We start from the raw sequence: 144,179 nt of genomic DNA, 5'->3' as shown, positions 1-144,179 counted from the left end.
CTTTTTAAGATTTCATCGATTTATTTGAGAAAGAGAGAGAGAAGGAGAGAGAGCCGAGGGAGAGGGCCGAGCAGGCTCCTGAGCATGGAGCCTGACATGGGGCTCGATCCCACAACCCCGAGGTCAGGGCCTGAGCTGAAATGAACAGTAAGACCTTCAACCGACTGAGCCACCAGGCGCCCCACTGACAATGTTCTCCTGCTCCGTCAGGATGGCAGTTTGGATGGGTGGGTCCAGTTGGTGAAAACTCACCAAGTTGTACCTTTATGATTTGTGTACTTTTCTGTACATGTGTTCCATAAAAATCTCATGCAAAGTCCTCGTCGGAAAGGCCCCGTGTGATAATGGCACTCCCTCTGCCACACCCCCATCTCTGGCTGCACCCCAACTCTGCTCACCCCACTCCTCTGACACTTCACTTATTACGGGTCGCTGATATACCATTGTTGGTTGTACCTCCCTGAGGATTTTGTACTTAGAGTTCAATCTGCTCCCAGATATCCACGTAGCTCTCTCCCTCACCTAATTCAAGTCTCTGCTTGAACTTGTCCTTATCAGAGAAATGTCCCCTGATGAACCTATGAGAAAGAATATCTTCCTCCACTCTAGTCCCCTTGCTCTTTCTTATCTTGTCCAAATACCTGTCGCTGTTTTACGTATTATGTGCTTATTCGTTCATCGACTTATTGTCTGTCTCTCTTACTAGAATCTAAGGTCCACGAGAATAAATACTTTGTTTGCTGTTGTGTCTCCAGTGCCTGAAATGGGGCCCGGCACATAGTAGGTGCTCCCTAAATATTTCCTGGAGGAATGAATGCAATAGACAGTGGTAAATAAGACAGACATTAATTCTTGTTCTCATGGAGAAAAGAGTGGGTTAGATCTTTAAAAGGAGTATGAGTAATCTAGCGAGCTCTGAGGTAGAAGTTGTGTTTATTTGTATTTTCATAGGGTAGTAGGACAGGGACTGACCTATAGAATAAATTTACAGTAAGTGATTAATGTTGTCCTTATTTTTTTTTTAAGAGATTTCATTCATTTATCTATTTGAGAGAGAGACAGTAAGGTTGGGGAGGAGGAGATAGGGAAGGACAAACAGACTCCAGGCTGAGCATGACCGACCGTGGCTGAATGCCACGACCCCCAAATACAACCCAAGCTGAAACTAAGGGTAGGAGGACCACCCAACTGAGCCACCCAGGCCCCCCTTCTGTTGTCTTTAAAGCTACATTTCTGAGCTTAGAAATTTATTCTCTCAAAGAAAGAATGAAGACGAATGAATGAATGAATATTTTTAGCCCCATGGTCTTCCAAGCCATAGAAAAGAGACTGGATTCAAACCTACCAGCAAGTTCTTGCAATCAGGGGTGTGTGTGTACGTGTGTGTGTACGTGTGTGTGTGTGTGTGTGTGTGTGTGTGTGTATGTCCCTCCTGAGTAATTGTAAAGGCCAACACCATCAATTTATTGGAGCTCACTCAATTGTACCACATTTCTATGTCTCGACAAGACCATTTCATTCTGAGCAGCATCTCTAGGGCATCAGAGCTCCTAGCATGTGGAGACTGGATTTGCCTTGCTGAGCAGTAGCGAGGCAGGGCACTGAAGGAAGGGCTCTAGATGAAAGCCAAAGGCAGGGTTTAAATCTGGGAAGGAACATGCTTATTCCGGGAGGGGACCAAGGAAGACATGTCAATGGTTCTATAGGAAGTAGCTGCCCAAGCATGTACCTGGGCTGGGGTTCCAGCTGGGAGTTTCACACTCATTCATACCTTTACCAGTGGCCCTTCTTGCCCTGTTCTTAGAGTGATGTGAGGGTTTGGCCAAAACTTGCACTAAGCTGCACCTGTAGGAGCCCAGCTATGAACTTCGAGTGCTAGTCTCCTGGGTGCATGAGGGGTAACAGGAGTCAAAGGGTTTCATGACTGGTAATAACCCTCCTTCTGCCTGTTGGGTCTTTCATCCCACCAGTTCACATACCTTTTCAAACAGTAATTAACCTCCCCACAGCCCCAAGTGGAAGCTGGAGATGTTAAACACAGCGCTCCTTGTTCAACTGGGAGAAAAGAGGCAAGAGCACTTCTAAAGTGTCTTGGCTCGAGGGCACGCACAGTGAGTCAGCGATGTCTCCCAGGAGGGGAGTCTGCAGTCCTGTCCACAAGTGACATGTTTTACTTTAATCACCACCCCACCCAGCGCCTTCTGGTCGCTTTCTTCACAGCTCTGTGATGTCTGTTAGCACTCCTCCAGCAGCACGCCCTCTCCCAAAAACATGCTGGAGTTTTTCAGCCGTGAGATCTTTTGCTTCCTTTCCTTTTTTTTTTTTTGTCTTTGTAGGTTTGTAATCTTTTTATTTCTTTACTATCATTTTAGTGAGGTCTCCCGAGGGAGAAGGGCAAAACCCAGATGGACAGTCTGCCAGGATTACAAATTAAATTTGAAAGCTATACTTGATACCGCCACTTGACAGAAAATCCAGGGGAAAAAAGGCGGGGGAAATCTCTTGTCTCTCACCCGAACAAAACCATGTTACAATTCTGGTGTGCTGTTCATGTGATTCTTTGCTATGCATGTTTTCAGACTGCGGTCATCTTCTTGGTTTGCATAAAGTTTATATCTTTCTTTTTTCACTTGATATTTGCATCAGAAGCATTTCCCCCGCGTTTTGACATAATCCTTATAATCATTGCCTTAAAGGTTGTGCCCTATTCCCATGAAGAGATTTACAAGAATGCATTTTAGCCAGAATACTATTGTGGGTCTCTGTTGCCAAATATTTAAAATGTTTCTGGTATTGATTCATAATGTAGTGGGGAGGGGCAGTAAAGTAGGGTGTCTACACCTAGTATTTCTTTTTAACTAGAAAAACCTATCATTTGAATGTTGCCGTGAAAGTTATTATAAGGATATATAAGTTAATGGGAAAATATAGATAATTAAAAAATAGTGTTGGGGACAGCTGAGTAGCCCTGTGGGGTGGAGGGAAGGGGAAAACTTGGATCCATTTTTTTAACTAGGATAAATTCCAAATGCACCAAATATTCAGATGTCAAGAGAGAAAGAAATAAAGAGAGGAAAAAAGAAGGAAAGACCAAAACTATAAAAGTACTTGAAAAATCCATTGGAGAATTTTTTATTATTTCATAAGTGGAAATTTTGTCCAAGTATGAAATGAAGTCCAGAACCCATAAACTAAAAGATGGGTAAATATGATTATATAAAAATCTAATTTCTTCATGGCAGAGACCAATATACATGCAGTCAAAAGACAAATGACAAATTGGGAAATATATTTTAAATTCTGAATATAAAAAGGACTAATTTCCCTAATATATTAAGAGTTCCCACAGGGGCACCTGGGTGGCTCAGCTGGTTAAGCAACTGCCTTCAGGTCAGGTCATGATCCTGGAGTTCCAGGATCAAGTCCCACATGGGGCTCCCAGCTCAGTGGGGAGTCTGCTTCTCCCTCTGACCTCTCCCTTCTTCTTCTTTTTTTTGGGGGGGGGGGATTTTATTTATTTATTGGACAAAGATCACAAGCAGGCAGAGAGACAGACAGAGAGAGGGGGGTGGGGAAGCAGGCTCCCTGCTAAACAGAGAGCCTGATGTGGGGCTCGATCCCAGGACCCTGAGATCATGACCCAAGCCAAAGGCAGAGGCTTAACCCACTGAGCCACCCAGGCAACCCCTGATCTCTCCCTTCTCATGCTTATTCTCTCATTCTCTCTCTCTCAAATAAAAAAATAAAATATTAAAAAAAAAAAAAAGGAGTTCCCACAAACTGGTAAGGAAACTAGCCAATAATCTCATGGAAAAATGGGCAAAGACCATACAGACAATTCACGGGAAACCCAAATCATTCTTAAATAAATGAAAAAAATGTTCACTTTCTCCCATCATAGGCCCAATTCATAGAAAAACAACACAGATCATAACAGTCTTGATTTTTCTGTTTGAGAGAGGCTAAAAGTGCAGTTCAGCTTAGCAATGAAGAGCCTGAACTCCTTATTGGATGAGTTACTAAATTTCTATGGAGAGTGAATTGATAATACCTACTGAGATTTAAAAAGTATGGTAAAAAGTTACATTTAATTCACTGATTTATCATGAACCTGGCAATGGGCTCTGAGCTCAGTGGGGAGTCTGCTCCAGCATTCTCTCTCTCCCTCTACCTCTCCCCCTGCTCACTGTCTCTCTCTTTCTCTCTGAAATAAATAAATTAATCTCAAAAAAGAAAAAAGAAATATACGTCTGGTTTTTGTCCTAGTTTTAGCACAGAGCTCCTAAAACCCTTGGAATTTCCTGAGCAAGGAGAGAGGGGCAAGTATCTTTTGTTATGTAAATCGGGCGTCCCTGTGGACTGCACCTAAGAACAGAGGCTGGCTGCTGGGAGACCCAACCATGGTTAGAACTTTCAGTTCCATTGCACCTGACCTCCAGCAGCAGGGGCTGGAAAGGAGCTGGAGATTGAGTTCCATTACCAATGGCCAATGATTTCATCAGTCATGCCTTTGTCATGGATCCATGGATCCAAGGAGAGGGTTTGGAGAGCTTCCAGGTCAGTGAACCCTTGGAGACTGGGGAAAATATCATACCTGGAGAGGGCACAGAAGATCCATGCTCTTTCCCATCCACTTCCCCCACACACCTCTTCCCTCTGGCTGCTCCTGAGTTCTATCCTTTTATAATAGACTGGTGATCTAGTAAGTAACAAGTTTCTCAGAGTTCTGTGAGCCACTCTAGCAAATTCACTGAACCTAAGGATAGGGTTGTCGGAACTCTGACCTATAGCCAGTTGATACCAACCTGGACTTGGACAAGTATGTGAACAGTGGGTAGTTCTGTGGGACTGAGCCCTTAACCTGTGAGCTCTGATGCTACCTCCAGGTAGATAGTGTTAGAATTGAATGGAATTGTAGGGTATACAGCTGGTATCTAAGCATTGCTTGGCAGAATGGGAGGAAAACCCTCCTCTACACATTGGAAATTGAGTACAGAAAAATTTTACCCCTTATAAGGGTGTTTGCTGCATTGTTGACTGATTAGCAAAGGATTGACAACAACCTAATAAGGGATTGGTTAAATAAATTACGATATATCAAAATTATGCCCTGATATGTATGATAATTCAAGAAAACAGAGTGTGAAAAAAGATTATATGTTATCAGTTTCCATAATGTAATACTGGCTTGTCTCTTTTGTCCCTAAGTGGGGACAGGATTGGAGAATGCCTTTCACTTGGACCCCTTTGTATTTTTTATTTTGTTTTATTTTTTATTTTTGAGTGGAATTTATTGCCTACTCACAGAAAAATAAATGACACTTGCTTTCTTATTTTATTTTATTTTAAAGATTTTATTTATTCATTTGAGAGAGAGAGCATGAGTGGGGGGCCAGAGGGAGAGGGACAAGCAAACTCCCTGCTGAGTGGGGAGCCTAAATGGGCTCAATCCTAGAACCCTGGGATCATGATTGAGCTCAAGGCAGATGCTTAACTGACAGCCACACAGGCACCCCTTACATTTACTTTTTTTAAATTAAAAATAAAATTAAAAATAGAAGCAGCCAGCAGTGGGGCTGATCTTTAGGAAGATCCCCTCGAGTGGCTCGCTCGTACCGGTTAGGTAGATGTAAGGCAAAGATCATCCCATACTTTGGAAGTTTCCAGAGTGTGGAATGTGAGGCCCCTCCACCCAAACTCCTTGGCGGGTTGAACTCCTTGGAGCTTGAAAGTTGTTGGGGAGGGGTGGGAAAGCCTGCCCTTGATGAGGCTTAGTGTATCAGAAGCTCACTGATAGACGGAGCTGCTCCTCACTGAGGTCATCTGAAGGACATATGGGCCTGCAGGAAGAGCTCACCAGGGTGGGCCAGGGAGGTACTGGGCCTAGAACCCAGATCTTGTGGAAATGAGCAAGGGTGGCCAGACTATGCCAAGTGGCCAACAGCCCCTTCCAACAGTGACCCTGTAGGAGAGCCACCCCAGCAACCTTGGTGGAGATGGCCCCCTTTGGAGAATGATCAGTTTTCTCTTTGGAAAAGCCTCTTGGAAGAAAAGACAGCAATATGTCTCCAGTCATTTCAATTTTAAAGATAGGTTCTTATTTTTGTACTTGATGCTGGAGAAGCAGGACAAATGGGTTATGTTTAAATAATATCATGATCAGCAACTTTCTACCTAGTGCTTTCCCACATTGCATATTATTGTCTATTATTTATTTATATTAATATAATTTAATTATTTAAATCAGATTCTGGGAAGCAGGGCCATGGAGTTAAAAGGTATGGACTTTTTTTATAAAAAAATTTTATTTATTTATTTGACAGAAAGAGAAAGAGAGATCACAAGTAGGCAGAGAGGCAGGCAGAGAGAGAGGGGGAAGCAGGCTCCCCACTGAGCAGAGAGCCCAAGGCAGGGCTCAATCTCAGAACCCTGAGATCATGACCTGAGCCTAAGGCAGAGGCTTAACCCACTGAGCCACCCAGATGCCCCAGGTATGGACATTTTATATATGACTTTGTCAAAGAGTTACAACCAATTTAAATGTTTCCAGCCATGTAAAGGACAATAGATTATTTCATATCAAGACTTAAAGACATGGACGTTCATAATCAGCAAAGAGTGGAAATACTTCAAATGCCCATCAAATGATGAATGGCTAGACAAAAAATGTGATATATCCTTATAATGGAATATTACTCAACAAGGAGAAGGACTGAAATGCTGACTCAGGTGACAACATGATGAACCTTGAAAACATCACGCTAAGTGAAAAGACCACATATTGTACATCCATTTTTTCAAAAGACTTTATTTAAGAGAGAGAGAGAGAGAGCACAAGCAGGAGGAGCAGAGGGAGAGGGAGAAACAGACTCCCTGCTGAACAGGGAGCCGAGCCGGACTTGGGGCTTGATCCTAGGGCTCCAGGATCATGACCCAAGCCAAGAGCAGATCCTTAACTGATTGAGCTCCCCAGGCACCCCTTGTATATCCATTTATTTGAAATGTCCACAGTAAGCCGATCTATAGAGGGTGAAAGTAGACGGGTGGTCTTCTACGGTCAGGGGACAGAGGGGTAGGGAGTGACTGCTAACAGGTGCAGTGTGTCTTTCTGGGGTGGTGAAAATGTGCTAAAATTACATAATAATATGCTTGTACAACCCTGAATATGCTAAAAATCACTGAATTGTACACTTGAAAAGGAGGAATTGTATTGTATATGAATTACACCTCAACAAAGTGACTATTAAAAAAAGGCAATGAGTACTATGAAACTCTAATGAGTTTGTTTCTTTGTTGTGATTTTTTTCTGATTTAATGAGAAATTTTAAAATATTTGAATAACTTAAAAAATTTTTTTTGAAATTAAAATTTTTTTCCTGGTGCCTGGGTGGCTCAGTAGGTTAAGCCTCTGCCTTTGGCTCAGGTCAGGATCTCAGGGTTCTGGGATTGAGCCCCACATCAGGCTCTCTGCTCAGCAGGGAGCCTGCTCCCCCCCCACTCCCCCCTACTCCCCCCCCCCCCGCCTCTCTGACTACTTGCGATCTCTGTCTCTGTGCCACATAAATGAATGGAATCTTTTTTAAAAAAATCGTTTTTTCCTTGTGAGCTATATGTATAAGTACCTGCCCATCAATCTTTTGGGTTATTGAATTTTTTTTTTTTTTCTTGTGAATTTGTTTGAGTTGCCTACATAATAAAAAATATTAAAACTCTCCTAATCACATTTGGGAACAGAGTACAGCCTGTTTCTTTTATGTTAATTTTTCTTGGGAATGCATAACTTTAAAAAACAATTTTATAAAGTTAAATCCATAATTTTTTCCTTTTGTAATTACTTTTATTATTCTATAATTACTTTTATTGGGAAGTTATTCTCTGAAGGAAATAAAAAATAAGAGTCAGAAGTAAGATTGAATTGGCAAATAAATTAAGGGGCTGAAAAAAAGTTTTAAAAAAAGGGCTGATTCTTTGAAACACTAAAATAATCTGGTTATCTAATTAAGAAAAATAAAAAAACCCAAAACCCATAATAACTAGAACTAGAAATGAGAAACAGAATATATCAGATGGAAAGAAACCCCTTAAAAAATTAAAACATATCATGTTCAACTCAGTTCTAATAAATCTTCAGTTTTTGATGAAGTGAACATTGTTTCTAGAGAAGTATAAATTGCCAAAATCGATCCATGAAACATAGTGTATCAGAATAAGCATACAGGTATGGAAAAAACTGATTATGCATGTCGTTAAGGAAAAAAATCACTTCCAAGAAAAATCTCTAAGTCTAGAGAATTTGTTAGTCTATCCTGGTAGCTTTTAGGAAGAGAAAGACTGGTGGACTTTTGGTGAGATAATCTTGGTTTTCCAAAACAAGGTCATACCTAGAAAGAGTTCATGCCCCTTGATCTCAAGACAATCCCAATTCTACAACTCATTCTTTCTTTCTTTTTTTTTTTTTAAGATTTTATTTATTTATTTGACAGACAGAGATCACAAGTAGGCAGAGAGGCAGGCAGAGAGAAAGCGGGAAGCAGGCTCCCCACAGAGCAGAGAGCCCGATGCGGGGCTCGATCCCAAGACCCTGGGATCATGACCTGAGCCGAAGGCAGAGGGTTCACCCACTGAGCTGCCCAGGCACCCCTACCACTCATTCTAATAAAATAACCAGGGATTTAGGAACAAGAGTCCTTATTATAGATCTAAACTAGAGAAGAACTGGAAACAACCTGAATGTCCATAACAGATCAAGGGTATTTACAGCATAAAATGCCATCTACTCACCTCATTGTATTCAAATAGTATTTAATGATATGCAAATAGTCTCATGATAAGTGAAAAATCTGAATATAACTTTGGTTTTATAATACAATCCCAACTTATTAAAATAATTTTTTACATCGATGCATAAGGACACAAGTTAGATAGAACTATCCATAGTCATAGGGGCGTCTGCGTGGCTGAGTCAGTGAAGAGTCCGACTATCGATTTTGGCTCAGGTCATGATCTCAGGGTTGTGGGATGGAGCCCCTCGTTGGGCTCCACACTCAGTGGGGAGCTTGCTTATCCCCTCTCCCTCTGCCTCTCTCCTGGACTTGTGCTCTCTCTCACACTCTTTTGCTAATAAATAAATAAAATTCTTTAAAAAAACAAACAAACAACAACAACACAACAGTCTCCACATTTTAATTATATTTTTAAGTTTTTTTGTAATTACTTTTAAGTGAATGTTAAGTATATGATAAGTATCACATTGTGCGTATTATGTTTTGTAATTTAGTTTCCCCTAGTGTATTCTGAACATTCTAAAATTCTTTAAATGTTCATCTAAAATATCTATTTTTAATGGCAGCATACTGTCTTATTATAATTTTCGCTAGATTTAGATTAAAAAAATTTTTTTTCTAATTCAAACTCTGCTTCAATAAACACCCTTACTCATCCATCTTTCCTGGACCGTCTTCCAGTTTTTGAGTTCTCCACAGTGCCCTGAATGAGGGTAGCCCAGCCTTAGCTTTCTCTCCAGAGGAACAGGGCACGATTTCCTCCCTAGATGGACAGTCTGGACCAGTGTGACCTACAACATGAATCTGCATTTGAGTCACCTGCGCATCCTTTTGAACTTCAGATTCTGGTTCAGTAGGTCTGGGTTAGCCCCGAGACCTGGCACTTTTCTAGTGGGTTCCTCTGAAGTCCATGCTGTAGTTCTCCAGACCACACAGAGGAGCAGTTCCAAGGCCAGCGTTATCTTCTGCCAATTCAAATGACAAAAAAGCCTTTCTCCTGTCTCAAGTTCTGTCTCAATGGGATTCTAGTCCCAGCTCCTCCCTGCAATAATTTACCTAAACGTGAAGACTTATCAGGTATTTTAAGGCAGCTGATGTGTTCCTGGGAGATTTCTTTCTCATCTTTTCCAAATATTCCCCATGGGATATGACTTAAAGTCCTTCAGCATCTTAATTCCTGTCTCCCTTGTCTCTTTTACAGTATAGTTCCAGAATGGAAAGTATTGCTTATAGTGTAGGCTTATGGGCTGCAGGTAGTGGGAGACCATCATGAATGACCTTTATCCCCACTAGAATCCTGCTATGAATTCAGCTAAGAGCTCATGTCTCTGGAGTGACTCATGCTGAGCCCATTGTCGGCTAAGAGCCTGAAGTCATTTCCACAGGCGCAGCTGTCGGTTCACATCTTGCTCAACTTCTGTTTGAGCCTAAGTAACCCAGGGAACTCTTGTTAAACTCTGTTTTCTCACCTGGAATTTGGCACAGAGCTGTCCTTGTCTCAGAGAAAGATGCTGCGACCACAGGAAGGGGGCGGTGTTGAGTCAGAGATCCCACCACCACTTGGACCAATATAAAGGTGTCACTGATATTTGCAAATTACACCTTTTCCACCTTCATTTAGGAATCTCATTTGACAATCAGACATTTCTGAGGAAAGAACCTATAGCAGTTGATAATGCAGAAATTTTTATTTTTAATTTTTTGACGTGACCTTTCTCTTAAGTGTGTAACCATTTCCTTTCCCTGCCCATCCGTCCAATATGGGGTTGTACAATATGAGCTGGTAACATGTAATATTAATATTATATGCAATGTGATTTTAATAAGTGCTCTCTGGAAAATTCAGAAAACATTAAAGACGAAAATGAAAGTCCCATTTGATGGTATCACCTACTGGCATCCATTGTTGACATTTCTTTCATTCTTTTTGATTTGCATATTTTTCTCTTGTTAAAACCCAATATTTTAACTGTTTTATTACTGAGTAATAGATGTTCATTGTAGAAAAGAAGTGGAGACTCCAAATAAGCAAAAGAAGAAGAAACAGAAACTCCCATTATCAAGAAATAACCTTGGGATTCTCCCTCCCCCCGCCCCCGGGTGGCTCAGTTGTTAAGTGTCTGCCTTTGACTCAGGTCATGAGTCCCAAATCGGGATCCCTGCGCAGCAAGGAGCCGGCTTCTTCTGCCTGCTGCCCGCAAGGAGCCGGCTTCTTCTGCCTGCTGCCCGCCCTGGTTATACTCTCCTACTCTCTCTCTCTCTCTCTGGTAAATAAGTAAATAAAATCTTAAAAAAAGAAAGAAAGAAAGAAACTTGAGTTACATCTTGGTACGTTTTCTTTAAGATGTTTAAATCTGTATATAAATTACATTTTTAAAAAAAAGATTTTATTTATTTATTTGACAGAGAGAAATCACAAGTAGATGGAGAGGCAGGCAGAGAGAGAGAGAGGGAAGCAGGCTCCCTGCTGAGCAGAGAGCCCGATGCGGGGCTCGATCCCAGGACCCTGAGATCATGACCTGAGCTGAAGGCAGAGGCTTAACCCACTGAGCCACCCAGGCGCCCTATAAATTACATTTTTTGTTAAGAAATGAAGTTACAGGGGCACCTGGGTGGTTCAGTGGGTTAGGCCTCTGCCTTCGGCTCAGGTCATGATCCCAGGATCCTGGGATCAAGCCCCGCATCGGGCTCTCTGCTCAGCAGGGAGCCTGCTTCCCTCTCTCTCTCTGCCTGCCTCTCTGCCTACTTGTAATCTCTCTCTCTGTCAAATAAATAAATAAAATCTTAAAAAAAAGAAATGAAGTTACAGGGGCACCTGGGTGGCTCAGTCTTTAAGAGTCTGCCTTCAGCTCAGGTCATGATCCCAGAGTTCTGGGATTGAGCCCCGTATCGGGCTCCCTGATGGGCGGGAAAAGCCTGCTTCTCCCTCTCCCACTCCCTCTGCTTATGTTCCCTCACTCGCTGTCTCTCTCTCTGTCAAATAAATAAATAAATAAATCTTTAATTAAAAAAATGAAATGAAGTTACACAAGGCCTCCTGGGTAGGTCAGTCGGTTAAGTGTCCCATTCTTGACTTTGGCTCAGATCGTACTCTCAGGTCATGAGATGAGCTCCACGCTGGACTCTATGCTGGGTGTGGAACCTGCTTAAGATCCTCTCTCCCTCTCCCTCCGCCTCACCCATCTCTAAAAAAAAAAAAAAGGAAATGAAGTTACACAGTAATACTATATTATAAAACTTTTTTCCCCACTTGACAATATGTTAAAAGCATTTCCTATGTCAAAAATATACATATTAACAATAATTGATATTTATATGTTATATATGCCACGTATCTTGTATGTAATGAATGTATTCCTACAATATCATTCTAATGGATGCATGTGTTCTGTGATATGAATGTATCATTATTTAACCTCTTCTTTATGGTTAGATAGTATGAGTTAAAAATTTCTTGCTGGAATACATACTTTTTATTCTAGACCTGATCACTGCACTAGATCATGTGATCTTAATCTCTCTGTTAATATATACTACTTGATGATGTCTCCTTCAAGTTCTTATACAGTTTTTAGACTTAACTTTATTACAAATATGCAGTTCAATGTATTAATATAGTTCACCTACTTGGCATTTTTACTGACCTTTGTGGCATTATATTCATTGAATATATCAATTTCTTAGCTATAATATAATCACAGATGGCATATTAGAAATTGCTATTTTTTAAAAAGATTTTATTTATTTATTTGACAGAGATTACAAGTAGGTGGAGAGGCAGGCAGATAGAGGGGAAGGGAAACAGTCTCCCTGCTGAGCAGAGAGCCTAATGCGGACTTGTTCCCAGGACCCTGAAATCATGACCTGAGCTGAAGGCAGAGGTTTAACCCACTGAGCCAACCAGGTGCCCGAAACTGCTATTTCAGCAGAAAATTAATGATCAACATTACACAGTATAGTAGATAGCTTTCATTTTTAGTTCCTATATTTCTATATTCCAAATATGTTCTATGCTAATATTCATAAACATTTTCTTTTTTTTTTTTAAGATTTTATTTATTTATTTGCCAGATAAGAGAGACAGTGAGAGAGCAGACACAAGCAGGGGGAGTGAGAGAGGGAGAAACAGGCTTCCCTCTGAGCAGGGAGCCCGATGTGGGGCTCGAGCCCAGGACCCTGGGATCATGACCTGAGCCGAAAGCAGACACTTCATAAACATTTTCTACCATTTTGTTAATCCATGTCATCTCTCGAGTTTGTTCAAGTTGAGATACGACAAGGCAACAGACCTTCTCCTTTTAGGCCTCTCTGTCATGGGTGGGCACACTTCACCTTGGTTTACTCAGAGTTCTTTCCTGTGTCTCCTGCATTATGAGGCAGGAGAGGAATTCCCTTAGGTCTTAATCGGCTAAATCACTTTCCTTGGTTGCATTTCTGTGGAAAACTATTTCAGAGAACATTCAGTGAACTTACTCTGTATGTTTTCACATTGTGAGGATTTACTCTGTAAGAATATTATTTCACCTGTATTTAGAGAAAGTTGCTTGTTTTGGCAATCTCTCTTTTGCTAGGAGAACCCACATGAGCCAAATTCCACTTTCAGAAATGCTGTGGGCCAAACTTCATGCTGTGTAAGTTCATATCTAAAGACAGTAAATTTCTGAATGGGTTCATAAGATGAAATACAACTTACTTGTGCTCACTGCCTTTCCTTAGAGACAGACAGTCATAGATTTGCTTATGTCACTGCTCATACAGCAGTGAATGAATTCAGAAGAAAGACAGTGTTTTCAGATGGGTTAGACCACATATTTTAATAATTTTGCAAATAAGGAAATTCTGACAGTGAGGGGGAACCCCCTTGGTCCCTCTAAAGATAGCATAAGTCATTCTAAAGAGTATTTTTATTTTTTTTTAAGATTTTATTTATTTATTTGAGAGAGTAAGTGAGCGAGAGCAAGAGAGGAAGAGAGAGAGAAAATAAGCAGGCAGATAGAGGGAGAGGCAGGCTCCCTGTTGCGTAGGGAGCCTGATGCTGGCCTTGATCCCAGGACCCCAGGATCATGACCCGAGCTGAAGGCAGATGCTTAACTGACTGAGCCACCCAGGTGCCCCCAAATGAATGGAATTCTTAATTTTTAAGTTACTGTCTTTAAAAATAACCTCTCCCTCCCCCCGGCTCATGCTCTCCTTCTCACTCTCTCTCAAAAAAATAAGTAAAATCTTAAAAAAAAAAAAAAAAAAGAACTCTGTTCATTTCAAGTTTGACAGGATTTGGCTTAATAGATTTGATAAATGAATGTATAGTTTGTATTTATTTCTACTTTATCAGGATAGTAGAAAATATAGCTCTGGTCTCTTGATTGTTTATATGGTACATGTTTTGGCAGGGACACAAATTGACTGGATGTAATTTTGTCTTTGGGCTTAAATATTTGGTTTTCAGATGCTCTCCTTGTGTTGTCTTCTCCCAGCCTCAATCCACAGACCACGGTGCTGCTTTTCTAGCTTCCTGTACTAAAACCAAGTTCACCTCTTACATCATCTGTCAGCTGTGGTTAAGAGTCCTTGTCCTTCGGGAGCCTAGGTCACACTGGCTGTGAAATAGGCCTAGCTATCAAACACTCCCTGAACTACAAACTTGGAAGGGGGACATACTATGGTTGCATGAAAATGTTATAGCTTCGGCCTTTCTGCGCAATGTGGAAAGAAAATCCTCTTTCCTCTCAGTCCCTATTAAAAAAGTAACTCTTCAGGAAGTTAGCTAGCGCTGAGCTAGCACTGAGCTAGCACTTGAGAGGCCTTCCATATTTCAACTCTCCCTCTTGGCCCTGTGATCAGCCTCCAAGTAAGCCATATATTAAAGATTGCTTAACTATACTATAATCGCAAATGGCACATTAGAAACTGCTAGAAACTGGGCTGGCCTGCCAGGGAACGAAAGACCACCTAAAGCGAAGGCAAGCTATCTCACTTGAGTCTGTCTTGGACCAGCCAGGCCCTCTTTGATCTGCTAGCTAATGGGCAGCTGACTAAAGATACATGAGTCACGGAGTCCAGCTGAGACCAGAAGCCCAGCCCAAATGGCCGACCCCTATCACTGTGAGTGAAATCAATGACTGTGGTTTTACACACTGAATTCTGACGTTGTTTGTTACACAGCACAAGCAAGGCGGTACACCCTGCTAGAAACATCGCGAGTTTTATAACCGGCTCAGTTGTACTTGATTTTTGAAGCAACCTTTGGAGCTCTCGGGCTTTCCCTGACCTCCTTGGCTTGGCTGTCGTACTTCAGTGTGGTCGTTCGGGTGCTGGGTATTGTGTCCGCAGACCTGGGTTTGAATCCGGTCTCTTCCACTTCTTTGCTGTATGACCTTGGGCAAGTCGCGTCCCTCTCTCTGAACTTAATTTTCTCCAATTGTGTAAAACGTGGAAAAGAATATTACCTAATGAGATTGCATGTGGTTCCTTCTCTAACATCCTTTCCTGGCCCCCTGTACTTCCTTCCTAACAGAACCCTGATTTCATTCAGTCATTCATACATGCTCTGCATGGTTTTTGGCGTTCTCTTCATCGCCTCGATGGGGAGCTGATTCCTAATTAGTCTCAACTAATCTTGGAAATCCATTGCCCTCGCCAATGATTAGTTTAAAAGTGGCATATGGTCAAGTTTTGACCACTGAGAAATGAGAGGGAAGATCCTGGTGTAGAGGGATTTTGGGGAAACATTTCTTCACTTTTTTTTTTTTTTTTTAAGATTTTATTTATTTATTTGACAGAGAGAGAAATCACAAGTAGGCAGAGAGGCAGGCAGGGAGAGAGGGGGAAGCAGGCTCCCCGCTGAGCAGAGAGCCCGATGTAGGGCTCCATCCCAGGACCCTAGGATCATGACCTGAGCCAAAGGCAGAGGCTTTAACCTCCTGAGCCACCCAGGCGCCCCAAGAGTCATAATTCTTTTGATTTTAGCCAGGCCACCTTATTTCTTCACTCTTAAGAAGCAGGTATTGGAAGAGACGATCTGTTTCTTCTCCTAAAGACTGTTTGGTTTGGATATGAGGCCTGGGACTATAGTAACCATCTTGTGGGCATGGGGAGGGTTACTTAAAAGTAAAGTCAAAGGGCACCTGGTTTGCTCAGTGGGTTAAGTGGTTAAACATCTGCCTTTGGCTCAGGTTGTGATCTCAGGGTTCGGGGATCAAACCCTGCTTCATCAGGCTCCCCACTCAATGGGGAGTCGGCTTTTCTCCACCCCCCACCTCTGTGCCCTTGCCTTGCTTGTGCTCATGTGCCCTCACTCTCTCTCAAATAAATAGGCAAGTAAATTTTATTTATTTATTTATTAAGGATTTTATTTATTTATTTGACAGACAGAGAAAACAAGCAGGCAGAGAGGCAGGCAGAGAGAGGGGGAGGAAGCAGGCTCCCCGCTGAGCAGAGAGCTCAATCCCAGGACCCTGAGATCATGACCCAAGGTGAAGGCAGAGGCTTAACCCACTGAGCCACCCAGGCACACCACATAAATTTTAAAAAGTACAACCAAAACCCTGAGGAAGGCAGAAGCACCAGATGAGAACAACCTGGGTCCTTGAACGTATCAGTAAACCACTGGGACTCCAATCATGGAGTCGTCCTAATCTCAGATGTTTATTGTGTGAAATACAAATCCTCTGTATCATTTAAGTTTGTTTGAGTCAGGTTTCCTGTTCCTTGCTAACCAAAGCATCCTCAGTGAGATACCCTTTAGTAGAGCATCTAGCCTGTAGTAAGCCCTCCATAAATATTAGCACTTACTAGAATTGTATTGGTTCCTTTCCCTCAACTACTAAATGGTTTCAGATTTCACAGATCTTGGAAACATATTTTACCGAATTCTACTGAGCCTCTCAAGCACGGTACCCGTTCTCTTTACCTGTGACTCCAGATCTGGAGCAGGGGTGAATACTAGGGGCAGGGGGACAAATCGAGCCGATGGCCTGCTTTTGTAAATAAAGCTGGGCCTGTGTCCCGCAGTCCCTTCTTCACCTCCTGGATGATGATTCTTATGGGGACCTAGTTCACAATGCAAATTGCAGCTTTCGCCCCAAAGAGTCTGTTTCCCAGGGTGAATCAGTTAAGACTCTTCTAGGCAAGCGACTGTCAACCTGACCCAAGCTACGTGTTGGCCTCAGGCTACAGGGGCTCAAACAGCATCCTCAGGATCACATCTCTCCATCTCTTAGCCCTGCTTTCTCTGTATTGATTTCAGTCTCAGACAGTGTCTGACACTGAGAGCCACAATATGGCCCAGCAGTGCCTGTCTTTTCTAATTCATGTCTAGTGGGAAAGAGGTAAAGTCTTTCTCAACATTTTCAGTGTAACTTTGGAGCATCACAGTGATTGATTTGACCTAAGCATTGAAAATGCTCTCTAGAGAGCAACAGATAATTCCTTTTTGCACTTTGCCTTTTATGTGTTGTTTGTCTTCCTTTACTGGACTACAGACTCCAAGAACAGTGCTCAGCAGCTAGTCCAGGCTTAATAAATATCATTTGGTGTGAATGAATGTATATTTATTTAAAAGTTGGAACTGGGATCATTCCTCACATATATTTTTATTTTCCTCTTTTTAAAAGTTTATATGTTTATATTATGAGCATTCCTTTATGTCGCTAAGGCTGTTTGGATTGGCGTCGAGAGGCAAGGAGATGTCATTGAAGGTTTCTAAGCAGTGGTTGACATTGACCCGTTGGCTTACGAGCCATGTTGATCTCATTCTGGCCCATATTCTCTGCATTACCCATAAAGACTGCATCATTCAAATATTTCCACATCTCCTCCTCCTAACCCGCCCTTGGAGGCTTGTGTTGTAGCTACTACAGTTTTTATTTTGAAGATGATTGGATGTGACTTTTTTTTCAGCCTTCTCATGTTGTTCAGTTGTCCAAAGTAGTTGCAGTCGTGTGATGCGCCCAATCCCTCTCCCCCGGGGTTGGGACTGCTACCTCATCCCCAAAAGATGTATTGCTTCATGAGATCAGCTTACAGCAAACCATGCACAGATAACTTTTCAAACGTTTAATTGTAATACTTCCATGCTTAAATCACCAAATTGGCCTTGGAAAATATGCAATCTCTTCAAATTACATTCTCTTTTAACTCAGAATTTACAATATAACAGGGCAGTCTGTGTACTTAAGACATTTGCAAATGGGTGCATGAAAATGGCCTTGATTCACAGGGTGTTCTATTTTTTTTTTTTTTTTTTTAAAGCCTGGTATTGTAAATGCAGCAATAATGAAAGTCAGCCTTGCAAGTTACCTTTTTACCTGTGTTGTGCATAACATAATTGGTTGTAGAGGGGACTTGGAGGTTATATTAGTTTCCTAGGGCTCCCACGACAAGTATGACAACCTCGGTGGTTGAAACAACAGACGTGTCTTCTCTCATAGTTGCAAAATTAAGGTGTCAGCAAGGCCATGCTCTCTCTGAGACTCTGGGCAGTCTTTCCTTGCCTTTTCCCAGCTTCGGGTAGTGACCAGCAATCCTTGACATTCCTTGGCTTGCAGCTGCACACTCTAATCTCTGCCTCCTTCGTCACATGACATTCTTCCCATGTGTCTCTGTCTTCAGATGACATTTTCTGCTTCTTAGAAGGGTAACAGTCATATTGAATTTAAGACCCACTTGCGTGACCTCTTCCTAACTTGATTACATCTTCAAAGACCCTATTTCCAAATAAGGTTATAGTTCCAGATACAGGGGGTGGAGTTTAGGACTTCAGCATGTCTTTTGGGGCAAATAATTCAATCCGTAACAGGGGTCATCTGGTCTATGTCTCTACCGGACATAGGACTCTGCTGTGTAAGATCTGCTCCATCATCAGGTTTAGGTGCAATGCACGACTGTCAGTTTGAATGAAAACCAGGTAGGTGGGGTAGGAGCAGGAAGAGGATCTTGGCACCAGATCTTCCCCTTCTTACAAGAGTTGCTGTTGAACTGACTATAGAAGTCGGTTGGAAATCTGGGTGGGTAAGATAAAATCTAAAAAAGTGCCAGGGAAAGTCACGTGCTGGGCAGAGTAGTGGGGAGTCCAGCTGGTGGGAAGTATTTTGGATGTAGATGAATGGGATGGTCATCAATCTCTAGAACACCACTGGTCAACAGAAGTACAGGGAGATTCATATTTGTGGTTTCAGACTGTCCACTAGTCCTATTTTAAAAAGTAAAAAGAAATAGAGAAATTTAACTATAATATTTTATTTAACCTAGTAGGTCCAAAATATGATTTCCAGGGGTGCCTGGGTGGCTCAGTGGGTTAAGCCTCTGCCTTTGGCTCAGGTCACTATCTCAGGGTCCTGGGATTGAGCCCCGCATTGGGCTCTCTGCTCAATGGGGAGCCTGCTTTCCACCCCGCCCCCCGCCTGCCTCTCTGCCTACTTGTGATCCTTCTCTGTCTGTCAAAAAATAAAATCTTTAAAAAAAATTATGATTTCCATATGCCACTGATATAAAAAATGTTAAGACATTTTGCCTCATTTTTTTCCCCAAACTAAGTCTGCAAAATCCAATGTGAATTTTATACTTGCAGCACATCGCCAGTCACATCTCAAGAGCATAATAGCCATAGGTATTAGAGTGCTCTGGATTCTAGAAGGGCTACCCCTCGGCAGTAGGATCCAAGCCATAGTCTGGGTTGTAGGTGTGACTCACTTCTGGGGAGGAACACTGGCAGGAGCAGAGCAGACAATCAAGGGTGTTTGGAGAAGAGTTTAGGACAGGTCTGAAGAGGAAAAGGTGTTCCAAGTGGGGACAAAGTGAAAGCAAGGGACCGAGACCCACTTAAACTTGCTTAAGGAGGGGTGGGGTGGTTGTTCTGCACAGTGAGATCCCTCTGAAATGAATTGTAAGAAGTCATTCGTGGGCCAGGAGTAAAGGCAGGAATTCTGTTAGACAATCATTCTCTTTGTCTCCCTCTTCAGGGTTATGAAACCTCTTACTCCCACTTTGGTTTGCCGGCTTTGTTAGGCTCTTTCTACACACGGATTCCTTCTTTTATTAATCTACTTGAACCTTAAAATGTCTTTCTCAGCAGCTAACTCTACAGCCTCTCATCCAAGCACCACAGCACTAACTCAGTCTCTCATTGTCCCCATCTCATGTTCGAAGGAGAGAACATCGGATTGGCCTGTTGGTCAGTCATCCCATAACCAGACAGGAGGCCAAGCTCACCTAGTACAAACAGGGTCACTGGGGCTTATCCCTGCTGTGAGGCAGTGGTCCTCACCGTGGGTTCTCCCCACTAGTAGCATTAGAAATGTAAATTCATGGGTCCCACCCTAATCTGTTGAATTGGGATTTCTGGGGATAAGCACAGAACTCTATGAGCAGTAGATAGAGGGAAGACTCCTTCCGAAGGGGATGTGGGTAGGGACTGCCATTGTAGGCAAGAGTGAGGTGAGTAGGCCTGGGGGAGACTTGACCTGGAGAAACACGGGCCCCAGATGTGACCTCAGTTTTCATCAGTGGGAACCAGGTCTGCTGGGAGGGGGGTTAGTTAAGGGGTCATAGAGAACAGCTTGGAATGTGACCTAATTCTAAACCTTGTCAGGATAGGACTGCGCACGCGGGGGTTTTTAGTAAACCTAACTTGAGGACCTAGGACAGGCAAAGGCAGAGAGGAAATGAGTGGAGATGGGGGAGGGAGGGTCAGGTTAACTCTACGTACACAGGGGCTGTGGTTAGGCGCTTCATCAGTGATAAGCCAACCCGAAGGAAGCTAGAACTAAGTATTAAATTAAATTAAATTCATGATATTTTAAACATTAAATAAAGTTGAATTTTAAGCCGTGGTAGAAACTGCTGAGTTCCTGATGTTTGCTTTTTTCCATGGTGCATAAACTGTATTAAATTTGAAATTTACACTACAAAAATAGCTTCACAGGAGGACCATTATTAACATAGCCTTACCTCAGACAGATTTTTTATTACTGGAGACAACGCTTCTATGTAAAAAATATATTAATGGCTGGAGCAGAAGAAAAATACCAACTACAGATGGTAAGCATTTTCTTGCAAAGTCACATCAAATTTAACATTAGCCTTGGAAAACAGAAACATGTTTTAAACAAAAGGTTTTAAATATTCTTATAACCATGTGTAGATTTTCACCTCTGGTCTAGGATACCATCGTAAAGACTGCAACTTTCAGCGATTAAAATATGTTAATAAAAAACTTTAAAACTCTCACTCCAAAATGCTATTTAATGAGTTGTTGTTACAGGATTTTCACTGGAAGTTTCTACTACGTGGCATTTATGGAAAGAGACTTATTTTATTAGTATGAAATAGGTGGAGTTAGTAAACTTGAGACAGATGCCTAAAATAATGATTTGATAAAAGGTGCGCAATTCTACCGAGAGCAAATTAGAAGTCATAAGGGAATAAAAATGCTTTGAAAAGATTTTCTGCAATTCCCATACCCATTACAGACATGCATAGGTATGATTTACACTGGAAGTGGATTTCTATTTTGGGAAGAAAGAAAAGGGTGAATTCCCTAAGAATTGTTTTTCCTCCCTTTTTTCTCAAGCTTATGTCTGAAAGTGTTGCCATGAGGAAGAGGCAATGCTATGCCTCTAATGCTGAAATTTAATCTAATGAGTTTAGCTCTCCTTAACACTATGAATTTTTTTTAAAAGATTTTATTTATTCATTTGACAGAGAGAGACACAGTGAGAGAGGGAACACAAGCATGGGGAGTGGGAGAGGGAGAAGCAGGCTTCCCGCTGAGCAGAGAGCCCCATGCGGGGCCTGATCCCATGGGGCTTGATCCCATGGCTCTGGGATCATGACCTGAGTCAAAGGTGGCCTCTTTTTTTTTTTTTTTTTTTTTTAAAGATTTTATTTATTTATTTGACAGACAGAGATCACAAGTAGGCAGAGAGGCAGGCAGAGAGAGAGGGGGAAGCAGGCTCCCTGCTGAGCAGAGAGCCCGATGGGGGACTCGATCCCAGGACTCTGGGATCATGACCTGAGCCGAAGGCAGAGGCTTCAACCCACTGAGCCACCCAGGCGCCCCAAAGGTGGCCTCTTAACCAACTGACCAACTTAACCAACTGAGCCACCCAGTATGAATGGTTTTAAAATCTTATTCTGATCTGAATCTTTTGTTTTAAACAACGAGATTTAAACCTATACACAGGCAAGTCTAAACAGAGTCCTCCTCTGTATGTTAAGCATGTATACATTTTTCTGCCCTGTGACTTACATACTTGAAGGTACTTTTTTTTTTTTTTTAAAGTTTTTATTTATTTATCGGGGTGGGGGGGGAGAGCGAGCACAGGCAGACAGAATGGCAGGCAGAGGCAGAGGGAGAAGCAGGCTCCCTGCCGAGCAAGGAGCCCGATGTGGGACTCGATTTCAGGACGCTGGGATCATGACCTGAACCGAAAGCAGCTGCTTAACCAACTGAGCCACCCAGGCGTCCCTGAAGGTACCTTTTTAAGCTTCTCAACAGGCGGTCTCCCCAGCTTCCCCACCACTGTTCTCTAAGCCTAAATTTTATTGCCTAATACAAAGCTACAAATTATGTAGTGGGTGGTTGGAAACAAAGTATGTGCTATAAGGGTAAGGCAAATGCATATGTATCTGTCAGTTTGCGAATTTTCTTGCCATTGTCCATCCGGTCTTTTCATTGTGGTAGCAGCCATTGTTCGAAGTGATTAGTGGCCCTTCATAGCTTCTTGTAGTACAAAGAAGCACTTCTTTTTCTTTTTTTTTTTTAAGATTTTATTTATTTATTTGACAGAGAGAGATCACAAGTAGGCAGAGAGGCAGGCAGAGAGAGAGAGGAGGAAGCAGGCTCCCCGCTGAGCAGAAAGCCCGATACAGGGCTTAATCCCAGGACCCTGGGATCATGACCTGAGCAGAAGGCAGAGGCTTTAACCCACTGAGCCACACAGGTGCCCCCAAAGAAGCACTTCTAGTATATGTGCTGCCGAAGCGAGCACCCAAAGAAGCACTTCTAAGGGAAACTGTTCACTGCTTTGTACATAGTAGGCACTCAGTATTTGAATTTGAATGAATTTCTAGCACTGTCCTTTGAATTTCTAGTCTAACTTACAGAACTTTTCATAATTTCTGGGTACTTTAATTGTAGGGTTGTAGCCAGACTGATGAGATGTTCTTCTTCTTCTTTTTTTTTTTTTTTAATTTTATTTATTTATTTGAAAGAGAGAGAGTACAAGCAGGGGGAGCAGAAGAGACAGGGAGAAGCAGGCTTCCACTGAGCAGAGAGCCAGAGGTGGAGCTGGATCCCAGGACTCTGGGATCATGACCCGAGCTAAAGGCAGACGCTTAACCTACTGAGCCACACAGGCACCCTTGATGAAATGCTCTTGAAGAACTTTGTCTGGAGAATGAAGAGACATTACTGATAGATTAAAAGGAATGACTGACACTGAATTAGCATTAAAATGTATTAGACTTCATTAAACATTTAAAATCACATCAATAAAAGCCTTCAGCAAAACCAACAAAGCACATTAACCCCCCCCCCCCCACACACTGTTATTCTTGGTTTTCATTGTCCGAAATCCTTTTGCATGCATAAAACTTTTTGTTGTGCTTTTAAACTTCATTTTTAAAAAAATTATTTATTTGACACAGAGAGAGGAGAGAACATAAGCAGGTAGAACTTCAGAGAGAGAGGGAGAAGCAGGCACCCCAATGAACAGGGAGCCGGATGTGCTCCCAGAACCCTGGGATCATGACCCCAGCCCAAGGCAGATGCTTAACCAACTGAGGCACCCAGGCACCCCTTAAACTTTATTTAACTCTTCCATATTATATGATCTTCATAATTGCCACTTAAATGGCTGCATAAAAATCGATGGGGATGATGTAATACAATTCACCATTAGGTTGGCCCCTCATCTCCCTTTTGTTATTAATCGAACTTTGCAAGGAACATCTTTTGTATTATTATATATCAAGAATAAATTCCGAAGAGTGCTGTTACAGGGTCAAAGGGTAAGGTACACTTTTTTTTTATTTCATTTTCTATTTTTTTCCTCCTGAGATAATGAAATAGTTTTGTATGAAAAGTTTTTCATACACTGATCTCCAAGGTTTATCTTGCTAATAATCCTTTAAGGTATTATCATCAATCTCCTATCCTTGGAGATACAGCTGGAAAAAGAGCCGAGCAGGCAGGTAACCTGATCTCGTCCACCAGGTGAGTCCTGGATGGAGGTGGCAAAGACGATACGAAGAGCAAAACACCTCAGGGGATTTCCTGGAGCCCTTGGTATGGGAACTGGGTCTCTTCCCTCACCCCACTGACGCTAAATTCCCAGAGGGTCGCGGATTTGGTTCCAGCCTTACTCGCCCCAATCTCTTAGGGCGCTCTGCACGCAGTGGGCGTCTAATAAATGCAATCTGTGTCGCACGGACAAAAGCTCCCTCAAGTGGGCTGGACACTAAGCCCCTCCCGGTGCCACGGAACTCGGCGCCGCCGCTTTGCTCTTTTGCCCGTTCTCTCCCCAAGTTCTGTGGGGCACCCTCGGCTGCAGCGAACCTCCCTTGCTTCATCGCCAGCGTCCAGGCCGGCCCGGGCCCCGCGCCTCGCGCCCCCGCGTCCCGGGAACCCTGCGCGCGCGCGGTGGCGCGCGCCCGCCCGCCCAAGCCCCGCCCCACCGGCCCCGCCTCCCGTCTCCTCCCCGCCCCCCGGAGCCGACGAGTGGCGGCGGCGGCCCCAGGACCCGGTTCCCTCAGACAAGAGGGCGGGTGGAGGAGGAAGCGGCCGAGCCCCGAGTCCTGCTCCGGCGCCGCCGAGCACCGCCCGCCTTGGCCGACCAGCGCCGTGGGTTCCTGGGCCTCGTCGAGCCGAGAGGAGGGAAAGGCGGAGGCTGCTGCGTGCGGGCGGCGGGGGCGCGGGCGCGGGCGGAGGCGGCGCGGTCGGCCGCGGCTGCCGCTTTGTTGTGCGGCCCGGGCCGAGGAAGGAGAAGTAGGAGGAGGGGGGAGCTCGGCGTCCCGCTCCCTCCGCGGCTCATGGCGACGACGCTCGGCACATCCGGGACCCTCCGGCCGTGGCGGCCGCGGCGCCGGCTGCTCGGGCCCCAGCCCCGGCCGCTGTGGTGACTCCGCCGCGCTTCGCCCTCACCCCCGCCCCGCCCGCCCGCCGGCCCCGGGCCCCGCGCCGCGGCCGCAGCCCCGCCGCCGCCGCCACCGCCACCGCCACCGCCGTCGCCGCCCCCGCCGCCGGGGACATGTCTAACCCCGGGGGCCGGAGGAACGGGCCCGTCAAGCTGCGCCTGACAGGTGAGGGGGGCGTTGGGAGGTGGGCTGGGGCAGCCGCGAGGTGGGCGAGCTGGAGGGGGTGCCTGTGGCCTTGGGAAGGGCCAGGGTCGGGATCAATGGTGAGGTAGGGGTCGGGGACGTGGGAAGGCCTAGTTCAGCGCGGGGGGAGTAATGGCAAAACCACTCGCCCTTGTTGGGAAATTCTTGAAAAAGCCGACGGTGTCTCGGGGGTCTTTTGTTGCGGGGAGGGCTGCCCCGGTTGGACTCGCAGGCGGATTTGAGGTCGGAAAGCCTTGGCCAGGAGCACGACTCACTCCGGGGCCTCGGGGAGCGGCCCCTGGGCTGCTGCCCAGGTGGGGTCTTCGAGGAGATGAAGAGCTCCTGCGGCGGGGATTACTGAATCCGACCGCTGACTGCGCGCAGTAAACACTCCTTAAAGATGGAGCGCTTAACGGGAGGGTGTGTGTGTGTCTGTGTGTGTGTGTGTGTGTGTGTTCCCGGCTTGTTAACTTGTTCGCCCACTTATGCCCGCGTGCAAAAACCTTCATTCTCGGCCGCCAGCCACAGCAGCCGGTGCCACACACCTGAAACGCATGTCTTCGGGAGGGGAGGACACCGGGGTGGATTTTTCCGGTGTGTGCTCCTCCTGGTCCGACGACTCCGGCTTATTGTACACTCTGTGTTTTGGAAGTGTTTGATTGTAGGGTAGCATGTTTGGGGTTGTTCCTTGTAGGCCGCAGAACTTGTGTCTCACTTCTAACTCTAGACCTGCTTTAAGAACACTTTTTTTTTTTTTTTTTTTTGGGTACATTTCTAAGTATGCGCTCATACCAACTTGCAAGCGAAGTTTTCTCTCACCTCCTTTCTAAATGGAAGAGAATGTATGGAGGGGTTGCTAGGGAGAAGGCTCCTGTCTTACAAAGTGTTTATGAATCCAAGTGCATTAAATCTTTAACATTACAGGTACATTTTGCTTTCACAGTGTCACGTTTGGTATTCTTACATGGTCGTTTTGAGGACATTTTATTTGAAGGACAGATTGTTTTTGGTTTGAAAAGTGGAGTTGAAATCACTGTAGTTATTCTAGTGTCACCGTTCACTATTAAATTATCCAAGTCGTTGTTGGGGTGTATGGTGAGAAAGATGATTTTCCTTAGAGGTTCTCTGTGTATCTGTGTGCGCACGCGCGTGTGAGAATAAACTGTGATTATGTTTACACTAGACGATGAGATTTATATGGACTAATTTCGTAATTGAATGCTTGTGTGTCACATCCCAGTCCACTGGCTGAACTTTAGAGATAAAAACTTGCAGTGAATTTGGTATTTGAAAAATTAGCCTGACTATAAATTGGCTGCGATTTTAAAAATACGACTTTTTTTGACAGTTTTAACTGGGGAATACTCTTTGGGGAAAATAGCAGAAATTATGAACTGAGTGGTTCTTAATGGAAGACCAGGATTGGGGACTCCCCCCCCCCAACAACATGGCCCCCATTCAGTTTCCTTGTTTTCCTACAGAACCTTTATAAGGGATCTTTGTTGCTTTAGAATTATCTACTGATGTTCCTCTCAGCAATCAGTTCTGTGGCAGTGATCATGGAAAGAATCTGTGATTCCAGGTGTGCAAAAAGCATCAGAAATAGGCTTTTGGCCATTTACTTCCTTCTAGGCTATGTGCGTAATGAGAAAATGAGGGAGAAAACAAATATTTTTGTTTTGTTTTTTTTGCAGATACAACGAATTTGAAGTTTTTAGTGTGACTCAGTAGGTCTTAAAGTGTTTATTTGTGGTTTCCTTACATCCTATGATACATTATAAAAATTGATGAGTAAACTTAGGAGAAAAGATGACACTTCTTTTTGGGGGCTGGGGAGAGGGAACACTGGACTAAATTTATAGAGTGAGTTTTGTATTTTTAGATTTTTCTGAGGAATATTAAATACACTTTGTCCCCTTAATTGTAAAAACAGTTTGAGGTACTCTCAATTTTTTAAAACCACTGGGTATTTGTCTCTGTCATATTTTTTAAAAAAACTATTCAGATATTAAAAAACATTGCCCTCTCCTTTTTGGTTACATTTGGTGGCTTCTATTCTCTTTTGCCAGGAAAGTAACTTATATTTTTTCATTTTTGTCCATTTACAAATTAGATGGTATAGATTTTAACAAATAGATTTCAAGAGCTGGATTCAATTAGCAGCTTTTTAGGACATAAACATTAAAGGGTTAGATGGAAAAGATTGTTTTGACTGACTGGATAAATGACAGGGCTGTGTTTGATGTGCGTCCAGGAATTGGTCTGGAGCTGGTGCCCAACTTTTCAGTCCATCTTGAGAAGCCAAATAAAATATTTAACCTAGGCCTCGTTTTGTTTAAAAAAAAAAAAAAAAAGTTGATTCTTTGTTAAGACCTTAAGAAATGTTTGGCATACCTTTAGACTAAGTGTTTAACAGTTCATTTAGATCCGGGTTCCATAATAGAGGAAAATCACTTAAAAAAAAAAAAAAGGCACATCCCACAGTGAATTTTTATTTGGTTTATAATACACTTGGGCTGTAAGATGCTTTAAAATTAGTGTTCTTTGCTTTAAGTCGGCACCAAACTAATATTTTAAATTTATAGAGCGTCTTTGATTCCATGGTGCTTTATGAACTGTACTCAGTTATATCTTTAACATAGAGTTGCGCCCTTACTGAAAGGTATAAATAATTCTTGCATGATCGCACACGTGTACCTGCGTGCAAATGCACACACACACACACACCCACTCATACACACATACTGAAGAAGAAGAAATATTTGAGCCATGAGGTCTCTTCCCACAGCAGATATTAGGTTTTTCCACATATTATTCCTTAGCCCACAATCACCTGTTGAACTGCTTGGTATTTTTAATGCTAAGGAGGCAGGTTAATTTAATCCCACATTTGAGATTCCTCAGGCCATTGGTGTTAAAATCTGACTTGGTCCATCAAGTACTTTGATTATCTTATGACACATTAACACTTAACCATTAAAATAGGCTGTAGGGTAAAGCTATCAATTTCAACTGCTATTTCTGTAGGGAATTGATTATAAACTTTGTATACATTATACTTATGAATATCTGATACAGACTTTTCTTGCAATGCTTTGGATAGAAAATATTCTTTGTATTTGGTTACAGTAAAAAAAAAAAAGGGGTAATTTTTTATATCATTATTGTTTTTAAAAGCCAAAGATTTGAAAAAGTTGTTTAGTATAATTTCTGATATTTAAATTCCTTAGATATGGAGAAATAACTGATTACTTCTCCAGAAGATTTATTGGAGATCTTTTCGTAACCTAGACATTTTTGTATGCTGTTCCTCATATTATTTATTTATAAAACTCTTTGGCAGTAATGAGATTAACCTTGTCTAAAGCTAAAGGAAAATCGACTTAAAAAGTCCCACTTTAGATATGCTGGTTACCTTAGTGATGTTTTACTATATATCTTATTGATTCAAAGCTTGAAAAATTACAACTTGATTATATCTCACAGGTTTCTAAGTAGGGGCATTAGTGATTTGAATGTCCCCAATTCATTTTATTTTCTTGGTTTTTTTTTTTTGGTTTTGAGGAGGAAGCTAATGTGGCTTAAGCCCCTTCCTTTTGTTTTGCCTCTTCTCGTGTAACATTCAGACATGCAGGGGAACCTGGTTAGGTTCTTCATGTAGTTTGGTTTTCATTGGTGAGTAAAGGATATATGTGTGTGTGTGTGTGTGTGTGTGTGAATCATGGATTTTACTTTTTTTCCTGTTGGTTGAACTGTAACTATCATATACTACCATGTCACTTATTTTCCTTACCATTTAGCATATTTAGCATAAAACCAATTTTCAAGGTAAACAAAAGGCCACACTTTAGGCACAGAGGATTTTTATTGTAGACATTTTTGATGTCTGTTAAAGATTTTGAAGACTTTTTTTTTTTTTCAAAGATTTTATTTATTTATTTGACAGACAGAGATCACAAGTAGGCAGAGAGGCAAGCAGAGAGAGAGAGAGAGAGAGGGAAGCAGGCTCCCTGCGGAGCAGAGAGCCCGATGTGGGGCTCAATCCCAGGACCCTGAGATCATGACCTGAGCCGAAGGCAGCGGCTTAACCCACTGAGCCACCCAGGCGCCCCGAGATTTTGAAGACTTTTAAAGATGTACTATGTTCTGTTTTTTTCAAATAGACCACATCTAACAGAACTTAATATTTTATTTATTATATAAATTACTGTCGGTTATAGTTTGTAGTATAAGGATATCATCATGGTGTATAGAGAGAATTGTTTGGCTATGTGGTGATAGTAGTTTCACCCCATTTTTACTGCTTTTTGTCTTTTTGCTGTCATTTTTGTTTACTGTTACTTTCTCTAAGGACGCCGAACCCTTGAAATGCACTGTTGTAATCAGCATTATTGTGTGTTTCTGTATGATTGACAGGTTTTGAAGGTTTATTAAGTGCCAGACACTGTGTTAAATTTGTATTTATTATCACTCTTAATTCTCACAGTAGCTCCAGGAGGTAGGGAAAAATTGGGGGAGGTTAAGTACATGTCAGAACTCCAAATTATTAAAGAGCTTGTTAAATGTGTAAGGTTTTGCATGGAATAATAAAACAAATACATTCCACTTATTTGGAATTACCCTTGCCCCTTGAGATTCTTGCTCATCTTTTAAGGTTCAGCATAAGACTTATCCTTATCCCTAGAACTTTCCTTGGCCTGAGTTGCCTTTCCTCTGTGACTAAGAGACTCTTCCTCTGGTATCAGACCTAACTTAATGAGGGATGTTTATTGTTTCTATGCTGTAAGCTCTAGGAAGCCAGAATCTTTGTTTCAGCATAAATTAAGGGGTTTTGGCATTGTATTGAATGAATGCTGGAGATTTAGAAGGACTTCTTTGTAGTTTTATATGTATTCTTTGTGCCTAATACACTAGATATGAGTGGCAAGAAGATGAAACTAGACAGGGACCAACCCAATTTGGAACTTTTTATGTTTTGCCGTTAGATTTTTTTTTTTCTTTTTTTAAGGTGGTGGAAGTCATTGAAGGATTTTTAGCTTTGATATCTTTGATGTTTAGAAGCAGTCTTGGGGCAGTAGGGAGGATGGACTGGGATGGGAACTGGGAAGACTGATTTTAGGACAACCAGTTAAGAGGATGCTACGTAACAACCATTGTTCTGACTTTTTTGGATGTTGTATTTCTAAATTTTTTAATACAGATAATTGCTGTAAACTTCTTGGTGTAGATAACTTTTTAAAAAGGATTATTTTTCTAGAATATTTGCACAGAGAGAGTGCTATTTCAGGGGCACCTGGATGGCTCAGTCAGTTAAGCTTCTGACTCTTCGTTTTGGCTCAGATCATGATCTCAGGGTCCTAGGATGGAGCCCTGAGTCCAGCTGTGTGCAGCCGGCAGTCTGCTTGAGGAGTCTCTCTCTTCCTTTGCCCCTCTCTTTGCTTACATGCTCTTTCTCTCTCTTCTCTAAAACAAATAAATCTTTTTCAGAAAGAAAAGTGCTGTTGCATTATTGGGTGTGGATCTTTTATAAGTTCTTTATTAATTTTTCCTCAGGCTGCTTCCTATAAGAATTGTGCCTATTTAGGGCAGTAATGAATAAATAAGTGTACCTTTTTACTACTCTGTTACAAGCACTGGGTCTTGTTTTAAAATTTTTTGCTTATTTCATAGAATATAGGATTTAAACATTTACTTGTGAAGTTGAATATTTTCCTGTTTATTAGTGATATTTCTTTCTGTTGACTTGTTTGGCCTTGTCCTACTTATCTGTTAGGGCCTTTGTGTTTTTCTTATTGATCTGCCTGAAAATTAAAAATATTAATCTGTTAGATTTGCTACAAATGTTTTCCCCAGTCTTTTTTTTGACTTCTAATTTTTGACCATTTTTGGACATCAGAAATTGTTGTTTTAGGAATCAGATCTGTTCAACTTTTGTTTTTCTTACTCTATTACTTGGAAGGCCTTTTTCTTTAAGAGGCTTAGTAAATATTTAAGTACATTTTATTTTAGTGTTTCTTAAAAATCGTTTAGGTAGATACTTCTCCCCGTGGTTTCTATTTAGTAATCTCATCATTCTTGATTAACCCATCCTTCCTTTCCACAGTGATGGGAGATCTTTTTAGTTATGTTAAATTAGCTATAATAGAGTCCTATTATCTTGTTCAGTACCACACTCTTTTCATTATTGTAGCTTTATAATTCAGTTTAATATGCTCATTGTGATGGACATTCTTTTTTGCTATTTTAGTTTATTTGCCCTTCCACACAAATACTAAAACTTGTTAAGTTTTTTTAAAAAAACATTTTCTTTATTTATTTGCTAGAGAGCACGCAGGCACAAGTGCACAAGCAGGGGGAGCGGCAGGCAGAGGGAGAAGCAGGCTCCCTGCAGAGCAAGGAGCCTCATGCAGGGCTCAATCCCAGGAGCCCAGGATCATGACCTGAACTGAAAGCAGCCGCTCAACTGACTGAGCCACCCAGGGAATCCCTAAACTTGTTAAGTTTGAGAAGAATTGTCTCTGGGATTGTAATTAGAATCACCTTACTTTGGGAAAAAGAGGCATTTAAGTGTATTAAATTTTTCCTCCTAGGAGCACACTATGATTATACTTTCATTTAAGTCTTTGTCTGTATTGCTCAGGATAGTCCAATAATTTTCTACCTTTTTTTTTTCTCCCCCTTTTATTTATTTATTTGAGAGAGTGAGCGTACGTGTGTGTGAATGAGCAGGGAAGCAGGGGGAGAGGGAGAAGCAGACTCCTCTCCCTAAAGAGCAGGGAGCCTGATGAACAACTTGATCCCAGGACTCTGGGATCATGACCTGTGCCAGAGGCAGACACTTAAGCAACTGAGCCACCCAGGCGTCCCTAATTTTCTGTTTTGATGTAATTCCAGCTAATTTATACTTGTGACATTTTCATTGTATTTTCTAATCTTATTAGTTATTGCTTGTATTTAGGAATACAGCAATAGGTAATTTTGCTTGATTAGAGCAATTTTGTTGATTGCTAATCCTGCTAGTACTTCACTTGATGCTAGTTTTCCAGATATCAGTTTTGGCATTTTTTATAGTTGAATGTTTACGTTAAAAAAATTTCTCTTCGGGATGCCTGGGTGGCTCAGTTTGTTAAGCGCTGCCCTTGGCTCAGGTCATGATCCCAGGGTCCTGGGATCGAGTCCCACATCGGGCTCCTTGTTCCTTAGGGAGCCTGCTTCTCCCTCTGCCACTCTGTCTGCCTGTGCTCTCTCTCTCCCTCTCTCTGACAAATAAATAAATAAAATCTTAAAAAAATTTTTTTTCTCTTCTTTTGGATTTTTCCACTAAAGTATAATTAGTTTAAGAAAATGAGGAACTTAATGTTAGTTTTAGAATAATTTCTGAAGGCATAAAGTACTTTTTTAAAAACCACATTTGATATACTAAGAAGTATTGACATATGGTATCTTAAGTTTAGCAGTTTGGTCTCTTACTAAAAATTGACAGCAGACATAAAACTTAAGTTTTATTTGTTTTTTTTTAAGTTTTAAGATAAATCCTGGTCATAATGAATCTGATAATACCTAAAATGTTAGGTAGGAATTACTACATAGATGATTACACAAAGGTTATTTCTTTTTTCCCAGAAAATTTCCTCATGCCCCTTTACAGCCATCCTTCTCCCATCCCCAGTCTTTGGCAACTCTACTTTACTTTCTTTTCTTTTTTTAAAGATTTTATTTATTTATTTGACAGAGATCATAGGCAGGCAGAGAGAGAAGGGGAAGCAGGCTCCCCACTAAGCAGAGAGCCTGATGGAGGGCTCAATCCCAGGACCTTGGGATCATGACCTGAGCCGAAGGCCCAGGCTTAACCCACTAAACCACCCAGGCGCCCTTTACTTTACTTTCTATCACTATGGTTTTGCCTTTTCTAGAATTTTAAGTAAATGGAATTGTACAGTATGTAGTCTTCTGGGCCAGTCTTCGTTCACTCAGCATAGTGCTTTTGAGATCTATCTTGTGTATCAGTTTTTTGTTCCTATTCCTGGGGAATGTTGCATTGTACATATATGCTCCATTTTGTTTATTAAGTCACAAATATCCACAGACATTTGTGCTTTCCAGTTTTTAGCCGTTACAAATAAAACTGCTGTGAACTTTCCAGTATACCTCTCTTTGTGGGAACATGTTTTTATTTCACTTGGGTAAATGATGAGATTGTTGGGTCATATGGTAAATATGTAAATATGTTTTTAACTTTAAAAATGTCTGCTAAAATGTTTTTCAAAGTTGTACCATTCTGCATTTCTACCAGCAAGAGTTCCATTTGCTCCCAGTACGAGCTAACACTTGAAGCTTGAACACTTGCTGTTGTCATCTTGGGTTTTAGCCATTCTAATTGGTGTGTAGAAATCTCATTGTAGCTTTAATTGACCTACAGTGTTATAAGCATCTTCTCATGGTCTTAGTTGCCATCTGTGTATCTTTGGTGAGTATCTGTTCAAATAGTTTGATCATAATTTATTTTTTTATTACCAAGTTTTGAGATTTCTTTTTGTGTTCTGGATACAAGTCCTTTATCAGATATGTATTTTGCAGATACTTTCTTCTAATTTGGGGCTTCCCCCAATAGTGTTTCAAAAAGCTGAAGTTTTGAAGTTTGATTTAGCCCAGCTAATTAGTCTTTCATTTATGATTCATGCTTCTTATGTCCTAAGATATCTTTTCTTCATCCACAGTTCTGAAAGTTTTCTTCCATGTTTTCTTCTTTGCTATAGTTTTAGCTTTTACATGTACATCTATGACTCTTCTAGTTAATTTTTTAATATAGCGTGAGAGGTAAGGGTCAAGGTTTTTTTTTGTTTCATTTTTTTCCTTCCCTTTATGGGTATCTGATTTTCCTAGCACTATTTGTTCACATGCTTTTGTTTCTTCCATGGCATTGTCTTGGTACATTGGCTGAAAAATCAGCTGACAATATACATGTAGTTAGTTCTATTTCTGGACCCTGTTCTGTTCCTTTAAGTTATAATTCTATCCATTATATGTTTATCACTTATAAGCCACACTTTCTTGATAACTGTAGCTTTAACATAAGCCTTCTGATTTCAAATGATGATTAAAAAGCTTTTCATAAACATTTTGATAACTTTAATAAGCATAATTGAATCTTTAATTTAGGATCCTGTAATGATTTGGGATTTTTTTAATGCTTTGGAGTCATTATTTCATTTATTCAGCCAATATATACTTATCAATTTCTTGACATTTGTAGACATTGATTAACAATGATATAGTACCATGAATGGAAGTACAGGAAATCAGAATAAACCTAGATTGGGGTTCTCTATTTTTCTTCTGAAAATTTCTATTATGGACCTTTAAAGAAATTTATTATTTTTATCTCTTACTGATGAAAGTGGATTGCAACAGGTATGAGTTAACAAGTTTTGCCTGTTTACTAGCTTTCAGCTCCCTCAGATCATTTTTGGGAAAAGGTGGGATAAAAAGCATAAACATGTAAAATGTGGCAGTAGAAAGGAAAGGATATACTGTAATTGTTAACTGTATGTTGGATTATCGGTATTTTTTTAGTTGTATTATATTATGAGCATGTGTTTTCTATAAGACAAAGGAAGAAAGTCAATTTTATTAAAATATAAGTGACGGGGCACCTGGGTAGCTCAGTGGGTGAAAGCCTCTGCCTTCGGCTCAGGTCATGATCCCAGGGTCCTGGAATCGCGCCCGTGTCAGGCTCTGTTCGGCAGGGAGCCTGCTTCCCTTCCTCTATCTCTGCCTGCTTCTCTGCCTACTTGTGATCTCTGTCAAATAAATAAAATCTTTAAAAAGAAAAATCTAAGCAGACTGTTTATTTGAGAGAAAGTTAGTATGAACAGGGGGTTGGATGTTTAACTGACTTTACTGCCCACGTGCCCCAGACTTTTTTTTTTAAAAGATTTAAAAAATTTTTTTGCTTTTTATTTTTTTATTTATTTGAAAGAGAGCAAGCACAAGCACGGGGAGTGGGGAAGGGAGAAGCAGGCTCCCAGCTGAGTAGGGAGCCGGATGTGGGGCTCAGTCCCAGGGCACTGGGGTCATGACTTGAGCCAAAGGCAGGCATTTAACCAACTGAGCCACCCAGGTGCCCTGATTTTTTTTTTTTTTTTTTTTAATTTGAGAGAGAGAGAGAGACTATGCGTGCACCTGTGAGCATGGGCAGAGGGAGAGGTAGAGAGGGAGAGAAAATCTCAAGCAGATATCACCCAGGAATGGAGCCCCCGAGCAGGGAGCTCAGCATGGGGCTTGATCTCATGACCCTGACATCATGTCCTGGCTGAAACCACGAGTCAGTCGCTCAAACAATTGAGCCACCCAGGCTCTCCTAAGCAGACTTTTTTTTATCTGACCATAGTACATTCCTAGGAACTGTCACAAAAACGAACATCTGTAATGTAGATCTTACTTACTGTGTAAGGTATTTTTGGTAATTTGTGGGGAGGCAGTTGGGATGTTGTGGAAAGAGTATAGAACTTGCAGAAAATTTAGGTTCAGGTCCTAGTTAGGCCACGGTAAAGCTTTGTCCCTTTAAGTATATCACTTAAGTATATCACTAAAAGTGTGCTTTTAGTTTTAAGTGCACGCTTAAAATGACGATATTTATTTTAAGATTCTGCTGGACAAGAAAACAATGTATATGATAAATGCTTTTCAAGCTGTAAAGTATTATGTTTATGTATTTTGTCATTTTTGATCAGACTTTTAAAATGTTAGTCATAACCAATTATATGCTGTTATTTATAGGAGCAAGTACAACATTAATAGGGATTCATATGGGTATCTGCTTAATTGATATCATGTCTTATAAAATAGGGACAAATGTATATTTTGGGGGTACCCAGTGTATCTTAAAGAATTCTTACAGTTAGATAAGCTACTGCATTATAATTTTTGTCATTAACTCATATAACAGCTTAATTAGACAATTAACTGTGTTCTCTCCTCTCCCCCTCACTTTTGGTGAAAAGTAGAAGAGCTTTGGAGAATAGTTTGATTAGCTCACAGATTTGGAGGTGGTGAAACTGTTTAGATCCAAATCCAGTCTTCAGTGACTTAATACAGTTCCCTGTAGCTTGCTGGCACTTTCAAGAATAGCCCGTAGTTTCACCTCTTGTCAGTAGGTGGGGATATTTCTGCACAGGTAGATGTCAGGAATGTGTTAAGACCCGTAAAACTGAAAAGTAGGGGTGCCTGGGTGGCTCAGTGGGTTAAGCCTCTGCCTTCGGCTCAGGTCATGGTCTCAGCGTCCTGGGATTGAGCCCTACATCGGGCTCTCTGCTCGGCGGGGAGCCTGCTTCCTCCTTTCTCTCTGCCTGATCTCTCTCTCTGTCAAATAAATAAATAAAATCTAATAAAATAAAATAAAATAAAAAAACCCCTGAAAAGTAAAAGTCTAAATGAGTGTACTTGAAATAAATGGAGTTGGAGAATTAGAACTATAATTAGAATTATCAAAGGTAACATTGGCTTTTAATGAAAATCCATATTTTAGGGTAGATTTTCTTTTCTTTTTTAAGATTTTATTTATTTATTTGATAGAGAGAGATCACAAGTAGGCAGGGAGGCAGGCAGAGAGAGAGGGGGAAGCCGGCTCCCTGCTGACCAGAGAGCCTGATGCAGGTCTTGATTCCAGGATCCTGAGACCATGACCTGAGCTAAAGGCAGAGGCTTAACCTACTGAGCCACCCAGGCACCCCTAGGGTAAACTTTCTTATATAAACTATATACTACATGTGTTAGAGGAGTAGATACAAAAATTCTTTTCATTACAATTGCAAATATAAGTAGCTAATTACTTCTTTCATTTTTGTATATGATCTTAATGTCATCTGGCTTTAAAAAGAACTATTTCTCTAGTGAAGACAGAAAAGTTGTTGATTGGTCAGATTACTCAGAATCATATGAATTTAATACTACAAAAAAGTTGAATTTTTTAAAAATTGAATTTTGGGAATTTTGTAAAAGAAGAAGATGAGAAAATGTTTTTAATTTAAGAAAAGTGAGATGACATTTGATACATGTGATACATTCAAAATCCTAAGGTAATACTTGATACATAGTATATGTTCAGTAAGTATTTGTGAATAAAAGAGTGATTGAGGGGGTACTTGGATGATCAGTGGGTTTAATGGTCCAACTCTTGATTTCAGCTCAGGTCATAAGATCAAGCCCTTCAGTGGGGAGTCTGCTTGGGATTCTCTCTCCCTCTGCCCCCTTCTCCCCCGTGCTCTCTTGCATGCAAGCTCTCTCTCTGTCTCTCTCTCTCTCAAATAAATAATATATATATTTTTTGTTTTTAATGAGGAAATTGGGAAAAAAAGCTTACCTGTCTTTAGGACTTCATTTGAAACAAATAATAGGATCTCTCTTTGTGATGTCATTACTGAATTAGTTGACATTTTACCTTAGTAATTTTGATGGAAATTATAAAAATGGAGGACTGAAGTATTCATTCAAGTTAATAGTTGACTTCGTGAATAGAACTCTTACCATACTCTGCAAAACTTACTTTTTTTTTTTCTTTTTAACTTTATTTTGGGGGGCCTGGGTGGCTTAGTCAGTTAAGTGTCTGACTCTTAGTTTCGGGTTGGATCATCATCTCAGTGTTGTGAGTTTGAGCCCTGTGTCAGGCTTCATGCTGGGTGTGGAACCTACTCAAGGTTCTCTCTCCCACTCTCTCTCTTAAAAGGCGGGGAGTAGATTTTATTTTTAAGTAATCTCTGTACCCAATGTAGGGCTTCAGCTTACAACCTGGAGATCAAGAATCACATGTTCTACTGACTGTGCCAGTAGCTGAGCCAGACACCCCCAAAATTTACTTCTTAACAAAGTAAAGATCTGTCTGGTAATGACTACAAAAAGATCTGTTTTTGTAGCATCACCTAGAAAATTCACATGTATAACTAGCCTGTCAATGTTAGGGAGATAATTTTTCAGAGCCCTACAGTTTCAAAGTATTCTCATTTATAATGTAACTGCTGCTCAGATCCCAACTTTGTAAGTATTCTGAACCAGTGACAGAGAATCTTTATCTGATGAAAGTTTTTTCTTAAATCTTATGAAGAGAATAGTGATAGATTTTTGAGGAAACAATTGGTACAGCTATTCCAGTTGTATAGAAATGAGGCTAGTTGAACCAGAAGTCCTTTGTAATGAATTACGAATCCTTTTAGAGGCACCAGCCTGGCTCAGTCTGTGGGGCATGTGACTCTTGATCTTGGGGCTGTGAGTTTGAGCCCCATGTTGGGTGTACAGCTTACTGTAAAAAAGAAAAGAAAACAAATATGAGTTCTTCTGTATTATAATTCCCTATTTTTTAGTTTTGAATTTTTAAAAAGATTTTATTTATTTGAGAGAGAAAATGAGGGAGAGCCCACATGAGAAGGGAGAGGGTCAGAGGAAGAAGCAGACTCCCTGTTGAGCAGGGAGCCCTGTGTGGGACTCAATCCTGGGACACCGGATCATGACCTGAACCGAAGGCAGTTGCTTAACTGACTGAGCCACCCAGGGGCCCCAATTTTTCTTTTTTCTTTTAGGTAGGTAAGAAAGCTTAGGTAGGAAACAAATCTTTTTAGGACTTTAAAATGGGCTTGGTGATGACATTTCAAATTTCTTCTGATTTCCAGTTTGGTTAACTTTTTTTTTTTTTTTTAAGATTTTATTTATTTGAGAGAGAGGGATATGGGGGTGTAGGGGAGAGCGCAGGAGAGAGCGATTGTGGCCTGAGCAGGTGGGGGGGCACATGAGGGAGAAGCAGACTCCCGGCTAAGCAGGGAACCTGATGCAGGGCTCAGTCCCAGGACCCTGGGATCATGGCCTGAGCCAAAGGCAGAGGCTCAACCAACTAAGCCACCCAGGCAGCCCCCCACCCCCCGCAGTCCTTATCTTCCAGTAGTTGAAGGATGTGAAAAAGTTGTTACCTGACCATTAAAGATAGTTTTCCTAAAAAAATAGAGATGTCAAGTAAATGCTATTATTTTCCAAAAAGTTAAAAAAAATCTTGGTAGATTGTTTTTTTTTTAATATAACTCAAAGAATTAAAATGGTTTGTAATGCTTTTCATTACAAACTCTTTTCATTTTATCTACTTATGTGAAGATGTTTTCTTAGCACTTACGATTATAAAGATGCAAAATAGGAATAAAATATTTATAATATTTACAATAAATGATATTCACTCAGTTGAAAATAAAACCTCATCCATCTCATGAAGAGATGCATTTCTACCTCTTTTCTTCCTTCTTCCCTCCCCCTTTTTTTGACTAATTGATTCTGATCAGGAGACAGGAAAGGTCTATACATTGTTTGGTTGGTATGTTTCACATCTTTCTTAAACTATAACTTTCTTAAACTATAACTGTAACTATAACCCCGCCCCATCTTACGCTTTTCACATTTTCCTATATCTCCCAAATTTTTGCCAGAGCTCTTTCCTTACTTTGCTTCCTTACCTGTTCTTCCTGCCTAATTGACTCACCTATGAAGGCATAGCTGAAGAAGAATCTCTTTTAAGAAGTCTTCCCAGACTTCTCCAGGCTTAGGTAGCTATCTCTCTCTAGCAGTTGGAGTGCTGGTAGGAAGCAGGTAGCATTTTCACTATAGGTGAAAGAGATCATCATGAAGGGATTCACTTGCAATGAATGGACAGGGTTAGAGAATACACCCAGGAGCAGTGCAGCACCTGGGGACTAGCACCATCTTCAGGCCAGCAGGGGCGAAGGAAGAGAGTAGTTAGAGGAACCCAGAGAGACCCTTGCTGCTTCTTGTTTACTGAACCCAGCAAGGGAGTCTGGGTTGTGTGATCCATAAAAGTCAGCCTCCTAGGGCACTAAGCACTGGGTGAAGGGTGGAGAATGAATCTGGAGGAGAACATCCAGTATACCCTTATTTATAGTCCTGCAGTGCCCTAGCACACATCACTGTGCCGTGTATCCGCTGACTTAAAAATTCATTGGTTGTATTGATGTTTTCCTCGTAGCACTGTGAACTCCTTTGTAGCTATAAACTGAATCTTACTCATATTTGCATACCCCTGGTGCTCATTAGATATTTGTTAATTAAATGAATAGAAGTTTTAAAAAGAACTGGATGAGGTGCATAAATTACTTTTTTAAAGACTTTATTTATTGTGGCACCTGGGTGGCTCAGTTTATTGAGCATCAGCCTTCGGCTCAGGTCGTGATCTCGGTCCTGGGGTTGAGCCCCACATCGGGCCTGCTTGTCCCCTACCTGCAGTTCCCCCTGCTTGTGCCTGTGTGCACGCTCTCTCTCTCTCTCTCTCTCTGTCAAATAAATAACTTTTTAAAAAAGATTTTATTTATTTGACAGAGAGAAACAATGAGAGAGGGAACGCGAGCAGGAAGAGTGGGAGAGGGAGAAGCAAGCTTCTGGCTGAGCAGGGAGCCCAGTGTGGGGCTCGAATCCAGGACGCTGGGATCATGACCTGAGCTGAAGGCAGACGTTTAACAACTGAGCCACCCAGGTGCCCCAATAAATAAAATCTTTTTTTTTTTTTAAAGATTTTATTTATTTATTTGACAGAAAGAGGGATAGAGGGAGAGAGAGAACACAAACAGGGGGAGCGGCAGGGAGAGGGAGAGGGAGAAGCGGGCTCCCTCTCCTGCTGACCCCAGACTCCATCCCAGGATCCTGCTAACTCCAGACTCCATCCCAGGACCCTGGGATCATGACCTGAGCTGAAGGCAGGTGCTTAAGTGACTGAGCCACCCAGGCATCCCAAGATACATAAATTAAAAAGTCTGTCCTACTTAGTGGTAATGTGTGGTGATTCTTAATTCAAAAGAGAGTAAATCTAATAATTTTTGCTTGGCTTGGCAGTTCTGATGCTTCTGCAATAATTGGCTCACTCATTTTAGTTGAAGAGAGGTCAGGGATTGATTTGGTCCATAATAGACAGCTATTATATTTAGAAGGATTACAAGGCAAGACTCTGAGTTAGCTGCTTGGTGGCCTTGTAAGTATATTTATGCAGTTTCTTTTGCCATAGGAGAATCATGATACAGGGCAAAAATCTGGAGAGGCTGTCAGGCTAATGTTAAGTTCAGGAAGAAGGTGACTTACTTATTAGACTTTCTATGCATTATGACATAGCTTTTTCAAGTCTCTTAAATATATGAAAGCTGGTCTCTATCAGCAAAATTCTTCTTTATTGTTTGCCAAACAAATTCTTTCTCTCCCCCTAATTAGTTGAACTAATAATCATATTTACTATAAAGACTTGTTAGAATTGCTGCATAAAAAGTTTCTGCAAAACTTAGAGGCCGAGGGGCTCCTGGATGGCTCAGTGGGTTAAGCCTCTGCCTTCAGCTCAGGTCATGATCTCAGTGTCCTGGGATTGAGCCCTGCATCAGGCTCTCTGCTCAGCAGGGAGCCTGCTCCTCCCCACCCCCAGCCTGCCTCTGCCCACTTGTGATCTCTGTCTCTCTCTCTCTCTCTCTGCCAAATAAATAAATAAAAAAATAAAATCTTTAAAAAAAAAAAAACACACACACAAACAACTTAGAGGCCTAAAACACAAAGAATAATTTTATTATGTCTCATGGTTTCTGTAGGTCAGGAGTTTGGGAAGGATGGTTTTGGCTCAGAGTCTGTCATGTGTTTTATTCAGATGGTGTCTGAAACTGGGATAGCTTGGGGCAAGCTGGGCATTTATCTCCTCAGGTCATCAGAGAGCCTCTCCACGTTGCCTCTCTGCATGGGCTAATTTATGGTGGTTCTAGGGCCTATATACTGCTAGTGTAACTGACACAGGCCACCAGCAGGAGTTGTCCAAGGAATAAGGTGAAAGCTACATCTTCTTCTCTGGAGTAAGCTAGGAAGTCCTTGCCACATTTAATTGGCTACAGGCAAGTTAGTTCATTACAAGCTCTTCTAGATTCAAGGGGAAAGAACATAGACCTCATTTGTTGATGGAAAAACTATCGAAGAATTTGCAGCCATTTAAAAAATTGTCATAGGTGGCAGTGGTGGCAGCTGCTGCTGCTGTTTCTTGGTTTGCGGGTTGAACTACATACTCTTTGGTATCCTAATCTAATAGAAATCATTTTTCAGCTTTTATAATTTATGTTCTGCCTTTGAAGTTTACAAGAATTTTATTAGAGAGCACTTAACAAGTGGCATACAAGTTTTCAAGCTTTTAGAAGAGTTATGATAATTTTTTTTTTTAAAGATTTTATTTATTTATTTGACACAGAGAGATCACAAGTAGGCAGAGAGGCAGGCAGAGAGAGAGAGAGGAGGAAGCAGGCTCCCTGCCGAGCAGAGAGCCCGATGCTGAGATCATGACCTGAGCCGAAGGCAGTGGCTTAACCCACTGAGCCACCCAGGCGCCCTGATAATTTGTTTTTAAACTATAAAAATCCAGTGTCATCTTGCTGTCTCCGTAGGTAGAATATGCGACTCTTGATCTTGGGGTTGTGAGTTTGAGCCCCGTGTCGGGTGTAGAGATTACTTAAAATTGGGGGAGCCTGGGTGGCTCAGTGGGTTAAAGCCTCTGCCATCAGCTCAGGTCTGGGATCGAGCCCTGCCGGCAGGGATCCTGCTTCCCCCACCCCCCTGCCCTGCTTGCTTCTCTGCCTACTTGTGATCTCTCTCTCTCTGTCAAATAAATAAATAAAATCTTTAAAAAAAACCCAAAAAACCTGTTTATAAAAAAATATAAAAATCTATAAATTTTGGTGAATTATAAAAAAGATAGTGGAAACAAGCAAACTGATGAAAAGAAAGAAGGCAAATACAGTTTGAAGAAAATAATTTATGCAAATATAAAAATTTAATTCTTTGATTATCTGGAGTGATTTTTTTTTTTTCCCTAAAGATTTTGGTTTTTTTTGACAGAGATCACAAGTAGGCGGAGAGGCAGGCAAAGAGAGAGAGGAGGAAGCAGGCTCCCCACTGAGCAGAGAGCCCAGTTTGGGGCTCTATCCCAGGACCCTGGGATCATGACCTGAGCTGAAGGCAGAGACTTTAATCCACTGAGCCACCCAGGTGCCCCAGGATTGATTTTTATATTGAAAAAATATTATAGTTCAGGGCTAAAAATCAAATAATTTTAGTGTTTCCCCATCAGATCTGTGTTGTTTTTCTTATAGCCTTTTTTAACGCATTCTCCAAGAGTAGCTTCATATGTTAAAAAAAAAAAAAAAAAAGTGAATTGGGTAATTTTGCTCCCTTGCTTCAGATTCTCCAGTGGCTTTCCATTATGCTTTGAATGAAGTCAACATTATTTGTACAAGATCCTGTATAATCTGTCCCCTGGTGCCTAGTCTTTCCTTTGCTCATTTTGTTACAGTCAAATTAATTTTGTTTTAACTTCTTGAAAAGGTCAGTCTCTTTCCTATCTCAGGCACTTGATGTGTATGTGTTTTTGTTTTTGTGGGTTTTTTAAATTTTTTATTCTTTTGGGGTGGGGAGGTGGGGATCTTTTTTATCTTGTTGTTACTTAATTTTCTGTGTCAGTTTAAGTATCATCCCAAAGAATTCCTAAATATTCTGTCTAAAGTAGCTTCCAGGCTCATTTATTGTCTATCACAATATCCTAACTTCAGAGGACTTAATTCATTTTTTTTTGAAGATTTTATTTATTTATGAGAGAGAGAGAGCACAGAAAGGAGAGGGCCAGAGGGAGAAGCAGACTCCCCGCTGAGCAGTGAGCCCTATGTGGGACTCGATCCTGGGACTCCAGGATCATAACCGGAGCTGAAGGCAGCCATTTAACCAACTGAGCCACCCAGGTGCCCAATGCGATTCATTTTTCTATTAATTTCTTTACACACTTACTGTCTTTTAAAAAAATACTTGTGATTTAGACTAGTTTTAGATTTATAGAAAAATTCGGAAGATAGGACAGAGAATTCCTATATATTCCATATCCAGTTTTCCCTATTATTAACTAATCCTAGTATGGTTCATTTGTCACAATTAATGAATCAATAATGTTACATCATCATTATTATTTTAATTTAACTTTGGTTACTTAACATACAGTGTACAAGTTGTGGTACTGGTTTCTAGAGTAGAATTCAGTGATTCATCACTTATGTGAAACACCCAATGCTCATCACAAGTGCCCTCTTTGGTACCCATAACCCATCTAGATCAACCCTCATTTCGTTCTCTGTCATTAAGAGTCACTTGTGCAGGGGCGCCTGGGTGGCTCAGTTGGTTGAGCGACTGCCTTTGGCTCAGGTCATGATCCTGGAGCCCCAGGATTGAGTCCCACATCGGGCTCCCTGCTCAGTGGGGAGTCTTCTCCCTCTGACCCTCCTCCCTCTCATGTTCTCTCTCTCTCTCCCTCTCTCATTCTGTCTCTCAAATAAATTAATTAAAAAAAAAAGTCACTTGTGCCTTGAATAATACATTATTATTAACTAAAATCCATACTTCATTCAAATTTTCTTAGATTTTACCTAATGTTGCTCATTGTCTTTCATCTCTACTAGATTGGGAGCTCCTGCGGGCAGGGACTGTGTGTGTTTCATTCACCTAGGGTAATACTAAGTAAACACTTGGGAGGTACTCTAAATATTTTTTGAAAGAATGACTGTCAGAAAGATGTCTCAGTTTATAGACTAACCTCTTTCCCATTTTAGGTGAGTATCTTGCTTAGGGACATCATGAGTGTCTTTCTACTAGCCTTGGCTAGATTGCAAGCTCCAAGTCTCCAAGGTGATAGTTGAAACCATATCTTGTCATATCTAATTGCTACATATAGGGGTGAGTTTACTAGGAAACTCATGAAGCTGGTGAAATTCCTGAAACTAATAAAGCTTAACTTTCAGGATTCTATTGGAGGGACCCTCGCAGTGAGTTCACAGTGTCAATTAAAAAATATCTTTTATTGGTATATATTGTATACATGGGAAGTGCAAAGATTATAAGCATCCAGCTTAATTTCTCACAAACTTAACACACCTAAATAACCAGCACCCAGATCAAGAAACAAAACATTTCCTATATATTATCATGTACTTATTAAGAATTTGCAAATATCCTAACCACAATCAGTTAAGATTACTGTCTCTTTTTTCACCGACTTCCCTTCTATCACACTTGTCTACATACTGGTGGCACTGGAATAGCTGTAGGCATTTTGGGCATCTGGTTTTGGGGAAGCCAACATTGGGGATACATTTCATTTGGTTTTAGCAGGATATGTTTATTTGGTTCCATAGTCCATGTATTGTCAAGGTATTGTTAGCCATCCCAGTTTAGGGATAGTTTCTAGGAGTACTATATATTATTATGTTAACTCACCTGGCATTGTGACATAAATGTGCAGACCTAGAAATGGTACAGTAATATGAATGTATCCCATGGTTTCTGGCACCCTGAAGTATGTGGTCAGTGGAGGAAAAAAGCAGGGTTTGATGCCAAAAGCCAGTCTCTGAAAGTTCTTCCAAATCTTAAATCTTCATATGAAAAAGACTTCAGAGTTTTCCCAAATTTGACCACAATCCTAAAAGTTTACATAACATTACCAATAATGGACCTGTGTTAAAAGAAACTTTTTGAGGCCAACAACAACAACAACAACAACAACAAAAAATACGTTCAACTATGCTAGAGGAAGGACTGAATTATTTCTGTGTTGTCTTTGTAGAAATGACATAAAACTCATGAGGAAGTGCAGTACTGGCATAAGCATTGACAGATCAATGGAATAGAATTGAGAGTCCAGAAATAATCTCCTATACTTGTGGTCAGTTGATCTTTGACAAGGGTGCCAAGACCATCCAATGGGAATAGGTTAGTCTTTTTAACAAATGATGTTGGAAACAACTGGACATCCACATGGAAAAGAATGAAGTGGAAGTGCCACCTCACACCATGTATAAAAATTAACTCAAAATTGGGGCGCCTGGGTGGCTCAATGGGTTAAGGTCTCTGCCTTCGGCTCAGGTCATGATCCCAGGGTTCTGGGATAGAACCCCGTGGCGGGCTCTCTGCTCAGCAGGGGGCCTACTTCCTCCTCTCTCTCTGCCTGACTCTCTGCCAACTTGTGATCTCTGTCAAATAAATAAATAAAATCTTTTAAAAAAAATTTAACTCAAAATGGATTAGCGACCTAGTTTCACAACTAAAACCATGAAAAATTTTAGATGGAAACACAAGACCTTGAATACGAAATGACTTAAATGACACCAAAAAGCACAGGAATTTGACTTCATTCAAACTTTAGCGCCTCTTTGGCAAGGATTCTCATACCCGTTGGTGGGAATTGAAAATGGTGTTTAGTCACTGTGGCAAAAAGTTCGGCTGTTCCTCAAAAAGTTCAACATGGAATTACCATTTGACTCAGCAGTTTTATTCCTAGGTATTTAACTAAGGTAATTGAAAACGTAGGTTCACACAAAAATTTATACATGAATGTTCATAGCAGTTTATTCATAATGGCCAAAATAGTTGGGTGGAAACAACCCAAATGTCCATTAACTGATTAATAGATAAAATTTGGTTTATCTATATAATGGAATATCATTCATCCATAAAAGGGAATGAAGTACTAATACATGCTACAATATCAACGAACCTCAAAAATATGCTGTGTGAAAGAAGCCAGACATAAAGGATCACATATTGTATGATTCCAGTTGGCAATTCTATAGACATATAAAGTAGATTAGTGGTTGCCTAGGTATTGAGTTTCTTTTTGCAGTGATGGAAAAGTTCTGGAATTGGCATTGGTGGTTGTATAGCATTGGAAGTATACAAAAGATTTGAATCGCACAGTTTAAAATGTGAATTTCATGTTATGCAACTTTAATCTCAGTAAAACAAATTGCAAAAAATCTGTTATATGGGAAGAGGTAAAGAGTATGCAGCTAGAAAATTAGAGCAAAGTTATAGGGCTGTCAATAAACAAAAAGTGTATTTTCTGTTTTGATGTGGTATTTATCAGCTTGTTAAAATTTATGATTTTCCCAATCTAAATTGACTATTTGCTTTCATACCTAATTTTATATTCTTAAAGTGGGACCCTCAAACTGTGTAAACTCTGGGCTTTGCAAAACCTGGATGCACCCTAGTATATATGTTAGTATCAAATAATCATTCAAAAACCATTGTCTTTTTAAAAAATATTTTATTTATCTGTAAAAAGTATGAGAGAGAGCAAGCAAGCAAGGCTTCCTGCTGAGTGAGGAGCCGGATGCTGGACTCCATCCTAGGACCCTGGGATCATGACTTGAGCTGAAGGCAGACTAACTGACTGAGCCACCTAGGCATCCTGAACTACTGTCTTTTTAAGCATGGGGGATTGAACAAACGTTTATTTCTGTTCTCTCCCCAAACCCCATTTCATGAGAGTAAAGGGATACAAACAGCATATAACTATAAGAGCAAAAAGAGCAGAAGAGGAGACAGCACATTAAGTGGTGTGAAAAAATTTCAGGAAGCTGGAAGGTGGTTGGACTAGGATAATATTTAGCTGAGAAAGTAGAATATAAAGTATCTGCAGACAGGTATGTTAGATGTCTTGCAGTATTCCAGCTAGTTCGTGTCACAGATCTCTAGAAGGGCCTCAGGAATTGGAGGCACTCTCTGTCTCTGAGGCTGCAGCTGAGATGGGAGGCAGCAAACGGGAGATGGTTTAGTCTGTAAATGGTTCTCTACCTACTTCATCCCAGGCAGATTCATTCCAGGCAGGCAGATGACTGCTCTTCTTCAGCCCTCACAGTAAGTGTCTTATTTTGTGGAGAAAATTAACCAGACTGGCCTCTGTCCCAGGGATACCTGCCACTGTGGAAGGTGAGGGAGAAGTGCTCACCCGAGAGTGAGGGGACTGGCAACGTCTTCAACATTGAAACTCCCAGCCCCCTTGCACTGCTCAACTCCAAGAACACTAGCAGCCTGGTGTATCTTTTATCCTTTGTGAGGAAGGCTTTTCTGGAAAAAATTGACAGCTCCAGAGATAATGCAAATACTAAGTCTCTTAATGAAACCACTAGGTCACCCTGCCAGACACCCTATCAGTAGCCAGTAGGGGGAGGGAGGGTCTCACCACTCAGTCCTTAAACTTTTAATTTCACATGAAGAATTAAAAATAGTACTGACTTCTCAACAGCAGTTTCAGAACTTCGAAAAGAGTTGAGCAATGCCTTTGGTTTTCTGAGGGAAGATGATTTGCAGCCTAGAACCCAGCCATTTGTTCCATCAAGTATGAAGGCAGAATAAAGGTATTTTGCATGCCAGATCTCAAATCCTGTCTACTTATTCCTTCTTACGAAGATACCAAAGAATATGCCCATCAAAATGAGGGAGCATACCAGGAAAGAGGAAGACAGAGGTCATTATACCCTTGTACGTCAAGGGAAAGGCAGGTGGTGATGAAGGAAAGTCCTAGGGCCATAAACCTAAAGTGAAGGGTAGGAGACTCTACCTTGAAATTTTATGCAGCAGCTGGTGTATTTTTTTCTTTAGAGAGGGTCTATACTAGATCCTTGTTTAAAAATGACCAAAAGCCAAACTTGTGAAAATGCATTGCTAGCCATGAACATTATCATTATCACATTTTTAGTGTTTAGTAAATCTGTAGGTGAGATGGTATGTTTAAAATTTTTGAGTTTGAAAGTCTTTTTTTAAACTTAAAAAAAAAAAAAGATGTATAAGAGACAGAGCAAGCGTGCGCATGTGTGGGGCAATTGAGAGGGAGAGAGCAACTTAAGCTGCTTCTGTACTGAGTTTGAAGTCCACCGTGGGGCTCACAACCTGAGCTGAAACTAAGATTTGGGATGCTTAACTGACTGCACCACCCAGGTGCCCTTGGAAGTCTTTTTTATTAGTCAAGTTAATTACTTTTACTGTCAGAACTATTTTTTTTTCTGCTTTTGTCAATTACATTATGGCTTTATTGCTAAAATACTTGCTAATAGAAACACTCAAGTTTTAAAGCTGGCTGGGAAGCAAGTAATTACCTTAACCTGGGATATGTGGATCTTTAAGAAGTCTGTGGATTGGTTCCAGGTGAGTACTGTGAATCCTTTAGGTTGTATGTAAAATTGTATATGTGGATACTTTTTTCTACCCCCCCACCCCCCAGTATTAGGTCCAGTTTCATATTATAAAAAAAGTATCTTAGGTTAAGTGGCTTACTCAGCAGTGGTCTACTGACTCCTGTTTTGGTGTGCATTCCCCTGTTACGTCATGCTGTCTGCAGAGTTCTGAATTAGTGTACTTTTTTTTTTTTAAGATTTTATTTATTTATTTGTCAGCGAGCGAGCGAGAGCGAGCACAGGCAGACAGAGTGGAAGGCAGAGTCAGAGGGAGAAGCAGGCTCCCTGCGGAGCAAGGAGCACGATGTGGGACTCGATCCCAGGTCGCTGGGATCATGACCTGAGCTGAAGGCAGCTGCTTAACCAACTGAGCCATCCAGGCGTCCCTGAATTAGTGTACTTTAAAAGTTTTTAACTTTGCTATATAGTGAGAAGGGGAAAAATCAGAGTTGCCTTGATGTGGGTAGTCAGATTGAACTATGAAGACGACTTGGTACTTGTTCCGCTATTGCAATTGACTTGAGATGAGTTACCTGGTTTTTGTATATTTTGTACAAGATTTAAAAACACTAAAAAGGGGCGTCTAGGTGGCTCAGTCGTTAAGCATCTGCCTTCGGCTCAGGTCATGATTCCAGGGTCCTGGGATTGAGCCCCACTTTGGGCTCCCTGCTCAGTAGGAAGCCTGCTTCTCCCTCTCCTACTCCGCTAGCTTGTGTTCCCTCTCTCGTTGTGTCTCTGTCAAATAAATAAAATCTTAAATAAAAATAAAAAACTAACAAAATGAATGAGTTAAATGTATATGCATGGCAAATTTAGACTGTAGAGAAGATTATACAGTGAAAAGATTAATTTCCATTCACTTCCTACTTTCTTAATGTGGCTCCTCCAGATGTAATCAGTTCCCAGTTTTGTTTGTTTTTAAGTTAGTTGTTTTTTTAATTTTAATTTTTTTTATTTTTAAAGATCATTTATTTATTTATTTGACAGAGAGAGAGCGAGAGATCATAAGTAGGCAGAGAGGCAGGAAGAGGGAGAGGGGAAGCAGGCTCCTCGCTGAGCAAAGAGCCCAATGTGGGGCTCGATCCCAGGATCCCGAGATCATGACCTGAGCCAAAGACAGAGACTTAACCCCACTGATCCACCCAGGTGTCCCAATCAGTTACCTATTTTATCTATTTTGTGAATTGCCTACTGCTGAAGTAGAGGATGGTTGCAGTTTTGTCCCCCTCTCTTGGTAACTTATCCTGCTATTACTTTTGGGAACTTCTTTTGTCCCACTCTCAATCCCTGTAATTCCAGTGTGCTGAGCCCATCTCTGGACTGAAGCTGTGCCAGTCTTTAGCTAGAAAAAGAAGCATGAGCAAAAGCAAAGGATATGAAATGTTAAGTTATAAGTGTGGAGTAGGGTAGGGAGGGGAAGGAAAGGAACACCTGAGGTCAGATTGTACAAGTGACTTAAATGATAGGCTAAGGAGTCTGGGTTTTATCTAGTAGGGACTCAGAAATTAATAAAGATTTCAAACAAGGGAGAAATTTTGGATTTATAATTAATTCTGCATTCCTCCCAACCCTAACTGTAAAGCCCTGCCTTTTCTGCTTTGGACTCTCTCTAGACCCACCCCCTCCTTTTCTATCCTTACTTATTCCACCACGTCAGTCAATCTTTATTTTATCAGACTGAGGTTGTTGCTGTAGTTAACAAATAAATGGTTTCTCTGCTTTGAGTCTTTTGTCCTGCAGTCCATTCTGGACGTCACTATCAGATTAATTTTAACTAGAGCTTTACTTTGGTGATCTATTTTTTCCTGCTCAGAAACCTTTAGTATCTCCCTCTTGTTGACAGGGTAAAATCCAGACTTAGTCTGTCACTCAAACCATTCCAGACATTAACTCAAGTCTATGTCTTAAGACTTCCTTTTTTCCTTCATTTAACCTAGGTTGTAGAGAACTTGGAATGTTCATTTTTACCCTCTTGTTTATCTTGCCCCTCCCTTTAAAATTTTGTCTTTGTTTTTTTCTTCCTCCTTCCTGGGTTGTCTCTTCTCCAATCTCATCTCTACTGATGAAAAATCATATCCATCTCTAGAGTTAAGTTAAAATTATACCTCTCTTGTAGAGCTTCTTCAGATAATTGATAAGGTAGTTTGAGTTCTTTCCTCTGAAATTTCAGAATTCTTTGCTTGCATTGGAGACACTTGTTACTTAATGCTTTCTACTGTGCTTGTCTTAACTGCCTTGCTAGATGACTGAACTTTGTTACAGTGTATATATATATATATATATATATACAGTGCCTCCATATACTTGTGTGCTTGATAAATATTTGTTCTGTTAATTGGATTTTCCTATTTTGGGCTGCCTTTTGTGCTGATGTTTTTTAGTAAATCAGTTTAGCACTAATTGTTTAGCACTAATTTGATAGTAGTTGTTTTATGTTTCTTAATCATGGTTTCCCAACTAGACTTCAGGGTAGGAAATATGTCTAATCTGAACTTCCAGAATCCTTTCATAATGTATGTATAATGTTTCTCCTTTTTTAAAAATAGTGCTTAGATGCTTTTGTCTGGCATGAAATATTTGACAACTGGTGAAAGGACTTAGTTTTTTTTTTTTTTTTTTTTTAATTTATTTATTTGACAGACAGAGATCACAAGTAGGCAGAGAGGCAGGCAGAGAGAGAGGGGGAAGCAGGCTCCCTGCTGAGCTGAGAGCCCGATGCGGGGCTCGATCCCAGGACCCTGAGATCATGACCTGAGCCGAAGGCAGAGGTTTAACCCACTGAGCCACCCAGGTGCCCCAGGACTTAGTTTTTTTAATAATGGAGAAAATTTTAAAGTTTCTCAGAACATGTTTCTGAAACATATTTGTATGACAAATAAACACAAATATGGAATTTCTATAGCTTTAGATTAGGTTATATTTTAAGGAAGCAGATTTAGTTAGCCTTTTGGGGGGGCACATATACAGGGTGATGCCCTTTTCTATAATTTATATTTTCTAGAAATATAACCTATAATTTTCTTTTCTTTTTTTTTTTTAAGATTTTATTTATTTTACAGACAAAGGTCTCAAGTAGGCAGAGCAGCAGGCAGAGAGGGGGAAGCAGGCTTCCTGCTGAGCAGGGAGCCTGATGTGGGGCTTGATCCCAGGACCCTGAGATCTCGACCTGAGCCGAAGGCCGGCACTTGAGCCACCCAGGCACCCCTAGAAATACAATTTGTAATTTTCTATATATTTTCCTCCGTACAGATCATCAAAAGCTTATCTACTTGAATGGTGGTTCTATAGGAATTTGTGATGAGTGTCTTTCTCTCTGTCTGATATTTGATGAGATTTTATAACTCTTTTTTGTTGTTGTTATTTCTTTTTTATTAAAAATTAACATATAATGCATTGTGTCAGGGTACAGGTCTGTAATTCATCAGTCTTAACACAGTCCCCAGCACTCACCACAACACATAGCCTCCCCAGTGTCCATCACCCAGCCAACCCATCTCCCCACCCCCGTCCCTTCCAGCAACCCCCAATCTGTTTTCTGAGATTAAGAGTCTCTTAGGGATTGTCTCTCTCTTTGGTTTCATCTTGTTTCATTTTTTTCCCTCTCTTCCCCCATATACAACAACTCTTATTTTGTGTGGACAGTTTGTTATGAAGTGTTCTATATAGTTGCTACCTAGTATAATTTTAATATATTTTTTATCTTTGAGGGGGTATATGTATATATGTTTGAGAATTTACATCTATATACTAATGGCAATTGAGTTTAATATTATTGTGTATTCTTGTCTTTATTTTTTCCCAGTGATTCTTTTTCAGAAAAATCAGTATCATTCATGTACTTTCAGGCCAATCATCTTGGAGTATTTGAACATGAATACATAAATGAAATAAAAACATAAATACATAAGAACCTTTGACAAGGTTCTTAGATTGTGTGGTCTCTGGTTTTGTAACAGACAAGTGTTAATATGAAGTAAAATTGCAAACATCATCTGCTTTTGAAGTGGAATTTGGCAGTTTGTATTCAATTCAGAGGCTTTAAAAGTATTCAGAGAACAAAAGTAGAAACAATTTTGTACATATATAATAATTTAGAAAACTAATATATGTCAACTACAATAAAGCTTAGATTAAAAATAACCTTGACTCTTATTCCTTTTAAAAACTGCAGATATATTCTCTATAAAGCAAATTTTTGAAATCTAAATTACTTAAAAACCCAGGAAGTAGTAAATGTTAAGCATTTTAATTTTCATTATTTAATTATACAAGTATTATAAGTCTACATTCTCAATAAAAATTTCAAACAATATATATATAAGTGTGTAGAGTAAAAAGTGTTTTGTTTTTTTTTTTAAGATTTTGTTTATTTATTTATTTGACAGATCACAAGTAGGCAGAGAGGCAGGCAGAGAGGGAGGGGAAGCAGGCTTCCCACTGAGCAGAGAGCCTGATGTGGGGCTCGATCCCAGGACCCTGAGATCATGACCTGATCTGAAGACAGGGGCTTAACCCACTGAGTAACCCAGGTGCCCCAAAAGTGTTCACTTTTGAACTTCCTCTTTCTTCCCCAGAGGTAACACCATTGTTTCTGGTTCATTGTCTATGTTTTCTAGATTTACTCTGTGCATTTGACTTAAATGTACTCACACAGTATTTTTTTTTTTAACAAAACATGGCAATGGAATCACACTGTACAATTGTTCTATGACTTTTTCACTTTATCATGAAATTATTCTATTTTAGCTGTAGTATGGGTAGTATAAAATGCTATATAGTGATTAAAAATAGAGGACTCTTGTCTTCTTTGCTGAGTGTTTAGGTTGTCTCTTTTCAGGTGTAATAAATAGTGGCCCAGTGAACATTTTTGTGTGTGCATCTTTTGGTTCATGTTTAGTATGTCTACAGCATATATTTCTAGAATTGGGGTGCTTGGGTGGCTCAATCAGTTAAGCATCTGACTTCAGTTCAGGTCATGATCTCAGGGTCCTGGGATGGAGCCTCTCATCCCGCTCCCTGTTCAATGGAGAGCCTGTTTTTCCCTCTCTTTGCCAGCTGCTCCCCCAGCTTGTGCTCGCTTGCTCTCTCTCTCTCGCTCTCTCTCTGTCAAATAAAATAAATAAAATATTTTAAAAAAGGATGTATTTCTAGAATTGCTGAGTAGGGTAGCAGAATTTTAAATATTTTAGATACTGCAAAATGCTCTCCAAAAAGGATGTATTAATTTACATTCATGGCTATGCATATTAAAAAAAAATCTGTTTCTTTATAACCCTGAAAAATACTGAGGTTTAACAGATGTTTTAAATTTTGCCGGTTTGGTGGGTTAAAATATTACCATGATACTTGTTTAATTTCTTGATTCTTAGTGTGGCAGTCATATTTTCATATTTGTATTTGCCATTTCTACTTCTGCAAATTCCATGTATATGTTGTTTTAACTATTCTGAATTTTTTTGATTGATTTGTAGAAGCTCTTTATATGTTCTGGATATTAATCCTTTGTTACATTCTATTTTATTTTATTTCTTTTTTTAAAAAGATTTTATTTATTTTTATTATTTATTTGTCAGAAAGAGAGGGAGAACAGCAGACAAAGACAGAAGCAGGCACGCTGCTGAGCAAGGAGCACGATGCGGGACTTGATCTCAGGAATCTGGGATCATGACCGGAGCCGAAGGCAGGTGCTTAACTGCTGGAGCCATCCAGGCGCCCCCCAGAATGACTTAACTTTTAAGGCAGTAGTTTCTGGATAGCTTTTTCTTTTTTTTAACTTCTTTTTCCACACAGTTGATTTATTTTAGAACTGATACATTTTCCTAAGAAATGAAAGCCTAGTAAGGCTATTTATTTTGTTTAAAAAAAAAATAAAAAAGTGAAATCTTGTATCACTTTGGACTGAAGTCTCTGCTTTGATGTTTTAATAAGCCTGTAATTATGGCACTTGAATAAGAGATTGATTCTAAGCATTTATACATATAGAATTTGTGATCTCCAACAGTTTTGAGCATATTTTCTGTAAGGGTATTCTGGAGGAAATTCTTTCGTGATTAAGTGATTAGTAAACTGATTCTAGCATTGTTTAACCCCTTTCAAAATATGAAATAATTGAAATTAAAAAATGACAAAATTTATCTTGACCAAGTAGGCATTTTCCTAAAATGCAGTTATTTAACTATAGAAGACATGCTAAGTGATCACTGATTAATGGAACAAAATGGGAAGAGCAAATATTCATCATAATTGATGCAGGAACAGAGTTTAACTTAAAAAGTGATTAGAAAAAGAAGCGTAGAAGAAACTTTCTTAACTTGATAGTGGATTATTTACTAAAATCATGAAGGAGGGGCATCTGGGTGGCTCAGTGGGTTAAGCCTCTGCCTTCGGCTCAGGTCATCTCAGGGTCCTGGGATGGAGCCCCGCATCAGGCTCTCTACTCAGTGAGGAGCCTCTTTCCCCATTCTCTCTGCCTGCTTCTCTGCCTACTTGTGATCTCTCTCTCTCTCTGTCAAATGAATAAATAAAATTTTTAAAAAAATCATAGAGGAAAAATCATACTGAATGATCAAATGGTAGAATATTCTCTTTAGGATAAGGAATAAGTTCAAAGAGTATTACTGCTTTTATTCATCAGTGCATCATTATAATAGGAAGTACTTACAAGACAAGAATAAATATAAGAAAGGAAAACATAAAATCTAAAATGGCCAGGGGCACCTGAGTGGCACAGTCTGTTGAGCAACCAGCTCTTGGTTTTGGCCCAGGTCGTGATCTCAGGGTCTCAAGATTGAGCCCTGTGTTGGGCTCATCTTGGAGTCTGCCTAAGTTTCTCCCTCTCCCTCTGCCTCTCTCTCTCTCTCAAATCTTTAAAAAGAAAACAAGACCGAAATGGCATAAAAACCTAGGGCTAGAGACAATACCCTGCTTTAATGACCACCATGTTTAAGGGAGATTTGCAACTGAGCTAATTTTTAAATTTAAACGTGATAAACCTATTTCCGCTACTGTACTTGACAATTTGAAGTTTTTCGTTTACTTTTAATAAAGCCTCAAAAGTTGTTTGCCTCATTTGGGGAATAAAGCTCCAATGAGTCTTTTTGTGTCAGGATGGTCATTTTTAGGGTTAAACAGAGCAAGCTGCAAATTTCTGTGATTACTTCAGGATGTCATTAACACTTTCTTGGCAGAAAAGCTTTCATACTGGTATTCACAGTGGTTGGTGAATTTGTAGTTCTCAGTTGATTCTGAGGTAAATTATCCTCATTGTGCGAATTCATTGTTTCTGTTGCCTGCTTTGTTAGGTATTGCTGCTCTATGGATGGATGGAAAGGTGAATGAGGCACAATGAGGAGATCAGTTAGAGCTTCAGTGACAAAAATTCTGCAAGCAGATGTTTCATGTGTTCATATCCCGGGTCTTCCTGCCCAGAGTGAAATGACTCCCACTGTGCCCTGCTGAGTGAAAACTTCTAATCAATAATAAAGAATTTCATTTCATTGATGACATTGTTTTTCAGAGATCGGAGAGTGTAATGTTTCCACTTATAAAACATTCTGGGGTTGGAATGCCTGGGTGGCTCAGTTGGTTAAGCAGCTGCCTTCGGCTCAGGTCATGATCCCAGCGTCCGGGAATCGAGTCCCACATCGGGCTCCTTGCTCGGCAGGGAGCCTGCTTCTCCCTCTGTCTTGCCTGCCATTCTGTCTGCTTGTGCTCGCTCACTCTCCCTCTCTCTCTCTGACAAAGAAATAAAATCTTAAAAAAAAAAACATTTTGGGGGCGCCTGGGTGGCTCAGTCATTTGGTTAATTATCCAACTCTTGGTTTTGGCTCATGGTCATGATCTCCAGATCCTGAGATTGAGCCCCACATAGGGCTCCTCACTCAGTGGGGAGTCTGCTTGGGATTCTCTCCCTTCCCCTTTCTGCACGCTTTGCCTGTCTCCTCACTCGTGCGTGTGCCCTCTCTCTAAAATAAGTAAACAAAATCTTAAAGAATATATATAAACATTCTGATTTTTTGCAGGAGAATGGTCCTAATTATTAGTTTTTATTATGGTTCTATGTGTATATGTGCTTAATATTCCCTGTTATCAGGGTGTTATATATAAAATCTGTCAGAACATACAGTATTTGTATACTGTGCTTCTATGTGTGTCCTGTCTTCTTTGTAATTCTTTAAATAGATAAAATGCTCATCCCTAATTCTTTTATTTAAGTTGCCTCAGTTATTTTATTACTTGGATGAAGTTCATCGTGCAGTTAGACTCCTCAGAGGGGTCCGTGGATAGAATATTTCTTGAGTTCTTGTACATTTGAAAACAGTTTTTTTTTTTTTAAGTCTTGATAGTTGAAAGATCATTTTGCTTGATGTGAAACCTTTGGTGTACACTTTCTTGCCTTAAATTTCTTTCTTTTTTTTTTTTTTAAGATTTTATTTATTTGATAGAGAGAGAGAGATCACAAGTAGGCAGAGAGGCAGGCAGAGGGGGAGAGGGAAGCAGGCTCCCTGCTGAGCAGAGATCCTGATGCGGGGCTCCATCCCAGGACCCTGGGATCATGACCTGAGCCGGAGGCAGAAGCTTAACCCACTGAGCCACCCAGGCTCCGCGATTGCCTTAAAATTCTTGGTAATGCTTCTCCACAGTTGCCTTCCTATGTGTTCATGAGAAGTTTGTTTTCTTAGGATATTAATTTGATCTTGCCTGGAAGCTCTGGGGATTTCTCTTTGTCTTTGAGTCTAGTTTTACTAGCAGAGTTTATTATTTGCGTCTGTTTTCCCAGGTATATGACAGGCCCTTTTCAAGATGTAGATTTCCTTTCTCTTATTTCTGGGTAGTTGTTTTGTATTGTGACTTTAAATACTAGTTCTAAAAACTTTTATTATTTTGTTTTTCCTCCTTAGAGACTCCCAATTATATGTATGTGTATTGGCCTTTTTTTCCCTTTCATTTTAGTCTCTTTCTGCCTCAGTTTAACTCCTTTTTATTCTCTTCGTTGTCTTTCTGCCTTTCTTCAGTGATCCTTATCAGCTTTTCATTTGATCCTCTTCTATGGGCACTTCCGTGATTTTTTTTTTCTTTTTTCCATTTCTGCAGTAGTTTTATCTTCAGTTTCTGTCCTGAGTTTGGTCAATTATTGTTGCTTTTTTCCTCCTTCTCTTCTGGATTTTTTTCCGCCTCTCCTTTTCCTTCTTCTCTTTCTATTGTTCATTTTTGTACATCTCTGAGCTCTTGTTTGAGCATATTTAATTCAACTAGGAGTGTTTGTCAAGGGTTTTTTTTCATCATTTTTTTTTAAAGGGGGGACAGTTTTTATCAGCTGAAGTATTTTGTTTCTATTTTCTGTGTTTATATAGTATCTTTGTATAAAATTCTTCAGTTTTTTTTTTTTTGCTACCTCTAAATCACGTATGGTATTGAGAGCTATGTACAATGTTTTAAGCATACTATTGATGCCGCAAAATTGTAGAGATGAGAATTTTACTGATACCCATGATGCCTCTACTTAATTGAAATTGTGAAATCATTTATGTTATGTGAACAACAAACCAATGAGGGTGGTTTAGTCCTGGAATTTAGGCTTGCCATACAGGGAATATGACACGCTTAATGGTTATTCTTACGTTGTTTGGTAAAAGGGGTTTATGTTAATGACTAACTATTTTACTAGCTAATACAAACATTTCACCTGAGATGGAATGATACTGGAGTGGGTGTGGAGGAGTCAGGGGAAAGGGCGTTTTTTGCCTCTGCTTTTGTTTTTATACTGCACTTCCTCTTTGAAGTTGTTGTTCCTTCTGATTTTGAGGGATTCCGATCAACTCCCAACATCCTGGTTATAGAGGAATGTCTTGTTAGGGATTCTGCTTTTTATTATAATAATAAATACCATGTACCTGTGTTGCCTACTAAGGTTTCCCCTGCTTATTCAAAAGTAGAGTGTTGCTATGAAACTTTTTGTAAGCTGAAATTGCGTATAGCAAAGAAGTGATTACTGTTTTGTAGAGTCGAATTTCTCTTCGAGATTTCTTTTGGTTAATGAAAACAGGTACTGATACACGTCTGTCCTAAGAGTGAAGTGGTGTAAAGCAAACTTTGAGATAGTGGAGGAAACCTGTATTAAGAAATTCTTTACCTAAGTCCTCTTATCTAATTCTCAGAGTAATCTTATGAAGTACATGGGTATAAATACTATAAATATATCGTCTTCAGAAGACACTGATGATGGTTGTCATTTGTATAAGGGCTCAAAGCTAGTAAGTATGGGGGAGATAGAATTTGAACACAGATGGGTTTTACTCAAGGTTCTGTGTTATACTGTTTTCCAAAACTGTTTAGATCTCTTGGCAGTTCTGGAGGCCTTTGAACAGTCTTCCCACCACCCCTCACCCCCCTGACCCCCGCCTCTACCCCAGGCAGTTCCTTCTCGTTTTTTCCCTTGAGCCAAAAAAAAAAAAAAAAAAAAAAAAGGCAGGGTGTGCAGGCGCACACAGAAGCATTTGTAAGTTCCTTTAGAACGAGGTTTTAGGTCAAATAGGCCAAGTGAATGTTTTGAATTAAGATGTTTTTTTCTGCCCATGTCTCTTTTTGACGGCTGACTGAGTGTAATCAATTGGGGATTCATTTTATTTAATTGGCAAACATTCCCTGGGAGGATTGATGGTAGCAGTGTGTTGGGACACAGTGACTTAAAACCATGTGGTGCGGATTAGAGAGGACATTTTGGCCATTTTACCTTCAGACATACGGACTAATGGAGAAATTTGTGATCAATGTATCAAAAGTTAATTAAGTCAAAACTTTTGGAGATTGAAATCCTCTCCCCCCTTTTAAAAGATTTTATTTACTTGAGACAGAGTGCACAAGCACTGAGGAGGGGCATAGGGAGCGGGAAAATCAGACGCCTTGCTGAGTAGGGAGCCTTGTGCAGAACTCAGTCCCAGGACCCTGAGATCATGAGCAGATGCTTAGCGGACTGAGCCATACAGGTGCCCCACCCTTTTTTCCTGTTTTTAAAAAGGGAGGCTTAGAACACCAGTGAGGGCTGGCTAATGGATGATCTGAGAGGCAATATATGATAGTGGAATGCAACTTCGCAGGGTGGCTGTATGTTGATTTTCTCTAAACTTTCATTTTCTTCTGTAAAACGGGAACAGTATTAATCTAGAGAGTTTAATGAGCTAGTTCATATAAGTGCTTTGCCCAGTGCCTAAGAAATAGTAAACACTCAGTGGCTAGTAGTCATTGTGTAAATATTTTTACACTCATAAAGAGGCTATGAAAATGAGATCAGAAGTAGAGCTTGGGATTTTGTCACATTTCACCATTTTGTTGTTGTTGTTTGCGGGTAGGGGTGGGCATTGGTTAAATGCATTTTGTCTCATGAAACAGTAGATCGAGGAGCTGGTGTTTGAAGACCCATCAAGGTGTGTTCCTCATTCATCAAGGCCAGTTAATTTTCCTCTGGGGATCTGAAACTTTGTTCTGTCAAGTCCCCTGCCCTTTTTTAAATTAAAGATTTTATTTATTTATTTATTTGACAGAGTCACAGCCAGAGAGGGAACACAAGCAGGGGGAGTGGGAGAGGGCGAAGCAGGCTTCCTGCTGAGCAGGGAGTCTGATGTGGGGCTCGATTCCAGGACCCTGAGATGATGACCTGAGCGGAAGGTAGATAGATGCTTAACAACTGAGCCACCCAGGTGCCCCTCAAGTCCCCTTTTATACTTCTTTCAGAATTTAAATATCCACATGTGCCTCTCATGTTAAAAAGCTTTTCCTTAGCCCTTTTCCTTTAATTCCTATATTCTTTTAAAAAGTTTGACTTTTAGGTAAGAATAGCCTCCTCTCATTACAGTTCACATTTTCACCTTCCATTCCGTGCTAGTCCAGTCTTTGCTCCTGGTGAGGAGACTCGCGCCCTCATTGATAAAACTAACGGAGACTTTTAATGTTTTCGCTTTCTTGACCTCACAAATTCAGTTGAAGGAGGTAATTTTAAGGAGACCCAGGAGCTGGTTGAGTGCTGGTGAAAGTAGGGCCTCGAGGGATGTTTAAGTTCTCTTCAGTCCTATCCAAGGAAAGCTCTTAGCTGAAGCTTTCAAGAAGTTTGTAAAAGCAGCTTGTTCATCAGTTTAGCTACTGAGCGGCAAACTCTGGCTCTTTCTTACGGTTTTCTAAGGACAGTTTAAAAAACGTATTTGGGGTAAATTTGTTTTAACTCTGTATGGACTGTCTTTTATTTTTTTCTGCCCCCCCTGTGGTTGTCCTAGAGCCTTTAAATAGAAGTTTTTAGGTCTGATAGTATTCACCGACAGTTCTCTTGCTTTACTGCTTACACCAACCTGTTGTACCAGTTTGGGTGCGGTGGCAGGAACTAACTTCTTGTGTTCTCTGCAGGCTTGCAGAGTAACAGGTTCCCTTTCTTCTGTGGCATTTAATTTGAGCAGGATCATATAATTTTAGAAATTCCCAATTGGCTAATAATCTCTCAAATGAAGTGGTATTCTACTTGAGGCAGACATGGCTTTGGAAGCCTCTTATAAAAACAAACAAACAAAACTGATAGGATCTTTGGTAACTACTTAATCTGCGTTAACTTTTTATTTCACAACCTAGGGGCGAAAGCAGTTGGTTATTTCCTCTAGTCACCTCAAGTGGCTAGTCTTTCCTGGTCATTCATTGTCTCCTTTTGTAATACCACCCTCTTCACTAGGCTCAGGCTTATAGCTTATCTTCACACTATTATTCACACTGTTAGGAGAATATTTCTGGGTTCAGACGACATATAGTTGAAACACAAATAGTTTCATGTCTCTCAGCTTGAAACTTGTTTAAAATATTAAACAGCTCCTTCCAGGAATCTTTTTGTGATTTCCCAGGTCATTCTTCTAAACCTCAGTAATGCTTAGGGTTATTGTTTTATAAGTTTTCTCTACGTCTTCTGTATCTAAGTCTTTATTTTCTCCACCAGGAGCCTATGTTTTAGGATGAGGTTTTTTTTTTTTTTTTTTTTTTTTGGTATTTTGTTTTTTTCTGCACTCAGGCCACCAGATTCATTTCCTGTAGACTTTAGGTGAAACTGTTGTCTCAAGACAGCCTTCTTTGGTGGGTGTTCTTCTAGGCGCTTCCTGTAGGAGGTTCCTGAATAGGCTTTCTTTGGTTTTGAATAGTTTACCTGTTTATTATCATGATTGTTTTTCCTGGCTTCTGTTCTCTTAGTTCTGTTTGTTTTCTGTCTCCCTTTTGCTGTGTTATTTTAAAAATTCATTAACATTGCCCTTCTTAGCTTCTTTTCTTAAGATTATTGTCATTCTTTTTAGCCTTTCTTTCTCCTGCTGTGTAACTGAAAAATCTTTAAGATTCTGACCTAGTCCCAGTCTCCAAGATTGTTTTTCAGGACCTCACTTGGTTCCTCTGGAAATTTTATCTATTTAGAAATTTGTGGCTTATGCTGGTCTGGTTGTCCCTTTAATTCTAGTGCAGTGAAAATTGCTCAGACTTAAGGATTCTTAAATACTCTTTACAGTTTATAATCATGCTTGGGGAGGGATGAAGTTGCCACAGTAGATGAGGGGAGGCTATTTTCTCTTTAGATTTTATCCATAAGTAAACAGCAAAATGTGGTAGAAAGAGTATGAATTTTGAAGTGAAAAGAATTTGGATTTTAAATCTTCTTTTTCTGCTTGGTTTTTTTTTTTTTTTTTTTTTTTTTTTAAGAGAGAGAGCTGGGGGTAGCTGTGGGGGGTGGTGGAGACGGGGAGAGGGAGAAGAAGAATCTGAAGCAGGCTCCATGCTTAACCAACGCAGGGGCTTGATCTCATAACCCTGAGATTGTGACCTGAGCCGAAATCAAGATCTGGATACTTAACCGACAGAGCCACCCTGGTGCCCTGTGTGGTATTTTTAAGGCTCTGAGTCGTCTTCTCCTCTTGAGTAAAATTATATCCACCTCCGAAGATTGTTGTAAGACTAAAAGGTTAGTTTCAATAAATGATGATACCTAGAAGAGAGTATTTATATACCAAAGTTTTTTCCACTGAGTAAGACCTCAGTTAACTAACCTTATTGTGCTAATCATTTTGCCGTCTGTATAATCATCAGTTGTGGGGCGCCCGGGTGGTGTAGTTGGTTGTCTGACTCTTGATTTTGGCTAACGTCCTGATCTCAGGGTTGTGAGATTGAGCCCTGTGGCATACATACTCCAGTCTCAGCAAGGAGTCTGCAGAAGTTTCTCTCTCCCTCTCCCTCTGCCCCTCCGTGTGTGTGTGCGATCTCTTTTTTTCTCTCTCCTAAATAAATAGATAAATCTTGAAAAGAAAATAATCAGTTGTGCACCGTACATTTACACAGTGTTATGGGTCAATTATTCTTAATAAAGCTGGCGGGTAAAAAAAGAAACATACCTCTGAGACCATTAAAGTAGTGAAGTCCAACATACTGAGATTGTCATTCATTCAGAAAAGAAATATTTATTTATTGAGCATTTGATCTGTGTCAGGTGCTATGGTAGGAGAAGAGGTGTTAAGACATCTTTCTTTCTAAGGTAGCTTAAAGTCTGATATTTCAGTTTATTTTGGTAAATGCTGTGGTAGAAATAAACACATTACCATGAGAGGACTGAGAAAGAAAAATCAAACTTGGCGGGTAACTCAGTAGGTGTTAAGGATCACTTTCTGCTGGGAAGTGATGATTGTGCTCAATTTTTAAGGATTGTTAGGATTTAGCTAGGTCAATAAGCTGTGTAAGAATGAAGGAGATACTCTATATTGAAGGAGTATAGTGAGATTAGGTTGGAGAAGATGGTGTTCAGGGACCAAATTATAAAGTGCCATGTGTGCTATGGTGTTTTGGCAAGCCCTTGAAGGATTTTAAGCAAGTAAGTGATACAGTATGAGTTCTGTTTTAGAAAGTTTACTCTGGTGGTTGTATAGATGGTGGATAGAGGTTAATTTCCAAGCTTTCTTGATGACTGTGTGGATTAGTGATACTGTTAAACTTGAGGGGGAGAGGGAAAGATAAAATTTGATAGTGGGGAGAACCCTAAAAACCATTACCAAAGAGAAAAATAAAGGGTATTAAAGATACAAATTGGAGCATTGAATGAAGAACTTTTATTGCTAAGCAGGGAACCTGATCTAGCGCAGAGGCTAGGGAGGAGTGAGAGTCATTGGAGGAGTGAGAAATGAAGACCTTTTAAATCCAAAGACTATGAGAAAATCTCTGTTCCATATTAGGAAAGCAAAGTACTGTTGGTAGGCTGGTGACATATGGATTTGTTGGTCAGATAAGCCATTGACTGGCCAGAAGTGACCTGTGTACATGTCTTGAGTGTATATGGATGTTCCTGTTTTGAGATTATGGTGTATAGCTAGCTGCCAATGCATAGGCTGACCTGTTAACATATGTTTTGATTGTACAAGGAATTAAACATAGTTAAACTTGGTCTTACTATGCCAAGAGAACACAATGATCACTTGGTATTTGATTTAAATCCCCAGAAAAAAAATACTAGAGCAATCTTTTTTTTTAAAAGAACATATCATTCTATGTTTTCCTCCAGTGTCTTGTTCAAAAGTTGTCTATATATGCAGTCATTGGCTTGATCTATGGTTCTGGGGTCAGTTGTGTGTTTCTTGGAGTCATCTGCTTCTGGAGTTTTTTTTTTTTTTTTTTTTTTTAAAGATTTTATTTATTTGACAGAGAGAGATCACAGGTAGGTAGAGAGGCTGGCAGAGAGAGAGAGAGAGAGGGAAGCAGGCTCCCTGCTGAGCAGAGAGCCCGATGTGGGACTCGATCCCAGGACTCTGAGATCATGACCTGAGCCGAAGGCAGCGGCTTAACCCACTGAGCCACCCAGGCGCCCCAAAGAGTTATTTTAATAAATCCACTGGTCTGGATTGGTAGCTTGTTTTCACCGTGACACGTAAACCCATGCATCAACACCTTAAAGTTTGACCATTGTAGCTATTGACAGGTGGACTTGAAATGGTCCTTGAGGTGAGGTCCTTTCCAGAGGAAAGTCACTTACACTTTTTGGGGATAAGACTGAGTAATTCAGGTTAGTCTCTCTCAGTATTTAGCTAGATTTGTATGTAAGAATAAGTTTTTAGTGGATTTGGGGCCCAGTTGTGTTGGGCACGTTGTAATGATTTCATAAGGAGAAAGTCTGTGTGTGCTCTGAGGAAACAACTGCATGGCCACTGATGCTAGTGGCAAAACTGTAGGCTAGGAAGAATCAAGGGTTTCTGAAACAATAGGGATAATACGAATAGTGGAGTTTTTAGTTAAAAAAAAAATTATAGAGCTTCTGTTTAACTCCTCTAATGAAATGAATTCCTTGATCATCTGACAGGAAGGTAGGGGTTCTTCATGTTTCACTAAGCAGTGAACCTGCTTCAGTGCCTACGTGTTCATTGGTAGCAGCATAGCCTGTAGGGGAATGCCTTTGTCATTTTTGAGATAAGTCATTCCACAAACAATATTAAATCAGAATTGACAAAAGCGGGTATCTGTAGGATTAAAGCTGGGCATAATTAATTTTTGAATTATTGCTCAGCAGTTATGTAGTTCCCCATTATCTGAGGAGGAATTGATGTTGCAAGAGTAAGTTTTGAACAGTTGAAGGGGGATATAAAAAGTGAACAAAAAGGTATTTTATAAGAGGTAAGATGGTTGACAGAAGTGTCAAATGTTGCTTGGAGGTAACAAGAATTGGGTAGCATGTGGGGCCGATCGAGTACGTAGAGAAAGTGCCCCCAAATGCAGACAGGGTCTGTATGTCTTAGCAAGATAAGCAGTGGGCTTCCAGTGTGAACAGTGCTGTTAGATTACTTATGGAAGGAGGAAAGTCCAGTGTTTCATTAAGAGCCACTGTGATTCTAAGGATCATAATTCCATCGAGGCCCTGAGATCTCTAACAAATCGGTAGTCCTTTCCATTCGTTTTCTTTTTTTTTTTTTTTTTTTTTTTTAAAGATTTTATTTATTTATTTGACAGAGAGAGATCACAGGTAGGAAGAGAGGCAGGCAGAGAGAGAGAGGAGGAAGCAGGCTCCCTGCTGAGCAGAGAGCCCGATGCGGGACTCGATCCCAGGACCCTGAGATCATGACCTGAGCCGAAGGCAGCGGCTTAACCCACTGAGCCACCCAGGCGCCCCTCCATTCGTTTTCTTAAGGAGCAATAGGGGAGTATTACAAAAGACAATACATCTTTGTTCTAATGAGATTTATTCTTGATAATCACTTCAGGTTTAACTATTGGAGTGACTGAAGCAGAGTTTTTTAAGGATCAATTTGAATTCTTAATGGGGTGAGCACCATATATTCTGCCTGTGCCAGTAAAATTTTTAGTTCAAAGAGTACAGGTCTCATCTAACAGTGGGTTAGGAGAGGCCAGAGGCACAAGACAACAAGGGTGTCTAGAGCTGCAGTAATTTGATTTTGTGCACACTTTTCATTTGGGATCTCTAAATATAGAGATTGGAGATCTCTAAATACTTTCATTGGGATCTCACTGTCTGCAGAAGGCAGACAGTGCAGTCGACAGAACAAGCCTCCACCTAGTAAATTATGCAGAGGAGAGGTCATGCTAATGGACTAATAGAAATTGGTAAGAGTTGGGAGACTGGGAGGGTAATAGAGTTATTGGTGATACCACCACTGTTATTCTTCTATTATAGTGAGGAAGAGTAGAAAGGAATTTAAAGTAGAAACAGAAGACCCTATGCCCACTAGGAATTTATAGGTCTGTTCTTGAACAGAAAATTATGTTCATCTTGTCTGGTAGCAACAGAGACTATAATAGAGTAGTATGAATATCCTCAGAGGTGTGTCTGTACTCTGTCTCTAATTTAGATTCTTGGATTCCTTTCTTGATTTTTAAGGGACAGTCACTTTTCTAATACCTGAATTTTTCGTAGATGTAGCATCTCCCCAGTTCTTTATCTGTCATAGGAGGAAAGGTTGGACTTTAAGTTCTTTAATTTAAAGGGACATGTGGGCCTTCCCTCCCCTTCTCATTGTTTCAAAGTTCTTTGATAATATTCTGTTATAATTCACCTAAATAATCTGTTTGCCAATCTCATTAGTGTTGGTTTTAATTTGTTAAGGAGCTGAAAAGACCTTGTGGTGGTCTGCCTCTAGGTCTATATCCAAATATTTCCTAAAATTTCTAAAATCTTCTAATTATGAATGATTTTGCTTGCAATTTTAGATTTTGGTCCAGTCTACTTTGGTAAGAAAGGCTTCTGGTATGGCCAGAGCACTTTTCTGTGTCTTTAGCTTTCTTCTGATTTGGGATACGTGATCTGCATTAGGGTCCTGCCTTGTTTTTTTGAATCATCTTTGACATTTTCTGTCTGTATAAGCTTGTGAAGTTCTGGAAGGCCTGAAAGTATAGATGTCTAAAAATATTCTAAATTCCTCAGAGAACTTTTGGTTCTTAGCGGGTTTGGAGATTCCCTCAGGTACTAAAATTTAAAAACAACAGCATGACCTACTTTTGAAGAGTGATACATCCCTAATGGAGATTGCATGACTGTCTGTTCCTCACTATGTGGGTGCTTAGCAACAAGGGAGGAGATCGGACCGTTATATTTAAGGGAGGAAGATATTAGGGAAGCCTGTGATGATAAACTGAGAAAAGTATGAGGTCTTCATCTGAAGAGTCAGAACATTGGGATTCTAGAACACTGGGTAAAGGCTAAGCTTTGGAGGCAGAAAGTTAGGCACCAAGATTAAGCTGCCTTTTCTTTCGCTTTTGCCAGGGAGTCCTTCAAGGAATTAAGTTATGAGATATTGAGGCATTTAGATGTCTTGGTGTACCAGTTTAAGAAGATAGACTATTGTCTATGGGGTTTTGCCTCCTTTGGTTCTAAAGTATTGCAGAAGGAGAAGTCATTACTGAAATAATGATTTCCGGAGTGGCTACTGCAATTACAAACTATCCGTGGTGTAATTATACCATATTATTAGAAATGTATATGAACTTGGACTCTAATGAATATACATATACTTGATTCTTTGAATTGATAGACCCTACAACAAATATCAAAAAGGAGATTCCTGGGGCACCTGGGTGGCTCAGTGGGTTAAAGCCTCTGCTTTCGGCTCAGGTCATGATCCCAGGGTCCTGGGATCAAGCCTCACATCAGGCTCTCTGCTCAGCAGGGAGCCTGCCTCCTCCTCCTCTCTCTCTGCCTGCCTCTCTGCCTACTTCTGATCTGTCTGTCAAATAAATAAAAATCTTTATTAAAAAAATTATTAGGTAATACTTTCAACTGTACCTGAAAAATGTTAGTGTATAAAATCCTTTGTTACTATTTTAATGAGATTCTTAACCTAGAATTATCTGGAAGAGGATAGGGATGACCTTCTGAATTTCCATAAATCATTTAAAAATATGTGTTTGTATAAGTACATATAGTTTTCGTCAGACTACTATAGCATCAGCACACCTGGGAACTTAGTCCTGGGACCCTACTCCAAACCAGCTGAATTAGAAACTCTGAAGGTACACCTGTGTCTGCCCCCCATCTATTTTTAATAAGCACTCCAAGTGACGTGATGCATGCTACAATCATTTTAAGGTGGTAGAGTAGATATACTCAAATACCGCAGTAGACCCTTTTGTCCCATTATTATGTCTGGTGCAGTCTGGAAGCAGATATTCCTGTGTCTGACCTATCATCAGAAGGTCATTAGTAACCTAACACTATTTCACAATGCCTACATGATTCACCTGACTTCCATCTCATCATGTAGGCATTTTATCACACATTATCATAAGGAGAAGGGTAGGTACAGTACAGTAAGATATTTTGAGAGAGAACACATCCACATAAGTTTTATTACATTTTATTATAATTGTTCTATTTTATTTTTAGTTATTGTTAATTTCTTACTGTGCATAATTGATAAACTTTATCATAGATTTGTGTGTATAAGAAAAATCTTGAATATACAGGGTTGGGGACTGTCTACCATTTCAGGCATCCACTGGGGGTCTCGGAAATGTATCCCCTGTGGATAAATACGGAGTATTGTAGTTTTATATGTTGCCCTGTAATCTGTACTAATCTACACTACTGTTAATTTGCTGATGTGATACAGAACCTGTTGAATACAAGATTCTGTGTTATAAGCGTGTTCATACGTTCTTGTCTGCATAGCAGTTTTTTTTTTTTTTTTTTAACACAAGTACTGTTTTTGTTGAGATTTAAGATTAGAACTAACATTTGAAAACATCTTGGTGGTAGAATGCTAATGACTTTTGGTGAAGTACATTTTGGTCAATGACAGTACTTTGGCAAGCATTGTGAATTACCTTTATCTTAAGACTTTTTTTTTTTTTTTTTAAGATTTTATTTACTAGAGCAAATGAGCAAGAGAGAGAGCATGATCAGGGGAGAGGGCAGGGGAGAGGGAGAAGCAGACTCCCCGCTGAGCAGGAAGCCTGATGCGATGCTCAATCTTAGGACCCTGGGACCATGACCTGAGCCGAAGGCACTTAACCAACTGAGCCATACATGTGGCCCTATTTTAAGACATTTTTGGTTACAGGTAACAGGAAAACAACCCATTCAGACTGAAGTAAAAAGAGACATTATTGGAAGGATGTAGTTTTGGCACCCAGGTGGGAAACTCCTGTCTAACTTCAGATGAGGCAGGATCCAGGAAATGAAAAGCTTCAGGAACTGACACAGCGAATCCCAGTGGCCTACTAGGGCCATTTAGAACTCTATTTCAGAGTGCTTCCTAATTTTAGGAGCTCTGACTCCTACTGCTAGTTTCGTAGGAGAGTGGATCTGACTGGGTCATTGGGTCTGGTGGCTGCTCATCCAGTCAGCTGTGTCCATGGATCGGGATCACACTGTAAATACAGCCACGGATACCTCTGTGGTTTATGTTGTAGCTATAGATTACATTTTATTGAGGGTAGAGTAACTTAGAGCATTTTGATATTCTGTTAAGGTTAAAGTAAGGCTACCTGATTTGCCTTTTAGTAATGAGTAGCTTTTTCCTTATAGTAACTCTCTTTAAAACATAAGGCATTATTACAGGGACACCTGGGTGGCTCAGTTAGTTAAGTGTCTGCCTTCCGCTCAGGTCCTGATCCCAGGGTCCTGGGATCCAGTCCTGCATTGGGCTCCCTGCTCAGTGGGGAGTCTACTTCTACCTCTCCCTCTGCCTGCTGCTCCCCTGCTTGTGCTGCTTGCAAATAAATAAAATCTTTAAAAAAAAAGACATTACAAATTATATTTAGTGAATATTGTAAAGTTGCTTAGTAGAATCATCCCATTATAATCTTGGCTTATTTTTGCACGTTTTGAATAGGGTACAGGAAAATGTCTTCACCTTATAATCAAACCATTTAAACATGAGACAGTATATATTTAGTTTATGCTTTTTCCTTTTACATATGTTTATTTATAAATCTATAAAAATTTGTATGTTACATTAAAAGATTTTGGTAGATTTCAGATGCTTTATTTTACATATATGTATTTATATATATATTTATGTATATTTTACATATATTTTATATATAATATATTAACTGAGTGTTTGAAGGGGCATTGTATATAAACAAGTATCCATAGATTTTTGGCCCTTTCATTGTTAGTAATTTTTCTTCTGCCACTGTTGGTAAGGATTTGGCATTATGCCTTTCATTTAAATTCTACAAAGTTAAAAATGATCATTTGAATAGAACTTGGAGAGGGTAATGCAAATGGCACTATGCCATTATAGAAAGAATCCAGGAAATGTGATGCATTAGTCCTTTGCACTGGAAATTTTACTGGGACATACTTAAACTTTTGGCTTGCAGTGGAATAAGAGGGAGGAACAGTGGAAAAAGGAAGCCTTTTGTTTACTGTAAAACAAAGCCGTGAATTAGCCATAGTGATGTTAGAACAGGAGTCTAAACATGACACATCTAGGCAGATTCCATTGGAATGGCGAGTTAGGTTGTGACTCAATCCTGAGCCCTCCTGTAGAGCTTCAGAGTTTGTATGACTTCAGTATTTGTGGTAGTTATTGAAGGCATACTTTGCACAATTTTCTAAGCCCTAGGGATGTGGTGGGGATCAATAAGTTCTTGACCTCATGGAGTTTAATGTTCTAGTGGGGAAAGATCTGAGGAACTCAAGCGTTAATTGGCTTAGCTGTTTATGTTTGAAAAATGTGGGTCTTTATGGATGTTTAAAACTGGTAATTCCCGGGGTACCTGGATGGCTGAGTTGTTAAGCGTCTGCCTTCGGCCTGGGTAATGATCCCAGGGTCCTGGGATCCGGCTCCCGCATCCGGCTCCCTGCTACCTCATCCGGCTCCCTGCTCCCGCATCCGCATCCGGCTCCCTGCGCAGCCGGAAGCCTGCTTCTCCCTCTTCCACTCTCCTTGCTTGTGTTCCCTCTCTCACTGTGTCTCCCTCTGTCAAATAAATAAATAAAATCTTTGAAAAAAAAAAAACCCACAAAAAACTGGTAATTCCCAAGGCTCCTTGGAGAATCTAGGACAGGGCAGGGAACACATAAGATGAGCCTAGAGCATTTTCTAGTGTCACAAATTATGCAGGTTTGCCACCTCTCCCCACAATTATGTGCATATGTCAAAGGAACACAGGAACCAACTGAAAGAACTCCCAATGGCCAAAGCTGGAATAGTTTGAGCAACAGAGTAAAGCAATACTGGATTATAACCCAAAGCATAAAATAAATATTTATGAGTCTGTACTGGTATAAATAAATAAATGATTGAGTAAATAGATAAATGGAGAAGGATAGACAAATCTCCCATGCAGAATTCAAATAATTTATGTGGACATTCCACATAAAAGGAGGGGAAAATAACTCCCTGGTTCTTAAGTGTGGGATGCCCATAGTGATTTCCTTCCAAAGAGTACAGTATGGAAAGGAGGATAAAAGAGTGCCTCTAGAGTTGAAAAACCCTACAAACACTGCTTCAGCCAGGTCAAGGTTAATATCAACACTGAAAAGTCACCCTTGACATGATGTCGTGAGAGTGGCACCTTTACCTTTGTGGTCTTCTTCCCAATGACTCATAAACCCAGAATAATCATGAGAAATCAGATAGGTTCAATTGAGGGGCATTCTGTGAAATACCTGACCAGTATTCCTCTAAATTAGGCTGTGAATAATAAGTCTGAGAAAAAATAACAGCCTGTCATAGCCAAGAGGAGCCTAAGGAGACATGATGACTAAATGTAATAGGGCTTCCTCAGTGGGATCTTGGAATAGATTAAAGACTTTGCATGAAAACTAAGAAAATCTGAATAAAATATGAACTTTAGTTAATGATAATGTATATTGGTTCATTAAATTGTGACAAATGTACCATACTAATGTAAGATGTTATGAGTAACAGGATAAATGGCTATGGGGCATATGGGAACACTATGTATCTTTGTAACTTTTCTGTAAATTGAAAATGAATCTAAAATAAGTTTATTAAATTTAGTAGTTCCCTGTCAACCCAGGAACTATCTCAAAAGCATGAAGTATTATTATAAAGTAACAGTAGAAGTATTGTTATAAATCACAGTGCCCCTTTTTTTTTTTTAATAGCTGCAGTCTTCTTTCCTATTTGTACTAGTGGCTTGTATTTACAAACAGGGTCTGTTTTGAAAACTAAATATCTTGGGCACTCTGCTCTATTAGAGTAGATCATCAGGTATTTGAGTGACTATAGTTTTTAGAGGCTGGAAGGATGCAGAATGCCCGAGAGCTTATCCTTGTTTGCACTGTTGTAGAAATAAGGTTAATATAATTGGTGACAATAAAAGTTGATAATATGCCTTTTTATTATGTATGAGAGAAGGTTCAGTGAGATTTTTTTATTTTTTAAAGATTTCATTTATTTGAGAGACAGAGAACAAGGATGAGGGGAAGGAGAAGCAGACTCCCCGGTGAGCAGGGAGCCCCAGGTGGGGCTCCATCCCAGGACCCTGAGATTATGACCTGAGCCGAAGGCAGATGCTTAACTGACCGAGCCACCCATGCACCCCTGTTTAGTTTGTTCTTTTTTTTTTTTTTTTTTTTTTTTTCTTTTAAGGTTTTTAAGTAATCTGTATACCCAGTGTGGGGCTTGAACTCACTACCCTGAGATAAAGTCATTCTACTGATTTAGCCAGCTCAGTGAGATCTGGTTTTAAGAAAGGGCTCCAGTAGATAGTTGGATAAGCAGAGTGTTTACAGATAGTTGAAAAAGGCACCCTGATTTGAACAAATAGACTTGCTAAGTTAAAGAAAGCAGAGAGTGAATTTTATTAATTACCTTTTAGTTTGTGCCTTGTCTTGGTTTTCTGAGGATTTTCATTGATTTCAACAAGTATTTGAGTACATATTATGTTCAAGATATTATACATAGGGGCGCCTGGGTGGCTCAGTGGGTTAAAACCTCTGCCTTCGGCTCAGGTCATGATCTCAGGGTCCTGGGATCGAGCCTTGCATCGGGCTCTCTGCTCAGCGGGGAGCCTGCTTCCTCCTTTCTCTCTCTGCTTGCTTGTGCTCTCTCTCTCTCTCAAATAAATGAATAAATAAAATCTTAAAAAAAGATACTATACATACAATAAACTTATTATCAAAATATTATTAAACATATAATAAACTAGAAGAGATAAAAGTAAGTCATGACTTCATTTTTAAGAAATGTATAGCTTAGTGACACATTGAAGGACAGATCAGATATCATGTGAATAACTTTATTACAAGCTCAGTGAGAAGGGACATGCACAACAAGTCGAGTCAAAGTGGTGTTGAAGGTGCACAGGAACAGTGAGAAAGGAGGAGATCAGAAAACATTTCACGTGGAGATGAGATTTGAATGGATGAGATCTTGAGGGTCATTGGTTAGAATAATAATACTTGAGGAGGTGGGAGGAATATATGAGTGAAGACAGGGCAGGCAAGTCCTGGGTTTACATCAGGGGACAAAGAGGCTGGTATTTTAAGTCTAGGGGTGAAGGAGAGGGAAGGCTGGTGTGAGTGAGCAATCTACAGAAAAAGAGAGTAGAGCCTGCATTCAAAATGCTTAATAAGCCCACTTACTAGATGACATGTAAGCCATAACTCTTAGTTGTAGTTTCCTTTTTATGGATATTAGAACATAACTCAGAAACTTCTGTAAGGACCAAGCAAGGGACTGTGTTTGGAAGTTTTTTTTGGCACATTATAAAATACTCTAGATGCATTGTTTAAGTGTGAACATCAAAAATGGAAATAGGCAGAGAGATAAGTATATGATACCTGATATCATATACCTGGCAGCTGCCTTAGATGTGTGGAGTGGTCAGGGAGAGGTAAGAGGCATTTGCTTTCTAGATGATTGGAAGCATGTGGTGCAGTGCACAGAACTAGGAAGGTCGGAAAGAAGAACATCTGGTTCGAGAGGAAAGCTGTTTGATTCAATTTAGAATTAATAAAATTTGAAGTGCTGGTGAGGTATTCAGGTGGGTGTGTGGGTTAGACAGTTGAAATGAGGGCTTGGAGGTTGAGAGAAGAGTGACACTAGACCTACACATTGAAACTCACTTACCTATATTTACTGAAAGCTAAGTACATGAACTTTGTTACTGACTTAATGCTTGTGTCCCCACCCCCCCTGAATTTTATATGTTGAAGCCCTAATTCCCAATTTGATGGCATTTGAGGGAGGGGCATTTGGGAGGTAATTAAGTCATGAGGGAAGAGCGCTCATGATTGGGATTAGTGCCCTTAAAAAGACTGAAGAAAGATGATCCTTCTATTGGCCATGTGACCATACAGCAAGAAGGTGGCTGTCTGCAAAACAGGAAGACAGAGGGTCCTTACCAGACATCAGATCTATTGGCCCCTTGACCTTGACTTCCCGGCCTTCAGAACTGTGCAGAATAATGTTTATGCCACCCAGTGTATGGGATTTGTTTCAGCAGTGCAAACTAAGGTTCCAGATCAGGTTATCAGAAGACCCCTTTCTTGTTCTCTCTCCCCTCCTTTTTTTTTTTTTTTTAAAGATTTTTATTTGACAGAGGAATGGTGAGAGAGGGAATACAAGCAGGGGGAGTGGGAGAGGGCGGCAGGAAGCCCAATGTGGGGCTCCATCCCAGGACCCCGGGATTGTGACCCAAAGCCAAAGGTAGGCACTTAATGCCTGAGCCACCCAGGCACCCCTCCTTTCTTGCTCTTTAAGATGTTTGCAATTTGATGGCTTAATTTTATTAGAAAGTTTAGAGTAGAAGTGACAATAATAGCTAACATGTATTGAGCACTTGCTGTATACTAGGTGCTGTACCAAATGCTTTATGTGTTTCAATTTATTTAATCTTTAAAACACCACTTCAGGGTGGCTCCTAGTAGCCTTCTTTTTACACGTAAGATATGAAGTGAAGACACATTAAGTAGTTGTTTGGGGTCACAAGTTAGTAAGTAATAGCTCCAGATTCAAATTCATATAGTGCTGATAGCTTAACGCTATACTATGCTGTCTCTCTGAGTGTCTCTAGAAAAAGTAAGAGGAACTTGGGAGTGGGCAGAAAGTGGTACAACTTTTCCCAACATATAGAATAGTATTCAGGCTTCATTGCACTTATATACTTGTATTTTATAATAAGGTTTTTTTCTCTTGGTGTTCTGATGAAGAAGTAAATTATCATGTGGTTAAATTTAGACATAATCCTATCCATCACTTTGAGCAGCCCTCCATTGTGTCTGTTTGAATGAAGGTGTCCGGTGGAGAGGAGGCAGTGGCTGCATCTCCGGTGACAGTAGCCAGGAGAGTGTTCAGTCTGCAGACAGCATAGGAGGTCCTTAGGTCATGGTGAATTTGCCATCCTTATAAGAGGAGACAGTACTTTTATGTATTTTCATCTCCAAATTGGTGAAAAGGATTTCGTGGAAATAATTATTTAAAAGATAGGGCTGAAATGCTTTCAGAGTGATTCTTACAAATAATACCTTCTGTCGTGTGCCTGTTATGTGCTGGGTGCCTAGACTACATGCTTTACATTGCTGAATGTGCTGCTTGGCTTTAGCTGAACCTTTTATTTTTTTTTAACATGTAAACGTACAGCAGAGTTTGATTAGTGTGTTTGTAAGAGGGGTTTTACTTTAAAATTACCTCACTAAGGGTGTCTGGGTGGCTCAGTTGGTTAAGTGGCTGCCTTGGGCTCAGGTCATGATCCCAGGGTTCTGGGATTGTGCTCCCTGCTCGGTGGGGAGCCTGCTTTTTCCCTCTCCCTCTGCCTGCCACTCCTCCTGCTTGTGCTGTCTCTCTCTCTCTGTCAAATAAATAGATAAAATCTTAAAAAATAAAATAAAATTACCTTACTATAAGGCAGATGTTTACAGTTGTGGCTAAAGCAGGTATTGTATCTGCATTTGTTATGTCAAAGTAAATCATTGTTTTTGTACCGAAGAAGTTAACAAACCTGCACTTATATTTTTAAAAGCTTATTTGTACACCCTAATCTTGTTTCAATTTTATTCTGTTAAAATACACTTTTTGAGGAAATTTTTTTGACCAAAATCTTACATTTTAAGTTAAAAAAAATGTAGTTACTTAAAAGTTGTTTGGTATGAGTGAGCTAGAAAGGTCACTTTTAATTGATTAACTGGAGAACCCATTTTACCTTTGGTGAAATATTTAAATGCTGATAGTTTGGGTTTTTTTTTTGTTTGTTTGTTTGTTTGTTTTTTTAAAGTAAGAATATTTACCTCATTGTGATAGAACCTGTATCTTTAAGTATTTCCTCTAATAAGCTAATTTAATTAACTGCCTGCCAGATATTAAATATATTAAGTTAAACTTTGGGCCCACTTTGTTTTGTAATATGCATAAAACAAATGGCCCAAAATTCCTTGATTAAATGGCACTGTGGTAAGTTAGTTAAAAGCAGTTCTAATATGATTGTAAACTGTTACAGCTACTGAAAGAGGTAAATTGCTCATCTTTTTGCAGAAGGCCCTTTTGCATCATAGGTTTTTACTGACCATTTTGTGAACTTTTATCAGACCAATAATTGCTTTAACCAGCATAAGTTCCTTTATATAGGAAGAGCTAACCTGAGAGACTGTTTCTTTTATATATATGATGATTCAAAGTTTGGACTCTGTAATTAGTCTGTTTGAGTTGGCATCTCAACTCTAGTATTTACACTGTAATCTCTGGCAAGTCTTTATGCCTGAATCACCATTTCTGCATCTCTAAAATGTAGGTATTAATGCCACTTACTTCACAGAGTAGTTGGCGTACACGTGCACTAGTAAATATTCAGTAATTTCTCCGGTCTTCCTATATTACTTACTAAAATTACATTTTATTAAATGTATTATTTGTAAATGGACTTTTAGTTTTTGAAGAAATGTTTTCTTGTCAATAAATATATTTGCGTGATTTTAATGGATGTGTAATAATATTTCAACATTCTACTTGTCATCCTTAACTGTTTCATTATTATGCTCAGAGGGTTGTAGTTGATGCTTCTGCTCATTGCAACATTTGTAATAACGCTCTTTTTTGTGAATTGTGTAGTGCTCCTGTTTCAAGCAACAGTAACTAAAATGTGTACTTACCACAATTTGTGTATGAGTTTTTTATGGGTCTTAAATTTCATTTTCATTCCATGTGTAGGAGTTGAAGTAGTAGTTGTTTCTTAGAGCAGAAAGATCTAAATTGCTGTCATGTGCCAGCCATTAGGAAGAGTGCATATTAGTAGACATTTTTAAAGTACTAGGCCTTTTTGTTGGAATAAGTATAGGAGTGTTATCCTGAACTTCAGTTTTCTTTTACCGTGATCATGTAAGTTCAAAGAAAATCCAAAGGAATCTACTGTTTTCAAAAATAGTCAACACAACTTTTGAGTTGCAGGAACAGTATTATAAAATCTGTTTTCATGGGGGCGACAGAAGACGGGATGTCTGAGTGGTTTTTTTCTTTCTCTCAAGCAGTCTCATTCCAATCAGCAGTGTAATTGGAATGCAGCTCCAATCTGGAGGAGGAAGGGGAATTTTTGGCAAGAAGATACTGAACAGTTGGGAGTTTTATTCAGATTAAGCATAGACAGCCATTCATTATGAGTACAACTCAGTCGGAACAGCAATACCATTCTGTTTCTACAGCTGGGATTTTCTCTGATATTGCTGCATGGTGTGTTGCATATAGATTACTCTAATCCAACCATAAAAAGAAATTATTGACTGAAATGTTAATATTTATTGCATCTGCACTTCTGCAAATGGTTCTCTTCAATCACTTCAAATTGGTTGCCTCAAGTCAAAGATACTAAAGGAGATTTTTGCAAAATTTAAAATTGTTTCTTGAGAAAACAACAAAAAAGGGTCATTGATGGCATAATATTTGAATTATACCTGACCTGCAAGCTCTGAGGGCAAAGTACTGTTTAAATACTAAGGATTATTTAAATAGTATTTAAATACAGAGTACTATTTAAATACTATTTAAGTACGGAGTATTTATCCTTATATCTGCAGAATCTGTCATAGCACTTGGCACAAAGTACTTCCTTAGAAAATGGTGAAAGAGTGAATGATTTAGGGGGATGCCTGAGTGGCTTATTTGGTTAAGTGTCTGCCTTCAGCTCAGGTCAGGATCCCAGGGTGCTGGGATTGAGTCCTGCATTGGGCTCCTTGCTCAGCAGGGAGCCTGCTTCTCCCTCTGCCACTGCTCCTCCTGCTTGAGCTTTTTCTCCCTCTCTCAAATAAAGAAGTAAAATCTTTTTTTTTTTTTTTTTAAAGATTTATTTATTTGACAGACATCACAAGTAGGCAGAAAGGCTGGCAGAGAATGAGAGAGAGAGAGAAGAGGAAGCAGGCTCCCCACTGAGTAGAGAGCCTGATGCGGGGCTGATCCCAGGACCCTGGGATCATGACCTGAGCGGAAGGCAGAAGCTTTAACCCACTGAGCCACCCAGGCACCCCATAAATAAGTAAAATCTCAAACAAAACAAAACAAAAAACAGTGATGAACTTAGAGACCAATGTAGAACTCAGGTGGAAGGATAGTTCTGAGGAATGAGGAAACATTCTCAGGAATGTTTTAAGGATATTCTGGAATGGTATTAGGAGAAGAGGAAATGTATGCAAGGACTTAATCATATTTGTAAAAAGATCACTTTGGATCCATTGTGGAGAACTGATTGGAGTGTTGAGGCTCGAGGCAGGGGACTGATTGGGGGACTGGTTGTGGTGGCCTAGATTAGTTGATGGTGGGCTGGACGAGGGTGGTGGCATTGTTAATAGAAGTGGACAGATGAAGGATATTTGAGAGGCAGATTTGATTAGAATTGGTATTTGCCAGGAGGTGGGAAGGGGGAGGAGTAGTGAAAGTGGCTGTGGAGGTTTTTGACTGGAGCAGTGGAGTGAAAAGCAAGGTTATTTATGGAAAGAAAGTAAACTGGAAGAGCAGTTTTGGGGAGGACAAGATGGTGATTTTATTTTGGGGCCCTGTATGGATGTGAAGTTTAGGAGAGAGTTAAGATTGGGTCTTTATATCTAGGTGTCACCAGAATGCTAAAGGCCAGGTATAATGTATGAAACGTAGCTCTTCATATTTATTTTTTGAGAGGGGAAGAAGAGCTTTGTCAGTCTGTTAGGCCATGAGTTTTCTCCTAGGAAAAATGTGGATTCTTTCCCCAGAAAAGTACACATGCATATAACAGTTTATGTATAATTCCAAAGATGGGCTTCTGTGCTCCTCAGGTTATAGAGTAAAAGAAGAGGATCTAGGCCAACAGTCCTGACGAACCTCAATTTCCATGGGCGGAGTATAGGAAAAAGATTAAGCAAAGAGGTTTGAGAATGAATTTTATGTCTGGTATAAAACCAGGTGAATGTGCTGTTGAACAGAAACCAAAAGAAAAGAGGGGTTCCAGAAGCAGAAGTAATGGCAACTGCTTCTCAGGGGTCAGGGGTGATAATGAATGAAAGTTGTCCATCGGATGGATTTAGTAATGGAAAAGCCATGTAAGGGAAATGGTGAGCGAGAAGGCCAAATTGCAGTGAATTAAGGCATTAGTGGGAAGTGAAGAAGTGGAGTCTCTCTAAATTTACTTGTTCAGAGTTATGTATGGATGTTGTACTTTGTCAGGTGCTTTTTCTGCATCTATTGAGATGATTGTATGGTTTTGATCCTTTCTCTTGTTAATGTGATTAATCATCTTGATTGATTTGTGAATATTGAACTGCCCCTTGTATCCCTGGGATAAATCCCACTTGATTGTGGTGAGTGATTTTTTTAAATACAATGTTGGATTGGGTTTCCTAATACGTTGTTGGGGATTTTTGCATCTCTGTTCTTCAGAGATACTGGCCTATGGTATTCTTTTTTTTATAGTGTTTTTGTCTGGTTTTAGTACCAGGATAATGCCAGCCTTACAGAATGAATTTGGTAGTTTTCCTTTTGTATTTTTGGAATCGTTTGAGAAGAACTTTTCTTAAGATGTTTGATAGAGGGGTGCCTGGGTGACTCTGTCGTTAAGTGTCTGCCTTTGGCTCAGGTCATGATCCCAGAATCCTGGGATCCGGCCGTGTATTGGGCTCCCTGCTCAGCAGGGAGCCTGCTTCTCCCTCTCCTACTCCCCCTGCTTATGTTCCCTCTCTCACTTTGTCTCTGTCAAATAAATAAAAATCTTAAAAAAAAAGACAACTGGGGTCTGGTATGTATAAATAAATAGATAGAATTCACCCGTGAAGCTGTCTCGTCCTGGATTTCTGTTCATTGGAAGTTTTTAGATTATCATCAAAATTTGATTATCTTGATTGTTGTTAATTTTATCAGTACTTCATCTGTTCAGATTTTCTGTTTCTTCCTCATTCAGTTTTGGAAGATTCTTTGTTTCCAGGAATTTATCCATTTCTTCTAGGTTGTCCGGTTTGTTGGCATAACATTTTTCGTAATATTCTCTTATAATCCTTTGTGTTTCTCTGGTGTTTGTTGGTATCTAACTCCAGGATTTCTTATTTTATTTATTTGAATCTTCTCTTTTTCTTGATGAATCTGGTTAGTTTTATCCAGACAAAATAAAATAAAATTTTGCTTATTTTTTCAAAGAACTAGCTCCCAGTTTCCTTGAGCTTTTCTTTTTTTTTTTTTTTTTTGGTTGTTGTTTGCTTTGTAGCTTCTATTTCATTGATTTCTGTTCTTTATTTCCTTCTTTTGGTAGACTTTGGACTTTGTTCTTCCTTTTCTAGTTCCTTTACATATAAGATTAGGTTGTATGTTTATTTTTCTTATTTCTGGAGGTAGGCCTGTATTGCTATAAACTTCCCTCTTAGAACATCTTTTCTTGCATCCCAAAGTTTTGGATGGTGTATTTTCACTTTAATTTGTCTCCATGTATTTTTTGATTTCCTCTTTGATTTCTTGGTTGACCCATTCATTATTTAGTAGCATATTATTTAACCTCCATATATTTGTGTTCTTTCCAGACTTTTTTCTTGTGATTGATTGCTATTGTGTTAGGAAAAAATCATATGATTTCAGTCTTTTTGAATTTATTGAGCCCTGTTTTGTGACCTAACTTGTGATCTGTCCTGGAGAATGTTCCATGTGTACTGGAAAACATGTGTATTCAAATGAAATGTTCTGTGTATACCTGTTAGGTTCCTCTGGTCCTGAGGGGGGAAAATTAAGAGCTTTTCCTCTAAAATCAGGAACAAGACAAAGATGTCTACTCTTACCACTTTTATTCAGTATTAGCACTGGAGGTCCTAGCTCCTTGCTGCAGCAATTAGACAAGAAAAAGGAATAAAAGGTAAATTGGTAAGGAAAAAGTAAAACTTTGGCTATTTGCAGATGATATGATACTATATATAGAAAATCCTAAGGATTCCACCAAAAAACTCCTAGAATTGATAAATGAATTCAGTAAAGTTGCAGGATAAAAACCAATATACAGAAATCCATTGCATTTCTATACACTAATGATGAAGTAGGAGAAGGAGAAATTAATAAAACAATCCCATTTATAATTGTACCAAAAAGAATAAAATACCTGTGAATAAGCTTACCCAAGGAGGTGAAAGACCTGTATTCCCAGAAACTGAAGAACACTGGTGGAAGAAATTGGAGATGACACAAATAAATGGAAAGATACTCCATGTTCATGGATTGTAAGAACGATATGATATAAATATATATGCATACTACCCAAAGCAATCCAAAGATTTTTTGCAATCCCTATTAAAATACCAACATTTTTCATAGAACTAGAACAAATGATACTAACATTTTTGTGGAACCACAAAAGACCCTGAATAGTCAAAGCAATCTTGAGAAAGAAGAATAAAAATGGAGGGGGTATTACAGGCCCAGATTTCAAAATAAATATGCTACAAAGCTGTTGTAATCAAAATAGTATGGTACTGCCACAAGATAGACACATAGATAAAAGGAACAGAATAGAGAGCCCAGAAATAAACCTACACTGATAATGGTCAATTAATTTGTGACAGACAGTCTCTTTAACAAATGGTGCTAGGAAAACTGGGCAGCCACATGCAAAAGAATGAAACTGGGCTGCTTTCTAATACCACATACAAAAATAGAGTGGATTACAGACCCTAAATGTGAGACCAGAAACCATAAAACTCCTGGAAGAAAACATAGACAGTAATTTTGACACTGACTGTGGAAAACATTTTTTCTAGGTATGTCTCCTCAGGCAAGGGAGACAAAAGCAAAGTTAAATTTTTGGGAGTATACCAAAATAAAAAGCTTTTGCCCAGCCACAGAAACCATCCGCTAAACAAAAAGGTATCCTACTGAATGGGAGAAAATATTTGCAAATGACAGATTTGATAAGGATAAATATGTAAAATATATAAAGAACTTATACAACTCAACATGCAAAAAACCACAAATAATTCTGTTAAATGGGCAAAGGACCTGAATAGACATTTTTCCAAAGAAGACATGCAGATGGCCAGGAGATACATGAAAAGATGCTCAATATCCCTAACCATCAGGGAAATGTAAATGAAAACCGTAATGAGATATCACCTCGTATCTGTCAGAATGGCTGGAATCAAAAGGACAAGAAATAACAAGTGTTGGTGAGGATGTGGAGAAAAAGGAATCCTCATGCTTTGTTGGTAGAATGCAGTCACTGTAGAAAACAGTATGGAGGTTTCTCAAAAAAATTAAAAATAGATTTACCATATGATCTGGTATTTACCCAAAGAAAATGGAAATATTAATTTGAAAAGACATAAGCACACCTACGTTTGTTACAGCATTATTTACAATAGCTAAGATATGGAAGCAACCCAAGTGTTCATTGATAGATGAACAGATAAAGATGCATGATGGAATATTACTCAGCCATAAAAAAGAACGAGCTCTTGCCATCTGCAACAACATGGATGGACCTGGAAGGTTTAATGCTAAATGAAATAAGCCAGAGAAAGATACCATGATTTCACTCATGTGGACTTTAAGAAATAAGTGAACAAACAGAAAAAAAAACCCTCCAATCAAATTCTTTTTTTTTTTTTTAAAGATTTTATTTATTTACTTGAGAGAGAGACAGTGAGAGAGAGCATGAACGAGGAGAAGGTCAGAGAGAGAAGCAGACTCCGCATGGAGCTGGGAGCCCAATGCGGGACTCGATCCTGGGACTCCAGGATCATGACCTGAGCCCAAGGCAGTCGTCCAACCAACTGAGCCACCCAGGCGTCCCCCCAATCAAATTCTTAACAAACTGGTGGTTGCCTGAGGGGAGATAGGTAGGGAAAGGAAATAGATAAAGGGGATTAAGAGCAATCCTGATGACCACTGAATCATTATATTTACCCGAAACAAAGATAACACTGTATGTTGTTATACTTCCATTAAAAAAAAATAATTAATGCAGGTATAAATGGAAAAAAAATAAGCAATACTTTAAAAATAATATGAAATATATAGTAATATATATTGGTAGTTAACATTTAAATAATACTGTGATAATAAAAGTTCTGGATCCAAAAGAAAAATGGAGTTGCAAAATATAGACAGTTCTTTCAGTAGTTTCATTATGAAGGAGAAGAGATAGGATGGTGTCTGGAGGGATGTTGAAATGCCGACAAGGATTTGTCAGTAGAGGAGATGAGAGACCAGTGGTGGGTTGAATGTGAGATCTAGAGCACAGGAGGAGGAAGGACAGTGTTAGGCAGGAGGGTGGACATTGTAAGTGGAAGCAAGACAAAAAGAATGAGTATCAAATCATGCTTGAAGAGTTAGTGATAAGAAGTTGGAGAATTCACATGTATTTTCTGTTTCTCTAAAGTAGGATGTGAAATCATTTCATTTCTGTAATCATAGGATCTTGGTTAAAAAAAAAACTATTATCTCATCAGTCCTGAAGATTATAATTTGGATTATTCAGTTTACATGATGATAACGAAGGCTCAGGGAGAAGTTCTTTTAAATCCAGTTTATGATTTGGTACTCTTAGTTATGGCCCTTAGTTTTCATGATTGAATTTTTATGTTTTTTAAAAATAAAACTGTTTCTAAGACAGGGTCCAAGAAACTCTGACTAATAAAACAGTATCTTGTGCTTACTTAATAATTTTTTTCATTTGCCACTGAGATCTGTCTTCAAAATGATTTTTATTTGAACTTTTAAAGTGATTATATTTTGACTTGTTGCCGAAGTTTGTTATGTTAAATGAACTTTACATACTAAACTTTAAATAGTTGTAATTAATTGAACAGGCCATTTAAACTGAGTAGAAGTGGGTAGAAATTAACCAAACATTACATTTACAGATATTTTATAAATTAGAAACATATGGAAATTGATGTTTCCCCTTCACTTGTAATAAGCTTGAATTAAAGAAGTTAAGTTTGATTCAACATAAGCAGTAATTTTTAATTAACACATAATCCCATACAATAAAATTCACCCCTTTAGAGTGTGTAATTTAGTGCTTTTAATATATTGACAAGGTTGTGCATCCATCTCCATAAAAATAATAATTAATACAAGGTAATACAGAGAATGTGAATTTGGGATATCTAGCTCAATGTATTAACTTTCAGTTTTTGGTAGATATAATAATCTGTCTTGTCACTGAACTGATGATTTAGGAGAAGGTAATTTATGTCCTGTAAAATTTCTGTGGAGTTAGATGAAGAGTAAATCACAGAATGTTATTTTTGAAAAATCTCATTTATATCAAGAAAGCCCTATCTTATTTATGATACGTACAAAATTATGATCAGTACAAAATCATTTCATTTTAAAAATATGTCAACCTAAATTTACATATTTCCATCTTAGAACTGTTTTCCCCTTTCACTGAGCTCCTCTGAGATAAATCTTGATGGAAGATTGATTGGAAGTCAGTCCTTATTAGAGTATCAGATTTATAAACTTTCTGGCCCTCAGCTGTTACTGGTGATTATTGCTGAAGTTGCAACCCTGGTTTAGCTGTCTGTTGCTAGTCTTTAATAAAAATTTGTGATCATATTTCATACTTTGCTGTAGTTAGTGTTTAATTATTGTTCTCTGGTGTTTTTAGTGTTTTAAAATGAACCTTTTGACAGTGCAGTCTTAACCATTTTAATTCTTTCCATGTATTTTTTTGTTTCCTTTACAGTACTCTGTGCAAAAAACTTGGTGAAAAAGGATTTTTTCCGTAAGTAAATTAACTTTAAATCTTGTATGTTGTATGTAGACTTTTTGGATAACATTTTCAGAATTGTCTGGCTTAGTGAGTTCTCTATTAAGAAATCTACTCAGTACTGTTTTATGAATGCTTTGGTTCAGAGCCTTTTGGCAGTACTTTTTTTTTTTTTTTTAAGAGAATTTTGTGCCTTTTTTAGCTTTAGTCCCTTTCCTTTTATCTGCCCCTCCCACATATTTGTGTGAAATATGTGTAAGTGTGTCTATGGGGTATGTGTAAAGAATATTGAAGGTGTGCATATAGTACTAGGTTTCTAGAAAAGTAGAGATTATTTTGTAAACACTTCTTTTTCTTTTCTAACATTTTATAGGAAATTTTATTCAGACAGTCATGATTCCTTGGAAAGTAGAGAAGTCATTCAGCCTGCTTGGAATTTCCAGAGTGTGTAGGAAAGAAATCTTTGCCACATTCGATCATAGATGCTCTGTGTCTCAGACTCCAAAGCAGACATTTGGTTCCCATATTTGCAAGTCTCTTTGCCAATAAGTTGTCAAATTTTTTTGGTGGCTTTATTTAGGATTAAGTTTTGTGAGGGAGGATTGGGAAGAACCCCTCCCATGTGTTTAGAATCTTTACCCTGTATAATACCATATTTCATAATAGCTTTAAATTACTGAGTAAAGAAAATTCAAAAATATATAAATGAGTAAAAATTATACAATTTTTAGTAAAGAACTCTAAGCCAATCAAATTTTATATGTAAAATATTTGAAATTATAAATTGAGAAGTTTCATTAGATTTTAAAATTCAAGTTCTACCATCCAGCAAAAACTAGCTATATGTGCTAATTTAATATATTACTTAATTTTCAGGGGTTTGATTAAAAGAATTAATAAGCTCTTGATGCATTTTAAAATCATACTTAATTCATTTCACTTGAAATTTTCTTTTTAAATTTCTAGAGAAAACCAGAATTAAAGTTTGTAAAAGAACATCTTATAAACCTTTCTGTCATTAGAAAATTTTTGGTGTCTGTGTTTATATGGGAAAGGAGTTAAATAGGATAATTTGGGACATAGTTAAGAAAGTTTTAAGCGGTCTCCAATTTATGCACCCTGTGCCCTCCACACTACTGCATGTCCCAGCAGCAGAGACCACTGGCCTCTCTCCATGCTGCCACCACACAATACATTCGCAGGCTTTTGCTGAACTACCTATTTCATCCCTGTCACTAATAACCTAGTAGCCGATGTATACTCTCCCCCCCCCTTTTTTTAAGACTTTATTTATTTATTTGACAGAGAGAGAGAGAGAGAGAAAACAAGCACAGGCAGGGGGAATGACAGGTAGTGGGCTTCCTGCTGAGCAAGTAGCCCGCTGTGGGGCTGGATTCTAGGACCCTGGGATCATGACCTGAGGCAAAGGCAACCGCTTAACTGACTGTGCTACCCAGGCAACTCTCTTTTTTACTCTTCTTAAAGGTTGGTTTGAGGTAGGATCTATTCTAGTAGGGCTGCAGAGTGGCAAATAGGATCAGATAGGCAAGTGACAAGGAAAAAAGGGAGGAGAGTGAGGAATTGCCTACGCTTACAGTTGCTTCTGCACTCTCCGAGACATCTGCCCTGGTTTTAAAGAGAAAATCTTCTGTTTTGTCTCCCAACCTTCTTTCCCAAGTTTGTTCTTTCTTCCAAAGTCCCAAGACACATCTTCTCTAATAACTATCCAGTTAACCTTGTCTCAGTTTTCTGAGAAATCTAGAGGAATCTTCCTTTAATTTTTGATAAACCTCGGAGAGCCAGTTATTATCACTTAATATGATCTTCATCTGCCCTTAAGTTGTAAGTAGGAAAAGAAGGAGTTTCTTCTTGAATTCTTTCTCTTTTTCATTGGTGTAGGTGTAAATGTTAATAAAAATTCTTAAAGAATTGTGAATTTGCTCCAGAGATAAGAAAATTAGGGGAAACTATGTGATTATATTTAAAACCAGAATGGAAGAAACACTTGATGGTTCTGGAAAGGGAAACAGGAAAGCCAATCCTGAGGCCTTCAGAAGACACGCAGCCAGGGGTGGGCCATCTCTCGGGTTCACAGTGGGAACAGCCTCTGCTGTGGTAGATTTACATCTTTGGTCTGTTTATAAGTTGAGGGTTGCCTACATTAATTCCAGAGAAAGAATTATGATACTTCCTAAATCTTTTAATGAAATTTGAGTGGGAGTGTCTATTGATCAGAGTGCAATTATCATTGACACCAAAATGTAAAGTGTTTGTAACGAGGTTTAAATCATGTTGAATGAGAAGAGTAAATTTTAATATCAAGCTTGACTATATAGACTGATGAACTATGTATGTGTGTATATATTTAATTATAGGAAAAAAATACAAAGCCAAGTGCTGTAATTTGTGTAATTTGAGATAATACTATTTATCTTGGGTATCTACCCTTGCTAAAAAAATGTTTTGCTAATTCGTTTTTTAGAATTGTTTGCAAGCTTATTGGCTTTAAAAAATAAGTTCCTTGGGTGCCTGAGTGGCTCAGTGGGTTAAGCCTCTGCCTTTGGCTCAAGTTACGATCTCAGGGTCCTGGGATCAAGTCCTGCATCGGGCTCTCTGCTCAGCAGGGAGCCTACTTCTCCCTCTCTCTGCCTGCCTCTCTGCCTACTTGTGATCTCTGTCTGTCAAATAAATAAATAAAGTCTTAAAAAAAAAGTTCCTTCCCCTTCTCCCACAATTTTAGAAGGAAAAGTTTCTCAACATATAGGAACATGTAGAGAGTTTTATAGTGAATATCCGCCATCTGGATTCTACCATTAAGTTCGTCACGTACCTGTTTATCCATTATCTGTTTTTTCAAGTAGGTTTTCTTTTTTAAAAAGATTTTATTTATTTATTTATTTATTTATTTATTTATTTATTTGAGAGAGAGAGATTGAGGGGGGGAGAGAGAGATTGAGGGAGAGAGAGAGGGGGAGAGAGAGAAGCAGACTCCTTGGTGAGGAGAGAGCCCAACACAGTGCTGGATCGCAGCATCGTGAGATCATGACCTGAGCCTAAGGCAGACACTTAGCAGACTCAGCCACCCAGGTGCCCCAAGAATGTTTTCATTAGTATATATTTTTCTTTTTTATGCAACATTTAAATAAAAGATTTGTGTATAAGCTATTGTGTTAAGGTGCTGTATGTAAGGGCCAAATTGAAGTCACTCGAAACCAAGATGGTTGGTGATCCCCCCCACAATCAAAAATTAAAGCTTTAGGGGCACCTGAGTGGCTCAGTGGGTTAAAGCCTCTGCCTTCACTTGGGTCATGATCTCAGGGTCCTGGGATTGAGTCCTGCATCGGGCTGTCTGCTCAGCAGGGAGCCTGCTTCCCCCCCACCCCCTGCCTGCCTCTCTGCCTACTTGTGATCTCTGTCTGTCAAATAAATAAATAAAATCTTAAAAAAAAAAAAAGCTTTAGGAGCACCTGGATGGCTCACTTGGTTGAGTGTTAGACTCTTGATCTCAGATCTTGATCTCACGGTCATGAGTTCAAGTCCCGAGACTGGGCTTCGTGCTGGACATGGAGCCTACTTAAAAAACAACAGCAACAACTTTGATTTCTCTGGAAATAAGCACACTTCTAAGTTGAAGATTTTGTTTCATTATTATTTGTAGTCCAAGTACATTTGTATAGCGAAAAAGGCTTGAGCTTTAGCTATTTTTATATGACTCAGAAGTGATGGGGATAATTGAGAAATTTTTAAAAATACAGAAAATAACTTAGCCACTTTATATTTACCACTAGAGGTCTCACTCACGTCAGAAAACTTGATAGCTTTGGACTACTTTATAGTAACTTGGCTCTCAAGTTAAATTTTTGTGGAGTAATATAACCAGGTAAGTTGAAATTTAGGTATTTTTGTTGTTGATGTTAGGGTGTAGAGCTTGTATTTTGTATTACTGAACAGAAGAGAAATGTAGGAGTCCAGGACTGAGAATTTTATACTTAAGGATTTGGAAGCCATATGTAGTGGTTTGTGTGGAAAAGTTTTCCTTAGTCTATAATTATATAACTGGTTAAACATCTAAAAGGAAAGCTCGAAATGTGGTTTTTGTTTTGTTTTTGCTTACAAACATACATTTATATGTTTTTTGAGATAGTAGAATCAAAACAAGATAGAATGGATTCCTTCAGGAGTAAATACTTAATGTTATCGGGGGCAGAGGGAAAAGTACTTTTGCATTAAACACAGTTAAAAATGATTAGGTATTATTGAAATACTATGTCTTGTACATGATTTAAAAAAAATAAAAAGGGGTGCCTGGGTGGCTCAGTCGTTAAGCATCTGCCTTCAGCTGAGGTCATGATCCCAGGTTCCTGGGATTGAGCTCACACTGGGCTCCCTACTTAGTAGGGAGTCGTCTTCTTCCTTGGCCAGCTGCTTCCCCTGCTTGTGCTCTATCTCTGTGTCAAATAAATAAATAAATAAGTAAATCTTAAAAAAATATATATAGTTAAATACATCAGTACCCTAACTTCCCAAGTATCTTCTTAAATACTTGACACTCATTAATTTTGGTCTTCTCTTATTTGAAGTTTACAGATCACAGAATCATAAGAATTGGGGAACTGACAACACAGTTTCTGGCTGGCCTTGAGTCTTGGCACATTGGTATCTTGACTTAAAAAAAAAAAAGATATCAGAATGTAGATATCAAGGTGTACAAGTTCTTTAGTTATCAAGACTTACCAACATTTTTGTTCTAGTATTTTCAGCTGTCCATAGGAAATCTTTGCTATCCTTAAATATGTTTAATGCCTAAATTGTCATTTTAAAAAAATATTTTATTTATTTATTTTGACAGAGAGAGATCACAAGTAGGCAGAGTGGCAGGCAGAGAGAGGGAGGGAAGCAGGCTCCCCGCTGAGCAGAGAGTCCGATGCTGGGCTTGATTCCAGGACCCTGAGATCATGACCTGAGCCAAAGGCAGAGGCTAACCCATTGAGCCACCCAAGTGCCCCCTAAGTTGTCATTTTTGTCTCTAACATTTTATTTATAAATAGTTCTACCTTCTGGGGCACCTGGGTGGCTCAGTGGGGTAAGCCTCTGCCTTTGGCTCAGGTCATGATCTCAGGGTCCTGGAATCAAGCCCAGCATCAGGCTCTCTGCGCAGCAGGGAGTTTGCTTCCGCCTCTCTCTGCCTGCCTCTCTGCCTGCTTGTGATCTATGTCTGTCAAATAGATAAATAAAATCTTAAAAAAAAAAAAAAAAGTTTTACCTTCTCATTTTTCTTTACCCCCAAAAGACCACTCTTCTCATTGTTACTTAGGGCTGAAAACCGTAGTGTCATTTTTTACTTTAGTTTCTTATATACTCATTAGATCTTTCAGAGTAGCTGATTTCACTGTCACTTTTCTTTTCATGTGACTTCCCTAATGCAGAGTTTACTTACCTTACTGTTCTTTTATCCTACTCTGTGGAACTTCCAACAGCTTCATAGATGTTCTCTGTACCAGTCTTTCCTTCTCCCAGTCTACCTGAATACCACTAGTGAAAAAACAGGACCATGTATTTACAGCCATGCTTAAGAACCTGGCTCCCTGTTACCTGTTTCAGTCATCTTCTGACTTTCAAGCCTCTCTTACCAGCAGTATTTGCTTTTACACATTAGCATAGATGATTTGGTTAGACTCCTCAGAGCCCTTCAGATATTGTCAGTATTGTCATACCTTTCTTGGCAATCTTCCTGTTTGTCCTTTAAAGCCCTAGTGAATCCCATCTCTGTATACTCCCCGCTCCCCCGCTTTGATTAACTGTTCAAACTCCAGCTGTTCTCTTGTTTTTCTGAGCTCTTACTTGTACTCACTGTTGAACTACATAATAAATGAGAGTATAACATAGCATAGTGGTTAAGAGCATGAAATAAGGAATTAGATTATATGTGCTGCATGACTTTAAAAATCTAAACTTTAGACCCTGGCTCTGTCATGTGCTATTTGTCCTTAGACTAGTTAATTAATCCTCTTGTGCCTCAGTTTCCTTATCAGAAGAGATTATAGTGGTATTTACCCCATTAGATTATTGTGAAGTAAGAGATTGAGTGTAAGTAAAGCATTTAGAATAGTGCCTGACATAGTGTTTAAAGTGTTTTCTTTATAGTCAGTACAAACACTTGTTTATTCTCAGGTTCACCTCTCCCCCACAACATTTTTTTTTTTTTTTAAGATTTTATTTGTGACAGAGAGAGAGTGAGTGAGAGAGGGAACACAAGCACGGTGCGGGGGGGGGGGGGGGGGGGGGGGGCTGGAGAGGGAGAAGCAGGCTCCCCGCTGAGTATTGAGCCTGATGTGGGGCTCTATCTGGGACCCTGGGATCCTGACCTGATCTGAAGGCCATGCTTAATGACTGAGCCACCCAGGTGCCCTACCCCACAGCGTTTTTTAAAAAAAGATATATTTTTTTCATGTGAGAGGGAGAGAGCCAGAGTGAACATGAGCTGGGGGAAGGGCAGAAGGTGAGAGAGAGCCTCAGGCGGACTTCTGCTGAATGCAGAGCCCGATGCAGGGCTCAGTCTCACAACCCATGAGATCATGACTTGAGCTGAAACCAAGAGTTGGAAGCCTGACCCACTGAGCCACCCAGGTTCGCCAACCCGTACACTAACACCACCACCCCCCATCCTCCCTGTAACCTTGGCATATTCTTATCTCCCCAGTTAGATAGTAAGATCTTTTAAGGTGGAGTATCAGATTTTTTAACTCAGTTTCTCATCACTCATGGTAGCTATCAAAACTTTCTGGCTAATTTGATTTCTCTGTAGCCCATGTTCTTATGTAAAGATCTTTAGTAAGCTCTTTCTTTAAATGCTACTAAGAGGGGCGCCTGGGTGGCTCAGTGGGTTGAAGCCTCTGCCTTCGGCTCAGGTCATGATCCCAGGATCCTGGATTGAGCCCCACATCTGGCTCTCTGTTTAGCAGGGAGCCTGCTTCCTCCTCTCTCAATCTCTGCCTGCCTCTCTGCCTACTTGTGATCTCTGTCTATAAATAAATAAATAAAATCTTTAAAAAAAAATAAAATAAATGTACTAAGAGAGACCTTGGGAAGGCTCTCAGAGAGCCAGGAATGTTTTAAGCTTCCTGGGGTCAAGGGGCTGGTAAAATTCTATAAAAGCGTCCACATTTTGAGGTAACCTGTAGGCTTTGGTAGTTAAAGCTGAGAATGTTTTGAGATAGGAGCAAGAAAAAAAAAATGTAGCTTTTGGTATTTAATATAGAATTAACTTTAATCTTAATTTTAATATAGAATTAACTTTTACCTTCATTTTAAAATGGACCACTTTTGGGACGCCTGGGTGGCTCAGTTGGTTAAGCAGCTGCCTTCGGCTCAGGTCATGATCCCAGTGTCCTGGGATCGAGTCCCGCATCGGGCTCCTTGCTTGGCAGGGAGCCTGCTTCTCCCTCTGCCTCTGCCTGCCATTCTGTCTGCCTGTGCTCGCTCTCTCCCCATCTCTCTCTGATAAATAAATAAAAAATCTTAAAAAAAAAAAAACGTTTAAAATAGTTTAAAAAAAATAAATAAAATGGACCACTTTCATTTATAACTAAATGTTCAACTTTTTATAAAGAATGGAATAATCTTTTGTTTTGTAGTAAGTAGTGAGCTTTATACAATTAATCTTCTATTTTCCATGCCAGAATATTCTTTAATTAAAAAAAAAATTTTCCCCTTTTTTCACAGGACTTCCTGATCCATTTGCTAAGGTGGTGGTTGATGGATCTGGGCAATGCCATTCTACAGATACTGTGAAGAATACCCTTGATCCAAAGTGGAATCAGCATTATGACCTGTAGGTTTAAATGATTCATTTGCAACGAAACTTAGAATCAATAGTATTTGATATAGTCTTTGAAAAGAGTCTGAAAATGATCAGAGTTTGATCTGTGGTATAATTTGGTCTTCACAGAGAGACACAAAACCTAATGGAAAGGTTCTTTGTCTTATTGATAGCTGGTTGGTTTTGAAAGACTAAGTGCCGCTAATGAGCCTATAGAGAACAAAATGCATGTGCGACTTAGAACCCCACCCCATCTTTTTTCAGTTAAGTAAAGGTATTAATTTACTTTTGGCCAATTATGAGTAATAAACAAGAAGTTATAATTGGGATGCACTCGTAGGCATTCTTTTTGCTTTCGTAGGCTGCTTTTATTTATATGTATGTAACTTCCTAAAAAGGCACATAATACTGTAAGGCTTTTAATGGGAAGATGCAGTCTGCTGTCCCATTCTTATCCCTGATTCCCATTCTCAAGGTAACTACTTTGATTAACTTTGACTGGTTATTCTGGTATTTTCTTCTGTTCATGCTTATTTTATACATCTTTATGTGGGGTGGGTGTGGGAGGAGAGATGCCGAGAGAGATTTAGTATATATATACTTTTAATATTAGGTATTATTTTTACATTTCCTACCAGATAAAAAAAATTAAGCTTTTACAACTGATCTCTCTCATCCCTACTCCCACAATACTCACAACGCCCAAGTAGTTGAGTATACTCCCAGTCCCCAGTATAGTTTATACGTGAATCTTTTTGGTTAAATCGTTGTTCTGTATTTACATTACTATGATCATGTAAATATTCATAATTGAGTCTTGTGGTGTGCAATGGTTACATTTCCTTTCTTGATAACTTTTGTTTTTCTGGAGTTATAACTGTCTTACTTTGCCATTTGTTGTTTTCTCTCTGTCTTGTTGGTTAATTTCCAGTCTCCCACAGGACTAAACATTTCTCCATATATTCAGCCACACAAGCAATTCCACTGGCTTTGTTCTCTTCTTGGAGATATCCCTCCTGTAACCTCTGTCCTCTTCCTCCAGTCTGGTCTGGTAGTCTAAACTGGTCTGAGATCTGCTGCGCAGTTGTCTGGGAACTTGCCTTTATCATTACATTGGGGATTTCCTTTGTCTCCTCTAGGTTCAGTGACTTCCCATTTTTTGTTTATTCCCTGTTTTGATGTAGTCTGTCTTTCATTGAGAAAGAGTACAAAGATAGGGAAAATTTCTTTGATATTTTATCTGAAAATATACTTTGTCTTCTCACTTGTTTGTCTACGTATAAACTTCTAGGTAAGACATCACTTTCTTTCCAAATTGTGAATACAGTGCTCCATTGTCTTGCAGGTCTAGATCAGCACTGCTGAATAGAAATACAATGGGAGCCACAAATGGGAGCTCAGCTGCAATTTGAAATTTGCTAGAAGCCACATTTTAAAAATTCAGTAAAAAGAATGTTTTAATAAATATATTTTATTTTGTTCAGTATATTTAAAATATTCTCATTTCAACATATAATCAATATAAATTTTTTTATAAATAGAATTTTTTAAAAAAGCATTTTAAAATTAAGTCTTTGAGATCTTACAGGAATCTGTTTTGCACTTACAGAGTGCCTCAGCTTGGATGAGCCTCTAGTACTTAGTAGCTTCATGTGGCTGGTGGCTGCCCTTTTGCACAGTGCAGTTTTAGAGCCATTACTAATGGCATCCTGATTTTGGTCTTTTTTGATTATTGTTTTCCACTGGAAGATTCCAGGGTATTCTCCTTATGCCTGATACTACATTTTTTGGTGATGGTCTTAGTATATATTATTGTTACATAGTGCTAGATACTTATTAGAAACTTTTAATCTGGATAATGAAATTCTTTTTAAAAATTTTAATTTCAGGGGCACCTGGGTGGCTCAGTGGGTTTAAACCTCTGCCTTCGGCTCCAGTCATGACCCCAGGGTCCTGGGATCCAGCCCCACATTGGGCTCTCTGCTCAGCAGGGAGCCTGCTTCCCTTCTCTCTCTCTCTCTCTCTCTCTCTCTCTCTCTGCCTGCCTCTCTGCCTACTTGTGATCTCTGTCAAATAAATAAGTAAAATCTTATATTTCAGTATAGTTAACATACGGTGTTATATTAGTTAAGGTGTTCAATATAGTGATTCAACAGTTCCATATATTAGTCAGTGTTCATCAAGATAAGTGAACTCTTGGAGCACTTGGGTGGCTCAGTGAGTCAAGCATCTGACTCTTGGTTTCAGCTCAGGTTATGATCTTAGTGTTGTGAGATTGAGCATTGGGCTCTGTGCTGGGCATGGAGTCTGCTTAAGATTCTTTCTCCTTCTCACTCTGCTCCCCCTATATCCCACTCCCTCACTGAGTACCCTCCACCCCAAAAAAAGCTAAGTATACTCTTAATCTCCTTTAACTTTTTGACCTGTCTCCCTCCCGTAGCCATCTGTGTTCTCTATAGTTAAGAGTCTGTTTTTTTGGTTAATTTTTTCCCCTTTGCTCATTTGTTTTATTTCTTAAATTCCACGTATGAGTGAAATCATGTGGTATTTGTCTGTCTCTGGCTGGCTTATTTTGTAGCACTATGCTCTCTAGATCCATCCATGTTGTTTCAGATGGCAAGATTTCATTCTTTATTATAATTGGATAATATTCCATTCTTTATCCATTCTTGTCTGAATGGACACGAGGGCTTTTTCCATAATTTGGCTATTGTAAATAATGCTGCAGTAAACATAGGGGTACATATCCTTTCGAATTAGTATTTTTGTATTCTTTGGGTAAATATCCAGTAGTGTGATTACTAGATCATAGGGTAGTTCTAGTTTTATTTTATTTTATTTTTTTTGAGAGAGAGCAAGTGAACCGGGGATGGGGCAGAGGGAGAAAATCTCAAGCAGACTCCACACTGAGGGTAGAGCTGAACTTGGGGCTCATTGGTTTATGATGACTCCAACCAAGGTCAAAATCCAAACAGAAATTAGGAGTCAGACACTTAACTGACTGAGCCATCCAGGTGCCCCTCTGTTTTTAAATTTTTTTTTTCATATTTTACTTATTTTGGTGCGACTGGGTGGCTAAGTGGGTTAAGCCTCTGCCTTCCGCTCAGGTCATACTCTCAAGGTCCTGAGATCAAGCCCCGCATGGGGCTCTCTGCTTGGCAGGGAGCCTGCTTCCCCCCCTTCTCTGCCTGCCTCTCTGACTACTTGTGATCTCTCTCTCTGTCAAATAAATAAATCTTAAAAAATATATATATTTTATTTATTTTTAGAGAGTAGAGCAAGTATGTGAGAGCTAGCAGGGGGGCTGGAGAAAGACAAACAGACTCTGCACTGAGCTTAGAGCCCAACATGGGGCTCGATCTCAGGACCCTGAGATCATGACCTGAGCTGAAATCAAGAGTCATATGCTTAACTAACTGAGCCAACCAGGCACCCCACTATTTTTAATTTTTTTTGAGGAACTTCCATATGTCTTCCATAGTGGCTATACCAGTTTACATCCCCCCCAACGGTGCATGAGGGTTCCTTTTTCTCCACATCCTCAACAACACTTGTTTTTCGAGTTTATGATTTTAGCCTTTCTGACAGGTGTGTGAGATGATGTCTTATGGTTTTGATTTGTATTTTCCTGATGATGAATGTGAGCATCTTTTCATGTGTCTCTTGGCCATCTGTATGTCTTCTTTGGAGAGATGTCTTTTCAAATCTTATATGTGTTTTTTATTTTATTTTATTTTTTATTATATGTGTTTTTTAATGGGATTGTTTGCTGTTTTTTTGGTGTTGAGTTGTTTAAGTTATTTATGTATATTGGATACTAACCCTTTACTGGATATGTCACTTGCAAATATTTTCTCCCATTCAGTAGATTGTCCATTAGTTCTTTTTGTCCTTTTCTGTGCAGAAGCTTTTTATTTTGATGTACTCCCAGTAGTTTGTTTTTGCTTTTGTTTCCCTAGCCTCTGGTGACATATCTAGGAAGATGTTATTATGGCTGATGTCAGAGAAATTACTGCCTGTGGTCTCTTCTGGATACTTAACTCTTTAGTTAATAGAAAATTATTTATTTATTTAGTAAGAGTGATTAAAAGATCTTATTTTTTATTTATAAAAAAATTAAAATTTTTATTTTTTTTTTTTAAAGATTTTTATTTATTTATTTGATAGAGAGAGATCACAAGTAGGCAGAGAGGCAGGGGGAAGCAGGCTCCCCGCTGAGCGGAGAGCCCGATGTGGGGCTCGATCCCAGGACCCTGAGATCATGACCCGAGCCGAAGGCAGAGGCTTAAACCACCGAGCCACCCAGGCGCCCCCAAATTTTTATGTTTTTAAGATCTTATTTATTTACTTGACAGAAAGGGAGAGCACAAGCAGGGGGAGCAACAGGTAGAGGCAGAGGCTCTGTAATGAGCAGAGAGCCTGATGTGGTTCTCTCTGATCCCAGGACTCTGGGATCACAACCTGAGCAGAAGGCAGACCCTTAACTGACTAAGCAGACCCTTCACTGACTAAGCCATCTGGGCGTGCCCCCCCCCAACAAGATGTTATTTTTAATCTCTACACTCAACATGGGACTTGAACTTACAACTCTGAGATCAAGAATTGCATGTTCCACTAACTAAGCCAGCCAGGCGCCCCTGTCTTTATTTATTTATGGATAATTTCCTCTCCATTTTCTCTTTCTCTCTTTTTCCTTTTCTGGAACTCCTGTTATTTTGGATGTTATCCCTTCTGAACTGGTATCATTTAGTTGTCCTTTTTTCCTCTCATATTTTATTTTTTTTAATATTTTATTTATTTGAGAGAGAAAGGAGTTTACAAGTGGGGGAGGGGCTGAGAGAGAAAGTGAGAGTGTGTGTAATAGGCAGACTCCCTGCTGAGCAGGGAGCCTGACACCCTCTTATCCCAGGACTCTAAGCTCATCACCTGAGCCAGTCAGATGCTTAACCAACTGAGCACCTTCTCTGTTTTAATAAACTATTTTTGTTTTAGTAAAAAAATTAAAAACTGTGAAGAACTGTCTGGACTGTTTCCCCCATTTAATTTTCAAACATTCCTTTTATTGTCATTTCTGCTTTCACATTTTTAGCTTCCAAGATCACTTTGGTTTTGACTTTTTTTTTTTTTCATAATTTCCTCTTATTTCTTGGATGCAGTATCTTCTCTAATAAGAGAAGGTAGTTTCCTTCTGTTGCTTGTATTGCCTCTCTTTTGTCAGAGTTCCTTATTTTCTGTTAGTTTGACTTGGGTTTCTTCGGTTTTATATTTAAGGGGAGGCATTTAAATGTTGATTGGAAAATCTGTGCCCATGGGTAGAGCTGGTCCACTCATTAGGGTAATCAGGTATGACTGTGACAGTTCTCCCATTTCCTGCTTGGGGGCCATATATTCTTGGATGCTAGTGTTTTTGGAGCTGAAGACTGTAAGGATGCTAGGGGGTGTCTCTTTTGCCTGTATTAACCTCTTCTTAATATCCCTGCTTTTATTAAGGACTTTCATCTCCTTCGTCAGCTGTGCCTAGTGTCCTTAAACCTTTACGTCTCCTGCCAGGGTTGAGGATGAACTGCAAAGGGGAGGGGATTCAGGAGGGCTTTCCAGGCCTTTCTGTACTTCACTAGTCCTTCTTTTTTAGCCCCACCATCACTGTCAGAGTATCTTGGGCTTAGAAGTTAGTGAATATTTTAGGGGTGGCTGGGTGGCTCAGTGGGTTGAGCCTCTGCCTTTGGCTCAGGTCATGATCTGGGGTCCTGGGATCGAGCCCCGCATCGGGCTCTCTGCTTAGCGGGGAGGATTTGATGGCAGTAGTAATCTTGTTTCTTATTTGTTCCTTCCTGAAACCAGATATCGGTTGAGTTTTCTTTAGTTCCTTTCTTTTCTTTAGGTTGTTAATTCCATTATCACATGCTTTGTACACCACTATCATTCTGTCAGCATATCTCCTGTTATAAACATGTTAACTGCCTTGACATCCTGACTTTCAAGTGTTTGGTCTTTTCAGCTATTTAAGCTTTAGACTTCACCCTTCATCAGTTTGAGATTCTTTTTCAAAGTGTTCCACTTGACTTACCTACAAAAATGAATTTTAGATCTCAACCTGTATGCCTGACATCTCTGCTACTTACTTCTAGACAAATAGTTCTAGAACTACCCTAGAGTACCCATCTCAGCCAGGATTCTGGTCAGTCACTTCAATTTTATTTTCTAAACCACACGTGAACAAATGTCCTGTCTCTACTACTAAAACACTGAGATATACCTAGAGACAACTCAGAATAAGGCTTCTATGTATGCCCCTCAGTGCTATGGCTCAGTAACTCCCAAATTAGTATGCAGATAAGTAGGAACCAAAAAAGTAGGCTATAGAGAGAAGTGAGAGTACCTGCTCTGGCCTCCACCGCTTGCTTATGTGGTAATGTTTAACCTCTTGTGCGTTGGTTTCCATTGACAACAGCAACAATGCCTACTTTACAAGACTGATAGGAAAAGTGAGACAGATAATACCTGTAAAATGCTTAGACTAGGACCTGACAGGTAATTCTCAAATGTTAGATGCTTTCAGTAAACGTATTGTATTATTGTATTAGGTCACACATTTTTTTTTTATTATTATTTGATTTGGCCTACAGTGAATTTAAAATCACAGCTCCAATAAGCTACTATCTGTGTAACTGACTAAACTTTTGAGTTCTTAGTCAGATTGTTTAAGCCATGTCTTTAAGTTTCATATTTAAATGCAGCCTGAGACCCAAGTACAATGTGAACAAGGCCTAGTCCTCCAAGTGTACAGCCAAGTGGTGTATCAACACAAGTAAATAGGAAATTATAAATAGTGTGATAAGAAAATGCGAAAGTATAGGGTGCTCTGGAAATATGCAGAACTTCTTTATATGAATTTAAGAGTTAAGGACAGCTTACTAGAAAAAGTGACATTTAGGCTTAGACCTTAAGTGGGAGTTTACTTGAAAAAGGAAAAGTGGGCTGGCTCTAAGCAAAAGTGGTCTATGTGAAGACCAGAGGTGAAAAAGATCATGGCTTTGAAAGCAGTTTGGAGGGGCAGCATTAGCGAGTTCACGTAAGGGGAGTATGGTATAGGACAAGCAAAGAGAGGCAAGCAGGAGCCAGCTCATGAGAGTCCTTGAAAGCCTATTAGTAATTTGAATCCTCTCCTAAAATCAGTGGAGAGCAGTGAAAGGGTTTTAAGTGGGGGAGATGCTATCATCAGGTTTATATCCAGGAGTGAGCACTTGGACTGTAATGTGAAGAATGGCTTGGAGGGAGGCAGTGATGTCCAGGAGACTAGTTCTAGCACTGGAGTGTGCAGGAACCTGATCGGCTGGAGGCCGGTGGAGCCAGTGGTGAGAGGATTCACCCAAGGCAGAACAAAAGAGATAGAAGTTTACTGACTGCACTGCAAGGGAGCAGTGAGCAGGACAGCAAAGGAGAGACTGGCCACAAGGAGGCTGGGTGGGGGGCGGCTTTTGTTAAGTGGGGAGTGAGGAGGTATGGGAACATATGAAATTTTCCTTTTCTGGTACCTGTGCTGGTCGTAAGTAGCCCATTGGTCAGCTAAGGCCTATGGATATTTTGAGGTGGTGCGTCACTGTATGAGCTTGTTTGCATTCAGCCTGTGGTCACTGTGGCCCCTTTGACATTACTCAGGTTTCCATTGCTCTGTTGCCCAGAAGTAGCCTCTGCATTCCCCCCTGAGATTGACAATGACAAATCTTTGGTATTTGGTTGGAGGTCTTCTCTTTAGTAACTGTTTCATGCTGGACCTGGGGGAGAGAGTATACCTAAATTTGTCTGTTTCAGGGGTTCTGTGCAAGTTACAGACCAGAGCTTGATATTATAATAATGTGCTAATAATAGGTAGTTTGAGTGAGATTCCCTGGTGGCCAGGTCCATGGAATTTATGGGGTGGGGGCTTTCCAGTGGTATGGGCTGGAATCCCTGTTGAGTCATCATTTGTATGAGGAGTTGTTGGATCCAGCACATAGAAATGAGGACTTTGTTAGAAAAGTAGCAATGTGAATGAAGAGATGTGTAGACTTTCTAAATATTTATAATATGGCCTTAAAACTTAAAAAAAAAAAAAATGTCCTTGAAGAAAATGAAATCACACTATATCCTGTGCTTTGCTGGGTATGTCTCAAAAGCTGGTTTGCTGAACTCTGCCTTAGACTCCTTGCTTTTCTAGCCTTGCTTCTACAGTCTTTCTCAATACAGCAGCTAGGATGATCTTGTTAAAACATATTTCAAATCTTGTTACTCCTCTGCTGCACATCTTCTGGTTTCCAGCCTTACTTGGAGTAAAGGCCAGAGTTCATACTCTGGCTGACAAGGCCCTTTATGATTTTGCCTTCTGTATTGGTTAGAGCAGACTAACTAATATAATAGGCAACTCCAGATTTTCAGTGACTTCATGCAGTAGCAGTGTATTTTTTATAAAAGTTTCACTTAGCTGGGGATGGAGAGTAGTGATTCACTGTCTTAGGTTGTTCAAGGACACAAACTGACAGCATCTCCTCCTGTCTCTGGGCGTTAACAGCCAGTCTCCTGACAGGCTGTTTACGCCAGCAGTGGGTTAAGGCATGAGGGGATTGATCAGTGTTTTATCATACTTGTACATCAAGCTTACCAGTTCGGAAAGTGATTTAATGTGATTTTTTTCTTTTAATGTTGGTTTGGGGTGGTTTAGCTGTTTAATAATTGATTCTGGTTCTAGAATTTTGACATATCATGCAGCAGATACTTGCCAAGTTAGGTCTGTTAGGTATAGTTAAAAATTGGTGCATGCATCCTGGATAGTTTAGTCCAGAGTTTGTCATTTGAAGCAACAGAAATGAAACTCAAACTGGCTTAATTTTTAAAAAGGGAATGTATTGGTTTGTATAATTAAAAGTCCGGGGTGGAGGGGGGAGTCATGCTTTAAGCACAGCTGGATCCAAGTGTGGCTTCCCTGTTTTTCATTTAAAAGTTTTAGTTCTCACTTAAGTGGTTTGGCTTTTTTATATAATAGGTGAATTTTTCTGATGTTACTGCTTTACTGAATTACACTTTTAAGGTCAAGGTTGCTGGACCAAAAATTTGACCACTTAGAGGCAATGAAATAGGGGGGGGGGTTCTACTGATACACTTACGTTATTTGATTATATTTTTGCATGGGATGGCACCATGTGAACCAATTGGCTGTGGTAGAGGCTTTTATATACTTGCAGGTATATGCACAGACAAGTGTAGTAACGCTTTTCCCTGCTCTGCTTGTCTGCAGGCAGTGAAGTGAAATCTGCAAGAGTCCTGCTCGCTCAAGGCCTGCATATAGGAAAGAAGCAGGGGAAAAGCGTTACAATCAGCTTTTGTTCTACAGCATTTAAAAACATAACAGGTATGTCAGATTTTTGGTCTGTCAGCCTTGACGATGCCCTTTGAAAACTAACTGAGTACTTACTCTGAGATGATAGGGCATGCCATTGCAGTGTTTTTAAAATGTGACTGATAAAAGTTCCTGTAACATTTTTGTTCTTGGAAAGAAATGTCAAAAACTTCTTTAGTGTTATTTGACACTAGCTACTAAAATAGTTTTTTACTAACAAAAATTATTACCCAGCCTGAGAGTGGTAGATATGATGAAGGAGATACCTTTTTGGATTTTACTTTTACGATTTAAAAAAAAAATTTAAATTCAATCCTGTGGGATCGATTGAACTCAAAACATAGTTTGCATTATATAGCCACACTCTGAAGCATTTGTAGCTTTAGACTATAAAAACAAAAGAAAAATTTCACACTAACTACTTGTAGTTGCCAAGTTACCCATTCAGTCATGTTGTGTTTTAGGTATATTGGAAAGTCTGATTCGGTTACGATCAGTGTGTGGAATCATAAGAAGATCCATAAAAAACAAGGTGCTGGATTTCTTGGTTGTGTTCGACTTCTTTCCAATGCCATCAACCGCCTCAAAGACACTGGTTGTGAGTAGATACTAGTGCTTTTTAAAATTAAAAAAAAAAGTATATATATTTGTGTAACACACACACACACACACACACACACACTCATATCCCCACACATGGTTTTTGTGATCCAGAAACTTAACTTCCTATGTATGTTTGAAACGTTGGTAGAAATTCTTGGTTAAATTTATTTTATGGACTTTATAAAAAGAATGAAACATTTAAAATATGTGAAACTTGAACTGCATCAGAGCTGCTGTTTAGTATCTAGTGAATTTATTAGTGTTAGGAAAGGTTTGATATCCAAGAGTGAAAAGAAAGGTGTCAAAAGTATATATGCCTTTTTTTCTTAGTACTATTCTCTGGTTTGGGTGGATTTATGAGATAAAGTGAGTTTTATTTAGGTGATTGGAATGTTTAAGGGGAAATATTATTGAATAAGAGTTATATATGATGATAAAAAAATTTAAAGTTCTGGAAAGGTGAAACATTGAGTGTAAGACAGCTGTATTAACTACTTAATTATAGCTTAGTTTTTCACTAACCTTGGGTGTTTAGAAGATCAGGCCAAGATCATGACATTAGAAATGATTTCCATATTGGATTGACAGTTTTAGTTAGCATGTGCGTAATGTCACCAGGCGACAAGCATCTTTTGGGGGATTATTTCCATTGGGACATAGATGAAAATGTCTTTTTCAACAAAAATTTTTGTTGTTTCTACGGGATTCTTTTTTATATAATATAAAAAATATTGCTAGTTATTATCATGGGATTTTAGTCCAGATGTCTCTGCCAAACAAAAATTCACCTAGAATGTAGCTGAAGAAATTAATAAAAAATAGAGCAAATTTAGCTTTGAATATTAGATATATTGAGATGACCCCTTTTAATGTATATGATATCATAGTCCAGATACATAAATATTGATCTGTTAAAAAGGGAGAAAATTGTGCCAGAAGTCCTGAGTTGGGGGAACTTAAAGGCACCTGAGAATTTCTCTTATCTCTGAGTTGACAGGGTGACCCAGCAGGAAGTAGAGGACTTTGGGATTGGTAAAGGTCTAGCACATAAAAACGAACTGTTTTATGACTCAACCCAGCAGGCAGACTGAAGACTTACAGGCCATATGTATGGCTTTATCTCTGCTTCCATTTAGCCAACATTTATTGAACCTTTAATGTGCCAAGTACTAGACAAAACCCTGGTGATAAAAGGTGAGAAAGGCATGGATCCTGTCCCCTAAGAAGCAAGGGTGAGGGCCTGCTGGCAAAGGGAGAAGGACTCACTGGAGAGACTGAACAAGAGAAGAGAAATTGCTTTGCAGAAGTCCACTATGTAGTGAATTTATCAGTGTCCATTTATTTCGCAAAGGGAAAAATGTCTGTTTTTGGCTGGATAGCCAGGCGCTGTAGTTTTGGGACACAGATTTTTCTTTCTGCTGCCTGTGTTTCATTGCATTAATTTACTTGACCCCTTTGATGTGCCATAATATTTCATTTATCACACATTTATTGAGCGCCCTGATACAGTGTTCTACCAGTTTGGAGTGGAAAATACAAAGACTCATGTATGATCTTTTCCTCTTATCAATTCATAACTTCTTTAAATAGACAGATGGCATATAGCTGTACAAGAATTCAACTTTAAGTGATATAATCAAAAGCAACGTGTTGTGGGTGACACTGTTTCCTACTATGACTGACCAGGTCATTGTGATGCCTATTCTATAGATGAGGCATGAGAGAGTAAATGAGTTGCCCCTAAATGAGGTAGTAGCTGAACTGACTCAAATCCTTATCTTACAGTTTATACTCAGCTTCTTATTAATACTTACTTTGTGCAAGTGGAGCTCATTTGAAATGGTTAGATAAAAAATAATAACTAACATTTATTGAACACTTATATGCCAGAAACTGTGCTAAAAGTTTTACAGAATTACCTAATTTGATCCTTAAAAAATATGAGGTGGGTACTATAGTTATATGTGAGAAAATCAAGACTTGGATAAATTGCCTAAGAACAACAACTATTAAGTGACAAGCTAAGAGTCAGACAAAGTGGTCTGAAACCTTTGGAGAAAAAGTAATTGCCTCTTGGCAATGTATACACCAGTGCCTTACAGTTTTTGAAATCTGTATTTATCAAAACTTTGTTAAGACATTTTTACTAATTATATATGCAGTTAGAAATTTGAAACATTTGCTTCATCTTTAAAACATTATTCTTTAAATGATAGGCCTGTTTGCCATTGGATTATGGAAGTTTATCATCACTCTCTAGATGTTAGAAGCTCTGATACCAGCTTATTTTTTAATTGCTTTTTTTGTTGATTTGAAATAGATCAGAGGTTGGATCTGTGCAAACTTGGGCCAAATGACAATGATACGGTTAGAGGACAGATAGTAGGTAAGTGGAATATATTAAATCATGTGAAATTTTGGCATCATTCAGACTGACCGAATTCTAAATATCTTTTAAATCCAAGTGCACTAACTATAGCTTCATTGTATTGGCTTGAGTTAAATGAGTCACATAAAAAGTTTCAAACAGTGGATCCAGGTTCCAGGCTACCTTAATTTAAAGAATTTTAAAAAACCAAACCCTTGAACTATAAATAATGTTTAAAAAAAAAAAGAAAAAGAAAAGTAGGCTCCTAATGTGAAAAACTATTGCTCCTTTAGACAGTCTTTTTTTTTTTTTTTTTTTTTAAAGATTTTGTTTATTTATTTGACAGAGAGAAATCACAAGTAGATGGAGAAGCAGGCAGAGAGAGAGAGAGGGAAGCAGGCTCCCTGCTGAGCAGAGAGCCCGATGCGGGACTCGATCCCAGGACCCTGAGATCATGACCTGAGCCGAAGGCAGCGGCTTAACACACTGAGCCACCCAGGCGCCCCTAGACAGTCTTTTAAAGACAGACTTTATACATGGTCTGAAACTTTTCCAAAAATAGTTCTTAAACTGGTTTTTGAGTAAGAATATTTTATTGAACTTTGTTTAACCTTTACAGTTTTAAGGGGCGCCTGGGTGGCTCAGTGGGTTAGGCCTCTGCTTTTGGCTGAGATCACGATCTCAGTCCTGGGATCGAGCCCTGCATTGTGCGCTCTGCTCAGCAGGGAGCCACCCACCCCTGCCTGCCTCTCTGCCTACTTGTGATCACTCGCTCTCTGCCAAATAAATTAAAAATATTTACCAAAAAATCACTTTACAGTTCTAAAATAATCAGTGCTAATTGAAAAGAATATGAGGAATGATAGAATACTGATGGGAGAAAGGGAGAGGTTGCTATCTTACTTGTGAGACACTCAGTGGGCTATCTTGAATTGACTCAGAGGAAGGGTTTTTTGTTTTAAAGATTTTTATATATTTATTTGACAGAGACACAGCAAGAGAGGGAACACAAGCAGGGGGAGTGGGAGAGGGAGAAGCAGGCTTCCTTTGGAGCAGGGAGCCTGATGGGCGAGTTGATCCCAGGATTCTGGGATCATGACCTGAGCCGAAGGCAGATGGCCTAACGACTGAGCTACCCAGGTGCCCCAGAGGAAGGACTTTATACAAAATTTCCTGAGACTCAAGAATTGATGGATTGATTTTTGATCAAGATACATAGTGTGTGGGGCTCCTGGGTGGCTTAGATAGTTGGACATCTGCCTTTGGCTCAGGTCATGATCTCTTAAGTCCTGGAGTGGAGCCCCACATTGGGCTCCCAGCTCAGCAGGGAGTCTGCTTCTCCCTCTTCCTCTGCCTCTCGGCCTGCCTGTGCTCTTTCTGTCTCTCCCAAATGACTAAATAAAAAAATCTTAAAAAAAAAAAAAAACAAAAACAAACAAACAAAAAAACAAAAAAACCCCAAAACAAGACACATAGTGTGGTAGGATACCAAGGTGGGCTCCTTTGAGGCTTCTTAAAGAAGAAGACATGACTGGAATCTTACCACTTCAGTATAGAGCAGAATTTAAGATAAGTTGATTGCATTATGAACCTATCAGAGAGGTTTTAGTTACTGAAGTTACTTTTGAAGGGCCTCGTTTGCCAAGGGAATGAATTGGGTTCATAGTGAATTGCCAGAGTAGCAACATGACAAAGCCCTATGATAGTTACCACAGGGAAGTGTCTGCACTACAGCCTAATTGAGAATTCCTGTCAGATTGAGAAGGGAGTAAAAGAACTCAAGTGCTGGCATATAAGACTTTTTTTTTTAAGATTTTATTTATTTATTTGACAGAGACACAGCGAGACAGGGAGCAGCACAAGCAGGGTTGAGTGGGAAAGGGAGAAGAAGGCTTCCTGTGGAGAAGGAAGTCTGATGCAGGGCTCGATACCAGGACCCCAGCCGAGGGCAGACGCTTAACGACTGAGCCACCTGAGCACCCCAGCATATAAAAGACTTGATCTCAGCCAAAAGGCCAAGAAGTGATATATAGGACTTTTAAATGTGATAGTTCTTACTTTATTTGATTTGCTATGTTATGTAATTTTTGCCAACTAATGTCCAGTAGTAACAAATAGTTCCGCTAGGTGTAGATGGCATTTATAAAAACAGCAGACTTTTCCTTTGTCAGTAATTAGAAATAAACCTATGGAGTATATTATATAAAAAAAGCTTTTCTTTAAAATGTGTGTGTGTTTAAACTTGAAGCTTTTGTGTGAATTTGGTTATCATAGTAGAGATATGTTGGACTCAAACATTATGCTTTATTGTCCTGCCATTTAAAAACAGAATAAATTAAAAAAAAAAATCAAAACCAGAATGAGTTCTAGTTCTTACTGAATTAGACCTTTCCAAATAATCATGCATAGACGTATATAACATCCTTTGGGAAATGGAGAAAAGTACACTAGAATACTAACTTTAAAAATATATATATCCCTTTCTAATAATTTTATATACACTTATATGTGTATATTTTTTATGATTTTTGTTCATTGAATATAAAATTTTTGTTTTCACTTACTGTAGCCATTATTAGTGTTTATAGTTAGTGATTTTAGAGGCTGAATTATATTAATATGTCATAACTTAATTACTAGACTTTTAAGTTATTATTATTATTTTTTTTGCTATTGTAACATTGAAACTTGCAAGCATTTCTGGACACTTAGCTTTATCCTATTTTTGGAGTATTACCATAAAGAAAAATCTCCCAAATTGAGACAAGTGATATAAGGTTATAAGTCCTCTCCCTTGTTTTTGAATCTGTTACTCAATTCTTCGCATCTCTTGTGAGGTTTTTCTTTTTTTGTTATAAAATCAAATAAAAGTATAGACAGAGAACATAAGGAGCAACCATAACATGCCATCGTGGTCATTACCTTAATGTATATACCTTTTTTAATTTATTTATTTATTTTTAGAGATTTTTATTTATTTGATAGAGAGATCACCAGTAGGCAGAGCAGCTGGCTGGGCGGGGTGGCGGGGAGCAGGCTCCCTGCTGAGATAAGGGCCTGATTCCGGGGGCCCAGAGATTCATAACCTGATCCCAAGGCAGAGACTTAACCCACTGAGTGACCCAGCGCCGCATACCTTTTTTTAAAATGATGTTACACTGTGCAGAATTTTAAATAACCTGATTTAATCTGTTCTAAATATCTTTTGTTGTTGTTCATGGATGCATTTTAATGTTGTATAGCAGTCCATGGTGGACAAATAATTAATTTAGCTGTGTGTTATTGCTGGATATTTAGATTGTTTCTGATGTTTTAATGTTAGGAACAGTGTTCTTAAAAACATAGTAGTTCTATGGTTCATTTTACATTTTGCTAGGATTAGGCCATTTAAAAACACAAACTCACCTAAAAATTGCTTAGGTGTTTTGTAATGCAGCAGTCTGGAGTTGAAGCTTATGAAATCCTTAATTTTGAGACTTAATATTATTCTAAACTCGCTAATGAAAAAATACATAGTTTTTGCAGGGATTATATTTGGGTAAGCATTTCGCTTAGCCTTTCTGTATAAAAACTGGTTAATACTGTTTTTAGTGCAATTTCCATTTTACATTTTGTTTAAATTCACTGAGGAAAGGTATGTTACAATGTCACCTATAAATGAAATTCATATAAAGGTGTAACGTATTGAACTTTCTGATTTTTCAAAATTTTTGCAGAGCTGGAAGATTTCAGAATTTTGGAACCCTTCCTAGAATGAAGGGTCCTTAGATGTCATACTTTATATAGTAACTGGTTAATTCTTTAAAAGTTGTGTTGGGGCACTTGGGTGGCTCGGTCTTTAAGCGTCTGCCTTGAGCTCATGATCCCAGGGTTCTGGGATGGAGCCCCACATCAGGCTCCCTGCTCAATGGGAAGCCTGATTCTCCCTTCCTCTCCCCCTGTTTGTGTTCCCTCTCTCGCTGTCTCTTTCTCTCTGTCAAGAAATAAATAAAAATCTTAAAAGATTAAAAAAAAAAAAAAGTTGGATTATAGTCACATTTGCCCGTTCCTGTTTTATCTTTTAGGGAGAATTGCCAAAAATAGAATTAAAGAATATTATAGCAGCAAGGGGACAGACATAACAGTTAGCCTAACTTCCTCATTATTTAGATTATCTAAACTTCAAGAATGTTAAGTGTTTTGTTGACGGTCATTTGCCAAACTAAGTGTTAGAGCCTGGTCTAGAGCTTACATCTCTTGCTTCCAAATTTATAGTAGTAGTTTTACACCACACATGATTATGTACTATTTTAACTCATGGAATTGAAGTATTGCCTGATTGCCAGAATCCAGTTTCATGGGTTTTGTTTTTTGTTTTTTAAGATTTATTTATTTATTTTTAAGATTTATTTTAGAGGGCACCTGAGTGGCTCAGTTGTTTAAGTGTCTGCCTTTGGCTCAGGTCATGATCCTAGTGTCCTGGGATCTAGTCCCACCTCAGGCTTCATACTCAGTGGGGAGTCTGCTTCTCCCTCTGCCTCTCCCCGCTACTCATGCTTGCTCTCTCTCTCTTTCTCTCACAAAAATAAATAAATATAATCTTTAAAAAAAAAAAAAAAGACTTTAGAGAGCAAGAACAGGAGGGGCAGACGGAGAGGCGGGGAGAATCTCAAGCAGACTTGATCTCACAATCCTGAGATCGCAACCTAAGTCCAAACCAAGAGTTGGACGCTCAACTACTGTGCCACTCAGAAGCCCCTCTTTGTTTTTTTAAAGGTGTGTTAAGAATTAAACCCAAATTAATGTGAACTTTTCTAGTTCCTCTGTATGTGCATATACCTTTCATGTGTTATGCCTGTTTTGAGTATAGTAGAGGGCTTGCATTGCTCCATTACAGTGGTCAAAAAGGATTTAAACTCTCCTCTATGACCACAATAAAGGATACAAAATCATAAAATTTTAATGTCACTCCTAAATGGAAAAAGAAATTACAGATTTATTAAAAGCTGAAGAGTTCATTCTGGAGTATTAAATAAGCTAGATGTCTTTTAAAGATATATATTTTAAATTGCAATAAATCTTTCTAGTTTTCCAACTCTTAGTAATTTTTTCGTTGTCTTACAGTAAGTCTTCAGTCCAGAGACCGAATAGGCACAGGAGGACAAGTTGTGGACTGCAGTCGTTTATTTGATAATGATTTACCAGATGGGTAAGCTGAGATCATTAGAGAAATATGTTGATAACATCCTTCAAATAATGACAAATAAATTGGTATTTATTGTATGCTTAACTTTAGAAATTTGCCGAACAGTTCCAGAATGTAGATTTTTCTTATTTTTTAAAAAAGATTTTTAAAAAGGCTCCCTGCTCAATGGGAAATCACAAGTAGGCAGAGAGGCAGGCAGAGAGAGAGGGGGAAGCAGGCTCCCTGCTGAGCAGAGAGCCTGATGTGGGGTTTGATCCCAGGACCCTGGGATCATGACCTGAGCTGAAGGCAGAGGCTTTAACCCACTGAGCCACCCAGGTGCCCCTAAATTTTTCTTATACTTGAAAAAATAGCAAGGAATCTTGCCAAGACAAATTTATAAAATAAACCATTAATTAGATACGTTAAATTTGGGGGCACCTGGTTGGTTCAGTCGTTAAGTGTCTGCCTTTGGCTCAGGTCATGATCCCAGGGTTCTGGGATTGAGCCCCACATCAGGCTCCCTGCTCAGCGGGAAGCCTGCTTCTCCCTCTTCTACTCTTCCGCTTATGTTCCCTCTCTCCCTGTGTCTCTCTCTGTCAAATAAGTAAAATCTTAAAAAAAAGAAAAGAAAAGAAACATTAATGAACCTGTGTTTGTCAGGTACTGTTAGCACTTTCTTGTGATGCGTTAGATCACATAACTCACGTGTGTGATTCTGGAATTAGACTGTCTGGGTTCTAATCCTTAGTCTTCGGATTTACAAGCTTTGTGAATTTAGTTAGTTAATTTAACTTCTGTAAGCATTGGTTTATATTCTAGAAGAGGATTGTGATAATAGTATTTATGCCATAAATTGTGAGGATTAAATGAAATCATTCATATAAAGCACTTAGCACAATGTTTTGCATATTCTGTTTAGTAAATAGTTAGCTGCTCTTATTACTCTTGCTGCTACTGTTGTCACCCTCATTCATTTAGTAGATTAAAAACACTGGGACTCAGAGGAGTTAAGTAAACTTGCCTTGAAGGTCTCACAGTGAATGGTAGAGCTGGAATGCAGACGTGTAAGCCCCGGTTCCAAAGCTCATACTTTTGATTACTGTTCTGTCTGAAACCAGCGCTGACACTGTTCTGACTTTATTTTTAACTTTCAAAACACGTTTAATTAACACCAGTGAAGTGTAGTTTATATACAATAAGTTATTTAAAGTATGTAATTGGTTGGGTTTTGACTTAAATTATTTTTGATCCGAAATTTTACATCCAAGCCAGGGTATTCGCTCATTTTGTTTAAACTCTTAAAAATCGCCATAATTTAAGTCTGTTTATAAATCACTGTAGTTCCTTGATACATATATTAACTCTTATGGCTGAAGTAGATTATGGTAATTTTGAAGGGGAAGTTTAGTGTGAAATAACTTATCAGTGTTAAGAGATTACAAAATTTAAGGCTTATTCTACACTTCATAGTACTTTATAGTGCTTTCTTCCCCATATATTTTATATCACAGTCTTTAAAAAAGTCTAATTAGGTCTACATTTTATAATATAGTCGTACATGTATATAATTTATATATTATTAAGCACTACATTTTGTGCTTTGTTATCACAGGGCAAAAGACCCTTTAAGCATCTCTTTATTTCCTATTTTTTTTATGGCTCCTAAACCTCTGCAAGGGTTTTGGTGGAAATACTAGCATTACCACATTTCTGTGGTCATTCACCGATATATTTTTACATATATATATATATATATATATACACACACACACACACACACACACATACATACATATTTTGTTGTTGTTGTTGTTGTTACATGGATTAAAAAGTTACTGAGGAGGAAGTACCATTGTTTTTTAAAAAATAGTTTGGGTAGGCTAAATGCTTTAAAAAGCTTTTATAGGGGCGCCTTGGGTGGCTCAGTGGGTTAAAGCCTCCGCCTTTGGCTCAGGTCATGATCCCAGGGTCCCGGGATCAAGCCCCACATCGAACCCCACATCGGGCTCTCTGCTCAGCAGGGAGCCTGCTTCCCCTCTCCTCTCTCTGCCTACCTTTCCGCCTACTTGTGATCTTTGTCAAATAAATAAAATCTTAAAAAAAAAAAAGGTTTTATACACTTTTATGTTAATTTTAAAAATTAGGTGTGATTTTTATTTTTAGTATGCCCCCCCCCCAAATTCTGGAGAAATTAGTATAATTTAATTGAGTGCTGACATTATTGGAGAATTCTGAGTTAGGCTGATGGAGAATATTAGCCACACTTCAGTGTAAACATTTTAGAAGCTTCAGAATTCCAGAAGATACATTGTACAGTTTTAAAATAAGCTGAAAAAAATTCCAGTATTCTATTGATTTTTCATTTGTCATTCCTGATTTATCATAACAGATGTCTTCCTGGCTCAATTTTGCACTAAAAACATTCTGTATCTACCTTCCTATTGATGCCGTATCTCTCAATTTTTATTTAAGCTGGGAGGAAAGGAGAACTGCCTCTGGAAGAATTCAGTATCTGAACCACATAACAAGAACTACGCAGTGGGAACGCCCAACACGGTAAGAACATACAAATGTCTTCCCGTGGTCTCTGCTTTTTGCCTTCCTGAAATTGCCACTTTCTGTTTATCTGTCAGCTTTACCAGATTTCCTTTCTTGGTTTATACTGCTGAAGATCAGTAGATCTTACAGCAAGTGCCACTATTATTTCCAAAAGTCATTTTCAATAAAGATTGTTTAGCACGTCATCCTGTTATTGTAGCTCAGGGCCAGTGATGTTACTTAATAAATATTTATTAAATGAGTTAACAATAAATCGAGAAGTCCTTTTATTTCTTATTTTTCAAGAATAAGAAAAATTCTTGAAAAATTTTTTTCAAAAAAAATTCAGTTATTGAATGGCTATAACAAAATATAGATACTGGATCTTTATTTGTTCAGTCATGTTGGGGTATGATTGTGTTATATTGCATCCAGTAAGGTCTGTGATCAAGATAAGAACCAGATGTTCTAAGACCATGTGGAGGGCAGGGTAAGGGGATGTTAGAACCTGCAAAGGAAAACTCTGAAGGAGAATTTCTGAACTAAATCTTTAAGAATGTTAGAATTTAATCAGATAGGGGAAGGTGATGAAAAGTATTGAGAGTAGTTGTAACAGCTATCATTCAGTTCACCAAATGGTTATATGCCAGTTACTGTGCTCAACATTTATGCTGTAACAGTAAATAAGGCAGAAGGGCCTTCATGGAGCTTACTGTATAAAGGCATGGGGATGTAAGATAATTTTTAGAAACTCCCAAGGAAGCACTTTTTACTTTTATTTTCATTTTTAAAGATTTTATTTATTTGGGGTGCCCCGGTGACTCAATTAAGCATCTGCCTTTGGCTCAGGTCACAGATCCAGGCTCCCTGCTCTGGTGGGGAGCCTGCTTCTCCCTTTCCCTGCTTGTATGCCTCCCTGCTTGTGTGCTCTCTCTCTGTCAAGTAAATAAGATGTTAAAAAAAAAAAAAAAAAAGATTTTATTTATTTAGTTATGTGTGTGAGAGAGAGCTTGCATGTGCCCCAGACAGGGTGGAGGGGCAGCAGGAGAGGGAGAGACAGAGACAAAATCTCAAGCAGGCCCCATGCTCAGCTTGGAGCCAGACTTGGGGCTCAATCTTGTGACCCTGAGATCATGACTTGAATCGAAATCAAGAGTCAGACAGTTTAACCAGTGGAACCACCCTGGCACCATGGAAGTACTTTTTTTTTTTTAAGTAATTGAAAATGAATAGGATAAGTGGCTGAATTTCCTTTTCTTGTTTGTTTGTTTTGTTTAAGTAAGAACATTTTTTTGTTGCCTCTGTTGAGTGTTTGTTTTGCCCTCCATCCCCTGTTTTCCTGAGCAGGAATGGCAACAGATACAGAACATCAAATGCTTCTCTTAAGTTATACCTACTCTTATTTATTGGGAATTAGTTGCTTAACTCATTAAGTCATAGTTTCCCTCTTACATTACAGTTCTCAGGTAAAAGCTTAGCTCATGTTGCCATTTTAAAAAATGCTTGTTTGAGAGTTGTATTTCAAGTATTAAACTGCCAATGATCTATTGAAGTGAACCCATTTTTACTGTATCTGAGTATAAATGATTGTGTACTTTTGTCAGTGCTTTAGTGAAGTCCCATTTCCTTCTAACTCATTTAACTGATGAAACTGACTTTAATTTCCACGGGTATAAAGTTGATTGTGGTTGTAAGTGTTAGTTTAAAAATTAACTCTTGATTATCCTTTTATATTTTTGATGACCTGTCAGTATACCAGAAGTTCTTTGAAGAGTCACACCGTCATCTTTATTCATTCAATAAATATTTACTGAGATACTCTTAAATATGCCAAGCACTGTTCTAGGTGCAGGGGATATATATAGTGGGAAACAAACTAGGTGAACGTTCTTTTCTCAATAAAGAAACATACTAGTAAGGGAAAACAAGGATGCAGATAAAAAATGATCAAACAATTGCTGTGCTGAGAAAGTAAGGTGAGGTACTTATCAAATGCCTGGGTGACCGCCTTAGAATTGAAGGTCAGGAAGGATCTCTCAGACATTTAAGCTTAAACTATGATTTAAATGACAAAAAGGAGCCTTGGCCTAGGGAGAGTAGGAGAAAAGGGCATTCGGGAATGGGAGGGAGAACTCCCTTCTAGCCCTAAAGGTAAAAACAGTCTTGGCAAATTCAATGAATAGGAGAAGTGTCAGTGGCCAGAGTGGAGTGGGAGAAGGATGGGAAGTCAGGTCCGAGAGGTAGGCTGAGGCTAAGTCAGGAAGTGCTCACATCTACAGATACATGTGGATTTCATATAAAATGTAATTAAAATCAGTATAAAATGACTTAGGTCCATAACTGACAGTGTGCCCGTAACATGAGTTTGGTGTTTAGAGGCATCACGCTCGCTTTTATTCAGTTCTTGAAATCATCAAGATTTGTGTTGCTCATTCCGTTTTCTTGTGATTATTCCTGCAGTACAGACATTGTCTAGAGAACTCGACCTTTGATATCTCAGTTGAGTAACTTTTTAATCCTGTTACTTTTCAATAGACCAGCATCTGAATATTCAAGTCCTGGCAGACCTCTCAGCTGCTTTGTTGATGAGAACACTCCAATTAGTGGAACAAATGGTGCAACATGTGGACAGTCTTCAGATCCCAGACTGGCTGAGAGGAGAGTCCGGTCACAGCGACATAGAAATTACATGAGCAGGACACATTTACATACTCCTCCAGACCTACCGGAAGGCTATGGTATGACTAGCAGAGGAAAAACAAGTGTGGCTTACTGATTTCAGCTTGCTAAGAAAGCCAGAAAATCAGCTTTAAAGAAGTTATTAATCTGGGTTTAGGGATCCTCCATGAAAATGAATGTGTAAAATCTCCCAATCTGAAAGTCTTTGAAGTGGTAGAAGACTACCTAACCAGCAGTTTGACTTGGGCTAGTCGTTAACTTCAGTCCTCTTGCTCTTTTATAATGAGATGAGATGAATGATGCCTCTCCTTGTCTCAGAGGTATCGGCAAGAGCATATGTAACGATGGGAGGTTTCTTGCAAATGGGCACTTTGTAAAGGTGAGGTTACCACCTTGTTACAGATAACAGTAATCTGAAGTCAGACCTGCGATGCAATTTTCTAGACCTACATATTTAGAAATGCCATCAGAAATACGCTTTGAACTTATTTATATCTTCGTATTGTCTGTAATTTTGGATTATCTGCATGATTTGGGTTATTGTTGTAAGTGATTTAGTCACTTTTATGTTTGTGTAAAATTATTATAATCTTACATAATTTTCTAGATTGTAGAATTTCATGTAGAAGAGGACTTGAGTCTTCTAGTTGGTACAGAACTTTCTAAATCACAACCTGTGAATACTCTTGTAGATACTATTAACTCAGCTGTCTTCTTTCTTGCTAAAAGTTGGCCGAAATAATTACAGCCTTACCCTCCCAGCAGCCTGTAGATAAACCATATCTGGGCTTATGGTGACACCTAATGACCAACACTGGGAATCGCCTGATCTAACCTGAGTTTTGTTTTTCTTCTACAGTATGTTTTAAACTGTTCTGCAAATGCATGATTCTAGCTTTATTTTTTTAAATATGTTTTAACTCTTTAATTAAAAAAAAAAAAGAAACCAATTTGTCCATTAACTGTGCTGTGCTGCACAGGTTAACCTAAGTAGCACAGTGATGAGAGCATGGCCTTGGGAGACAGACCTGGGTTTATATCCTGGCTTTCCTGCACATTAGATGTGTGACATTGGGCACAGTATTTAATTTCTCTGAGCCTCAGTTGTATCTTCCATAAAATGGGGAAATTAGTGATGATTCCAAGTGATGGTTTCATGTGAAGTGGCTGACAGTTTCCAGCACAGAAAGCACTTAGTAAACTTTGCCTGTTACTGTTAATGTTCAGACCTTAGAAGGAAGTATTTTCTGTCATTTCTCTTTAATTGAGGTTATAAGGCAAGCAGTTCGGAGTGGAGGTGGTTATATTTTACAATATTACGTGTGATTTGGATTAAAAAGAAATTTTGTACAACCAAAACCTAGGAGTAAAATGGGTACCAGGGCTGAAAGTATCTCAGCTTTCATCTGTCACCAATTTTAAACATTTTCGTGTTTATGATTTTAAGAAGCTTAAAGTTTAAATTGACTTTATTATAGGTGTATAAACAAATTTATATTAATACATATTAGATTTTTAGCAAAAATCTGCTTATAAGTGGACCTATGCACTTTAAGCTTGGATTATTCATGTTGTTTTACATGTTGGAATTTTTCATTATATTTTGTTTAAAGATAAGTGGTTCTATTGCTTAAAAACACAATTAAGACTAAAAACCACTGTTGAAGAACTTTTTTCCACAGATTCCTTCCCTTTTGTCCTGGCTTCCTTACTCTCTTCCCAGGGCCTTGGAGTTAATTTTGCCTTTTACTTTTTCTCCCCAGAATGCATGCTTGTTCTCTGGTCTTCTTTCTAACTTGCTTATTTTTGCATCTTTGTCTGTTTTTGACTATAGAGTGTCTCCCCCCTTAAAATGGCATTTTCAGTCTGTTTTTCCTTCGTTTGAGTTTAAATGGTAGTCTTGAGGAAACACCTCTCTCAAGAAAAAACCTTAAGTTTTGTTAATAAAATTAGGTGTAATAAACAAGCATTACCAGCCTGCAAACCCTTTGAAAGTTTTTGCAAGTCCTTGGAGAATCCCCCCGACAGTTGGCTAGCCTCTTCCTCTGAGCTTCCTTTTATTCCCCCTCAGGCTCCACTTTAAGGCAAACAAGAGATCATTTCTTCTTGTTTGTTTTGTTGAAATATTGGTACTGCGACAGTCTTGTTTTCTCTTTTCCATAGCAACATGTTTAGTATTTAAGCCACATTGTGTTGTTGGCTTTCAGATAGGTGGCCTCTTGCCCTCATCACCATTTATAAGATTGTTTCCAGGAGAAAATGTATTGAGTTGAAAAAGAATGATTTATAAAACATTTTCTGGTAATACAGTAGATTGGTAATTTGGAGAATTTCACTATTGATGTAATATCCTAGTGTCTGTAGCTGTCTTTGATTTGAACATTCTGAATATGTTTTTATTATTAGTGTTTCTTAATTTTACAGAACAGAGGACAACACAACAAGGTCAGGTGTATTTCTTACATACTCAGACTGGTGTGAGCACATGGCATGATCCAAGAGTGCCGAGGTAAGAACATATCCAAATACTCTTCATACCACTGGATACCTGTTTGACTTAGGATTTCTTTGATTGTTTAATCTTCAGCTTAACATGGTTTATGTAAAAGTTCGGTTCTTTGTGACAGTCATTTCAGTTGACATTTAGTAGAAAGGCCTTCCTGTTTCTCTGCAGTGTCTCCCCAGTGTCCTGCTCCCAACCAGCCCCCTGCCCTTTTCTCCACTCACCTTTAAGAAAAAAAATCGGGGTGAAAACACGAGTCCTTTAGGAATTTGGAAATTGACCCAGAGAAGAGCATAAAAAACATTGCAAAATATACATTCCCCTCCCCAACTTTTTTTAAGGATAATAAATAGATATTTTAATTTTTGGCTAGGCTTAAAAAAAAAAGATTTATTTATTTTAACCTAATGTGAGAGAATTCATTGTTTTTTTGGTATTTTTATGTATTCCTTAATAAAGTTTCACTTTAATATACAAAGAAATGACCTAATTAAAATACATTTATTTATTTAGCCACTTTTTTTTGTATCAGGTAGTACTGTCATGTGATTTTTCTCTTATTCCATTAATATGATGTTACATTAATCAGTTTTCAAATACTGAATCAGTCTTGCAGCCTTGGAATAAACGTCACTTGATTGTGGTTTCTTAAGAATTAAAAGAATTAAAATTCTTTTCTTTTCTTTTTTTTAAAAGATTTTATTTATTTATTTGACAGAGATCGCAAGTAGGCAGAGAGAGGAAGGGAAGCAGGCTCCCTGCTGAGCGGAGAGCCCAATGCGGGGCTCGATCCCTGGACCCTGGGATCATGACCTGAGCTGAAGGCAGAGGCTTTAACCCACTGAGCCACCCAGGCACCCCTAAATTTCTTTTAAATACCAGTACTTGTACCTTATCTATCTGTTTATTTATTTATTTATTTATTTTTAAATATTTTTATTTATCTATTTGACAGAGAAAGACCAGTGAGAGGGAACACAAGCAGGGGTAGAGGGAGAGAGAGAAGCAGGGGGAGAGGGAGAGAGAGAAGCAGGCTTCCTGCGAAGCAGGAAACCTGACAGTGGGCTCCATCCCAGGTCCCTAAGGCAATGACCCAAGCCAATGCATTTACTAACCCAAATGTCAGCTGTCTTTTAACTTGAAGAAGATGGAATGACACATAAATCGATTTAATTATTTAACAGGATTTTTGATGCATTTTAATATCAAATAAGTTTTTCAAACACTGTTTAGCTCTTTTGAGTTATTGAACAGAGCAAATCGTCAGGTTCATTTGAAGCTACAGAAAAGGGTGAGCTCTAAATTCTTAATCTTAACTTGGTAAACTGGATGTAAACCTTTGTAAGACAAAGATATTTTATATTCTAAATGCACCATTCTTCTCAAAAAAAAAAAAAAGACCAGGGAGGGTGAAGAGATCTTCTTCTGCCTCAAGCTTATACTCAGAGCTCTACTTGTCAAGAGTCTTGCATTTGAATCAAAACCAGATGTGACTAGCTGATCTCGGATTGCTTTGATACTCTATTTACAGTTGACCCTTGAACAATGCAGGGTTTGGGGCACCGACCACCCGCACAGTCGATTATCTGTGTAACTTTTGACTCCCCCAAAACTTTGCTAAGAGCCCACTGTTGACCATAAGCCCTACCGATAACATAAACGGTTGATTAGCACATACATTGTATATTTATCACATATGTGCTCTCACAGTAAACTAAGCTACAGAAAAAAGGTTAAAGAAATCCTTAGCAATGGTAAGCACATTTATAGTTAAGTACTGTTCTGTAAAAAATCTGCTTATAAGTGGACCTAAGCACTTTAAGCTTGGATTATTCAAGGGCCAACTGATATTTATAAATGAAGCTATTATAATGTAAATATTTTACTCTGTGACACAGCTTAATTAAAATTTTTTGAGGGTGGCAGCCAAGGAACGTGTGGATCATTCATTATTGTACCAGGGTTGCCATTTCTTGATAATGTAAACTGTTTAAAAAGCAGTGGGGAGGAAATTTTTTGTTTATCAATAAGCTTACTGAAAAATAACTTTTAGAAACAAGAATTTGTTATGTAAATTAGGAAAAGAAGTGTTTTGGATTCTGTTTATCAAATTGTAGGTCAATAATGACCTTTTCTGTAAAATAATTTAAAACCATTGGCAGGAAATAGAAAATGATTTTTTTTTTTAAAAAAACCAAGTGATTTCTCACCAATAGTGAGAAAGTTGATCTTGAGTTATCTGTTGGAAGAATAGTATCTAAACTGGCATCAGAAGTTGAAATTGGGAGAGATTTTGGCATCACCATTGGCTATTCCTAAGGAAACATGTCAGGTTTTCATTCATGAGTAAAGGATTTCTATAAAGGTTTAGGACTATTTTATGTTGAGTATTGAATAATGACTTTAATTTTAAAGTCTGGATTATTTTCCTTTAGTCTCTGTGTTCCGAATTGTTCCTGTAAAAATGTGTATTTTATCTTTTGTTTTGGAGGATCCTTTAAGTAAAGGTGCCTTTGTATGGAGGCTCTTCTGACAAAGCAGACCATGAATATTTAGATTATATTAAGATAGCATTACTGTTCAAAGACATTTATAAAATAGTCAGACACTTTACTTTTGTAAGATGTCCAGTAAACTTAGAATTATCTGTGAACTCCCATTTTGCCATCTTTTGTATTTGTCTTTGAAACCGTGATTAATGCCTTGTTATTCATTACATTTCGTTCTGTGTAGTCTTGTGGTACAGATCTGTATTTTTATGGCTGTATAACATTCCATTTTTCTTTAATCATTTCCTAATGGGACATGAAAACATTCCAGTTTTCCGCTCTTTTAACCCATTCCTTAGAGCTCTCCCACATATGATTATAGATTTAAAACATTCTAAATAAAATGATATAAAACAGAATTCTGCATTATATCAAAAGAATTATTCATTCTTTGATTTCAGTAATCACTTTTCCTTTCAGAAAGCTCCATTTAAAAAGATCCATCTGTTCATTCTTAATAATATCTCATTGATAGTTTGTAATTTTTTTAACATTGCATATCATAGCGGTTCTGTTTGATCTCTGACTGTATTTAGGGATCTAATTCCGTGGCTTATTGTTTCCACTAACTCTCAGTCATGACTTTTCTTTCTGGAGTGTGTGGTGATCTTTGAGAGTTTGTCTGATCTTAATTGGTTGGAGTTCTGTGGACCCAAAGTAGGAATTCAGGAAGTATTCCTGGAATCATTTCATCTCCCCATTGAGTTCTCAGCTTAGTGGGGGAAGTTCCAGATTTCCTTTTCCAAATTTGCAGCTGGCCTGGGGCTGCGTTTCCCCATTAACAACTACTCTGTGTTAGCCCTGCCCCTCTGACTGCCTACCTGCCACAAGCTCCGGCTTCAGCTGTAGCCATGGTGGTTTGGTTTTATTTTTGTTTTTAATTTGAAGAGGCTTCTTGGAAATTTTCTTTCACCTCTTCTGAGACTAGCAGTGTATTTTCTAAGCTTTAGTTGTTCTGGAGCATCGAGTCTCTTGGGGCACCTAAAGGCAGAAGTCAAATCATTGTTCCAGTAATCTGTGGGTGCTTAGATGTGTCCATCATTAAGCTTCACCGTGACCAAGAAGAGGTTATTTCTGGAAAATCTTTTTCTAGTTTAACTTTTAAAACATGAGATTAATCATTACAATTATCTGTTACAGTTTAAGTTTACATTAGACATGCTTTTATTTTATTCATTAAGGTCCTATAAATCTTTGTCAGTGTTTTAAGAATGTGTAATACAATAACAATGGTCTTTGATCCGTTAAAAGTCTTTTTGCTTATTTTATTGCAGCAGTAAGCTTGATAGCATTCTTCCTTAGGTGTCTTAAAAAGGTTCTTCATTCACTAGCTTTATAGCTTTCAAAATTCAAAGTGGAGCAGTTTTCCTTTAAAATATATACTGTGAATATTTTCAGGCTCTCTAAATTCAGTAACATTCCCAGTGTTGCTTTGTTGGAGAGTTTAAGATTATTATGGAGTGAACATTTATTTATACAAATCTTATGGTATAGTAATGAATGTAATAATTGAGGGGAAATTTTTTTCTTTCCTTATGTCACTGACATTTGTAAAACTATTTTGTCAGACAAGTATTGAAGCACAGTTTATGTTGGCAAATGTTGTGATTGCTTTTATATTAATTTAAAAAATGTATTACATTAAAGCCCAGGAATGAACTTACTAAAAATGTGGACTGTGTGATAAGTTCCTGAGCCATTTATGAATTGGGTTTTGAATATGCAAGTTTGTTAAACCATTGGGAATTAAAGATTCTAGCTGGACATCTCCAGTTTCTGAAACAATATATTTTCTCAGACTTCATGGAATTGTTTTGTGTCATTTACACTTGCCTGGCCCAGCAATGAGGTATTTTTTATTTTATATTTGTTTTTGCAGGGATCTTAGCAACATCAATTGTGAAGAGCTTGGTCCATTGCCTCCTGGATGGGAGATCCGTAATACTGCAACAGGCAGAGTTTATTTCGTTGACCATAACAACAGAACAACACAGTTTACAGATCCTCGGCTCTCAGCTAACTTGCATTTAGTTTTAAAGTAAGTTTTTGAAACAATACATGTTAAATTGCAAGCCTGAATAAGAAAAGACGGAAGATGCTTTTTGTAATGTGATAGAATGTCTGTTCTCTTTAATTATAAATAACTTCTGTTGGATGAAATTTTATATAAGAGTATGACATGTTTTATTTGATACATGAGTAGTTTAATCCCACTGTGCTTAAGTAGGAACCTGTCCTGGAGTGTTAAGGAAAGAGTATGTACCAAAGGTACATCGTACACACTTGAAGAGACAGGATGCTTTCCCGGGTAGATGCTTTTTAGCTTTTCCTGTGAGTGCATCAGAAATAGCTCCAGGATAGCTGAACCCATCCCAGAGGGATTTTTTTTCTCTCTTAATCATCTTTATTGAAGTGTAAGTGACCTATAATAAACTGCACATTTTAAAGTGTACAATTTAAGTTTTGACATATTATACACCTGTGAAACCATCACCAAAGTGTAGATAGTGAACATATCCATCATCCTCCCAAATTTCCTTATGCTTCTTTGTTAAGTCCTCCTCCTGTCAGGCTTCCCCTGTAATAGTTTCCTAGGGCTGCCGTAACAAAGTGGCACATACAGGTGGTTTAAAACACAGAAATTCATCGAAGGGGCACCGGGGTGGCTCAGTTATTAAGCGACTGCCTTTGGCTCAGGTCCTGAGTCCAGGATCCTGGCGTCGAGCCCCGTGTGTCGGGCTCCCTGCTCAGCGGGAAGCCTGCTTCTCCCTCTCCCACTCCCCCTGCTTGTGTTCCTTCTCTTGCTGTCTCTCTCTCTGTCAAATAGATAAAATCTAAAACTCAAAATCAAAATGATTCCGTTTTCTGCCTGGCATCAGTAGTGAATTACTGGGTTTTTTACTTCCTGATAGTTTATTGGAATTAAGTAGTTCATTATATCATCAGCTTCTTTCAAAAAAATTCTTAGGTGTAACCTACAGTATTTTTGCTGGGAGAATAAAAATATTTGTAGGCAATGTGCCCCTTTAAAGTATTATATTTCTGCTGTGCTTGGGAGATTACTGTCATGTATTTTGTGGCAAACCATGTGTATGCACGTGTAGAAGTCACTTTAGCACAACAATGTGAATGTATTTAATGCCACTGACTGTATTAGAAAAAGGTTAAAATGGTAAATTTTATGTGTTGTATATTTTATCACAATAAAAAGAAAAGTAGTCATTTTCTAAGGCATGTAGACATGTTTGTAGTGTGTTCATTTCTCTGTGCCAGTAGCTTCCACGTGACCTTCCACATTCTTGTGGTCTAGACGTAGCGCAGAGAGGAAAAGGGGCTCCTGCCAAACCACTGGCTCAAGCTCTTTCTTCCAGAGAGACAGACTCTAGATAACGGGCACAGGGTTTTTGGCGTATGCCTGAGTTTTAAAATGCGTGATGGTCAGCTATGCAGAAGAAAATGGAGAATGGTATTCGAGAAATTTATTTTCAGCAGCTGTATAAAGCTGAATGAAAACTCTGTTGTTCAATTTTATAATTTCGTGTGGATTCTGAGAAATAAACTTTGGAGGTAGTTTATCGTCATCAAAAATGTCAAGCCATGAATATCACAAGTCCTGAAAATTATGTAGGTAGACTTACTTTCTAGTATGATGCTCTTTTTAAAATGTATAATTGCTATCTCTTTTATTTAAAATAGCAGCATTTCTGTTTACTTTTAGTCGGCAGAACCAGTTGAAAGACCAGCAGCAGCAGCAGGTGGTATCGTTATGCCCCGATGATGCGGAGTGTCTGACAGTCCCACGGTACAAGCGAGACCTGGTTCAGAAACTAAAAATTTTGCGGCAGGAACTTTCCCAACAACAGCCTCAAGCTGGTCATTGCCGCATTGAGGTTTCCAGGGAAGAGATTTTTGAGGTAAATTTACAAGCCTTAAAATAGAGAAAAATTAAATTTCAGTGTTTGCTATTTTCTAAGAATACTTTCTGAAATTCCTATCTCGAATGGGAGAGTTTTAATTAAGTTCTTTCTTAATTGTGGGGAATAAAGGCAATAATATCAGAGGCTTAATCTAGAAGGTAAACATTTAAATGGGGTCAAGAGTGTGAAATATTCCAGTTGCATCAGCTTGGTCTCTGCATTGCAAATACTTATTTGTTAATGAATTTTTATGTATAGATATATATCTAATTATACTTTAAAAAAAAAAAGATTATTTACTTATTTGACAGAGATCACAAGTAGGCAGAGAGGCAGACAGAGAGAGAGTGGGAAGCAGACTCACCACAGCGCAGAGAGCCTGATGTGCGCCTCAATCCCAGGACCCTGGGATCATGACCTGAGCAGAAGGCAGAGGCTTTAACCCACTGAGCCACCTAGGCGCCCCTACTTTTTTTTTTTTTTTAAAGTAAACTTTATACCCAGAGTGGGGCTTGACCTCACAACCCCAAGATCAAGGTACACATGCTCCATTGCCAGCCAGGTGCCCCTGCCCTGTTACTGAGTTTTAAAAGGCCACAAATATTATCCATCCCTTAGTTTCTAATTCTTCCAAAGGATGAGTGACTCTAAAGTCCAAAAGCCATTTTGTTTAATTCTTTTTGAACTACTTCCTTAATTTATTGAAAATCTTCCTTCCTCGTATATTTTTATTTTTGGACTTTATAGCCCTGCTATCACTTTCAAAGTTCTTCTGTAATAAGTGGCAGAGGTCCAAGGCAGGGTTTTCCCACTCATTGGAAGATTCATGGGTTTGATGTTTGGGGATTTGATAACCTTTTTCCTAAAGGATCAACTTTTCTTCTCTCAGGACAGTTCTAACCTTGTTTGTAAGTCAGTTTTATATTTTAAAATAATATGAAGATGCTGGTCTAATGACAATCAAATAAATGATTACTTATATTCTTTGCAACTTTCTTTTTCTCATCTTTCTGTTGGTGCCTGTGACCTAGAATTAGGTCAACCAACTTTTAAAAATTTGGTACTTTTATCAAATTCGTAATGTGAGTTGTGTAGTCATTGCTGTGGTTCATAGAACTTAAATACGGAGTTTTGTACTTAGGTTGTTAATATAGCATTTATCAAATGAATTAATTTCAGTAGTATTTAACTATATCCATCTTGCTCTTATAAGTTCCATGAAGTTTCAAACACTTCGAATTTGTCCATTGATTTGATTGTTGAACAAATTTAATCTTATTTCAATAAATGTATGTTTTGTAGGTAAAATGCAAGGGAGAGTTTAAATAACAAGTTTAAAGCACCTAGTAACAATAGTGTGTTAATTTTTTTTCAGGAATCCTATCGGCAGGTCATGAAAATGAGACCCAAAGATCTGTGGAAGCGATTAATGATAAAATTTCGTGGAGAAGAAGGCCTTGACTATGGAGGGGTTGCCAGGTAAAGACTTGCTCATGAGTAAAGGACGTATGGTTTATAAGTTTAAGATACTTCCTCTGGTGAATCTTCTCACTGATATTTATTTTCGAGCGTAACATTCCCTAATTTTTGCAATACAGTGGATTTCCTAATAGATGTGTTCATGATGAGGTTGGAGCAGGACTGCCACCACAGAGTAACTGAGAGCTCCCTGTGGATTAGCCAGCCCAGCGAGACTGCCTCTGAAAACTAGCTGCACCCCTACACGGGCAGTGGTGGGCCCCACGGGCCCCGCATGCTCTCCATCTCTCTCGTTCAGTATGTGTTATTCCCTCTGCTTTACATTGTTAGGAACGGTCTGGAGATTTTAATGACATATATTCTAAACTGAGTGCTGTTTTCCTTTGCTCCCGTTGCCATGCTTTTTAACCTTGTTAAAGTAACGTCTGTGTGTGCATGTAAGTAGGGAAGCGCGGGTGTACATAGGTGTGTATTTCAAGTAGTCTTTTAAAATGTTTCAGTATAGAAGCTGTAATGTTTATGCTACTTTCAAATATACATTTTTTTATAGGTGTGAGAATTTACTTTATGTAGATGTAGCAGAAACAGTATAGCTTCTTTACTGAAATGTCCTAAGGACCATCATAATAATTCTGCTATTCCTCATCTAAATCAGCCTAAATTAAATTTGTGTTTCCACTAAGTCGCATTACTGGTTGTCACCTATAGGCTTATTTTTATTCTGTGGCCTTTTTACCAATAAATGGATAATTTCTTTAGTTTGGAATCTTAGAATTCATCACATGTACATCATACTTAGGGCTTGAGAGTTTCTGTGGAATTCTTAGAATTTGCTCATAACTAGATTTGAATGCTTCTTGGGAAGACCTGTTAATTACCTGTTGATAGAATCTAAATGCTGTAATTATATGTATAGTCAAGAAACTAGTCAGTTTTTTGTTATTTATTTCTTAACCTCGCTATTGTCAGGGTTTGGGCAGACTAAATGCTATGTGGCAATGAAATGCTTTTTCTGCTCTTTATTGCATAGTGAAACACCAGAGTAGCTGGGTCTGCTTAGATGTGTATTCAAAGTACTTGGTAAAACAAAACAAATATTTCGATTTTCTTTAAAATAATGCATAAGAAAGCATAGAAGACATGTCAGGTGAGCTTGTTCAGTGTGTTGGCACATTGTTTATGTGGAAACCTTCCTAAAAATCTCGAGTTTTTCTAGTATTACATAAATGGTAGTGATTTGATTTAGACTAAATCACTTACAGAACTTTGAAACATTTTTAACTACTTGTCAATAGTGTTTCACTGCATTTCCTAAAAACATCATTCAATCTTTTTTTTTTTTTAAGGTTTTATTTGTTTATTGGAAAGAGAGACAGTGAGCAAGAGCCCGAGTGGGGGAGGGGCAGAGGGAGAAGCAGGGAGCCCGATGTGATGCCAGGGCTCGATCCCAGGATGCTGGGATCATGACCTGAGCCGAAGGCAGATGCTTAACCAATTGAGCCACCCAGGGGCCCCTCAGTCTGTTTAATCCATAATATTGGAACATACATAGATATCTTTCCTAGTGAAAGAATGACAAGAATTGAGACTATAACTACATCTCTTTAAGTCCTAGACTAGCGATTTTGTTTTACCAAGATAAGTAATAAGTTACCTTTTATACTTTGAAAAACAAAGAATTTGTTAAGTTTCCGGTGATAGTACTACTTTTTTAAAACACTGATGTATACTTGAAACCTATTACTCTGAAACCTACCCCCCAAATGCAGGCTTGCTCTTGTGTTCCTACCTATACCGAATGCCTTGCTGTTCCTGATCACTTCATACTCGATTATAATGTATTTTAAGGTTTACACAAAAGATGATGAAATGGGATAATTTCCTTACTAAACAACATCAACGACAAAACAGAACCTTGTCCAAAAGTGAGAGTAAATCACTGCTATACTGTTTATCAGTATAAACCAGTATAAATGGGCCATGATAGGAATGGACCAGAATAGTATAGACCACACGGATGTTTTTGGGGAAAAAAATCTTCCCTTTATTTTATGTTTATCCTGGATTAGAATCTTACTTAGTAATTAAGTAGGTAACAGGCCACTGGGCTACAGCATCTAAAGAGTCATTGGCACTTCGGGATATTACTTTATACTCTCTGGTGCTGAGATGTCATAAAATTGCCATAAACAGAGTGAGATGTGACTTCAGTGTAACAAAACAAGAGTTTATTTGCTTTTTGGGGCATGGTAGAGTTTTGCAGTGTCATTTTATAGAACTAGTTAGTGCTGCTTTATTTTCCTTTATTTAAAAAATTCCTTGCTGAAATAATTAAGAGCATATCTTAATAAAAATATTCATTAACAAAAAAATTCCTGTACCCTATCTTGCTTTCTAGGGAGTGGTTGTATCTCTTGTCCCATGAAATGTTGAATCCGTACTACGGCCTCTTCCAGTATTCAAGAGATGATATCTATACATTGCAGATCAATCCTGATTCTGCGGTTAATCCGGTAAGGTTGGCGGTTCTGAAGAGGTGAATTAACTTGAGACTTGTAATGCTTTTTATTTGAAATGTCAGTGTAGTTTAGGATCACTGTCCCTGTTCGAGTCAGAATCTACCTAGCAAGTCCTCCTTTAGAAAATCAAGGAAATCGGTATGGATAGATGCAGTAATCTGTGCTCCAGGATGCGCACTGCATCACTTAAAGGAGCCCTGATTGGAAACAACATCATTGCCCGTAAGCGAGGGATTGGATAAATTATGATATGAAGCAAAATTATGTTCATGGTTAAGAGCTTAGTTTCCGGAATTAGATAGACATGAGATCATATATCTTGGTCCTGTTACTTACTGGCTTTATGATTAAGCCTCAATTTTATCATTGTTAATAATAAGCATAATTTGAACCTCAGAAGGACTGTGACAATTAAGTGGGACCCTGCTCAGTAAGTATTAAGCATAGTGATGTACATTGTTAACCCTACTGTGCATTATTAAGCACTCAACAAAAGCTAGTATCTGTTACTAATCGGTTTTTGTATTATGTCTGTTAGCTTTCCATACAAGGGCATACTGTATAGACACTAAAATGACACTGTGGGATAGTAGTTAATGATGGATAAAGTGTTCATGATACATTAAGTGAAAAGAAAGTTACAAAATAAGTTGATACAATTTTGGTAAATACATATATATGTAAGCATTGAGAGACTCTACGGTTTATTACTGACAGGTTATCTCTAGGTGTTATATTACGGGTGATTTTTTGTTTTGCTTGTCTATTTTTAAATATTTTCCTTTTAAAAAACCTTCTTTTAAGATAAAAGAGAGAGGTTTAAAGATGAGCTTAAAGATTACTTATTAACTAGAGAAGAAAGAAAATTTTTATTTGTATTTTTTTATTTTATTTTTAAGATTTTATTTATTTATTTGACAGAGAGAGATCACAAGTAGGTAGAGAGGCAGGCAGAGAGAGAGAGGGGGAAGCAGGCTCCCTGCTGAGCAGAGAGCCCGATATGGGACTCGATCCCAGGACCCTGAGATCATGACCCCAGCCGAAGGCAGCGGCTTAACCCACTGAGCCACCCAGGCGCCCCAAAGAAAGAAAATTTTAAATGCCAATAACAGTTTGTCATGAAAGACCAAATATACCCAAACATGGTAGAAATGATAGGTTCATTGCAGAGAAGTTTTATAAAGGGAAGATTTTTAGGTGAAGGCTCTGCTTGGGGAGTCCATTTCTGCCATTGTATTAATAATAGCTTGTGTTTGCTGAATGTTTACTGTGCGCCTGTCCAGTGCCATGAGCTTCATCGTCCCATCTGGCTCCTCGCAGAGTACTGTTAGGACCCCCATCTTTCCACATGTGGAAAATGAATCCTATAGGAGTGAAGTAATTTGCCCAAATATGCGTGGCTAGTAACTGGCAGAATTAGGGCTCTGGTCCAAGTTAGACATGAAATCTGTGCTCTTTAATCTGTGGCCGTTCCGAAGTTCAGATGCTGGTTAGGTCAAGGAAATAGGGAGGTGTAGTATTGAAAGCTTTTTTTTTTTTCTGTGACAGAGTCAGGATTGTAAAGGCTCAGCAGGCGACGAAAGGAGAGGAAGAGCGTAGGACCTGTGAGTGGTTTCACGGAGCTACAGTGGGAGTGACGTTTGGACTTAATTTCTTTCTTTCTTTCTTTTTTTTTTTTTTTTAAGATTTTATTTATTTGACAGACAGATCACAAGCAGGCAGAGAGGCAGGCAGAGAGAGAGGGGGAAGCAGGCTCCCTGCCAAACAGAGAGCCTGATGTGGGGCTTGATCCCAGGACTCTGAGATCATGACCTGAGCCGAAGGCCGAGGCTAAACCTACTGAGCCACCCAGGCACCCCTGAACTTAATTTCTAAAGATAATTTTTACAAAGTGACTTTACCCTGGGAGAAGCTTGTCTCTGGTGTAATATTTTAGCAATGGTGAGAATTTTGAACGTGCCCTATAGAAACTCTCCCTACTGATTATTGACCTTTGATACGATGGCCTTTTCCACTGACATAAATTGTAGAGTATAAATTGACAGTTATAAAAAAGATGGCTCTTGCTTAATTGTTATTAAAAATTCCCTGTATAGTATCTGATCTGAGTACTTATATAAACTTTTCTCAATTTCAGGAACATTTATCATATTTCCACTTTGTTGGACGGATAATGGGAATGGCTGTGTTTCATGGACATTATATTGACGGTGGTTTCACGTTGCCTTTTTATAAGCAGTTGCTTGGGAAGTCAATTACTTTGGATGACATGGAATTAGTTGATCCAGATCTTCATAACAGTTTGGTGTGGATCCTGTACGTATTGAGTCTTGTATCTGTTCATTATAGTTAGAATCTGAGCCTTAAAAACAGTGCATGTTTCAAAACGGATGTACTTTTTCCAAAAACTAATGCACAGAGACTATTGAGAGAGATTATCTAAGTGTTAGGACCACATAAAACTTTCGCTCTTTCTGCTGCTTTCCCGTATATTTCAGATTCCTGAAAGTTAGTACTACTACTTTAAAAAGGAAAAGAAAAAAATCTAGTTTATTCTTTTTTTAAAAGTACCACATGTAGTGATTTCCTCAGCATGGTATTAGTGCTATTCCAGTCCTGCATGTGTGAGAACAGCAAATTCCTGCCGAACTAGTGATTGTAGAAACCACATTTTGGAAAGGGTATCTGTAAGAATCAGTTCTATTTTGTCAGTGGTTGTTTGTTTATGAATATACATAGGCCATACTTATTTTTACCAAATACACAAGTAGCTTTCTCATGGGACACTCAGGCGTTTGGTTGCGTGGGGGTTACATTCAAATAGAGCGTCTTACCTAAAAGCCAAACGTAATTGAAGTTTTTCCTTGTGTAAAGCCCAGGTTTGGCCAGGGGGCTTTGTCATTACTCAGAAAGTGTAATGTTTCCTGTGTTTATGAAGGTGAAAGCTCTTTGACCTTTCTGCCCGAGAACTAGGAGGTACGGTGGCATAAGGACTAGCAAAAGGAATCTGATCTTATCAGAATTCTGATCTGATCTGATCTTTGTCGTGTCACAGAACTCTTAGTTTTATCTCTCTTACCAGTTAAGACATCTGTAGGATCTGTATTTTAGATTTTCCAGTTAAATATCTTTCTCTCTTTCCTTTCTAGTGAGAATGATATCACCGGTGTTTTGGACCATACTTTCTGTGTCGAACATAATGCATATGGTGAGATCATTCAGCATGAGCTTAAACCGAACGGCAAGAGTATCCCTGTTACTGAAGAAAATAAAAAAGAATATGTTAGGTAAATTCCTCTATGTTCTCACGCCTGAGAATTGTTTCAGGGCTCTAGAATGGCTGTACAGCAACCAAACACTGAAGTATTTAGGTCTTGTCACTTATTGCTACAAAATAGGCTTCTGCAGAATTGAGTGGCTTTAAAAACCACCACCATTTTATTTTTTCTCACAATTCTGTGGGTCAGTAACTCAGATGGAGAACAGCAGGGAGACATTCGGCCCTGCACGTGGTGTCAACGGGGACTGGCGCCAGGATGGCCTCTTACTCAGTGAGGGTGGCTCACATGGCCAGGGGCTGGCTAGATGACCCCTGGGTCACCATTTGGGGTCCAGTTCTCACTGTTGGTTGGGCTCCCTGGTTATCCCCAGGCGGTATCCGGGGCCTGTCAGAATTCTCCCCACAGCCATTCTCTTCCCAGCATAGCTGGACTTCGTGTGGGGCAGCTGGTTTCCCAGAGCACACAAGCAGAGGTTGTCAGACCTTCTGAAGGCCTAACTAAGCCTGGAACTGGCCAGATCACCTCTGTTGTGTTCTTTCTGTTAAAGTGAGTCCCAAGCCAGCCCAGGCTCAGTGTGGACAAGGGGTTGCACGAAGGCACGGATAGCAGGACACCAGGCGCGTGGGGCTGCTCACAGCGCCACAGCTATATCGTACAGGCCGTGGCTGCACTCCGTGACCAGCACCTGCCCCATCTATGAGCAGGCACGTCTGTGAGCACTAGAAAACGTTCTTCAGATTTTCTGTCATCCCCTGATGATTGAGGAATTTAGAAGTATCAGGTTAGATCATTTGGCCTATGGTAACTAAAGTTCTTTTAAATGGTAGTCAAATGTAGGCATTTGAACTTGACCACATGGACATAGAAATGTGCATGCTGTACTTCTTGGTGTAGATATGTCCCTAAGTCTTACTTGCTTAAACTGTCCTGGCTGACAAGTGAAGCCCATTGTTCTCACAGACTGTTCGTGGGCGTGAGCACTGGAATAGCTTTTTTGGAAAGCAGTTTGATAACGGCTATCAAAATGAAAATGTGTGTGCCTTTCAACTAGCAGCTCTGTTTTGAAGAATCTATTCTGTGGAAACACATGTAGTTAAAGAAATACAAATAGGGATGTTCAGTTAAATACTATTTGTAAAAGCAGCTGAAAACTGATGAAATGTTTTTAGAGAACGATTTACATACATACATTCAACAGAATATTATATGGATGTTTTAAAAGAAAGTTGTCAGAGTTAAAAAAAAAAGTTTTAGGGGCACCAGGCTGGCTCAGTTGGAAGAACATGTGATTCTTGATCTCAAGATCATGAGTTTGAGACCCACATTGGGTATGGAGATTACTAAAAAAAAGTAACAAGTAAAAAAAAAAATTTTTTTTAAGGCAAGTTTTAGGGGCACCTGGGTGGCTCAGTTGATTAAGCGCTTGCCTTGCGCTTAGGCCATGATCCTAGGGTCCTGGATTCGAGTCTCCATTGGACTTTGTTCACAGGGGAGCCTGCTCCCTCTCTCTCTGCCTGCCTCTCTTTCTTTCTCTGTCAAATAATAAAAATATTTTTTAAAAAGGCAAGTTTTAGGAATTATATGGGAACAAAGTCGATGTTGTTTTATAATTATTTGAAAGATGTCCAGGAAGTCTGCGTACCAAGTAAAGTGTTAGGCTGGGATGAGGCAGTGCTGGTGCTGGGCCTGGAAGTAGCCAGGGAGGAGCGAGTTAGTAGAATGGACCGTCTAGCATGGCCTCCTCACTTCCTAGACCCCACTTGCCAGGACTCAGTCATGTGTTCAGGACATAGTCATATCTCCTAGTGGATACAGTTTTGACAGAAAAAAGTTACAGAGGGGCTCCTGGGTGGCTCAATTGGTTAAATCAGCTGCCTTCAGCTCAGGTCATGGTCCCAGGCTCCCTGCTGAGGGAGCCTGCTTCTCCCTGTCCCTCTGCTGCTTCCCCTGCTTGTGCTCTCTCTCTCTCTCTGGCCATCTCTCTTTCTCAAATAAATAAAATCTTTTTGTTTTTAAATTTTATTTATTTATCAGAGAGAGGGGGAGAGAGCGAGCACAGGCAGACAGAATGGCATGCAGAGGCAGAGGGAGAAGCAGGCTCCCTGCTGAGCAAGGAGCCCGATGCGGGACTCGATCCCAGGATGCTGGGATCATGACCTGAGCCGAAGGCAGCTGCTTAACCAACTGAGCCACCCAGGAGCCCCTCAAATAAATAAAATCTTTAAAAAAGTTACAGAGGAAAAACTTTTGCAAAGATGTACAATTTTGCTGTCCTCTTAAACGAGCAAACAAAAATGAGTTTTGCCAAAGGATCTGATGTTAAGTAACTTCTCAGAGTAGAGATTGGTTTCCCATGTTTGGAAGAGGAAGTACTGGCATATTTGGAAGATGAATAGTTCTGAGATTTTTGAGATGGAGAAGTTTTCCCAAGTAGATAGATTTATTTTTAAAGGCAATTCAGTTATAAGTCCAAGTCAAAAATATAAGTAAAGCTACACATTGGATGTAGTTTGGTGTACTTTTTGTTGGTAAAATTATGTCTTTCAGGTTTTTTTTTTTTGTTAAGATTTTATTTATTATTTATTTTAAAAATTTTTTTAAAAGGATTTTATTTATTTATTTGACAGAGAGATCACAAGTAGGCAGAGAGAGGGGGAAGCAGGCTCCCCACTGAGCAGAGAGCCTGATGTGGGGCTCGATCCCAGGATGCCGAGACCATAACCTGAGCCGAAGGCAGAGGCCTAACCAACTGAGCCACCCAGACGCCCCAAGATTTTATTTATTTGACAGAGATCACCAGTAGGCAGAGAGTCAGGCAGAGGGAGGTAGGAAGCAGTCTCCCCACTGAGCAGAGAGCCCAATGTGAGGCTCGATTCCAGGACCCTGAGATCATGACCTGAACCGAAGGCAGAGGCTTAACCCACTGAGCTACCCAGGTGCCCCCCTCCAGGTTTTTTTTTTAAGGCCTCCAGGAAACAATGAGTATTTAATAAAAAGGTGTTTACTGTTGGCTTTTCCTGTTCTCATTATGGATTTGAAGAGCCTCTTTATATTATTATATTATACTATTATACTTTGAAGTGAAATCAGAAAAGTAGTCTGTTTTGGCTGAATGGGCTCTTTTTTTCTGGTTGTTGGCATGCATGCTAGAAGTTCAGAAAGAAGTTTCATCTAGATCTTAGCTTCAAACCCACCGGATCCCCGGCTGTCTTCCAGTTTACTGAGAGTTCCTCTGATTTGCTGAGTTGCTTCATTCTTACTGCTTTTGTTAGTGGAAGCTCACCACTTTTTAATTTCCAGTGAACCATCTCACAGCTCAGGGTCCAGCACCCTTAAGGATCTGAGATTCTTTCAGACTATGGACTAAATTCTTCTTTAGGATTTTATTTATTTGAGAGGGAGAACAGGGGGTGGTTGGAGATGGGCAGGGGAGGAGGGAGAGGAAGAGGAAAAGAAGCCCAAGCAGAATCTCTCCTGAGTGCAGAGCCTGACTCGGGGCTTCGTCTCATGACCCTGAGATCATGACCTGAGCTGAAACCAAGAGTCGGACCCTTAACCCACTGAGCCACCCAGGTGCCCCAGACTGTAGACTTAGTTCTTAATGCTAGGTACCAGGAAGTGTAATGATCTGAAGTAGAGCACTTACCAAATCTGAATATATTTGATCATATGAAACCCCTGCCCGATGTTTACAGGCTATATGTGAACTGGAGATTTTTACGAGGCATTGAGGCTCAATTCCTGGCTCTGCAGAAGGGATTTAATGAAGTAATTCCCCAGCATCTGCTGAAGACATTTGATGAGAAGGAGCTAGAGGTCAGTGTATTACTGTCGTGACATCATTTAGGGTCCTGAGGAAAGGTTGGGAATTTTCTGTTAACTACGTTTTAGAGGAAAGTCACATTGTTGGTGCTTTTGAAGTTTTATGGTGCAGAGCTCCGAGAATTCTTATTTACAGGAAAACTCTTTCCTGCTTTGGAAAAGCCTTTTGTGCTTTGGAATTTCTATAAGTAAGCCATCTCTCTTACATTGTGAATGCTCTTTACTTACTTTTCCATGTCACCCTTTCTGCTTTTCAACAGATTGCATGTCTTATGTGTACATTCTTCTGTGTGTACATGTTGTTTTCTATTCCCTAATTAAGTAGTTATTGATTTAATTAAAATTTTATTACTTGTTTCCACCTTATTGAAATTTATTGGAATTAGAAGCCTAGCTTCAATTGGATTTCTACTGAGCTTTGCAAGAAGGCATTCGATAGACAAGATCACAGAGAAGTAATTACAACACTTAGGATAAACTGTATCTAAACATCTTTCCTCTCTTTGGAAATATTCATTACTAACAGTACCAGTAATAAATAGTCAACCATTTTTTTTTGTTATTGTTTTCCTTTAAAGCTGGTTGTTAAAGCACCTTTAGTCTGGTTTTATAATTAAGACCTTTAAATAAATACATCCAAATTTCCACTGAGCTACTTTGAAAAAACAATGAGGTTTTATTCTACTAGAGGCCCCAAATTTAATTAGTGGCTAAGAATAGCATAAATATTTGAAAGCTACAAATAAATGTAAAACATTTTATTCATTAGCATCAGTTACCTTTCTTTTTTAAAAAAAATATTTATTGGGGCATCTGGGTGGCTCAGTCAGTTGAGTGTCTGCCTTCTGCTCAGGTCATGATCTTGGGGTCCTGGGATGGAGTCCTGCAGCGGGTTCCCGGCATGGGAGGGAGTCTGCCTCTCCCTCTCCCACTGCCCCTTCCATTACCCTGCTTGTGCTCGCTCGCTCTCTCAGATGAATAAATAAAATCTTTTAAAAAAATTATTTAAGTGGTCTCTCCACCCAGCGTCAGGCTTGAACTCACAACCCCAGGACTGAGAGTCGCGCGCTCTTCACCTGAGCCAGCCAGATGCCCCTGCAGTGTCCTTCCTAACTAAATCTGTTAACAGACCTGTTCGTGAATCTAAACAGACTGCTTCCACTCAGTACCATCCCCCATTCCTTTTGTGATTCAACTGTTCAGTAGGGCAATGGCCGGAGGAAGTGGTCAGGAGACGGAAGAATACACAGGAGGAATGGCAGTAATGCTGAAAGACAGCGCGTGTTCCTCTGTTCATAAAATGAGTGAGGAATTTGGCCCTGGGATTACCACTCCTCTGACGAAAAGAATTGCGGAGATATCTTTTGTGTTAATAATACTTCTGTGATCCTATTTGGATAACCACTTCCCTGTTCAGTGTGGCTGTGATTTAGTAATCTTTCCAGAACCTATTGAAGCTTTGGGGGAGATTTTATTCAGTAGGGTTAGGGTTTATTTTACATAGTTTCTATTGGTAATGAAATTGAACTTTTGATGAAAAAAGGCATAATTTATTTTAGAGTTCTGTGGGATTAATAGAGCTAATGATCAAATGTGGGATTTGTAGGCTGCACTGTCTGTACACTACACACGGTTATAATGCACTGTTGGATACACTTCATTGAGACAAGTCAGTCTTGGAGCCCAAGGAGATGCAGTAGTAGTATCCGAGTGATTTTGATGGGGCTCATCTGTGCAGGCTGTGCGGCCGGGTGTCCAGCCGAGCACGCTGTCCTGTATTTCGTGCCTTGCTAGAACTTAAAGATCATCAAACAGATTGCTCTTGCTTGTTCCGCACTCATTTCTTGAGTCGTGAGCCACATGGGGCTCGCACAGGACCGACTGAGGTAGATGTTACTGAGGTATCACAGCGGGGGAGACTGCTGGCCACTCGAGGTGGACCGAGTTGCCCAAATCCCAAAGCTAGGAAGTGTTGAAACCCAGCATGACGCACGTATTACGGAAGGCACATACAAGCTGTATTTACTCTGTTTGCCGTCCATTCAACAAGATTCAGCATTCTCCTATGAAAACATGGAACTTCCTTTTCCCTCTGAAGCTCACGTTCACCACAGTGGGGGGTCTCAGACCCCGGGCAGGTCCAGGGAGCCTTTGAAATACGAACCCCCGCTCTCAGCCCAGACTCACAGAATCAGAATCTCTGAACACAGGACCTGATAGTTTGTGTGTTTTGAAAAAGCTTTCTAGATCTTTGATTAAGAACCATCATAAGAGAGCCAACACTACAAATCTCAAGCTCCGTTTAAGGGGTTTTTGGCTTAACGGGGATTTCCATTGGCTCATTATTTGTGCGATATTTTAACAGCTCATTATTTGTGGACTTGGAAAAATAGACGTTAATGACTGGAAGGTAAACACCCGGTTAAAACACTGCACACCAGACAGCAATGTTGTCAAGTGGTTCTGGAAGGCTGTGGAGTTTTTTGATGAAGAGCGAAGAGCACGGTTACTTCAGTTTGTGACAGGCTCATCTCGAGTGCCTCTGCAGGGCTTCAAAGCTTTACAAGGTAGAGCACGGGGTCCGGCCTCTGGGGGCGTGGGGGGGGCACGTCAGTATCTGGTTGGGCTTCATTCTGTTTCTGTGGGTAACTCCGTAATTTGATACCTTCGTCTCCTTCCTTTCCTTTGTTCCCCTCCCGAGCGCCTTTTCCACTGGGGTTCAGGTCACTGCGACCACAGTGATCACCGGGATCCTGGGCTCATGGGGAGTGTGGCACGCGGGAGGCCGTGGGCGCTGCTCTGCCTTTTCTGGTCGCCTTGCTTTTAGCCTGGGGCGCGCCTTCTGCCGGGGAAGCACGGCTGCTTCCACCTTCCCATCACAGCTGGCCCGACTGCACCCACTCAGGACACCTCCTCACTCTACTTTTTTATTCTTTTTTTTTTTTTAATATTTTATTTATTTATTTGACAGAGATCACAAGTAGGCAGAGAGGCAGGCAGAGAGAGAGAGGTGGAAGCAGGCTCCCCGCTGAGCAGAGAGCCCGATGCGGGGCTCGATCCCAGGACCCTGGGATCATGATCCGAGCTGAAGGCAGAGGCCTTAACCCACTGAGCCACCCAGGCGCCCCCTTTTTTACTCTTTTAATAGAAAGAGGCAGCATGAGTTTGTGGAAACCGTTTCTTGGTCCGGTCCGAGCACATTCCTTACTGCGCAGCGTCAGACCATTTGCTAACAAACGTCTTCCATTTTCACGACTTGTTTCTGTGGCATCGCTGTCCAGTTTGGGGATGGGTTGGTGTCACCACTAAGGACTGTGGCACTTACCTGGGTGGCAGTTGCTTCCTTTCCCACTGAAGCTCTTCCCGCGTGGAGCCGCTGCCGCGACAGGGGGCGTCCCCTGGAGCGCGTACTTTGCGCCGTGCTTACAGACCCTATTTGGGGCCCTCACCAGACTCCCCAGATGCACACACTTGGACAGAGCATCTTGTGGTTGCTGAGATTTATTCCATTGAAACGGCTAATCTTTTGCTGTCAGCCAATTTTGAGGCATGAAACCTAAATTTGCATTTAGGTGGTTATCTTTTTGAATGTGTGTATATATTTGATCTTGGATTTGTCCATTTACTTCTCATACTTTTGGCACTTTTTTTTTTTTGGTAGAAGATAGAAGTTGGCAAAGGATTTCAATACTGGAATTTTGCTCAAATTGAAATGCTAGCATATTAAGGAATCCAGTATTATCCAAGGTCAATTCCAGTTTTCAAAACGCAGATTCTTTTCCTTCTGCCCTTGGCAGCTTGTAGTGAAGTCAGCAGTATTCCCATCCTTAGGCCCCGCGGTTTACATACCAGATTTATTCTGAGATTTCAGAGACTAACACAGTCATGTGACCCACACTGACTTCCTCGGCAGGTGCTGCGGGCCCGCGACTCTTCACCATTCACCAGATCGATGCCTGCACCAACAACCTGCCCAAAGCCCACACTTGGTGAGTTGTTTTTGGGGGCCTCCCCCCTCATTCCAGGTCCCTGGATGTTAGTTTTAAACTGATTTGCTGTTCTTAGTACTGAAAGGACCTCTAAAAGGAATAAGCAACTTTTGAGTGATTTAAGATTATTCAGAAATTGGTAGGAAAGCCTGAAAGTGGCAGCCTCAGCTTTAGAGAAATACAACTTTTAATTTTCTCTGTGTTGTGAGAAGCAATGTGCCTGAATTCATACAATACTGTGCTTGCTTAGGCTAGGCCGGGTGACTTTCTCTCAACGAACTGTGTCCGTCTGATTTGCTTCTCTACAGCTTCAATCGAATAGACATTCCGCCCTATGAGAGCTATGAAAAGCTATATGAAAAGCTGCTAACAGCCATCGAAGAAACATGTGGGTTTGCTGTGGAATGACAGACTTCAAGGATCTCCCCAGGACTCTATTTATACCCCGACCGCCAGCCTCCTTTCAGCGAAGTTTCGCAGAAGGCGGAAATACAGGACCCCACCCCCCCTTAAAATTTTTTTAGGACACTGTGAGGGGAAAGGACAATTTTGAAATTCCTTTTCAAGGAAAAAAAAAAAAGGTCTTTATGCTTTGCCATAAGGCCACACTCAGCTGCTATTTAAAATTAATATCTTGAACCTAAAGAATGCTGACTTTTCCTACATTTCCAGAGTTAGGCAGTATTCTACACTTAAAGACTACTACTATTTTTATAAAAGGTAATCTATTCAAATCGCTCCACAGGTTTCAAGTCTCTCAAACATCAAGACAACTTCAGCAGTCGGTACACACATCACATTTCATTTTGATTGAATACATGATTTTGAATAGCTCCTGTACTTGCTCTTTGTAAAAAAAAATAAATAAAATTATTTTGAATTATTCTACCTTTGTAAACAATTGGCTAAAGGAATCATTATCTTTAAAAAAAAATTAAGCCATTTACACATTTAATTACATTTTTCTATAGCAAAGCATTATATTTTAAAAGCATTATATGTTTCAACCTAGCTTGAGTGAATCTTTTGTATATTTTTCAAGTACTAACTTTCTGGAATACAGCCACATTGTTTTGGTTGTCAGATTCCTAATGCAACCATTTAGTCTAAACTAGCTTATTGGATACAGTAAGATGCATTCAGGGGCTCCTTGTTTTTAAGAAACTTTAAAAAAAATCCTAATTTTTTATCTTGAATGAATATGATCAGGTATTTTGGATTTACTTTTCATCTTAAATGGAAATACTGCATTTTTATAGCTCCTCGGATAGTGAGATGGGATGGGGTTTTCATTCTTCTGCTGGGTCAGCTTATCTTTAATATATAGACTATTTCTGTAAACCAAAGTCTCCTATGACAAGTGCACCTAATTTATGTTTTAATTACGGTCTAAGTTTCTATCAAGTAAAACCATCCAGAACCTTTGTTAAGCTGCTCAGGAGCTAAAATTATGACAAAGGAAACATTTTATTCAGCCAGTTTAGAAAATCCTGCTTTTACCTAATAAAATGAAGGTGGGGGTCGGCAGGGGGAGGGCGCGGGGTAGGATTACTGAAGAAATCGTGATTCTGAATCTCTGGTATAAATTACTTCAGAAGTGAAGAATTCATTTTGGAGGTATGGGCAGCTCAGTTCCCTTGGTGTTGATCAGCATCTGATTTTGGAATATCCAGATTTGGTTTTCAGGGTGTGTGGCATGTTGCATAGTCCAGAAGGCAACCGAAATTCTGGAGTAAGGGATCGAAAAACTCTGAACTCATGGATGGATTTTGAAATTAAACTATCAGAAATCTGCATCTAGATATATCTATATCTATATCTATATATTCCCCCCCCCCCCCACTTTCACTGATGAGAATCAGGAAGGGCAAGTTTGGATGATCTATCTCTGTTGAAATTTTGCAGCTTAATTATCAAGTAAATGGGCCCTTGGTGTCCTTTTGTTTGGTGGATCGGTTTTCAGTCTGTGTTCATGAGCCAAGGGGTTCCTTAGAGATGCCTCAGAAGTAATGGTCTAAGAGAGGAGGGGCAGAGAGGGAGAGGAAAGGCCTAGTCGTATTTGAACAGCAGCCTCGAACTGCCGCCCCCCACCCCCTTTACCGGAGCAGCTCCCAGTTTCTCTCCTGGGTATCGGAATTCCAAGTAAGCTGTCATGGCGTGGGAGGTTGGGGGAGGGGATAGAGAAGTGGTGGAGATTTGCTGTTTTTTAAAAACAAAAAAAAAAATCGAGAACTACTTGTGTAATTTTCTAAATGTTTGAATTTATTCCATTCAGCCCCATTGGACTGCTGCTTGCAAGCTGGTCCTAGTCCTGCCGTGCAGTGGTAACGTGCTTCTGCTGACCCTTTCCTTCGCAGACACTTTGTGTTCTCCTCCTGCATTCTTAGCAGTACCTAAGAACATCCTGAAATGTACAGAAGAGGTTTCTAAACTATTCGGTATCAGCTTTCACGGTAGTACCTTAGTGGTTGCAGATCCATCTCTTTTATATCATTTAAAGCACTAGTGCAATGTAATCGTGCCTACTCCTAGAATCTTCCAAAAAGTAAGGACATGATGAACACTTTAGCGAAGTCCTGACGGCTGCAGTAGTAAATGCTACTATCCTAACGTATAGTAAAGCAGGCTAACACCATCGCTTTTGAGTGCCTTTTTAACTTTATAATGATGACTTAATAGAGCTTTAAAAGAAATCTACCCTAACAGTCTGTGGTATCACCAACATGATCTAGAAAGACATGATTTAGATTTCATTTTCAAAATTATGTTCCCTGATGACTTCCAAACAGGTGCTAAGAAGCAAGCAAAACCCCCACCGTGTCGTTGAATCTGGGACTCGCACCTCATGTGTAATGTGAATATTTATTTCCACACGTCCCTCTTAGCCGGGTTCTTTCTCATCGCTCCCTCTAGTCGCGTTATTTCAGACACGTGATGTCACGTTGCCATACAGCGCCTCGCCATCCCGAATGCTTAGTTACGAACAGTGGTTATTTGTAGCGCTCACATGCAGTACGGAGGTGAGTTCTGTTCCGGAGGGTCTAATTTCTGGGTGTAAAGAGTTTTTAAACAGTGCTGTGTATAGTGTACATTTTGTTTTGCACATAGTTTGTTGCCCTGAATGGGCTTTATTTTTACTTTTTTTCCAGTTGTTAGCATTTACGGTTCAGAGCACAAAAATTCCTTCAGTACAATGTAATTTGCTTTGTTTCTCAACACTAAGTCCGCTTTGAACCTCCAGGCGTCGAGCTGGTGGCACTGTTGGGAGTCAGAGACAATCCCAGTCCTCTGGGGTTTGCCAGCGCCGCGCCCCCCGCGTTGGCGTTGAAGCGGCAGCGCGGGGCGGGCGGGCGCCGCGTGGGGCCTGACGGTCTCCTGTTCGGGTGATGATTGTACCAAATGCTGAGTTGTTTTCTTTCTAGATGTAATTAGTTCACTTCATGTAATATTCTTCTTTCTCCCAAACTGACTTTAAAAACAAAGTTTTATCATTTTCATTGTATTTGTATTTATTACAGAGTGTTTTAGCTTTGATATTCTTTGTATTTTCACTCAGTTGTTACATGAGCTTTATCAATAACATCTGTATAAATGGTTTTTAAAAATTAACTATGTATGTGCCCATGCCGCAGTTGAGCAATAAAATGAATGCTGTTTGCACTGTCACAGCATCAAAGTTTTTAAAGAATATTGAGTTTCTAATGAATTAATTGTTTTGAGAAAACGTCACGACTGGCTTTATTGAGAGTGACGGCAGGTGAGCCATCAGGCGAGAAGTTTCCGAAGATTCCCGCGCCTGCCAGGGGTC

The 144,179-nt window shown here is 39.3% G+C and overlaps 1 protein-coding gene across 1 annotated transcript; it reads left to right on the top strand.

Moving 5' to 3' along the window:
* Positions 1-24,967: 24,967 nt before the first annotated feature.
* SMURF2 (SMAD specific E3 ubiquitin protein ligase 2) lies at positions 24,968-142,576 on the top strand. Its single transcript, XM_032319924.1, has 19 exons — positions 24,968-25,082; positions 85,742-85,780; positions 93,488-93,596; positions 103,422-103,555; positions 105,881-105,946; positions 111,032-111,116; positions 113,568-113,651; positions 116,169-116,371; positions 118,737-118,821; positions 123,244-123,402; positions 125,083-125,278; positions 126,657-126,760; positions 129,159-129,273; positions 131,417-131,595; positions 132,429-132,566; positions 136,256-136,376; positions 138,748-138,949; positions 140,296-140,371; positions 140,680-142,576. The coding sequence occupies exons 1-19, from the start codon at positions 25,031-25,033 to the stop codon at positions 140,777-140,779; spliced, it is 2,247 nt and encodes a 748-aa protein (XP_032175815.1). The 5' UTR covers positions 24,968-25,030; the 3' UTR covers positions 140,780-142,576.
* Positions 142,577-144,179: the final 1,603 nt, after the last annotated feature.

This window comes from Mustela erminea, chromosome 18 (assembly GCF_009829155.1).
Source record: "Mustela erminea isolate mMusErm1 chromosome 18, mMusErm1.Pri, whole genome shotgun sequence".
NCBI classification, from domain to species: Eukaryota; Metazoa; Chordata; class Mammalia; order Carnivora; family Mustelidae; genus Mustela; species Mustela erminea.
Note: the sequence above shows the minus strand (reverse complement) of the source record. Positions and strands in the feature narration are given on the sequence as shown.

Bases quoted from the DNA above. Each gene is read 5' to 3' on its own strand.
- SMURF2 (XM_032319924.1), top strand. From the start codon at position 25,031: ATGTCTAACCCCGGGGGCCGGAGGAACGGGCCCGTCAAGCTGCGCCTG. The intron at 105,947-111,031 runs GTAAGTGGAATA...GTTGTCTTACAG, and splicing joins GGTTAGAGGACAGATAGTAG to TAAGTCTTCAGTCCAGAGAC. The intron at 136,377-138,747 runs GTCAGTGTATTA...ATATTTTAACAG, and splicing joins TTGATGAGAAGGAGCTAGAG to CTCATTATTTGTGGACTTGG.